The 144,179-nt window shown below is 32.0% G+C and overlaps 1 protein-coding gene across 1 annotated transcript; it reads right to left on the bottom strand.

The window, feature by feature from the left end:
- Window positions 1-49,336: 49,336 nt before the first annotated feature.
- LOC124536520 (mucin-5AC) lies at window positions 49,337-113,650 on the bottom strand. Its single transcript, XM_047113078.1, has 10 exons — window positions 113,317-113,650; window positions 74,259-74,502; window positions 53,531-56,465; window positions 52,921-53,159; window positions 52,756-52,832; window positions 52,303-52,666; window positions 52,091-52,221; window positions 51,855-52,004; window positions 51,533-51,684; window positions 49,337-51,323 (listed from the first exon to the last, which is right to left on the bottom strand). Exons 2-10 carry the CDS (start codon window positions 74,332-74,334, stop codon window positions 51,203-51,205), a joined length of 4,245 nt encoding a protein of 1,414 aa, XP_046969034.1. The 5' UTR covers window positions 74,335-74,502; window positions 113,317-113,650; the 3' UTR covers window positions 49,337-51,202.
- Window positions 113,651-144,179: the final 30,529 nt, after the last annotated feature.

Here is a 144,179-nt window from a genome sequence, read left to right as displayed (position 1 = left end):
GCGTTTGACTGAACACCCACTAATCCACGTATTTTAATAGACGTATCGTAAGTGAAAGTGTATTTATTTTCCTTATTCCATTCTATGGTAAAATCTTTATAGATTTAAGATAATATGCTTATGCTTATGCATATTATCAGAGAAACACGTACAAAGACAATTTATTAAATTTATGGATTTGTAGACTACAGATCAATGATTTTATGTAAGTAGATGTGTGGTATAGTATGTCACTAAAATCAATGCACAAGTGACATAAGAAAATATTTTTGGCCATCAGGTATGTTTATGTAAACTTTAATTTGTGCCAAAGAATTATTTTCAAAATTTTTAAGATTATAATTTATTGCCTCATTAATTTTGATGGCAAAAGCTTTTTATTGCATTAGTAGCAGATCAAAATGAGGCTCTTCTGATGGAAAGTGACTACCACAACCGATGGACTTTATCATAAATTCCGAAAAAACTGTTTGTAAAAATTGTTGTCGAAAAATCAAAAACATTCATAAACACTCAATTTTTTCAATCGTAAAACATTTTTGATTGAAATAGAAGGAAAAAAATATTTCCAAATATCTCTGCTATACTAGGATACCATAACAGAAAAGAAGTATGGTTTGATTGAAAAAGGATTGACAGATCCGTACTTCAGTATGTGACAGTTCAATTTCGCTATTCGGACGCAGATTGAAGATCAATCTATCGATTGGAACGTATCTGAGATCGATATAAATTGTAGATATTGGATTGTAGATATAATATTAATTTCACTTGTTAATGGATTTGAATACACCAATGTAGAGTTTTATAAATTCACGGAAAGATACTAACAAATGAATGAACTTAATGCTTTCTCTCTTTCTAAAGACAATATTGTATAACTGATAACTTATAATGATTATCTTTATTTCACAAATAAAAGTCACAAAAAAATATAATGATTATGCTTGGTTTTTCGCACGTGACATTGGCAAAATAATCTATGCCCTCGTGCTCAAAAAATATAAATATTCTTTCTTCGTTTCGTCGTACGTTAAGCACGTTATCAAAATTGTATATCCGAACTAAATATAGCTGATTAATATAGCATATTAAAAAGAAAACCTATAAAAAAATCGATGTATACTAGTTTTCTTTTACATTTTCCTATGAGCAAATGGGGACTAATTGGTCAACGTCTATATATAGATAAATATAGATATATACAGTGTCTTTAAATTACATTTTAATTAAATATCCAAGGACAAAGGTTAACAGTATTGGTTTTTTACATTCATTTTGTAAACGTTGATCATAAAATAGACGGGACAAAATTGTTAGATCAACTATCTTAATTAACTATCAAAATCGCCTACATTCAGCGATGTATATTAAATGGGTGGCTAAACATAGTGTTTCCAATAAATAATGAGATTAGAGTGTAATGTTTGCTTCCCATATTCACATTATAGGTCATTGCCTCAAACTGGGGAAATCCATTGGAACTGGAAATTGATAACTTCTTACAATTCGTTAAACAGCTTCGTTACGTAACGCGTTACGGCGCCAGATTGTCTGGCTTCCCTTACGCATTCGGCAGCTATTAGTTAAAATATTTTCACATTAAAAAATTATGTATATTAAATAGTCCAGGCATATTATACTGGTAAAGATTAAACCGATATATTTATTGATACAGAAAATATATTTAATATCATTTATAATAACATTTATATATATATGATTGATGCTAGTGGTTCTCGGCAGAATCTACATTTAGAACCCATAGAGTTAATAGAGTTGTCGTGCGCAAGCCGAGGTCTGCGACTGTCTTTCGATTATAAATATAATTTTAAGTAATACTAATAGTTATTAATTTGTTAAAACAATTGTCAAATTAAGTTCGTAGACATGAAACATGGTTGAACATTAATTATTATAATTTAACACGTACAAGTTGAGTGTGTCTATTTTCGAGAAGATTATTTCTTAATTAAAGTAATTGTTTAATTAAGAAGTATTAATTTAGACTAACTCCATATTTCATCTCTTGAATATTTGAAATTCGTACATGGTATTTAACCTAGGCAGAAAGGCAAAAGTGATATCGCTTATCTGCGTCAATAGCAGGATAAAAAGAATTATAAAATAGTCAATAAGAAATAAAATAATCATCATTATTTCAACCAGAAAAAGTTAGCTCCTGGACAAAGGTCTTCCCCAAAGATCTCCAGTTGCTCTTGCGCTACTTACATCCAGTGACTTCCCGCAAACCACGGCAGATCGTCAGTACATCTTTTCCAGTATTTATTCTTTCTACGACCAGTCTTCCCCACCCACTGCTACTTCAGTTCGGCTATTAGAATTATCGGCTATCAATAAGAAAAAACTTTAATTCAAAATAAATCTATTAAATAAGTATTTGTTTTTATGGTATAGATTGGTGGACGAGGGCCTGGGCACCTGATGGTAAGTGGTGACCACTTACCGTCACCCATAGACAATGACGCTGTAAGAAATATTAACTATTCCTTACATCGTCAATGTGCCACCAACCTTGGGAACTAAGATGTTACGTCCCTTGTACCTGTAGTTACATTGGCTCACTCACCCTTCAAACCGGAACACAACAATACTGAGTACTGTTATTTGGCGGTAGAATAACTGATGAGTGGGTGGTACCTACCCAGACGGGTTTGCACAAAGCCCTACCACCAAGTAAAACAAAATCGAACATTTAATAAGACATTTGAAACAAATAATAACGGATACTAATTAACTAAATTTTAGCTAAATACCAACAAGACATTGCAAGTTCCTCAAGAACGCAACAGATTTTTTTATTTGTTACCACCGTGACATCTCCAGATGGATGCCCCTTTCTTTCGCTACGTCTGAAAGGTGACGTCACTCCCTTGACCGTGTCACTCAGTTTTCCTTCTACAATTTACATTCATGTTATAAATTCGAATGTAACTCTGTCTGCCTGTCTGTCGCTTTTTGAAGACCAAACTTGAACTCCAAGACTTTTTTTGGCTAACACAAGATAACTAACACGCTAAAACACGAGCGAATCCGAGGTCGACTACTAGTAATATATATATATAATTAATATTTTAGCTATGGCATTTCGATAACCACATTGTAACATTTAATGAAACGTTTGCCATATATAATATCACATACCTTATTATTACATATTTTTAATAATCAACTTTAAAAATGAGGTTTATTGCTATCCGTATAAAATTTTATAAATTACATGTTATGGATTTTAAACATTCTAAATGTAATTTATGTAATTTATTGGTATGTTTTCATTTACGCTTTTATTATTTTCAGAAAATATTATAGTATACGCATTTTAGGAGGAAATATATAATTAAATACAAACACAGATTTAAGGTATAGACGGTAGGTAGGACGGTAGGTATAAACGGACGGTAGATTAGTTGTGTCTTTTTTAAAGAAATTAACCTCATTTCATATATTAAGAACCGCAATTTACTTTAATTTTTGTACGTTATTAGGGCAAACATATATGTATTTGCCAAAACTGAAACCTAAACGATCAAAATAACTTATTGATGCATTAATGATTTTGATAATGTGACGGGTAAAGTACGTTTTACGTTCTTTACATTATTATAGCTATACCAAAAAAAAAATTACAGAAAATACACTAAGAACGAAAAATAACTCAATAAGGTTTTTATAAAGAGGTTTTATACAAAGCTGTTTGAAGTGGTTGCCAAGCCCTTGAAGATTTTAAACTTTTTTTAATACATTTACATACTAAGTTAACCATCATGTCCCAGGTTATCGTTGTTTTTATTTACTAATATATATTTTAAATATACTTTTGTTTGTGTACATCTCAAACTATATTATAACTCACGATATAAAGTTTTAAATTAAAAATATAAATAGTACAAAATATATTGGAAAACGCAACAACATACTTATAAACACTACATCAGATATGATTTCTGTAATATAAGTATTCATTGACTTACAAAATATATTTCATAAATTCCTACGACACCTGTCACTTTAAATTGTCCTGCTAAAACCGTAATGTAGAAATCTACTACGCCTGATGCTGCGGGGGTAGAATACGTAAAACATTTATGGCGTAATAGATATCTATTTGTTTTCGTGATATGTTTTTTTTAGACATCTTCCACAATCATCGTCATATTTTAGCCAATTTACAGAAGACATACATTTAAACCTAACTCATGAACCTCTTGTTTTACTTTACTGTCTCACTTCACTCATAAACGCCTTGACCAATGAACTGTCATTGATCAAGACCGTATGAAAATCCATTCCTTATTTTTTTGAATTTATCCCATTGTGACATACAGACAGATGCAGAGGAACTCCCTCGCCATCTGATTTGTTTATCGACATAGGTTAAAGTCTATTTATATACATATATTGAATTTCTTTACGATCAGTTCATTAGTTGTCAAATAGCTAAAATATTTACATACAAAGTTACTTTCACATTTAGTAAATGAAGTTTTATACCTATATTGTAAATACGTTAGAACATTGGTTAATATATATTCTGTAATTTTATATGTATGGAAAAAAAAAATTTAATGAGAACAAGCAATGCCCATAACATTGGTACAAGGTCAAAGTGAAAGTCAAAGTCAAAAATCTTTATTCAAAATAGAAGTGATTACACTTTCTTATTGATAGTCAAAAAATCTACCACTGGTTCGGAATTTGACGCCTCAAACCTGAGAAGAACCTGCGAAAGAAACTCAGCGGGATCAACTTTTTTTTCATATCATGTTACATATACAATATATATTTTTAATAATAAAAGAACAAACACAAACTACTCTTGTTACACAACACAATTCTTTTGTGGGACATTGTATACGGTTCTACAATAGGATCCCAAAAAGCGTTCAAAATGCCTCTGTTCCAAATTTAAATAAAAACATTCAATCACCAAGGAACGCTTGTTTGCGAGAGGTTATTAATAATATTATACAATTAGTGAGTTTATGATTGATAGCGAACCTCAACAATGAAACGATTTCCTCCTGGCTTTTAAATTTAATACAGAAATAAATCTCGCTGATTCTTTTCAGATCAGTATCTTCTGTTTCAAAGGTAGTGTTTAAATTGACAATCAATAAGTGAGTGTGATGCTTCTATATTCAACAAAGGCGATTGGTACAAAAAATATTTAAAATAAACTTAACACTTTCTATTCAATTTCTTAGTATAATCATGAGTATTATGGTCATTTGTCGTAGTAATTTAACATCTCGTTCTGAAAGCGCGAAAACAGGAAATATTTAAGCGAAAAAAATCCACTACAAATGGGCACTTTCGAGAGTAGTTATTACCCCATTACAGTGAGGGACTGCGCCGCTCAGACCAACTAGTGGAGATTGAAAACATAAATCTAACAAACTATGTAAGCTATTGATAAACAGGAAAATGAGGACGAAACCAGTACTATCTAAAATAACACATGAGTCTTTATTGAGTACTATTAAATATAGATCAATTTAATTATGAAGTCGCGCCACTACACATTAAATTACTATCAGCCTGCTTTAGTATGAGTGCTATCATATATACAATATATCTTAGTGTGCGTAGGATGACTAAGAATAAAGATAAATTTATTTCATTCAAAGTCCGATAATAATTAGACGTAAAAATGAGTAGATCTATACAAATAGAATTCAAAATCAGAAAATACTTTACTCGAGTAGATTTTTATAAGCTCTTTTGAATCGTATTTTGTAACAAAAATATCGTAAGAAAAGTTCGGTATGGAATGTATATTCTACCAAAAATAACCGTCGAGTATCTCAGTAGTTATTTTTTTCTAATACTTAAAATACAAACATGATCAAATTTCCAAATTAGAATAATAGACCCTATATAATATGTACATGAAGATAAGCAATTATTATCCATGTAGTCGTACAGTACGCATTATTTTTAAACATTATTATTAAACAACGTCGTGTGTGACTTGTAACGCTATTATAAAAATACACTTTCCCACCCAAAGGGATACAACTCTGTTACTCTTTATTACAGGCTATTGTGAAGCCTATCTAAGAAGGCTTACCTCAACCGGTGTAGTGTATTAAGTATTTACTTTTATTGTTATTGTTGAGAAACATTACTTTAACTCAAACGTACTCAGTACCAACAAGTTGTGACGCGCAGTATACATTTTCTGAAAACTGAGGAATCGATTACTTGCTGATTTGTTTTAGATTAACATTGTTTAATTTTATGTTTAACTAATTATTAATCAATATTGGTATACAAATTTGCCGCATGTTTTAAATTTAGAATTAAGTTGGAATTTTAGTTCAAATAAATTTTATTATTAAGTGATAACTTCTTATAGAATGTAGTCGTTTCGTTACGTAACGCGTTACGACAGTCTGTCTGGCTTCCCTTTTATTTTTTAAATAAATTTATTATTTTTAAAAGGTCCATTCCAAGTTCCCGAAACTTGCCCAACTAGTCGATAATCGATAATCGATAATTATAATAAATCTGTATGGAAGTCAATTCTGTACATGAAATATTTTTACAAAATAACTATCAGGGGGTGATCAGGGGTCGATACTGATGGCAAAAATGCAATCAGTAAAATTTTTGTCTGTCTGTCTGTCTGTCCATATAACCGTTATAGAAACAAAAACTACTCGACGGATTTTAAGGAAACTTGGTACAATTATTTTTCATACTCCTGAGCTGGTTATAGTATACTTTTCATCACGCTAAAGTCCATAGGAGTAGAGCACTGAAGGGAAATGTCTGAAAAACGGGAAAGTTACCCTATATTTTGAACTTCCGTCGCGTGTTTAGGCTTAATGGTTAAAGATACACAGAAATCATGTATTACGGAAATGTTCTCCTTAAAATTATACAAAAAATATCCCATGACAGCCTATGTCTATCTTTTATGGTTGACTCACAATAACACGTGTCACTCCCAATAGCTTAGTAGTTCGAAGCTTTCTGATTATATTTGTCTATTCCTACGTTTATAACACTCTCAATCATCCCAAATTACAAAAGTTAACAGTATTAACTATTCCATAAAAAATCATAGAAATCGGTGTAGAAACACCAAAGTTATACATAAAATACGCTAATAATAAAGCTATCGCACGTGAGTACTAAATCTATACTATTATATAAATCTCTAGAGTCTGTCTGTACACTTATTTTTGTCATAATTCGTCATGTGTTCTTTGACTGACCTAATTTTTACCATTTTTGAAAATTTTGTGTGTCTGTATCATTATAAAAATTGGCATACAGGAAAAACATATACTTGCGCAAATCATTGGTTATTTATACTTACAAAAGTATATATAGATAGCCAAAAGGATGTGTTTGCATGTGTGTGTCATCGATAAACTCAGAAACTTGGTATGTTTATCTATTGTTTTATGGAGAAAGTAATTATTTCATCCGTATCATTAAAAATAACCAACAGATGGCCCTTACGTGTATCACATATAAAATATGAAATAAAAAATGAAAATCAATTCAAAAAGCATAACAACTAACTTAATTTCCGTCATATGCCAATAAACATAAAATAATCACAACAATAATAATTGTCATTTTAAAATGAGATAATTATTATAAATTACATATATGGGAAGAAGTGATTAGCTGTTTTGATTATAATAAAGTAAACAATAATCATAATTGGTAAGTATACTCATAACTCCAATAACAATTAATTTTTAGTATAAAATGTAAACGTAAGGCACATAACCAAAAAAAGCAACTTATTTATATAAATAGAAACCATTGAAGAAACAAAAGATCGGAATATCAACAATATATGCGTAGCGTCATCCAAAAGAGCTACGGAAACAACACACCAACAAGAAATACGTTTAGAAACAAATAGAATCCGAATTTCTACTTTAAGAGCTGCCAAAACAGTTAGTCAACGAAATGATCAAGTTCCAGATCTTCGAACAAGCATCTTTATCAAGAGATACTCATAAACCTGACAAGCCCAATTACTGGATGATGAATGATTAAAAAAAACTAAGTCAAGAACTAGAACCAATCTCGATAAATCAGCCTTCAATTACTATATAGGTTATGATAACAAGATGAATCCCGACGTGATCATTGGTTCAATGAATATAGTATTCCCATATTGTTACACTAAATAAACTGCTGGTATATGCTACTCCACTGGTAAAATGTATTTGCCATAACTGGTTGAACCACCAGAACCTCTTCTTACCTACGTTACGGGAACTATTAAGGAGTCTAAATATTTCCTTCAGTATATTAGAAATTACAATTCATTTCATTTTAAATGACATCTTTTGGAGTAACAAATATTGTACAATACAATAATTTCGCGTTTACGTTTAAAGTGTATCATATGATTGGTTCAATTCTTCCAGTATCTAAATAAAATCCCCAATTTCTGGACATTTATTTCACGGACAACGTAGAAAAAGATTGATCTTTGATGCATGTTCAGTACCACAACTAATCGAGAAATCATCGAAAAATTTAGGATTATGCCTAAAACTGCTCTAGATAGTGAAACAACAAATGATTCAAAGTAATTATCAATGCAGATAGAACGCAGAGCATAAAAGGCGTATTAAAGCTTCCATAGCTCCTGAAGTCACAGCTGTAATTGTCGGTACAGAAATTACAAAACGAGGTATTGTTATCATTAAGCGACACAAAAACAATCAAAGTGTCACTGAAAAATATGAATCGTATAACAATAATTACGATTACCCAATTATGATTATGCGAGCAGAAGATGGATATCATCTCGGACTGTATCAAAATAATCTCACGACTGGTTCTGTGACATCGAAGAGTTTGATTTTTATGCGTATCGTATAATTAGAGATAATCAATCTAACCATATTCTGAAGTATCGTCAACTGTTTTAACAATTCATTGTTGACGTGTACGCTAAGGTCGAGAACGAAGGATTAAGCTACATTCGATGCAACCAATCAAAACTTCGAGCCAAGGGTACATTTATTTACGAGATACATACAGATGACAAGGTTGTAAATGTTATATCATCGATATTTGGTAGAACCGGATAATAGAGGACGTTTTTGGGGTGATACAAACTTTTCTAGGCTATAGAAATTTAATTAAAATTTTCATCGTACCAACTTTACATCGAGATTACACCAACAAAAACATTCTCATAAACCATACCTGTTTCCGGATTCAAAAAAAAGAAGATATGATCTTGATATCTTCTTTTTTTATGTTATGACTAATCTGCAGCCTATCGAGAACATCATTGACGAATATTAAATGAAATAATTTTAAGTATTTGATTAGATCTCGCATATTTCTTGATTATTTGTACATTGTATCGGTAATTAATTACAAAATGAAAAATTAAAAAAATGTTTTTCTACGACTAATGCCCAGCGAAGCGGGCGGGTATAGCTAGTCGATAATAATTATGATGAGATATACCACTGTTTGAAAAAAACAGTTATATATCTCATCTGCGTAGAGCAGAGATGGCCCAGTGGTTAGAACGCGAGCATCTTAACCGATGATGGCGGGTTCAAACCCAGGCAAGCACCGTTGTGTCATGTGCTTAATTTGTCTTTATAATTCGTCTCGTGCTTAGCGGTGAAGGAAAACATCGTGAGGAAACCTGCATGTGACAAATTTCATAGAAATTCTGCCACATGTGTATTCCACCAACCCGCATTGGAACAGCGTGGTGGAATATGTTCCAAACCTTCTCCTTAAAGGGAGAGGAGGCCGTTAGCCCAACAGTGGGAATTTACAGGCTGTTGTTGTTGTATACCACTGTTACCGATTCCACTGCCGTTTGTTTTGCTCGAATCTCTGGTTAAATTGTTCTGGTTACGGAAAGAATACTTAGTGAAAACGTTGAACACAATGTTAAAAAAATGATTAAAACCCAAAAAATAGTCACAAAAATAATATGATCTATGAAATCAGTTTAAATGTATATGCATCAATAACTTAACTTTTGTTTGTATGTGTTATTATGTAAAGTTTGTTAAAGTAAATCCTTAAGTAATGAATTTTATTTTTTTAAGCTAGAACGAAAAAATGGAAAAATCTCTTCCAGGACGATTTGACTTCTTAGCGAATAAGTTGAGTTTCTTTTAATATTTTCAACCGGCTTCAAAAAGGAGGAGGTTATCAATTCGTCTGTTCTTTTTTTCTTTTTTTTTATGTTTGTTACCTCATAACTTGTTACTGGGTGGACCGATTTTCATAATTTGTTTTGTTTGAAAGCTAGTGCTTCCCGTGTGGTCCCATTTTAATTTCGTTTAATTCTGATAATGATATCCATATGAAAACGATATAAGTGTTAAATTTGCATTATGTAGGCGCGCGATAAGTAGGTGAATAGCTCAAAATTGTGCCCACCAATTTTGATAATTTTTTTTTATTATAAAGGATATACTTCAGGGATAGTTTGGTAAGGTTCTGAGCATAAGATCCATAAAAAAGTAACAATACGAAAGGGAACGAAACAATTCTGACGAGCACGTTAACGATACTCGGCCGAATCTATTATTTATAGGTTATTTGGGTGTTTGAATCATCAAGTAACGTGGTCATGTTCAAGTAATTGTCATAGTCGTCAGTCAGAATTTGTTTATGTACGACATCAAGTTGCAAACTTCTAAAATTATCAGTGATTCTTTACTATGTTGTTCATGTATTATATACACAAACTTTCCCCTCGAATCACACGATCTATTAAAAAAAACTGCAACAAAATCCGTTTTATCAGAGTTTTCTTGGCTGACACCGGCTCCAAATATAACAATAACTATACGTCGTGTAATCGTAAATCGACTTTTAAGTTGTCTAATATTTTTCATTTCATTTTAGTTAGGAGGACTCTAAATAATAGGTTGAATACGCAATTTTTTTCAGAACTTTTTAGTGCATATTTATTTGTTTTAAAATAGTGTATTGTTTGAAGTCGGTTTTTCTTTTTCTTTAATTTTTTATTTATAATATTACGTGTCCTGTTATTATTTATAGCATAAAACTTAGATGTGATGGTACCTACGTACCTATCCGGACAGACTTCAAAAGACATGGCCCTACTACGAAGTAAAATGAATACTGTCATGGTAAATACTATTATTATAAATGAGGAAGTAATTCTATGTCTTACTGAAAACTTAACGAATCTTGATGATTTTGTTTTTTCGGAGCAAGTACGAATCCTAAGGATGATCACAGGATATTTTTTCATCCTACATAAAATTGGAGATGAAGGGTTGTATGTAAATTTTGAATCAAATCAGAATCTGCGCGTATAATAGTAATTTATATATTGAGTTTTGGAGGTGAGTTAATCTTATAGTTTTTTAAATTCTATATTTAAAATTAATATATTTATAATTCATGCAATGCGCATAATAATTAATTATTATGAAAAAAATACTCACCCTCTACGGTGACTTGAAGAAATACTTTATAGAGATATATTTTTTATAAGAACAAAGACAAGTTGGAAATTATGATACAATGTCTCATAAATAATAAAGTATAAGAAAGATATCTTACTCATACGTTAGTATTATAACATAATATATTATAAAACTTTCACAAGTAATAACTAACGTAAAATAAACTGAACTAGAAACTGGTTCGTACTGGTGGTACATTTTTCTCGTCCGACTGCAGTATTTTTAAAGATTAGTAAGAGAAAATGGATGTTACTGTACTAATCCTTAAAAATACGGTAACAGCTACGGGCTCTCAGTTTTAAATGAAATAGTTATTAAAAGCTGAGTTTAAACTTGCAATTTGTAAGCGCAAAGAATATAACTTTATAAAACAAGTTACATAAATAACGTTCCACAGTACCGTGATAACGCTAACGATGACCTGAGATGGCCCAATGGTTAAAACGCGTGCACCTTAACCGATGATTGCGGGTTCAAACCCAGGCAAATACCACTATACATCTATATATATGCTTAATTTGTGTTTATAATTTATATCGTACTCGGCGGTGAAAGAAAACACCATGAGGAAACCTGCATGTGTCTAATTTCATCAAAATTCTGCCACATGTGCTTTCCAACAAGCCGCTTTGGAACAGTGTAGTGGAATATCCTTCCTCTCCTAAATGAAAAAGAAGGCCTTATCCCAGCAGTAAGAAATTTACAGGCTATTACTTTTTTAATGTGAAAAAAATAACATTATATTTTTACAAAAACAAATTATTTATCATGTTCTTAATATTTGTAGAATTATGTCTAAATAGAACAACCATAGGTCGTAATCGACTATAAAGTTTTGATCGTTTTATTTGCGTTTATCTTGTGCTCCGTGAAAACATCATAAATATGTATCCAGCATTCCGTATTGGAGTAGTGTTAAGTGGTGTCTCTAAACCACCGCCTTAATATGACAGGAGGCTTTCTATGTACAACGGGTTAGAACTTCATTTGTTTTTCTATTCTTATAAACATACAAGTTAGTTGGCCACGAAACTTCGTGTCTGTAATAGTTTTTTTAGGAACTTCGTAAAGTTTTGTTTCGATATCTGATATGCTATTAATATATCAAATATTCATGTTTTGATACCATTAAAAAATAAAAGTATAATTTCGTTTTTTCATGATTATAGTATGATTATAGTAAGGTACGTGTGTTATGTATGACAACGAACGGACTAGGAACTTTTAGAATTTCATGATATTCGTCTGTCCGCCTTTAAACCAACGCAACTTCTATAAACTATTGTTGCAAGTAGTGGGTCCCATCTCATTGCAGCATGTACAGTACATAAGTCTTATTTAAAAAAAAAAGTTAATCGTGATAAAAATAAGTTACTGAAAAGAAAATATGTCTATCATATACACTCCCCTTACGACAGTGTCATACATGATTCAATCTTAGCTCCAGGGTATACTAGAACTTTATTTAAAAAAAATACAAAGCGCAGTTGTCAATACAGTATAAGGTTTATAAATTTTATAAATTTTGGACGACATCACATACATTACTCTAATCCTAATGTAAGTAACTAAAGCACGTGTTTTGGAAAATCACAAGTAACAACGGTAAGTAACTTTCTTTATATTGACTCGGTCGGGAGTTGAACCTGGACCTCGGATTGGCGTCTCACATTACTCGACTATGGAGGTCATCAGTATAAGGTTTACTGTCTTGTAGTTCACTTATAAGACTACAAATCCAGAGGTTTTGGGCTTAAATCTCGAGTCGCACCAATAAAAAGTTATTGGGTGATTTTACTTAGAAATTCTCAGTTGAAACCGGAAGTTTAAAGCTGGTAGCACTTATACTCCCTTGTCTCGTAAAGAACGTATAGCCTTTGATCCTATGCCTTATCTCTTTCCAGGCATGTCGGATTTGGGTATCATCTCATTGATAAGAGTCACTTGTGTTTGCTTACACACACATCTGTGCACTATATGAAGACTTTTGCCAACTGACTCTAGACTCGCTTTAGATTAGGCTTAGCATTCGAAATTTAAAATAATTTAAATGTTATGTCTCAAAAGGGTAAGGTTTGTCAAATAATTGACAAATTGTCACAAAGTTCATATAGTGTATGTTCCGTATAGTGTGCACACTTATGTATAATGTACCTAATGTACGTAGACATAATAGTTACTATCAATAAAATAGTCACACTACATACACAATGCGATTACATAATTAACTCAAATATTTCGTAACGTAAAGCCGAGATGACAATGTGGATGGGTAGTTCGTGTCCGAAGATTGCGGGTTTGAAATCGTATCAGTGGCGTATTTACCTTAGAGGCATTGCGGCCTTGGCCCGGGGTGGCTCGCTACGAGGGATCGAAAACATCAGCTTTGGGTATTCGTTCTACCTACCTTTTATTTTATTGCCATTTTATTTGCCATTTAACTTGCCTTAAATAAAATGGCATAGTATTTGTCTGCCCAATAGCATACTGGTTCTTAAGAATAAAACGTAAAAGAAGCTACATAACTCTTTACACAGGTTTACCGTTAATATTTTCAAGCCAATTCTGCCAATTCAAATTTGGGAAGAAATTCGTGTTAACATCTCAAGCTTTAAAAAATATACTCGATGTCAATAAGGCAGATTGTAGTCCTCAGTTAGGAGTGTTATTGATCAAATTATTTGACGATTGAAATGAAATGTTTTGTTATCTGTCGAATGAGCATTTGAGGTTTGAAAAAATAGCCCGAATATCCAAAAACTCGATATTATGACATATTTTTCATATACTTGTTTTAAATTATGCTGTGATTTGTACTGATGTAATACTAACAGCGGGTTCTTTGCTGTGACTCACAATATCTATTCCTAAAATTATATATTAGTTGTTAATTCTTGTTAGTTTGTATAATGTCACTATCGTCTCGCTATTAATAAAAACAATGTGGCGTATGATGTCTCGATGGGTACATAATAAATGGCTGTAGCTTAACAATAAAAGGTTAAATAATTCAAATTAAGTTTCCAAAGTGAAAGCCGATAAATAAGAAGTATAACCAAGTTAATTTTCTAAGTTCGACAGTTTCGCCAATAGTTTTAGACAAACTTTACTTTCAAACAATTTTACCTTCCTACGCCTTTCCTCATTCGGATAATTTATATTGTTTTTATTTCTTTTATATATTTTTTGTCTTATTTTTTTACTCTTTATTGCTATTAAAAGTAAAGAAAAGAGTAAAGTTACAGTCTGTAAATTTCCCACTGCTGGGATAATGCCTCCTCTTTCATTAAGGAGAGGGTTTGGAACATATTCCACCTCGCTGTTCCAAATCGAGTTGGTGTAATGCACGTGTGACAGAATTTCGATGAAATTAGACACATGCAGGTTTCCTCGCGATGTTTTTCTTCACCGCCGAGCACGAGATGAATTATAAACACAAATTAAGCACATATATATAGTGGTGCTCGCCTGGGTTTGAACCCACAATCATCGGTTAAGATGTAAATCTAATATAAGATATATAAAAAAATCAAACACTATGAAAGCAATTAAAATAAGTATACTTCATCTTGATTTGAAGTAAGCTTCTTTGTTTTATGTTTCCGTTTTATTGATCAGTCGAATTATGAATATCAATACGAAATGACATGAAATAAAACGAGAAATTTAATTAAAACCTAAATTGCCTATTTAGATAATGGCGGGCGTAGTTAAGGGGTCGTCTTTGGGATCAGCCGTTAGCTTTGAAAGTACTATATAAATCATAATTCCGATCTCATTATGAATTGAGATTAATAATTGTATATTGAGTTTGTTTCTTTTTATAATATTTAAGTAGACTGATAAACGCGCCATTAGTTAGTTATAACTACCTATTAAAATGTCACTATAAGAAATAATTATCACCACTTTTAACGAATATGGTGGTGCTTGTACAAAATGCACCACCACCCACTCGTTGGAACGAGGGGGCTATATCTCTTATGCCTTTTTTTTCTCGCTGGAAAAACTAATTCCCCCACGTGATGGCAAGGGGGGGGTCGTGGTACTTACCGGAGCCCTGGATGTCGAGTACGCCCAAGCACACCGGGTTTACCCACTAAAAAACCAGCGGTACCCTCTCCGTCTTTCGGCCGACGCCACGGGATCGCTAACGCATGCTACCGTGACGCCTTTACGGTCGGCATGCCTATACGGGCCTCCAACACCTAGGGGGGATTCCCAGGGTACTGGAACCTCTCCTGGTCCCTGCGGCGCCTATTGAGGCGGGCGGAGAAGGTGCGCGTAGCGCCTTTTCCTTCTCCCCGGTTGTCTTCTGCGGAGCTAGTCAGCGGCGAAACCCTTATGCCTGTATAGTGACCGAAAAACAACAATACTTATTATTTGAAGAACGTATTTTTTATTTAGTTTGCTCATTATATTGTAAGATTAATTCCTTCATCCGCTCAGAAGTAAAATAAATGAGTTCCTTAACTTGATTGATTACGAATTTCAGTATTTTAAAAACCATTAATGATATTATTGATTGTTATAATTTATAGAACAAACGAAATTTGATTAAATAAAGAATTACAGACATGGACAAGTAAGAATAATTAAGAAGTATTAAAAAGCGAAATGGTTGAAATATATTTGAAAAGACATTTTTATATTTTATCTTGAAAAGACGTTGATAAGCTTAGTTCTAACTACATTTATGTAATAGGGTTGTAGCTTCCTCGTGTGTACTTAGTAACTTACGTAAGCAAATGCTTTGTTTGTCGAGTGGCTAATTATGAAGAAGCTGATGCCGAGTTGTTGTGTGATAATGCTGAGTTTTGGTATAAACTCAAATAATATGGCTTTTGTTTTAAGGTTTAAAGAGAACTGATGGAAGTACTTGTGGTTAAATTATATTTATATGTTTGTATTTTTCTTGAACGCGTAGTTTAGAAATTAAAACGTATTTAAAAAAAATTGTTTTACTTTCAAAATTGGTTAAATAATATTTGTTCAAGATAAACAAATAAAACCAAGGAATACTATTACTTTTAAATGAAAATAAAATGGTACACAAACGCATAAATATAGCGAAGCTTCGAGATTTTACCGAATTCAGTACTTGCTTTTCAAAATTTATTGCCTAACCATTGACGGCTAATTTGGCTTTAAAACCACCAGCTGTAAATCGAAGCGAGCGAGGCATTCATCACGAGGCTCAAGTCTGACTGACGGCTTAAACCCGGATTGTTAAATACTAACAAATAAGATATTACTTAGGGATAGCTTTATTTGAATTGAGAATGTTCTTTAGAAGATATACTTTGTTATTTTGTCGTGTCATAATTAATAACGTTTTAAATTATACTGATTGTGATGGTGAATAAAAGAATTACAATATGAGTACAAGACAAATTATAATTTAATATATTTCAACTACAAATATAAATAGTATGTTATGTTACATGACCGTAGCTATAATGTATTTGTTTAGAGGTTGTGGTTTAAAAACTTAATGTATATTCGTACTATTACAACCCCTTGTCACCATAATATATGATCTTACATGGACCGGTACGAATTCGTAGTTGCCTTACTTGACACATGTGTTTTATGTATTTTGAGCGAATTCATTTTGAACTGACGTCATAATGGATCGGTGTTACATTAGTTAACGACATTAAGTTTATTTAACTATGTATTTAAATGTATTTGGTATTCATTAGTACCTATAACGGAAATGTATAAATTATTTCACATATTAATATTGCTGTTTTTAATTCATATTCGTATATATTTTAGTACTTAATGTTAACATTTAATAAATTTAGTTATATAAATATCTATACATATGATGAAATTGGAGTGTCTGTTTGTAATATTAACATAACAGCTTTTTACTGAATGCCTATGAATGTATACACGGTACATTTATAAAAAAAAGTTTTTTTCATTTTTTGTATGTGTGTCTCTTTTTTCCGGCAAATGTCTGGAACGCCTGGACAGATTTTGAACAGACTTTCACTGTCAGATAGCTGATGTAATAAAGTGTAATTTAGGATAGAACCATAACTTTTTTGTTAAATTAAAACGCGCAGGATGTCGCAGGCACAGCTAGTTAATGTATGTGTTTTAGATGTACGTATGTATATAGGTAACGTATGTATTTACGAATTCATAGTTTGAATTTCATTTATAAATGAAAGGGAATGATTTATGAGTTTACGTTTGATTGTGGCAGATTGAACGCATTTTCAAATAAATACATGCTTAATGAAAATTATATTAAATACGTTTTTTTAAATATAAAATAAGTAATTGAAATGACGAATAGGCAACCTAATGCAAGTGGTTACCACCAGCCATTCCATCTAGAGACTAATGATATATCTGTTTCTCAAATCTCAAAGCACAATGAAAGTATACCGTACCTACTGTTTTACTTTTCTATAAGATTTCGATGAAGCATTTCACCGTTTATTCCATTACATATATATGAATTATATATTATTTACTTAGATATTTAAAACGACATTTTTTTCATCGATAAACAAAATGATTAGTATCATAATTTAGAAACGACCAAGAATGGGATGAAATAAAACTAAAAGAACTAAGGTTTCTTAATAATTTCTGAAATCGACGACTCCTAACAAGAACAAGTGAGAATTTTGGTGATTATTATTATTTTAAGGCAATTAAAACATGATATTCGTACATTGTGGGGCAATTACGAGGCTTTTATTTACTTAGACTGCTAAGTATCAAAAATCAAAATCAAAATAAACTTTACTCAAGTGGCCTTTAACAAGCACTTCTGAATCGTCATTTAACAATTAAGTGAAGTTACCACCGGTTCGGAAAGTAGATTCTACCCTCAAGAACCGACAAGAAACTCAGTAGTTACCCTTTTTCGACATTTAAAAAATATAATCATATTAGTTAAATACAATTATATATGTATGCAATGTATCCTGCCTGGAAGTCACAAGGTATTAATTCCACGCTTTTTTATCATTTACAATATATATGTCGGCGCGAAACCACGAATTTAAGAAAAACGCGTCTCCAGAAATGATTATTTTAATAATTTAAAACTGTTTTATTGTTAAATTAATAATTTGTAGTGAATTGTGAAAGGTTAAATTAGTCTCAAATATTTTAATGTTTGTAAACAACTTTTATCTTGAGTGAATAAGTCTACCCACCTATTTTTGTTATAAAAGACCAAGCGTCCGCCGGTATCGATAGACTTGGTCGAGCCGTCGGATCGATCGGACCGTCTCATATTGGAATAAATCAGAGAGGATTATTTCCTGAGTTTTATTTCATACCACCGAAGATGGTTTAAGACCGAAACTCTGACACTCGTAACGTCAGCATAGCTGACGTCATGTTTTTTAAAAACTGGCTCAGACATGCTGCTCCGTTATATACAATTACCTCTTGTTACTCTACGCGCCACAATTTTTTTTTTGTCTGATCAATTCTATATATTGTATCGGAGAGAGAAGAAGAAAAATATAGATTGATTATAGACTACTTAATAATTATTTTTTTATAAAATCGTTATGTTAAAACATTATTTATTCTATTTTTCAAATATTAAAAGATAGAAAACCAATTCACGGGCAGTTTTATTTTTCTATGTAATTGAAATCGGAATACAGCCGTTAGTTTCATTTGTTGCTGTTAACAATTCGTGTGTCCCAATTTACTTTCGCTGAACTGCCTTTTAATTATTTAATTTCTTTTTTTTATAACTTCGAATTTATTTCAAAACTATTTGTTTTTTTCATGACAATTGGAATCAATTGTTCGAAGAAATTTTTAATATTTAATTAATCTAGTTGGTATAGTGGATAGATTACTTGGATGCTAATTCAACATTGTCAGTTCGAATCCGAAATTTCGATTTTTAAATGCTTAATTTAAGTTAATTAAAGAGTTCATTTTACTTTTGTAATTTATGAACCGAAAGAGAGTAACTCCCAAGTTACTTGTCGGTTCTTTTCGGTAAAATTAAACTTATAACTGCTACCAAAATTTAAATCTAAATCGATTTTCTAAAATGACGATTCAAAATTCATTATGAAATTCTAATAAAATATGTTGTGATCTCTATTGTTTTACTTGATAGCTGTGGAGGTAAGGTAACCTCCGAGGTAAGTAATGACCCCTTAGTAAAACACAAACGACCCTGATAATAACCATTGTGTAGCGGGTAAACGGGGCATTGGGTGATATATATAAATTGATGTAATTCTTTCAATCATCAATTAAATTCGAAAAAAAATATATATATTATAATTGCATTAGGGGAGGATATTTATTATGTTCTTGGCACACTTAAAAAAAAAGTATTAGTAAGGTAGCATTTGTTTTGATATGCATTATATCATATTTAATATTTTTTGTATTCTTCAAATCATCTCATCAATCATCAAATCATAGACATCATCACCATCAGTGTCTATGGGTATAGCAAAGAGGTCTTACTATATACAGTCATCGATTTATCTGGAAAATTCTTTCGAGTATGAAATATTATGATTATTTAATATTATTACAATATTCTTGTCTATTGTACCCTAACAAAATCAGGGTGACGCGATAGCAAGCTGTTAAATGGTTTCAATTTAGTGGTTTACTATCTCCGGCAATAATTTGTCCATTTAATATCGTTATCTTCGGCGAAACACGTCAGAGTACCATAAACAATGTCCCATTTCGCTTATAACTGTCAGTCGTAAATTGCATTATGCTGATCAAAATATGACGGTTCCCTCATGAGTAGAAAGGCCATGTCAGTACCTGGCACGATTTATGTTTTGTGGATAGGTTAGTATATCGAACACATTCCTTTTTCAAAATTTTTAATTGAATATTTTATAAAAGGAAATTATGAAGATTCGTTTGATTTTTTGGAAATTATAGTACTAGTTTATGCCTGCGTTTTTGACCGCGTGTCAGGTGAGGCGGGTGGTAGGATGGGTTATACTATTTTCTTATCTATAACCTTGCTACCATTGGGATATTAAAGCATAAGGCGGCCTCGCTTGAGTTTAAGGGTATGGGTGGTCATGTTTTAGGCAAAAAAGTAGCCAATGTCCTTTCTTGGAATTAAAGTTTGTTTCATATCAAATTAGTCATGAAAGTGTGACAGACAGACAGTTACTTTCACATTTATAATATTAATATATAGATTGACGTCAGTTCGATTCGTTTTGGAAATATAATTTATGCATGGAGGCAGCTTGAACGCAAATATGCCATGAAACACAAAGGAAATTTTTCAATAATTCACTGCTATTTTTTGAGTCCATTACTTTTTATTATTAACATTACCGTAAATGTATATTTTTCTATCATTGTTTTTCAAGTCTTTCGTTAAATTTTTATTTAGCTCGACTGGTAATGGGTGCCCTAAGGCATTAAGTCCGCCTTTTATTTGAACTTCATCAAAATCCAATGTTATTTACATTAAAAATATTTATAAACATCGAAATAATTAACTCTAGAAATACTTTATAGGCGCGTTTTTTTTAATTTGTTTTAGACAAAAATATTGTTGCTATTATTTTAAAGTATTTTTAAACGAAGTATTGAACGAAAAGGAGGCGGTGTAATGGTCGAAGCACTTTTTGCTTTCAGTTCAGTGAAATAGTTTATCGCGGTTAAAAGCCGATAACGTCAAATGAAAAAAAACAGATTCATTTCGTAAGATTTTAAGGAAAAACATTTCTTTTTATTAGTACCACTTAGTGAATAAAAGAATAGTAATTGTAAATATAATAAGGTTTGATTAAATGGCTGAAAAATTATAACAAATGTCATTAAAATTCTAAATTCAAATCGGATAGAATATATGAATATATCTTACCTATATATTAATAGCGTAAGCCGATCTTTGTCCCAGTGATTATGGGAGCTGCACGTAGAAGACTGGTTATGATCTTATTTTAAAGGGCTGCCGTAACAGTGCCGGACAGCCGTAGATTTGCAGAAAATTAAGAGAATTCTCGATGGCATTTACTAAATTATTACGAATTAACAAATAATTTCTTTTGAAAAAGTTACTGGCCGGTTAGAGAGCGACGCTATGGAAGTTTAAGAAAAAAAATTAAAAATATATACAAAATTAAAGGAAATTGTTTTCGATAAACTCCAATACCATTTGAACTAATGTGAAATAAAATTCTATTTTTAATTAAAAAAAATGATTGATAAAATATATTTTTTTAAAAATAACACCGACTTCAAAGTGATCACCAAAAAGTAACATAACATAATTTAATTTAAAAACGTATTGTAGAAGTCGGACGATTTTGTGTGAAAAACAAAATGTAGAAATATTTACATACGATCACTCCTTTCTTTGAAGTCGCTTAAAAAATAGGTTTCATCATTTTGGCGCCAAATGTAAAAATTAGTGACTTGCAGTTTACAAAGAAATGAAAAAAAAAAAACAAAATCTGTCATAAGTTTGAAAGACTTTTGCGAGAGACCCACTAGTTTATATTATTTAAGTAAATATATACTGTTTTTGTTTATGTTTTGGTACGTTCTTATTTTATATGCGGGAGTGAGGGTTTAGATTATAATAAGAAGGTAAACAAGATTTCTTTTATTTAGTTTTTATACGATAAATAACATCAAAGAGTACCGGGATCAACTCAAATAGTCGCTTAAGGTGATTTAAATGTTATTTGACTCGAGACCGGGAGCAAAAGAATTTGAATGAATATCGATTTAGGCTGGTTGTATATCTGATGGCAGTATTTCCAATAAGGTTTACATTTAGACTTTTAAAAAAGGTTGATTTAAGTCTCCGTACCTTAGGGTGACCATTAATAGAGAATATTTTTTATACCATTTCATTGATCATTTATCATTTATGTTAATCTAGATGCCGAAATTTTATTTATATACGATTCCGGTCAAGTTGGCCCGAATAATGGCACCCCCTGTATAAATTCCCAAGAAGCTGAAAATTTACATGAACCTTAGGGATACCATTATAATGATATTGCGAAAATTCGCTATAGATCCCATGCTCGTAGTATTTTTATACAATATTTTTTATGGAATAGGTTGGCGGACGAGCATATGGGCCACCTGATGGTAAGTGGTCACCATCGCCCATAGACAATGACGCTGTAAGAAATATTAACTATTCTAAGACTACAACTAAGATGCTATGTCCCTTGTGTCTGGCTGGCTGGCTCACTCATCCTTCAAACTGGAACACAACAATACTGCCTACTGTTGTTTAGCGGTAGAATATCTGATGAGTGGATGGTACCTACCCAGGCGGGCTTGCGCAAAGCCCTACCACCCATTATATGTATGTCTAAGTTCGCAAAAATGTTTTTTATTTGCTTTTTACCTAAAATTACAACTTTATATGATTTAATTACCTAAAAAAAATATCTATACAGTATCCTATATCACCTAAGATTTAATATTTCGGAGAGAACTGACTCAATATTTACTAATGATGTATTCCGAACAACACGAGTATGCACTAATCATCACATTCTAGCCAACTGCTTAGGAAATTATTTTTATAATGATATGTGCAATCTCTATTTCGAAACATTATGGCACACGAATGTACACATTTATAACTCGGCTGACCTTTTTGACACTTTTTGACCAAATTAACTGAATATTTTTAACTGGCTTTACCGGGATTTTGAACCTAACTAGCTAGCTACAATCTAGCTTCAGAAACCGGATCTCCCAATCAAATTTTCCAAATTTAATTTAATTGCCTTCAAATACCATAATTTATTCTATAAAATACAACGAACGGTAAGCAGTCTAAATCGTATGTGTGTGAAATTTAAATATTCTTTCCCAGCAGTAATTGAATATTCAACTATTTGAATCAAATTTCCATATTACACGTACCATTATAATTATTTATGATTGAACCCTGAGCTGATGATTACTCGTTAATCGAGGTTCGAATCAGTGAGTTCAATCTAAATGGACTATCTTTTTGTTGATTTCTAGGCAGGACATACATCAATTTAATTTTACAGTGGGGGTAAGAGAAGGTTCGTCGCCTTAAGATCTATTTTCGTGTGCACAGTGTGAGCAATAATCTGCTTTACCAATTGAGAATGACATATTGCGACGCAATGATTTGATGTTTAGATTCAAAAGGTACTAAGAGTTGAAAACTTGATAAAGTAATTAATTTGAAAACCGACGAAGGTTTTCTGACTCTGAATACTTTATTTAAAAACTGTAATTGGAATGGTCGAAAGGGCAAATACTAAGTTTCTTGTTTGTTCTTTACATTTAACTCAAAAAGAGCTTACTTGAATAAATATATCTTGTTTTCGAATATTGAGTATTAATTTGGATATTAAGTAATTCTCTCGTTAAGGAAACTATTATAAAGAAATTTTTCGCATTTGATCAAATTCTCTAACATATATATGAAATAAATGAACCTGCAGCGGATCATTTTGGTGGAATAAACTTTGAATCTCTATTGTATGAGGAAAGGAGGTTGCTTACTGGATCTATAACAGGCTTTTCCTTTCACTTACATTTTTCAGCTTTACATGACAATATAACAACCACATAGGTAACACAGGATCAACCATTGGATTTGAAGCAGCTTAAATATTACGTGATGCAAATAAATAAATAGTATATGTAAATGGGCTATCTGAGGGTAAGTGGTCACCACCAACCCTAGATCAAAATTTATGTGTGTTGGGCCAATGCACTCTAGTAAATAATAATCAATCCTTGGCCAATACGCCAACCTTAGAAGCTATGATGTAATGTAAGGATTCACATTTAAAAAAAAGGTTCAAGAGCGTGTCGGACACGCACATGACATATGAAATACTCTATTTCTACCCTGGCCCACTTCTGTATATAGATATGTAACATTCCTACTTATTTTCATAATTTGAAGGTAGTTATTTCCATTCATTACCATTTATTAGCACGTCATAAGTTGTTCGATTTATATAAAAATAACTATGTATGATACAGAGTCCGCTATAGTTTTCGTTGAAAGTACTTACTTGCAGGTATACAGCTCATTTTTTTCAGAATTATTGTAATAGTATTTCAAAAGTTAGGGGGGAGGAGGGTAAAAATGATTATTTTTCGATAATTTTAAAAAACTATTTTTGGATTATCAGTATACATCTCTCCACCAATTTTGCGTGGCAATCGGTGCAGAAACGGCGGAGAACGAGCCAGGACAGACAGACGGACAGACATGACGAAACTATAAGAGTTCCTAATACTACGGAACCCTAAAAATAAGAATATAAAGTATAGTTTATTTATATAACATCGGAATAGATAATTAACATATACATTACGATTCATATATACATATATAGAACAGGTGTCTTGTACAAATGACAAATATTAAAGTTTAAACAGACAACAATTCGGTCTAAATAACTTAATGAAATTGAACTAATTTCACTAATTAATAAATAAATGAATAAAAAAGTTATGTATAACACACACTGAGTGAGTGAGTGAGTAGAGTGAAAAGAAAAATATTCTTATTATTGAAATCAATACGACCTTTTCTGATTTATTGAAATGTTCCAACACGTCCGCAGCGACTCGAGTCGGCGAATATTGATATGAAAAAGAAAATATTTTCTCTTTGAGCGCGTAATTTTATGATTAAAGTAATTCTTGTAATATATCGCGATAATATAATTTCATTGATATCATACTTTATGTATACATTGTTCCGTTGATTTGTGTTTAATTCCATTTCAATATTGTGAGTAGTCTTAGAAAATACATGTATGTTCATTTAGCGTACGTGAAAACTTACCGTAGTGTAATCAATACGATAAATTACTACTGATATTAATAACCCTTCTAGTATATTAACACGATGGCTGCGACATTATTTTTTTATTTATTACGGGGCATTTAAGACCCAATGATGTTCTAGTAAACAGATATGTTATTAAGGCGCAATAAGTGAAGACTAGAAAACGTCCTAATTGGGACGTTTTCCTTTAGTCGTTTTACGTAGTAATACGTTATAATACATCATAATTACGTAGTAATACGTTTTGCGTCATTAAAACATCTAGTTATCCCTTTTACTTATTGTTTTTATCAAGCTATCCTATTTACTTTTAACGAAATGTAAAAATAAACTAAAATAAACGGTCCCCGGCGCGGCACACTTTTTTCTGTTGTTTAGTATGGATATAACTATATGCATATCTGTTTATTAGAATATCATTGTTAAGACTTCATAACATTTATCATTTATAATTTTTAAGCCTTTTCATAATTCAGTATCAAGTAAAACAAATTTTATTTTATTTGTGTGAAGTCGTAACAGAGTATTGTTATTGTTACACAAAATATTCCACTCGATGTTGCTTTGAAACGAAAATAACAATTGACGGGTCTTTCACACACGAACGCGTAAACATATCATGCAAAATAAATAAACGAGAAAATATAATAAGCCTCACGTACGGACGGATTAATGTTTATTGAGTTCAAATTTGTTATCTATATTTGCAAAAAAAAAAGAAAATAAATAAGACATAAATTTTAATAATTAAGATTAAACCACATTCGTCAAAATGGCGTCTTACCCTGATTCGGTTTTCAACATTTCACGATTGCGACTCGAAGCAAACTCTTACTAACGCTACTGATAGAAGATCTTAAGTGCACCTCACTTAAAATAATCTAATACACTTGAACACGGCTTATTGTGTTGAAAACAAACAATATCATAACAAGATCTCAAAGTTGTACGCTAATTGTTTCAAAACAAATGTTACGAGTTGATACGATTGCATATTATTTACGAAAATTTGATACGGTACTCATACGATAAGTTTCCGAGTTAAAACCTATTTTAAAACAAGCTTTTACTTGATAAATGAAGTAAAAAATAAATAATAAACTGAATTGAATCCAGATTATTATTTGTTATTATTATCTTCAGCACAATATAGTTGACTTTCCGACTCAGTACGGGCTCAGAGCAGGTCGATCAACCATTGATGATTTCTTTGCTGGACATCAATCTGAGATATACTAGAAGAAGGTTTCCTGTGAAATCTTCGTGATGAGGCTGCGGAGAGGGCGTGTGAGGGGAGTGCTCCCGTTGACTCGCTCCGTTAAAGAATACCACAGATAAGATATCAACGCTAAGCGTACCTTCTCCCCCCGCTGTAAGCGTTGCAGTGACTAAAACGGCTCTCTGTACTCTAGGAACCCTTCTAGATTGGAGACCCATAAGCGGGCCAATCTACATGGACTGTAGAGCGTCTCTGAAAGGAACGGCGAAAGTATCGTTGGTTTTTTGGTATTGCACTTCGTTACCGGTGAGTCCCACATACCTCTCACTTCATGCGGGAAACGCGTTTTCCAATAAAAAAAATGTCTGCATAACCAACAAACTGATTAAGTTTAAGGATAGAAAATAAAACTGTCGCGAAATTGAAGTAAGTGAAAATGATTGTCAGCATTTTTGCTTAAATCTCTTCTTAATCGTGTTCCTTGGAAAAAAGTATAATAAGTTTAAATGAATTATTGAAATTCGTAATTCAAAAATTAATGAATGTAATTTAGTCTTGAGTATTTTCTGTAATGTACAATGATATGATAATATTATTAAGTATTTATTTAATAATTATAATAATTCAATTATATATGTTTATATAAATATTAATTAATATTTGTATAAGTTATTCTTTTTTGGGCAAATACTTTCTCTTCGAGTGTTCTTCCGTCCATGGCTTCGCACGGATGAGTACGAGCTTATATACCCGGCAAAGGCGGCAAATGCTCAAGGATTTCCTTGCCAAGACCGCAAATGTGTGTACAAGGACGATTACGCAGCCCATAACTTTTCTCATTCTCTTATAATAATACACAGTAGCTCGCGGCTTTAGCCCACATAAATTAAGACCACTGTATGACTCAAACTTAGGAAAAAAAAATCACTCCGGGAGTTTTCTTACAAATAATAATAATTAATCATTATGAAAAGAATAACCTTATCTTATTCTGCTAGAGCAAATAATGTTTAAATGATATATACATATGTTCTTATACATTTGTCTTTGTAGTAGTTTTTTTTCATGTTATAGGTTGGTGGACGAGGATATGGGCCACCTGATGGTAAGTGGTCACCATCACCCATAGACAATGACTCTGTAAAAAATATTAAGTATTCTTTACATCGTCAATGTGCCACCAACCTTTGGAACTAAGATTTTATGTCCCTTGTGCCTGTAGTTACACTGGCTCACTCGCCCTTCAAACCTGAACCTGTTATTTGGCGGTAGAATAACTGATTAGTGGGTGGTACCTACCCAGACGGGCTTGCACAAACTGCCACTTGGACTTCTACTAATAATAATAATAATAATAACTGGCAACCAACGCATACGTCAACATGCAAAAAATTGGGCTGTCAAAGAATTATTCAAAGAAATTTATTTGAAATAGTCTACATCTGCTTTTAAAACATAAAAAAGTAAAATACCAGTATATAAAATACAACAGTAATAAAATATGCCTATATACCAATATGATTGTTCATACATATAACAACAGTATACAGAAAATGAAAGTGACAGTGTCAAAACAAAAATAATGTAAAAATCTAAGATCATGTTGACAAGAGCCAGACAACGAGCGCACAACAATCCATCTCCGGACCCGCCGCTCAGCTCCGCCTCACAGGCACAGGACCCCGCACAGGGAAATAATCTGATGTCTGCAGCTGCGTCGAGCTCGAGCGACGAGTACTTCTCCCCGCCGACGTCGCCAACACCTGTACGTCGAGCGGGGAGACGCCGGCCACCGACGGGCTTGGGAGCCAGAGGCCAACCGGTCTCAAACGGGGTCCCCGCTTCCGGTGGTGGTGTGCAGCGCATGCGATGGACACAATCCATTAATGAAAATGTCATGCGCGCATACTATGGGGCTACAGAGGGGGGAACTAACCTCACGGCGTACCGTGTTAGGATGCTCTCTATGTTTCAGGCACTTGAACCAGCTATTAACGTCTCGGCTCAACGACTGTCGGATCAGGTGCGGGTCATTCTGCGTAACAACAGGCTGAGTGACACCGTGCTTGATCGAATTCGCTCAGAACAGTGTAATGGCGGTGTCACTTCCGCTCCGTCACAACCCGTGGTACAGGGACCACTTCCTGCAATACCACAGGGCCCATGTCATGATCATGATGATGAGGGCGAGGGTGACATGGCTATTACAACAAGTAAGTACAGTGATCAACTGAGGAGCGCACTGGAGGACGCGATTCGGGAGTATCGTGACATTCCCGCTGAGCTTAGGCCACGGTTGCCACGTTTACCCATGACTAAACGGAATAGGGACCTAGTGTGCACTCTGGATTCACTGCTCGCAGATTATTTCGAGAGCAGTGAAAATCTCGAAGATACGCACTCAATTCTGTTTTGTGCGGCTGTTGCAGCATGTCGTGTAGCTGGTGTTACATTTGAAGACACCGAACGAGCTACACGACCAAAGACTGTTGCACCGGCCTGGCAGAGCAGGATTGAGAAACGTATTAATGAGACCAGAGTGCTCATTGGAAAACTATGTTGTTTTAAGGAAGGGAATACGCGTCCACGTGTAATGCGTTTCGTGGGGCGGGCGTTCTTGGGGACTGGTATCAGTCCGCAAGAATATCCATCCCATGTCGTGGAGCGTATTGACTTCCTAAAACAAAAAGTTTATGCATGGGCAAGCCGCATCCGTCGGTACAGGCGGCGCGTGGACCGTTATTACTTGAATCGCATGTTCCAGAGCGATCAAAGGTGGGTGTACAGAACGTGGGAGCGACTCGACGAGGGTGTGAGCGATGGGTGTCGCCCGGATGATGATGCCACAAATACATTTTGGCGCAACATCTGGTCGGTACCCGTCGACCACATAGAAGGTGACTGGATGCGGGAAGTCAGGCAAGCGTGCGAGCCTTTGGAAGCGATGGGAGAAATTTCCATCGCTTCTGAAGATGTAGCCGCTGCAGTTCGGTCCGTTCCAAATTGGAAGTCTCCAGGACCGGACGGGCTTCATAGCTTTTGGCTAAAGTGGCTGCGCAGCTCGCATGAATGCTTGGCATCTCAGTTCCAGTCAGCTCTAGAGTCTGGGTCGCTACCACAGTTCCTTACCACCGGAGTCACCCACCTGCTCCATAAGTCAGGTAGTGCAACAGATCCTAAAAATTATAGACCGATTACTTGTTTACCGACGGTCTATAAGCTCCTTACCTCCATTCTGAGAGATAAGATTAATAGTCACATAGAAAATAATACTATTTTGTCCGTCTCTCAGAATGGATGTAGGGGTGGATCACGAGGCACTAAGGAGCTACTCCTCATTGATATGACCATTAGCCAACAGGTTCGTCGTTCTCGAAAGAGTCTGTCGACATGCTGGATAGATTACAAGAAGGCCTATGATTCCGTGCCGCATACATGGCTCTTGAGGGTGCTGGAGTTGTATAAATTAGATACAACTCTATGCAGTTTCTTGAGATCATGTATGGGACAATGGCGAACAGTCCTTCGCTATCCAGGATGTCGAACGATTCATAGTAATGACGGACCGATAAGGATTGAGCGGGGAATATTCCAGGGCGATAGTTTGAGTCCATTGTGGTTTTGTTTAGCCTTGAACCCTCTAAGTACTCTGTTGGAGAGCTCAAGGCTGGGCTATCGTTTGCGGAGAGGAGGTAAAGTAATATCCCACCTACTTTACATGGATGACCTTAAGCTCTTTGCACCTTCAGATTCACAACTGGTAGAGTTACTAAAGGTAACAGAAACTTTTAGTAATTCTATTAGAATGGAATTTGGAGTTGACAGATGCGCGGTTATGCATGTAAAGCGAGGAGAGATTGTGGAATCTGACGGATTACAACTTTCAGATTCCATAAACTTTAAGTCACTGTCTGCAAACGAATCATACAAATACTTGGGTATGTCGGAAGCGTTAGGCATCAATGTGACCGACATGAAACAATCATTGCAGGAGCGTTTCTTTGGTCGCCTGAAAAAGGTACTCAAAAGTCTTTTATCAGGTGGCAATAAGGTTCGCGCCTTCAATGGTTGGGTCATGCCGGTCTTGATGTACTCTTTCGGCATACTCAAGTGGACTCAAAAAGAACTAGACGCATTGGATAGGAGAGTCCGTGTCCTGCTGACTACATATCGAATGCATCATCCTCGGTCTTCGGTGATGAGATTGTACATCCCACGGAGATGTGGTGGCCGTGGCTTTTTAAATGCCAAGACCCTACATAACCGTGAGGTGTACAAACTCAGGGAGTATTTTCTCCACACTGACTTGGATATGCACCGAGATGTAGTTACAATAGACAAGGGACTAACTCCGCTCTCCTTAGGCAAAGAGAACTGGCGCAAACCTGTAGTACTAAGTACTGAGAACCGCAAGGAAGTATGGAAGAGCAAGGAGTTACACGGACGCTTCTATCGGGCCCTTCATGGACCCGATGTGGACTTTATGGCGTCCGTATCTTGGCTACGGTTTGGCAACCTATTTGGTGAAACCGAAGGTTTTGTCTGTGCGATTATGGACGAAGTTATCATGACGAACAACTACCGGAAGTATATTGTGAGGGATGGCACGGTGGACATATATCGGGCGTGTCACACTCCGGGCGAATCCCTTAGACATATTATTTCCGGTTGTTCTCGTCTTGCTAACGGAGAGTATTTGCACAGACATAATCAAGTGGCCAAGATTATCCATCAACAACTTGCACTTCGATACGGTCTTGTGGTATCAGAGGTACCATACTACAGGTATGTGCCCGACCCAGTTCTCGAGAATGGTCATATCACGCTGTACTGGGACCGATCTATAATCACTGACAGGACTGTTGTCGCCAACAAGCCTGATATAGTGGTGATAGACCGGTCAGAGCGCCGCACGATAATTGTTGACATCACCATCCCTCATGACGAGAATCTCGTGAAGGCTGAGAAAGATAAACAAATAAAATATCTTGACTTAGCTCACGAGGTTGTCGACATGTGGGATGTGGATACAGCAGTTATTGTGCCGATAGTTGTTTCAGCGAATGGCCTAATGGCCAAGAGCCTCGACCAACACCTTAAGAGGCTCTCGTTAGGTAGTTGGGTCAAGGGCCTGATGCAGAAGGCAGTACTCCTCGGCACGGCGCGTATTGTGAGGAAGTTCCTCTCGCTGGAGCCCTGACCACCGGTGGCTTGGACCCTGTTCCCGCCACTGGTTGGCCTCTGTATTTTATATTTTTAAATATATTTTATGTTCGTATTTTATATTTAAAAATGTAATTATATATGAATGAAAACAAATAAAAATAATAATAATAAAGCCTTTTTATTTCCTATAATGTTAACTTATTTTATAAAAGAAAAATACTTATATCTATTTTTTTTTATTCTTTATTTAAGTAAGGGTCTTTTATTTATAAAAATATGTCAGTCCCATTCATGTTCTCTTACAACTTGTACTTATATCTATGTTAGTGTTGTATTATTTGTTTTTTTTTTTTGTTAAATTATGCTATAGGAACCCCTTCGTAGGGAATAGGCCTCCTCCAATTCTTTCCATTTTTTTTCCTATTCTGTTCTAATTTTATCCAGTCTTTCCCGGTGGTTTCTTGTATATCGTCTCTCCACCGTCTTTGTGGTCTGCCCACAGTTCTTTTTCCTTGTGGTCCGGACCATTTCATACTCTTGAGAGTCCATCGTTGGTCGGTGCATCTCGCTACATGTCCGGCCCAGCTCCATTTAAGTTTTAGCACTTGGTGTCATGCATCTGTCAGTTTTGTCTTGTTTCTTATTTCGCGACTTCTTGTTTTATGAATTTTTGTTAGGTGTAGCATGCTCCTTTCCATAGCCCGCTGACAAGTTCTTATTTTGTTGCATATTTTGTTAGTGAATGATCACGTCTGGGAGCCATAGGTCAACTAGGACTTCTACTAATACGCACTAATGCCATATCTCTCAGATATCTATGGTTGGGAGTGTAATCACTGCGAACGTCCGAACAGGACTGTTACTAAGAAATTCCTGACAGAAAATTCCCAATAAATTTCAAAAGGTCCGACCCTCGATTTGTGCCCAATAGCCATTACATAAACAATGGACACCCGCGGCAATGCCGGCGTTTTAAGGGTTTTAAGCGAGGTACAAAGACGCCTGAGCACTTCTTGCGGTTCAAGAATGCTTCATGTAGACTTTCTTCTAATTCACTTCAGTGGCTGTACCGTTAGTATAACAGACATACACATAGACAGAGCTACTGTTGCATATATGTATAATATAATAATTCAAACGTACCTATGTAGACTAGTAGTTTCAGCAATTAAATATTTTTCGAAGAATATAAAAATGTACAGCAAGGAATAAGATAAAATTGCTCACTATTTAAAACGAAAATATTGCGTTCCTAACCTGTGTGGTTACATAGGTTTCATTAATAAGTTTTTATATTCTAAAACAGTTATATCAGTAAATAAAATTTCTATGATTTCATATAAATATTCGTCCCATTTTATTTTCAGTTTCAGCACGTGCATTTTCTTTAAAACTTGTAACTTTATAAAGCAAATACTCCGTGTAGACAATAGTATCGGTTTTTGATCGGTCAATTTACTCCAAGCTCGTGCCACATCGTTGTCTAAGGAAATTGTTCTGTATTCGTTCATGTAAAAAGTTCGTATAGGTCAATAGATGATAATTTTCTAAAGAATATTTTTAAATTGTTTTAAATAAAGTCGACTCATCTACCCGTACTGTGCGTATATAGCTAACCGCAGGCTCGCCTCGCTTTTCCATGCTTTTATTGAAATGTGTTATAATCTCTAAAATTACTCGTCCAAATTGTAAAGTGGGTTGCCAGGATGGAAATTATTGAAGTGATATTAATACTCGACTTTCATTTCAAATTATATTTTTATGATGTTTACGGTTAGATGGTAAATTGAATATGGCTTGAATGAAAAAAAAAAAATGATTTCGCAGTTCGTTTTATTCGGAAACAAAATCGGTATCGAGAGGGCTGCCCAAATTTTCGTTCCGAGAATCGAAATTGCGGTGCTAGTTTTCGCTTTGACTATCAATATGTAAGTGTAATGCTTTTATACTGAATAGAGGAATTTTAATTTGATATGGCGATATCAAAACCGTTCATAATACTGATATTATTTGGAAACGGCACTTCATAATTAGATCGGTATATAATTATATAAGAGAAAATTAAATCTTTCAATATGATATTTTCTATAGTTTTATTTACTTTTATTATATGTTATATATACCCAAATGGGTCATTTGATGGTAAGTTTTCACCACGCTGTAAGAATTACGTGGAAGACCAATACACCACTTATCTTAAGAACTAACATATTATGTATGTTTTTGTCACTCACCCTGAAGGGTGGAACCGGAATACAATAATACTGGGTACTTCTGTTAGACATATGTTCAGTGGAGATACCTACCCAGATGGGTAGCTACCTAAAACGTCATTATATATTATAATAAATTTAGATTTCCATAATATTTGAAGACATAATGAAACAAAGACATTATAAAAACATTATTCAAATCTGGCCAATTTTAAGCTTATTTATATAAAAGAACGTGACTTGTTTTAGAAACAATTTTTGAACACAGCTATCTTACAGTTTGATGACATCTTAGCTGCGAAGGCGAGAGGCCGGAGGGCACTTGAATAAAAATAAATATATATTTTTTGCTTCTGAGTGTAATTTCTCATTTCGTTTCAATTGTGTTTTTTAAACAACTTGATAATTGACATTTCTTAATATAATAAAAACACCTATATACATATGTATATTCACAAAATATATTAAATTTTATTTCAGACCATTTTATATATTATTCAATATATCTTCAACTTTTATACATAGATAGAGGAAGAAAGCAGCAACTAATTTATTTACTTATTTAAGAATAAATATATATTTGAAAAAATTTACTGGCAAACTACATTAATACTAGTTGTATCCGTAGATTCGCCCGCGTGAAATTAATTTGTGATAAAAATCCTTCAAGGTCTTGCAGTTTACATCCTCTATACCTTCATCCCCGTGAAAGACTATTTCAAAATATATATATATATATATATATACATATATACTCACATTAGTGCAATGGTTCAGCTGTAAAAGTGTAACAGAGAGACAAACAAACAGAATTAATGAGTGAGTGATAATTACTTTGTTATTTATTTGATATTATTATTAGTGAAAGTTTTAGGAACTTCAGAAGGTTAAAACTGTGTAAATTTATCTACCCGTTTATCTTTCAAAAGTAAAGAAACAGCCTGTAAATATCCCTCTGGCTTTCCGTTTGAAGAGAAGGTTAGGAGCTTAACCCATCAAGCAATCTAATCTGCCAGACATGTGGCAGATTTTATCTAATACATGCACCACCCACGATGTTTTCCTTATATGTTGTGTCTTATTTGTTTTTATATTTGTATCCGGCCATAAATGAAAACATCTTTGCTTCATTACTTTTTTTAATTTCTTTACACTTCTTTATCGTGATATGTTACGTCATATTAATATATGTCATTTAAATGTCCACCGATCTGCACTGGATTAAACTGGAAAGGGAGTTCTTGTCTGTCTGTCTGTTTATTCGCTCTAAACTCCAAAACTACTGAACAGATTTTCATTTTCAGTTTTCACTATTACACTGAGGGATTCATAAGGAAGGTTTAGGTAAACAATTTATTAAGGTTTTTGTGTAAATAATTTAAAATAGACCGACAGTTGTTAATCATGTTGGAAAAAAGCTACAAAAAATATAAATTAAACAATAAAAATGAATCGCATATGTCATTTAGATGTATATCTGTATAACTGTTTGTAATGTTCTTATGTGTGTATGGTCAATTTACAAATTAAATTAAAAATATATCATAATTAAATATCAGCCCGCTGTGGACACAAACCCGCCCAATTTTTTAAATATAATATTTACCCGCGCTTTCGCGATATGTGGCACTAGTGATGACAGATGAATAAATACACAGATATACTGATATAAAATATAACTCATATATTAATTACTACATAGTATAGACCCGTGTAGCTGAGATGGCCCAGTGGTTAGAACGCATGAATCTTAACCGATGATTTCGGGTTCTAACCCATGCAAGCACCACTATATATATGTACTTAATTTGTGTTTTTAATTCATCTTGTGCTCGGTGGTGAAGGAAAACATCGTGAGGAATACCTGCATGTGTCTAATTTTATCGAAATTCTGCCACATGTGCATTCCACCCACCCCGCATTGGAACAGCGTGGTGGAATATGTTCCAAACCTTAATGGGAGAGGAGGCATTAGTCCAGAAATGGGTAATTTACGGGCTGTTACTTTACTTTACTTTACTATAGACCTATGTACATGACACTATCGTGACGTAATTTCAATATAACCCACTGTTTATTTACTCTAAATCGATTACGGACGGCTTAGAAAATTTATTTAACAGTACGATTTATCGGCCTGACAATTCATTTAGCTACGTTGTATAAGCATTTGTTCACCAATCTACATTTCCGTTTCGAGCGAGCGATTTCAAGCGATTCTACGCCATGATTACAAATAAACAGATATCATTCTGACATTTCGGGATGAGTAGTTAGTTTTAGTTGAATTATTAACGCAAAATAAAAACCACTAAACATTTTTTTTTTAATAAAGCTGTACAGACATTTTAGAACGCGTTTATTTGTGAATGATTCATTGCATTTGGTTTTTGTTTCTTCCCTTTTTTATGGTATAGGGATTGAATGATCTGGATGAATCTCACCTGAAGGAAAGCGATCACCACCGCCCATGGATATCTGCAACACCGGGGTGCTTGCAGGTGCGTTGCTGGCCTTTAAGTATGCTCCTTTCTTGAGTGTTAACAAATCGTATCAGTTCGGAAAATCGTAAGGGAGAGAGTGGTACTTCCCCGGGCGCGCACAGCTGCGTAGCACTACCACTTTAATGTTTTTGTATGCATTAGTTTTTGGAAAAATTGGTATCCTTACAAACCTGCGTTGAAATTTCAAACCTGATGCAACAACTTTAAAGCAGCCAATATAAGCTGCGTGATTATCCTATTTGTGATGTGACACACAGTTTACTGCTATTGCTAAGTGAATAAAGTGTTTTTTATAAATTATTTAATTACAGACTCATTTTCCTTGATTATTCCAAGTTAGGCCTAATTAAATTATTCTAAATTCAACCAATTTGTAAAACAAACAAACACACCCAGATAAATTAATTTACTCGCATGGTTTCAGAACGTAAAAAAACGAAACAATAGAGTGACCCCTTGTTTCAAATTGTTGTTGTTTTGTATTATTTATTCCTTGTATATTCCAACGGAATGAAACATGGGACACGAAACAGTTGGTAGGGTTTAGTTTAAGCCTTTTCGTTTCCGGACGTATTCACTAAATTACTCGCACACATACAGAATATTTACAAATATTTTCACGAGTCACTCACACACAGGTATTATATTTTCGTTAGTTCATTACGTCATGCTACTTTGTGATTATCTCTGACTTGATTGATACAGGTTAACCCAGCTAAGCAGCCTAAATTTTAAAACGTTTATTTACGCTAATTATAACTTTACTTTCATATTTATTTCATCTGCATAGATTTATTATTATTTTTTTAAATCTATAAATCTAATAAAATTGGTGTGTCTGTTTGTAATATTTCAATAGCCCTTTTTACTTAATGCATATGTAGGTTTACACGGTACATATGTATACCAAATTGACATTTTATACAATTTTTGTCTGTCTGTCTGTTTTTGATTTTGACGAGACTTTCACTGGCAGATAACTAATATAATAGGGAGTAACTTACTCCAATATATTTTTTTGGTGTATTCAAAGGCGTACAAGGTCGAGTGCACAGCTAGTCTACAATAAAAAAACGAGCATACATAAAAAATGATATAATAAGGCTACAATATATATATATATATATATATATATATATATATATTTTTTGTTAAATTCGAACGCGTACAAGGTAGCGGGCAGAGCTAGCATAAAATATAAAAATTGCATGAATTATTATTTTTCATATCGGTCGTATGGAAATTAAAAAAGTAACAAGAAATAAGTTGATCTTTTGTTCATTTTAGGTGTTTTGTTTTATTTCCTGCTCACTCTGACAGAATGAAACATGGAACGGGAAACAGTTGGGAGGGCTTAGTTTAAGCCTGTTCGTGTAGCGCTCACTTACAGACAGATTTACCAAATTGCCGACTCGTTGTGCGTTGCGCATAAAATTATGCCTGAAATTGTTGCTTTGTGTTGCCAGTTTACGTTTTAAGAATAACATTTATTTTTTTAATAAACATTTTTATTTGATAATTATTCCAGTACCTACATATTTTTTATGATGAATATTTAGCCTGTATTGTACATTATTAATTGTCGCGTTCGTCTTTGAACATATATCTGATCAGGTCTTCAGACGTTATGTAGTTTTTCTGTCAAGAAATTTTAAGTAATAGGGCGTACTTATTTAATTTACTGACTAAATTATAACGGTTGCTGAATATTGATCGTTTTTGGATTCGATTCTCATTATCTCTCTCTCTGTTCGTAGTAGACTCCTACCCTGTAGAAGTAAGAGAGTGGAGGAGTACAAAAGAGTTGACTTGTGCTTGTGTTTGGCTACCTCCAAATACAAGCACAAGTCTCAGCTCTGTGCAAGCGCATTTGTGTAGATAGAAATTCCTAGCATGGTTGTGGTCCAGTAACTGAAAGCACAATTGATATAGTTTCTCAGTTCCCCAGGTGGTACGTGGGTGATGCAAAGAATGGTTAAAAAACATTACGCCGCTAATAACTGTGGTTGGTGGTGACCACTTACCATCAAGTGACTCCTCCGACTATATAGCCAAAAATTCAAACGAGATCTACATATGAATTTATTTGTTTATTATAAATTACAACCAAATTATATACATGCTTGTATCACCCCTTATGAACAATAATACAATTTGTACGTACAATAATCCTTTAAGTACAAACATACATAATTAGATAAATAAAATGGAAGCTATAGTTCGTACACAAAGAAACAAAGGAAGTAATTTAAAAAAGTAATTACGATCAATTTTGTAAAATAAATTTACACAAGGGGCTTTAACTTTTCCGATTTCCGAGTTCATTGAAAACAGTACGAATTATTCAACGTTATTAAATCTTGTCAGTTGGATGTACATCGGGAAAATTGGAAATAAATTTATTGTTGATATTGATTTAGTAATTATTGCCTTTACGATATCAAAGAATTTATTAAAATATATTTGTTGCAAATGTAAACTCGGTTACTCTCGATTTATTTGACCGTAATTCCGTTTTTTATCCAAATCCATGTCTAAATTCATTACGATCGGTTCACTGCTTCGATCGTAATAAGGTCGAATACCAATAGACAAAATGATTTACTTTCACATTTATGATATCAGTCTGATTTTTATGTGTATTTGACGATGTTACTCAATGGTCGATTTTTTATTCATATTTTAATATTGAAAAAAAAAATTGAAGCTATGTGGAAGGCGGCTATGTGAAACGATATATGCATTGTGTGAAAGAAGATATGGTTAGAAAGAATGTTACTAGAACTATGGAAAGACAAGACATGTTGCGCCGACTCCAAATAAAATTATAAAGGGCAGGAGGATAATGATAATTCACACTTTAAGAATGTGATTCGTAGAAATATTGTATATTTTCAAAGATCATTGGTCATCACACTAATAAATCATGGTTACATGCGACTGAAAGTCGATACAACGACATGAAAAACAAAATTACCACCAATCCACCGGCGTCTACTCGATCCTGACGTCAGAAAATTGACAATATTTTTAGTAAAATGACGTAAAATACAATGCAAACCAAATATAATGATAAATAGTTCTATTAATGAATCTTTAACGAGTCGAATATATCGAAATATACTTTTTTATAATAGTTCTTGAATATAATTTATAAAATAAAATATTAATTAATATATATACTACTAAAAAAGACAGTCTAGAAATTCAATGATTTCTATATATCTTCCTATCCATCGTGCGTCAAGATCAAGAAATTGTAACTCCTTGCTATATAAAATCTGTATATGCAAACGGAATATGATACGATTTAATTTTAACCAAGTAATATTACTCTGACACGTTGAGCATTAAGGCTTTGACGCCAGCTCTATCATGGATACGTGCAATACAGATAGGTACCTATGTATTGAAATTGATATAACGAAGTAACGCGCTCGAATTCAATATCTTTTGACAGTTAGATATAATAAAGAAGAGCCTATTCATTAATGATGAAAGCTGAGATGGCCCATTGGTTAGAAAGCGTACACGTAACTGTAACCGACGATTGAGGGTTGAAACCCATGTGCTTAATTTGTCTTTATAATTCATCTCTTGCTCGGCGGTGAAGGAAAACATCGCGAGGAAACCTGCATGTGTCTAATTTCAACGAAATTCTGCCACATGTGAATCCACCAACCCGCATTCGAGCAGCGTGATGAAATATGCTCCAAACCTTCTCCTCAAAGGGAGAGGAGGCCTTAGCCCAGCAATGGGAAATTCATAGGCTTTTGTTGTTGTTGTGGTTGTTGTCTATTAATAAGTAACCCATATTAGTAAAAATATTTTAAAAATTAAATATCTCCACAAGATAAAGATTCTCGACATTTAACCATCATGTTTTTCGGACATTATAATTTTTATTTATTTTAGTTTATAACTTCTTATCGGCTATAAGCTATAGCTACTATTATATATTGTATAAACTACTGTGTGTAAGCAACATACTAACCTACTGTTAGTGGTAAAACACAATAACCATTTTTTATCCTTTATTTTTTACGGAAAATAATGGCATATTTACGCAGTGATTTTTAACAATACAGTATTAATCCTTATCCAATTTAGTAACGTAAATACATTGTGCATTTAATATTGATCAACCCTTTTCAGCTTGTAATTTAAATTTATAAGGATATAGCGGTTTGTATTTTCTAATGACAAAAAGCTGTGAACGTTGTGTATAAAGACATTGTGTAGTATATTTAGTATCAGCATTGCACCCGTGTAAAGCTATGGCGGGCCGCTTGTCATTACATAGTACAAAACAAAGTCGCTTACCGCTGTCTGTCCCTATGTATGCCTATCTTTCAAATTACGCAACGGATTGTGATGCGGTTTGTTTAATAGATAGAGTGATTCAAGAGAAAGGTTGTTGTAATAATACATGGACAATATTGTATAGAAACACTGATAATTTAAAACAAATTCTGTATTATATTTAGTACTAGTATTACCTGTGCGAAGCCAGGGCGGGTCGCTAGTTATATATAGTTATATATATAATAGTAATATAATATACAAAAGTTACCAATTACTATTAGTGGTAAATAATAGTTATTATGGTAAAGTAATCTAACTTGTATACTTATCTTATCACCCTATCTATTTTCTGACAAACTTAACCGATTCCTTCCTAGCTCGTCTTTTGTTTACATGTATCTCAATGCCATAAGGATTACCACAAATATATTCATACGTTGAATGATATATCTAGAACTTCGAAGGTTATAAAGAGTTTTCGTTTGTGATGTAATATATAACAACTTTTCTTTGATTGAATTGAGCCAATTTTATTTGCGTCCTTGCTAATATCCTTAAAAGTTTCGACGATATTATTTTTAGGTAAACAAACAATAAATTATCCTGTTATCTTTATAACCTATTAATCTTTGAATCAATAATAATAATAATATGAGACAACATCATATACAATACTCTGATCCCAATGTAAGTAGCTAAAGTACTTTTCTTATAGAAAATCAGAAGTAACGACGGTACCACAAACACCCAGACCCAAGACAACATATAAAGCTGATATGATAATCTACTTTGACTCGGTCGGGAATCGAACTCAGGACTTCGGAGTGGCGTACCCATGAAAACCGGTGTACACACCACTCGACCACAGAGTTCGTCAATAAACATCCTTAAATCTATTAAAATTAAATTATTCAGCTAGTCTTCTCCAGTAGATAAATGATGAGTATTTCAGCAACCCCTATTCTAGAGACTTTGGACTCGACAGTTTACTTTTAAAAAGCCTGTGGTACCAATTTATATGACTATATAAAAATAAAGTGAATAGTTTTACATAATTTAAGTCCAAATATCAATTTCCATTACTTTAGCTTAAATGTAATAAATTACCTTACAATTAAAAGTGTGGATTGTTAAAAAGCCATATAATTTCAAAATAGCGAGGTCTGAAATGTTTTGCTGACAACAGCAGATATGATTATTTATTCCGTACGACGAAAAGGGAAATCCAAGAGGGATGGGCTACATTCACAACTCAGACTTTATAAAAATTAACTAACCGCTTCGCCTCAGGACCGGCGTGCGATGGGCGAAGATGCAATTTGTGAAGTGCAGAGAGTTGTGATCGCCGCCACTTCTATTATAAAATGACAGCATAATATTTTGGTTTAACGTCGTCTGAACTGTGCAGTAGACTAGTACTTTTTTTGTTCAGTATAGTAAATTTTATAGACATTCTGGTGAACACAATGTAATTTGGAAATTGCATATTTATTTAATACCACTTACTCTTCAACAACAACATCAACAGCCTGTAAATTCCCACTGCTGGGCTAAAGGCCTCCTCTCCCTTTGAGGAGAAGGTTTGAAACATATTCCACCACGATGTTCCAATGCTCCAATGTTCCAATGGTGGAATACACATGTGGCAGAACTTCTATGAAATTTGTTATATGCAGGTTTCCTCACGATGTTTTCCTTCACCGCCGAGCACGAGATGAATTATAAAGACAAATTAAGCACATAAATCAGCGGTGCTTGCCTGGGTTTGAACCCGCAATCATCGGTTAAGATACACGCGTTCTAACCACTGGGCCATCTCGACTCTCATCTTACTCTTCACCGTGCGATTATTAATTATCACATCGCCTTGACACTTTCACAGTTTCATGCGTCAAGACTTGCAGTTCGCTGTTGTGACGGCAGCCGTGGTATGCTTAGTACATTTATTCTCACCGCTCAAATAATCGCTGTATTTAATTTCCGTCGCCAGGATATAAGGGAAGGGCTATCGAATCAATAAAGAGACCCATTTCTTTAGACCCAACAATTCAGTCGAGAATGGTCACAGTTACTTTTTTGACATATAAACCTTCATATATATGTACCTTCAATGTGTATATAATCTTTATATAATCCACATTTGCTTCGCCCCGTGCGAGAAACTACATTGTTACGTTCAATAATAAACTTACCAATAGAAAACCTACAAACTACGCCGATCTTCAGACAAGAAATTTAACACCAATGGCTCTTATACACGATGAGCACCAAGGATTTCTAATTGATTCCTACGAGTGTTTAATAAGATTTCGTTAAGGGGTTTGTTTGGAAGTGTTCAAGTTTTAAGTCCGCTTAGGTATATAAGTATCAATTCTATATGCGTGTTTGGAAATTAATACATACACAAATATTTGAAATAAGAGGTAATATACTCGTTGTACTTAAAATTCTCCCTTAAACTTTAGCCGACATAATATGAATTTCAGAGCCCGTGATCAGAACCACACGACGATGAACTTCATAATCTGTTTGCTCTTTAACTTTCGATCGATCTCAACGTCGACGCTGTAATAATGTTTGCTACTCAATATTGTTGATTATCTCTTAATAACTTTAATCGCTTAATCAACATACATGCAACATGTTTACCAACTTGTTCAGTTGTTAGGTCTGTGTACTATCCATAAAAATATTACCAGAATAAATTCCTTGATTGCCACAATACCTGCAGGCTGACTACCGAATCTCAATAAAAACGTAGCCATTTATTATGAGGCGTCCCTTCTTTTTGTCAACTTCAAAGGGACATTATAAATTTGGGCTTATTTTATTTATTTTGTGTACTGGGTAATGTGTATATACCTCGATAGCTTCGCTGATTGTGAACAAATTTTGTTTGTTTTTCATTCGTTTTGCTATCGGTCTAGAGTAGTTCCAATTTAATTTGAAAAAAGAATCCCTATATTCAAATAAGGCTAGATAACGAGTGGATTTATTTCTTCTGATAATACCCAATTTATTTACTTCTTTCAAGCGATGTTATTGTTTTTTTTATTTAATTGAAAAACAAGTTATGCAATATATGTATATTCATATTAAACACAACAATAGTAACGCTATAATTCTCTTAATGTTTAATAAACATGTCATTATTTTTAACATGAACAATAATTCAAAATTATAATAAATTTGAATTAAAGAATAGACTGTCTCTATTGGCCAATTGTGTGTCAGTCAAGAAGATGGACATTTTACCGAATCCCACTACATTACTTATCATGTTTATAACATTGGATATATATTTAAAATATATGTGAAATTCATTTCGAGTAATATAGTTTAAATTTAATATCAACCCTATTAAGCTGGTTACACACATGTAGTTTTCAATTACAGAGCGTGTTAGTAGAATTTCTCGAGTATAATCCCTTTGATGGAAAATGTATGTTGCGGCTGTAGGAACGCCCGTTGCCTTTAAATTAATTACAGTCGAATCTCGTACGGTTCAATTATTCATAGCCCTTAGGAAAAATAGCTACCGAAATTAATTAAACGTTTTCAGTAAGTTATGAAATGCGCGGTAATCTCTCGCAGCAATTAATTTCGTGGAAAACAATCCATTATTATACCTAGGAGATTTAGGTAGTAACTTGATTAAAAGTTTCTAAAACATAATACTTGGAAAAGAGCTGAATGAACAACTCAATAATTATAACTGTTTGAAGTTACAAATTAAATAAGAGCGATGAAGTAACTTGGCCTCTTTTCATTTGCACACAATTGCCGGTTGGGCGGCACGATTGGGGCGATGGTTTTCCACTTAAGAACATACTTAGTAGATTCACCATCTAAGTTATAGATAGATCATACACGTCATTGTGATGGTCGACTTCGCAGACCGTGAAAACAATTATTATCATTACTATTTATATTATGAATATATAGGCTTTTCACTGTTATGGCGTTTATTCTAGTATCATCAACACATCAACGTCTATTTTGCCCTTGTAATGATGAATGATCAAACAGCGTATATTCTATGTTTAGGGATCACATAAAAGTTTTCAATATTTCGACTAGTAGTCCCAGTACAAGTATGACATTAGCTCTGTTATCCCAGTCAACGAAGGCTGAATTCACGAAATAAAATTGAAGAAAATTAAATGCACTCCAACTTTTGTAATAACTAATTTTTTTTTAATAAATATCACAATCGAGAAGTTATTTAGCAAAAACCATGAAAGTGCACCTATTTTTCAAGATGGCGGCGATACCGGAGCTTCAATTGTCCAGGACATTTAACACATTCAATAATAAACTAGATTGAACATTGTGACCAATTTTCAAAACTTTCGTATTTATTGTTTTTATTTTACCTTCATTGCCTGGGCTATGTAAGTAATATTAACAATTCCGTATATCATGAATCCGCCTTCAACATTGTTTGATAAAATGTGATGTTCCTTGTATTTCTAGTTATACTGGTTTATTTACCCTTCAAATCGAAACAAAACAAAACTAAGTATTAGTTGGCGGTGGAATATATGATAAGTGAGTTATAGCTTCCTTGTAAGTGAGTGAGTGAGTGCTTACTCAAAACCCTATCACCAAGTAGCGCAATAAGGCAAATTTGGCAACTCATTGCATGACTTGTGTCTTGGACTACATCTTGTTGCCTAGGATACGGATTCTTTCTTTCTATTCATTATTCAGTAGTAAATGGATGCGACTTAGTCGTTAGGACGTTTGTTGTAAATGGTTGGTTTTTTATACACTAAAAACAGAAATTAAAATGTGAGCTGCGTTTTAGAGTCTAACTTTTAGACTTCAATCAAGCTATTTATAATTCAACTTTGTGTGCTCAACACAGAAATTATGATGTCACATCGTACGAACACCAGCAACGAGCACGTATTTCTTTAGTTCCTCAACAATTGGTATCAAACAGCTCATACAAACGCTAGAAATATTATTGCCTATGCGAGCGACGGATTAAACATCTATGTGTATTTTAACTAAGCGAGAGAGTTCTAAACATAAGAAATTATTTTATAGAACATCTGGTCTTATCATTAGTGTTAAGTCTTATTAGATATTATAAGACGTTATATTGAAAAAACAAATAATAATTTAAAGGCTTGAGCAGATTTGTAATCAAGAAGATTCAGGCGAGCTTCCGAATTTCAACACGAACCAAGAGTCCTGGAATAACTTTATTGATAATATTTTTATTGGAATTCACTTTAATAAACTATAAAAGCAATTTCTGTATACGCATAGTTGGGACCCATATCACGCCTCGGGTCGAATATTATCATTCCATTATGAGTCTCCTCCAGTGAACAATCCAAGGAACCATCGACAAAGATCGTTTAGTGGTAATTACCGACTCGCACGTGAGAAGATTAACTGTATGATAAAACATATTTCCTAAATAAAAAGAAAATCTTTCATTTTTCTAGTCTGTTATTGCAGGAGTTGGCAATTTCAGATTGCAGCAATTGAAGTAAAGTAAATAAATATGTGATGTATGCAGCATTAGGTACTTATGTAGTGGTACCGTACATGTATGTATCGTTATGTACCTCCGTTTCTAATGATTTAGTTTGAATTGCAATGTCAACAACACTTTATTACATGTTTTTTGCCAACAACCTAAAGGACTCCCAGAAATTTCTCAACAATACGATGTAGCTTACATTTATTTAATTTTGTGATAATTAAATGACTATTAATTATATAATTAATATAAAATAAGTAATTTATTCAACAAAGATAATATTAATAAATTAAATAATCTTGTTATTAGAATTTTTTCGATTATGAAACGAATCCTTCAGAGTCCTCTGCTTAAAATTAAAAAGGGGTAATACAATAATTATTTAACTTTTATGTCACATGAATTTTCATACATTCCACGTTTCGATTTATTTTCTTATGTTTTTGTTGCAATGTCTCGTTAGTCAGCATTATATGTCAGCAATTTGGTTGTATTATGAAATCTAGTAAACGATGTATGTCACTATGTCTGTAATGCGAATAACAAGAAGCAAATGAGCTTTGCTTCCTCGTAACGTCGTATAAGACGGAAACCCTACGGTTTGACAAGCTGCCGAGTAGCAGAGAATCAGTCGGCTCACGCATTCGCGTAGCAACGCAACTGAAGCGGTCAGGTGGCCAACTGCGTGAAATACCTGGACCTCATGCCATGCACCGTCGAGCGTATGCTGGCATCATACCTTCTATGGAAAGTGGAGAGGCAGTTCATGAGATTACACGATATTTATGCTTGCTGGGAATCGGTCAGCGGTTCAGGTTTACTGGGAAAAGATATTTAGAAGCTGTCTAGAAGTATCTTTTGGAAAATTGCATAACACGATTTAACACGAAAATGAAAACATTTAAAAGCGAGAACTGTGGACAGGCTCTGTAATATTTATTTAATCATAATATTAGAAAATATCAGGATTTTATATATAGATACAAGGCAAATGAAAGATGGATATGTTAAAATTAGAGAGAATTTTTGGATTTCCTTTAAACACTAAAACATTTTAAAAAGTGATAATATGATGATAATATTGACGTCAATTTTAACCGTTGAGCTTATACTGAAAATCATTGCTTCATAATTAATATTACATTAATTAAGCACATCGGTTTGTGGTAATTTATCATTGTTATCGATGTGGGATATTCAAGCTGCAACATTAAGGACAAATAAACTCATAAATATGAATAATATACACATATAAAATTAAAATCAAAACCTATGAATGAAAATGTCACTTCTGGGCTAATATCTTTTTTTTTAAATGATAAGTGGCATCATGATGCTCCATTTGCAAATACACATTTGGAAGATTTTATTCCACAATTTATTTTTTCCATAGTTGTCAATACAAGATGCACTAAAATTAGGCACACTAAAATTCAGTACTATTTGCCTCGATTTCATACGCAATCATCGGTAAACATTCAGGTGATCTAACCACTGGACCATGATTTGGCGGTGTCTATGGCCTTAAAAGTCTTCATATTTATTCAATTAAATATAAGAGAAACAAAAAATCAACCGTTACACGAAGACTGATTAGTCTACAAATAAGCATTTAATATAATGTCACTAGGGACTTATATAATCATCCTATAATTATACATATATGGAATAATACAAGCCATATAACTTGTATTATGAAAAACAAGTTCGATTAAAAAACAAATGCAAGAGTTATTGTAGTATTTTCTGAACTATTATTAACAAACTTTTGTTCGTTGAATACTTTTTAAGCGTAGTTTGAAACTAAGCGAAACATACTGTGAAATATATATTCTGCTTGTGATTTCTTTGGCCGTACAGATTTATTTAATTTTAGTTCAACGCCATGTGTGATTGTGGTTAAAGGGATAGAGATAAAACGGGAAGTAATGTGATTTAGAGTTATCTTCAGAAAAAAATTCTGTTATGTGTCAAGTGAAATGAAAAAAAAATCAATCATTTAAAAAAATATATGAGTTACAACGAGAGCAAAAACAAAAGTATATACCTATATACCAAAATTAAACTAAAAATAGGATTAATTTTAGAACATAATGTAAAATTTAAATTGTCACAGGAACACTTAAACTTTTTAATTATCATATAAATCTCATCAATACAAAATCGGTAATACCCGGGGTATCACTGATTTTGTAAATTGGAAACATGTAAACTCACATTCTTCAGAAAGCATGTAAAGTCCACCTACACCTGAACTCTTTCCGATCGTCTTGACTTTGCCTTTGGATATTTGTTGGCGTACACACTTGGACAATAATATAGACATATTTGTCTTGAGTAGTTGGCTGGTCTTTGTGACGAAATCGGTCAGGACGCCATCATCATCACATGTTACAAATACGGATATAACTTTTGTATCCATACGGATGCAGTGCGATACGAATATATAAAAATAGAGAAATCTGTCCTACACGAAAGTATAAAATTTCAAGATTTCAAGACTTATGTAATTGCTTGTTATTATAATTCACAAAAAATAAGTCAAGAAACTCATGTTTCAAGATCTCTTACAAATAACAGTAGCTTAAAGAATTCGCGCTTTACTTCGACGGTGTTTACCCCCGCAAATACTTGCTGAACTATGTTAACATTGTGGCGACTTGGTGCGCCGAGTCGAGATAAAAAGATTTCGCTCAGGATTCGTTATGAGATCGCTATTTTAAAAAAAAGTTATGAAACTCTGTTGTGACCAGATTTTAACTTATTGCATTAATTATATGAGATAAATATTTTTAATAATGTTCTTTAAATAAATTTAAGTAATGTTTACATTTGTTGGATTTTGTATAATTTATGTCTGAAATTCGTGGAGTCTTATTAATTTTTTGTAACATCTATCTGTATTTAAATGCCAGTTATCTTAAGACAAAACTTAACGAACCCACCAATCCGCATTGGGGAGCGTGATGGAACATACTTCTAACCTTCTCGTCAAAAGTGAGAAGAGGCCTTAAGTCAGCAGTGGGAAATTTATAGGCTGTACATGTTTTAGTAGTCTTCAACTTATTGTCAGTTGTTATCAAAGTTCACACATATACAAAGATGAAAAATTAAAACACATAAATATTATTATATACTATATTCAGGATCTTACAGGTTTAATTTGTAACTAATTATTATTATTATAATTAAATTAAAGATCTAAATGTACAAAAATGTTTTATATACAAGAACTTTCATGCATATACGTTAATAATTCTAATTATCTAGTTGGTAAATGTTTGACACTTCAGGAATTTACAATTAACATCAAGGTCCACGAAAAATATTAAAATACAATCATGAAATTTCTCAACACACACAAAAATTAAAAAAAAAAGCAATACACGGTTTAATACATTTTAACCATATTTACATTAAATTGACAATCATTAATTTATTTATGAGACACAAAAATCGTTTTCTAACAGAGTATTAATTCAATTTTAAATAGAATTATAATTGTAAGTTGCATTAAAACCTTTTTTTAGACGACTGCGTTAATGTAAATTGTAATAATGTTATTACCTTGAGATATATGACGTAAATTGTCATATATTTGAATAATTATATATATAACTAGGGAGGAATATACATGGTGAAATAAAAATAATATTTAAATCGTCTTACATTTGCCTTATATTTAAGTAACGGTGTCAGTTCTATGCATGCAGTCGAGATTTCGTCATTTCTAAATTAAAGCTTGTAATATAAATAAAACATTACGTTTGAGGTGGCGCAATAATGGCAGTAAGCCACCTTCTAAAAACGTAATCTTGAACAAAATCGACAAATTATAAGTGAATTATATATCGACTTCTTCGACTTACTTTGGCTAATACTCAATAAGAGCCCATCTCAAGCGTATCATGCGAAATATAATTCCTAATAACAACAACATATATTTCTTGACATTACATTTCGACTGTCTATAACTAAAGGTCCTGATCGACGAGACATAAGCTTGCGGCTAAGATCAAGCCGTTTTTCCTCGCGGCTTGTCTTTCCTCGGGAATTAGTTTTTTGAAGCTAAATATGTGCGTAGGTTTATTCCAACCAGTCACAAGCTTGTTTCGTCACGTTAAACCACGGTCTTACCATGATCCACTATCGAGCTATCAAAACCACGATAAGCTCGCACGTCGACCAGACCCTTAACCACTTCACTCTAAATAACGTCCGCTTACTAGTCACCTGATCTGTCATCTGGGTTACACACATAAACGAACTCGTAATATAAAAAGAATAACGCATATTCTCCACAATATTTACATACCAATTGTTTGTTGGCACACTATTACACGTTGTCACACTGCCAATGAAACTACGGATTCTGAGCAAATATAGGTATGCAAAGATATCTACAGGATTCTGTATAGACTCACCTTATTCCGACTTACAATATTGGTGAGCTCTTATTCTATCTATTTACATCTCACGATCAGTCAAAGTTACTATTTTGGCAGATTCTCTTAAATTTTACGGATTAATTTTTAAATCTTCTGTTCTATATATATTTTCAAATAAATCATAAATTTCAAATAGCCATTACAATTTCTAGGCCATTCAGATTAATTTGTTTAGTTCTATTATTTTTACGTTAACTATAATATCGAAAGTTTATTCCGGTTTGGCACAAAATGTTGTTTATGATATAGGCCGGACTATAAGCGGCTAATATAGATCTAGAAAAATTTGGTTAACTGTTACGAAATTGATTTTCATGATTTATGATTAAATAATGAGAGCATACCTATTTCACAACCTGTTAATGAATGAAGCTGGGTCTATGTTTGTAGGAAACTGGTAAAGTTGATTTTAGTACCCAACTCTAGTAATATATTTATGAACATCTAAATGATAATTCTGAAACTATTTTCTATTACTAAACACGAAGTTTAAAGATGATATTGTCAAGGGGTTAAGTTAAATTTGTAATGTTAGGTAAGTTCTAGAAGTTGCTATCGTAGTCGGAGCGGCGTCGTGAGTAGTGTGAGCGAGGAAACTCCCCCGTGTAACCGTATACTTGTGATCCTGCGCCCGCCTGCCCGTAAAGCTGCGACCCTCCGTATCTAGTTATAAAATACAGAATTATTAAATTCAATACAAAATTATCAATAACTGCTGTCTTAATATCAAATATTTACCTATAAAGCAATTCAGAAACACTGGTTTATGTATCAATGCTTTAAGTTGAATTTTGTAAGTAAGGGAAAGTGAGATACGTTTGGCAATATATAAAAATATACGAGTACATTTGAAATTTGTCAAGTACACATACCCATTGCCAGTGGTGCCGTAGATTTGCGATCCCCGCCCAGAATCAGGTGTATAATGTTGCATGTGCTTTTGCAACTGTGGAGTCCATTCTGATCGCCACGAATCTCCAGGGTTTGTATATGCCAGTTGCTCTATGAAGGCGGTCGACATACGCTAGATTGGAATAATACATTAGAAATATTTTTGTTGTACATACATTTATATAATAACTCTTCATAAATCGAAAAATATAAATATTTAATAATAATATTGTTAAATGACAGTTTTTTATATTCAATAAAATAATTTTAAGAAAAATCGTATCATAAATATTTTTATAATACCTTTCCGGACGGTATGTATGGCAAATCTCGTTCTTTCAACTGATGCATGTCATCAAATCCACCCATATGACTTTTATCAAGTTCCCGTAACATGTCCTCACTGAGTGGAATAGGCTGCTTCGTTTTGGTACTTTTTTGGCGATTGACAAGCTGAAAATAAAAAAAAAATATTAGTAGTAATCGTAAGGTAATTAATATAATTAGATACTAAAAATTTTGAAATAATGAGTTCATACCACAGTTACACCAAATATAACAACGAAAAGAAGTGACGCTAGTGCTATAACAATTACAGCAATGCCCCACTGTGGAAGAAGAGACTCTTCGTCAGGAGCGGCAACTGTAGGTTCCTCACGTTTTGGCAAAACTGCAAAGTAACATTTTAAACATTAATGATTTCAAATGCAATTCAATTATAAAATATTTAAAAGTGAGTCGTAATTTATACCAATAAATTCTGTGTATGCTGGATCCATAACAAATTTTCCCATTTCTAATTTCCCTGCAGACTTGTCAATGGTTTTGGTCATTTGTTCATTACTTTTTCTCATTCTATCCTCATCTGGCTGGTCTCCTAACATTGCATCAGGGTCGAAGGAATCGGTTGGTTCTTCTTCCATTACAGAACCGGATTTTGCTTCGTGAAGAGATTTATGGAAGAATTTCTTCAGTTGTGTTGTATCGACTCTTTGCTCCACATTATTGAGTTCAATAAAGTAATCGACGAGAACGGAGCCTTGACTGAATCCATCTATGCGAATGCCTTTGTACCATTTGCTTAGCAGATCAGATTTTGAATAGACGGAATTAAGCTGTTTAGAAATAAACAAGAATGATTTGTTAATATAAATTATAAGCCAATTTAATAACTTTATATTTAATAAAAAAATGTATTGCTTACCTCCTCTTTCACCTCCTTAGCCAGTTTCTGCCATTCTTTGGTATGTTGATCCAAAAATTCTGGTACCCATTTAACTCCTGTAAGAAGATTGAAACAAATTACATATGCATATTGTGTATCCTTTGGATTGTTTGTTTGAAAAGAAACAAATGATTTAAATATTACCTGAAACTATTTTTATCGTCGCTGCTATATCGCATTCATGGCGACAGACTCCAGGAGTAGTTGGTTGAGGAGGTGCCGATGTCGTTGTGGTCGAGGTAATTAGTCGCCGTGTCGTTGATTCGGTACTTATTTCTATTTGTGGGGTCGTAGAAGTCGCGTTACGTTGCAATTCAAGCAGTCGTTCAATAGAGAAGGGCGTTGTTGAAGGTGATGGCCAACCAGTAAATTCAGTTGAAGCTCTGCAATAAATAAACAATTTAAATAATTAATATTAGACAACATCACATACACTTGTATTATGGAAAATCAGAAGTAACGACGGTACCACAAACACCTAGACCCAAGACAACGTAGAAAATTTCAACCGTCCCGGATTTTCGGAGTGGCGTACCCAAGAAAAATGGTGTACATTCTACTCGACTACGGAGGTCGTCATTCGAAAATGTAACAGTTTTTATTTTATTCTTCATTAAATTTTCTGCTTTTTTTATTCTATTGTTCTATACTATAAAGTTTTTGCAAATTATTTAAGTTGATAATGCAATAACATATTGTCAATTGTATGTAAGTCGAGATTATTAGTAATAAAGAATAAATTTGGTGTACTCACCGTGTTGGCCAGCCCTTTTGAATCTTTGGAGTTACTTGTGGTGGACCTAAGCTTGATTTTTGAGTTGTAGTTTTTCTGTTAGCTTTTCCATTAGGTCTTGAAGGGAATACTAATTTAAAACCACCCGAAGATGCCGTTGTTGTACTTGATGTGGTTTCCTCTGTGTTATTCAGTTTAAAACCGGGTGGCAGTAAATTTGTGACATCAGCTAATTTCAATTTAACTATTGGAGATTCCTTTGTATCAGTTTCACTTTTGTTGAGATTGTATCCGGGCGGTAATAAGGCAGAAATATCAACTGGTATTGCTAAATGCGGTATAGTTTTCGTTTTTTCAGTTGTTGTTATTGTTGAAGAATTAAGTTTAAAGGTTTTTGGTAAGAATGCTGATATATCTAATTTTTCAACATTTTTCAAAATATCTGGTTTGTCTTTATCTTCTGTGTTAGCCGTTTCGACAACTTCTGGCTTAAAACCTGGTGGTAAAAGTTTACTGAGATCATCTTTTTGGAACTTTTTGAACAAATCTTCAGGAGTTCTTTCCTTGGGTTTGTATTCTTTTGGAAGCAGGGATTTATCGTCTAATATAATAACTTTGTTTTTAGAACTAATACCAGAAGAACGACCTTGAGTACCATTTATAATTTTTGCATCGTTATTTATTATAGGAACTTGAGTACTTGTGCTAGTTGTAGGCTTCATTGTTGTAGTAGTTGATGTTGTTGTCGTTGTCGTAGTACTAGTACGCTTATCTTTAAATGATTGTCGTGGTTTATATCCTGGTGGCAATAAGCCTGAAAGGTCATCCATAACTGTTACTAATTTCTTTTTCGGTTTTGGTGTAGTTGAAGTCGTCAGTCTATGAGCGAATTTCTTTATTTGCACTGGCAACGGGTCTGGAGACGATCTTTCTGTGGCAACAGTGAATTGCGTACTTTTCAAAGTGAACACATTTACTGTCGCAGGGGTAGTCGTCGTTGTGGTAGTCGTAGTAGTAGTAGTAGTGCTGGTTGGCTTAGTCGTTTGTTCTGTTGTCGTTTCTGTTATCAACTCTATATTTTTATTCTCATTATTAAGACTTCCAGATAACACCGCGCTAGATAATTCTGATTGTATGCTATCCAATTTATCATTTATATTTTCAGTCGATGAAGAACTGTTGATAAGACTACTAGAATCGTGCTTCGGATTTTGAGTAATAGACTCTTCTTCTTCCTCGTCTTCTGTTAATACTTGTTTCTTTTCTTCTTGCTCAACTGTTGGGAAAGGAAGAAATCGAGCACCAGAAACACTTCGACTTGTCTGTACAGACGCAACTACGATCCAATTTTCTGTTGTCGTTGGGAAAGTTTCATTATTTTCATTATTCATTGCAAAAGTTACAGCTGATTTGGGTGTAGATGGGTGAGTTACATCAGGTATTGAAATCGTACCATTTACAACACTTTTAGTGGTAACAACAGAGACAACTTCTTGACCCAAAATGGATGGTGTTTCAATAGATGATACATCCTCTTTTGAAAATGTAAATTTCAAACTCGGTGCAGTAGTATCGCTATCGTTTCCTTGTTCTGGTCGATCGATAACTGTCGTATCAATGAATTGCTTAAAATTGTCATCTTTCACCATCGTATTGTTCGGTTTCATTACTAATACATCAAAAGACTTAGTATTATTAATCGTTACTTCATCAGACACTTTTTCGGGTTCTTCAGTAGCATCGTATTCATCATAAATATCAGTAACCGGTTCTGCAGATGTCTTTACTGGTTTTGCGGTTGTTGTATGTTTTACCTCGGTATCATCTTCATCATCGTAGTATTCAACATACTCCCCTTCTTCATCTAGATCTTCATTGAGGTCATCTTCATGTGTTTCGTCCGTATCATTGGTTTTTGTTGTTGTAGTAGTCGGAGCGGTTACAGTTGTAGATGTTTTTGTCGAAGATTCAAGAGACATCAACATTGGAGCAGAATCATTTGGTATATTATCATGGTTCATTGAACTTGCATCTGGCTTGCTATCATCCGTTTCAGCAGTTTTGTTTGATTTTATAACTTGCACATCGTAGGATGCTTGGTTATTTTTCATTAATTCTCTAAATGAACTTATGTCACTAATATCATCTTCAAGAAGAGGTTCCAAATCTAAAAGTGTTTTGTATTCTGTTGAAGAACTGTGATAACTAATAGGAGTATTTTTAATAGGTTTAAAGTTACCATTTAAGTTATATTTAGTTCCTGGCACATTCGGTGAAACTTTTTTAATGTCTATTGATGGAGAATCAAAATGAGAAAATCTCGAATTATTTGGTTTAATATTGATTTTTTGTCTACCTGCAAGTTTGGTAGGGTTGTACGTTGTGACTTTATGGCGATCAAATAGGTCTTGATCATCGTTGTCAATTTCGTCATCATGTACAATGTGACCGCTTTGTCCATTGCTTTTAAGACTGTTTCCATCAAATGGTAAATTTTTATATCTATTATTTTGAAGATAATCTATATCAGGATTATTTATCGTAATTTGTCCCAAAAACGTTTCAGGTTTCGATGGATCGTTTTGGTAAGCAACAGAGTGTATTTGTGACACATCTGGTCTCTTTGTAGAAGCTGGGTGTACAAGTTGAAAATTATAAGGTAAAGAGGGCCTAAACCTTTGCCGTTGCGATGTCGTAAATTCGGGTTGGTTTATGTAATACTGTGTACCAGACTGACTTCTGCCTGTCGGTAATTGAAAAGGCGAAGGATTCTGATCGTAGTTTGGCACCGGGAACCTTACACGCCCTTCATTATATAGGGGCTGTTGAGGTGCGGATGCTACTCTATAACTATCACCATGCTCGAAGAATGAAGATGCCGGTCGACTATTTGGAAATATAGGCGGTTGTACTTGAGCAAAACTTCTTTCTGGTGTGTAGTAAAAGTCATTTTCATCTGAAACAAATAAAATAAATTTATGTTAGGCATGTTATGGCTGGATATACATGTAAAGTACTTTAAATTACAAATAAACATAGTTTAGCGTTGCAACTCTTGGTGAGTAATCAATAAAGAATGAGTAGAATGCTGCTTTCCGAACCGGTTGTCGGTTCGGTATTTTATTGTTATGTCGGTTGATCAATCGATAATAAAATAATATGCGAATAATTCTCGTGACTAAACTGTAATAAAATAATAATATTGTTATAAAATATTGTATATTAACTAATAATATAATTTATACAATTCTGCAAAGATAATCGGATGTTATATTCATGTTAATTCTTGAAAAAGAAGAAGATTTAAACTGAAGAACCGTTTTAGCTCCGATAACTATCAAAAATAATATTTATTGTTTAATTAACATTAAATTATATCCAATAGTCGTAAAGTATTATAATCGATACTGGAAAATAGTAATATAGGAAATAATAATTAAATCTAAATCATTCAATGATAGTAATCAATATTTAATTGCATGATTTGATGATGGTTTGTTAGACAAGGATGTTAACAATGTTTTTCGTAACATGTTTGAAAAAAATATTCAAAGAAATTAATAGTATTATTTGGGTTTACGTGATAATAGGCTAACCAGTAATTATTTGAAAAGCAATGCAAATTAGTATTTGGGCTATAAACTCACTTAACACTACAAAGCAACGCCAAATTACGGAGCAAACAGAACAATAACTTAATGGATTTCACGAGTTTGCTTCGTACGAATTTTCCTTTGTTAACAATCTTAATCCAATTTTATCCTTAGCAAAGTTTGTCATTTATGTAAAAAGTATAAAGAAACGTGCTAATGTTTTTGTTAAGGCTACATATGAAGAAAATATTTACACGTTTCTTTACAGCAAAAATAGGAAGATTAATATATCACAAATATATTAAATAAATTTAACAGGATATTCGTACGTAATAATAGCTTAATTGTTCGAACACATGTGGTTTATTTGATTTAATAGTCCTTACAACAAATAACTTGGGCCATCAACATCAAGAGCTCAGGTGTTGCCATAACAATTAATCGACTGTAAATGGTATAGTTATATATAACTTCGATTATATGATTATATACGTGCTTAATAAAATATTCTGCTGAACCATGTATATCTCCAAGTTTTTTTTATAGAATAGGTTTGCGGACGAGCATATGGCCACCTGATGGTCAGTGGTCTCCGTCACCTATAGACAATGACGCTGTAAAAATATTAACTATTCCTTAGATCGTCAATGCGCCACCAACTTTGGGAAGTAAGATGTTATGTCCCTTGTGCCTGTAGTTACACTGGTTCACTCACCCTTCAAACCGGAACACAACAATACTGCGTACTGTTGTTTAGCGGTAGAATATCTGATAGTGGGTGGTACCTACCCAGGCGGGCTTACACAAAGCCCTACCACCAAGTAAAGTTTGTTAATAATAAATTTAGTTTCACATAATAGATAACATTTAATTTATTTTTTTTTTGTTTATAATTTTAATTTCAAAAAAGAATATAAATATGGTTACGTCGTTTGCTGTCGGTACCAATTCTTGATATTAAAAGTTTCTCAACAACACGTCTGAAAGTTTAAGACTGTCAAGACGTTTGTTTTGTGCATTTTGTAGTTTTATTTGCCGCGTTCTCAGTTCGTTTGTTTTGCTTTATATGATTATTTCATATTCGAAACATGTTTCAGGATTATCTCATATGATAATGTTATTTTATGTTTAATGTTAAAGTTATCACAACATTAAATGTTAAAGTTATTTCCACCAACCCGCATTGGTGGTGGAATATGTTCCAAACCCTTTCCTTAATGGGAGATGATTAGCCCTGCAGTGGAAAAATTACAGGCTGTTACTGATAAAGTTATAAAAATGTGATAAATATTATTCAATTGATTATTTGTATGAATATTTTATCTAAACGTAATGATATAAGCACTTCTAGAAAAAAAAGAAAGTGATCTGCGTTTCTGGTTCATGTCTGTTGGATAATCTCTAGGAAATTACTTTCTGCGTATCATATCCCTAATTAAGGATGACGGTTAAGGCTCGATGGAAGTGTCACTAAGCGTAATAGGAAATCAATATATCGTTCCGAATATACGCAGTTCACTCCACATGTTAGTCGTAAAATAGATTCGGAATAACCAATTCTAAAAATATCATGATAGAAATCAAAACAGTAAATATCGCTCGACGTACTTATGACGTTATCAAAATATTATTTGTAACATATATTATAATTTAATTCGCAATTTGGCACTATTAATTAAAGTATCAACGGTAAAAGGCGTATTCAGAACAATATGTACGTTATCAAATGTCTAATTTAAACTATTTTATAATTCAGAATTTGTCTTGAATATTTTATAAGCATAGCACATAACAATTCTTTGAAGACCACAATATCAAGAAAACAGTAATGACATATTATTATTATGACTTTATATCTAGACAAGGTTCTTAAATATAAAGTCATGGCCTCACTATAAATATGTAATTTCATAAAAGCCAGTCGCTGAGTTTCATTCGCCAGTTCATCTCATATCTGAGGTAGTACAGAAGAGGTAGATTTATATCTATCAATAAAAATGGTGACTTTATTATTACTGTGATCATATAATTCCATTATTGGTTCAGACTTGTGTCAAAAACTGATCTTAGCCAGTGGTAACTTGAGTTTGAAGCCGCAATTTTCAGTTAAAATTCATACGCTCTAAGAAGAGTTAATAGTACCTACCAGAATGATACCCGTACCTCATAAACCTCCGTTCACCAAACAATCAAACTCTGTATTATTAAAATCCGGTTGGAATGGTCGAGGTTTTGATTATAGTCCAAGATACAGTTGATGTCCTTGTACACATTTTCTAAGCTGTAACATGTGTGATTTCAAATTTATATATCCATAAATTTATCCTACCGCCCAACAAAAGTATTCAGTACTTTTGTATTCCGGTTTGAAGAGTGAGTGAGCCAGTGTAACTACAGGCACAAGGGACATAACATCTTAGTTCCCGAGGTTGGTAGCGCAATCGTAATGTAAGTAATGGTTTATATTCCTTACATCGCCATTGTCTATAAGCGGTGGTGAACATTAACTGTCAGTTGGCCTATTTTCTCGTCTGCCTACAGAGATCATAAAAAAAATACTATAATCTAATAAAATTTTCAAACATATGTTCAAATAACTTAAAATCTCCGCTCATAAATTATTACATAATTTTATGTATAAAAAAAAACTTCTTAGTAAAATTCAACGAACCTTATCTTGAATAGATACGGAAATAATGTAATACGTGTTGGCGTTATTTCCTGAGGGTGATACACAAACAGACGTGATAAAATTGCGAGTAAGCGTACACTGGCTCGTATTCCTCTAATTTTTTTACATTGGATTCTCGATCTTATTATTTAAGCAATAAAAGCCAAAGGTGCTTAACGTAACGGTATAAAACAATGGTGCCCTTCAGCTTATTGTGCGAGTGTCGTAATAATAAAACGATTTATATGTATGAATATGCATATAGTTATCTCGTAAACATATTTCACCTACATTGTTTCTGAATGTTCGGTAATTAAAAGGTAAATCTAAATGAGTAACTTTATTACTACTTACTTTGAAAATGCTTCAACGACCTTTGAAATGAAAAGCCCCTTGAAGCATTTTCAGAGTGTTTTTGTGTTTTCTCAAGAGCTCAACACCTCAAATTGATAATTAAAAAGAAATGAAAGATTTTTATGAAAGCATAATTCAATTTTTTTTTTATATAATAATTGACCTAACGGTTAAGTATAATCTATTACCTATTTCATCCAAAATAATAGAATCACTTCATTATAATTAATCGTATATAAAAATGGTCTAATTATCTTATTTAAAAATATTAACAAATTGTTATCTTTCATAGACTATAAATATACAAATAAATAAAATTTACGAGTCTATGGTTTATGTTAATATTGTCATTTGCGAGTTACACAAACCGAGATTATTAATTACTTAATTACCCTGCCACCAAATAGTTTAAATATATTAGAAAATTTCGTTACTATCAGTAGCTCTCCAGTGGAAAGTGTCCTGTGCTTTGGAATTTACGTAAAGCGTTATAATTGTGCTATCGGATTATAAGAGACAAAAAATAGAGGGTACTTTTATTTGTACAATGTGATATTTTATACCCTGCTCTATTGACTAGGGATTGACCACAGGAGTCGATATCGGTCAGAAAGACAATCACTATTCATTATTAATACACGTTTCTTAAGCCTTTATCCCTAATTTGATAATATTTGACTTTAATATAGTATAATTTCGTAAGGCAGTTTTACAATTTTATCGAAACCACTGACGTGACATAACATGTAGGTACTTATACTCTTTCGAGTGTGAAGTGACGTTATACTTGCCCCAATACCGAAATTACTTGAAGTGAAAAAAAGGCGGCAAAAAAATCCGGCTTTCATTCCTCCGATGTCATATCGATGACTTTAGGGAAAACGCAAAAAGGGAGTGAAATTTCACTACGCGTATGAAATGTAACTGCTCTTTCGAGGCCAATAATTTTACTGAATAAAACACGCGAGTTCATTACGAAAAAGGTTTTATACAGAGGCTACATTACTACTTTCGACAGATTTTTAAATATATTAAATTTTTAAGTTGAGTAATTACGATATGACCATTTTTATTGAAATTAATATCGATAAAATGTCTAATTGATCTAATTGATGATGAAGGTAATTCGAATTTTTGAATAATTACGAAGATTTTATATTTACCGAACATTCAATAGTACATCCTTTGAAGTTTATTATAATTTTGCTTGAATTATAAGGGGAGCAAATTGCGTAACTTATCTCAATCAAATCTGACAGCTCTCATGGTCCTACCGTTGTTTCCATCCATTTTTCAACGCTTACGCTCAGTCGGAGAATATTTGGAAACGTCATCCAATTTTTTCCTTATCTCTCTATCTCTCAATACACACATACATATATCTTATTATCATATATCAAGTCTTTGTTATCAAAAGGAACGTAACGACTTATGAGTTCTGGTAGATATTGGATATGGTAAATGGACCTTTCCTTTTGTCTGAGAACCTTGTTGTAGCAAAAATTATCGTTACCTACACATAAGATATATCGCTAAAATAGATCAGCATGTTTAATTAAACTAATTTAGATTTTTTGGAAAAACGTGGCAATAAGTTGGTCAACGTTTAAAAATTATTATCAAAGAAGTGTGTCGGTGATATTTTAGTGCAACGCCAAAAATATAAAACGTTTCTGACGCTACTTTTACGAATGTTGTTCCTGTAATATATATTTTACATTATTTTCCCGTTTTTCATCACGCTCATTTCATATGAATGTAGATAAAAAAGTAAATACACAAACAAAGTTCTAGTATTAACGTTTACCTACTTACGTTAATGACACTAGTTGCAATGGTACTAGTACATACCTAATGTACTTAAACGTTCATGATTTGGTGATACATTTAAGTAATTTCGAAGGAAAATTATTTTTTTTGTCGTTATACGCCATTAACTCCTTACTAAAATGTTTTAATTTTCTTGGTCGAGAAATCTAGTCATTAAAAAAAACTATTCACGTGAAAATTTTTGCAAGCTTTCCTGACAAATGAAATAGGATTTAGTTAGAATATCTCCAAGATATTTAACAGCGGATTGAAAGATTTATATGGGTTAGAATTTCTTCTGATAAGCTGGAGGTTGTATTCTCACGATCTAGAGCTTTAGCATTACGAGAGGTTATTCTGAAACGTTTAAACACTGGTCTATAGCACTACGTTATGAACAATCAATCGCAATCTATTTAGATAATACTTACCTTAAAAAATAAAACGAAAATATTTTATATGACGCTTAACCAACTTCTATAAAAAAGTTTAAGATCAGATTGAAGATTGTCACGGCATCTTTTTCACGGATTATGATCAAGCTGTTCCAGATTAAGTGTCAAAAAACATAACTAAACTAGATCAACAATTTTGTGATTCGTTGCAATATATACAGAAACACAATTCTATATAAAAATATACACACACGGAAACTTTGTCTTTATAGATACTTCAGAAATCCCTTAGGCTTTGTAAGCTGTAACTTTGCGATCGATGTGTCAGGACAGAACTAATGAATGCTGGTATTAAGACTTCTAGCTTTTAGTGATCACGACAAAGTTCTAAGAAGTTAGACGCAATGTGGAAAAGTTGTTCACAGACAACCGTAAACAATTAAACTGATATCAATAACTTCATCGTTCGATTAAAATCATATACTAGTTATATACTTATACAATTATCTTATAACAATAACAACAACAGCCTGTAAATTTCCCACTGCTGGGCTAAGGTCTCCTCTCCTTTTGAAGAAAGGCTTGGAACATATTTCAACACACTGCTCCAATGCGGGTTGGTGGAATACACATATGGCAGATTTACAATGAAATTTACAAATGCAAAGGTGTTCACGATGTTTTCCTTTACTGCCGAGCACGGGATAAATTATAAAAACTAATTAAGCATATGAATATTCAGCGATGCTTGCCTGGGCTTGAACCCACAATCATCGGTCAATATTCACGCGTTCTAACCACTGGGTTATCTCGCCTCTATCTTATAAGTCTTTACATTAATGAAAATTCTAAAAATCTGTGATGATTAATACGAGGGTGCGGTATGTCGTAAATCGAAGGTAATTAGGCGCACACGTGTTGAACAGTCTGCGCGTGACGTGTAGAAAGGGTTTAAAGCTTTTTATGGCGTAAATGTACATTTTGAAAACCATTTAGAGCATGAGTGTTGATAATTGTTTATTAGCGGTTAGATAGAGTAAAATGTAATTCATAGAAAATCGGGCTAGTCCATAGAAAAACACGATACAAAAAATAAATGGATATACTGATTTATTGCGACCATTGTTTATTAAATTGGATCCGTTGAATATATTCAAATAATTAGATACTTCTAGAGACATAAGGATACCTTAAGAGTCCAAGATAACAACACGAACAGTAGTTGTATAAAAACGTAAACAAAACGTTTTCCAACATAATATAATCGAATGCGTGAAAGAGAAAATGGATGTTATTATATAAAATTATTAACAGTTTGAGCGTATCGTACTCAAAGGGCTAAGTAACAAGGGGATTAATTTCCTTTGTTCAATATACTATACCAGGAAGCAGGGAAGAAAGATTTTCCTGTCATTGAAATTATAATTTCTCTTTTATTTATAATATAAATTTTATTTGGAGCTGTTGCTCTTACGATTTATAAAAACACAAATTTGACAATGATTAAAATAAAATCGGACTCAAGGGATCGTAGACGTTGAAATGTAAGAACCTGAAATGTGATTTGAGGTTCTCAGGTTTCAATACCGCTTTGGGCGTTTCCCCATACTTGTTTTGTATAACTTTTATACGGTTTTTTATTTATTTTAAGGTGGCTGACGTCACCTCAGGGTAAGTGGATGACATTCGCTCATAAATATTCGCACTGACACTGTAAGTAATATAAATAAAGTTTGAAATTATTTCTAAGAAGACTAGACTTCCTTGAACTCCACTGGTTAGCTCTCCGTTCAAATTGAAACACAAACATATAATAATAGAGCAAGGAGTAGGCAATAAAAGTAAAAATAATAGTATTAAGAAGAACAGCAAAAAATATTCATTGTAAGATTAATTATTTTATTAATTTAAATGGCAGGAGAAAGGCCCCTCAAATAAAATGAATGTTCGAGTTTAAGCTGAAGACATATAAAGCCTACTTGTGTATACGAATATTAGTAAAATACTTAGTAGAGTACTAGAAATGACACCATATACAGATACATATATTATAGTGTAAATGTATCTTTACGAGTCTTAAATCTCACCGGGCGTAACCAAACGACGATTTAATTAAGTCATAACTCATAGTGTACAAAGTGCACTTTATAATATATACTTTTATTGATATATGCGTACCACTAGATAAAATACTGTCGCTATTATTATTGTTATTATATAATGTCATTATATAACTGAGTACGCTTCGATTCGCTCAAAACTTTACTCTTTCAAAATTTACTCAACTAATGCGAAAAAACAATTTTCATGTTTTATTTATTTATTTTATTTAGTTCTTCAACAATGTGTACTCTGTTTATAATAATATAATATAACAAAATAATATTATATTCTAAGTGTCACAATTACTTAAAGAAGAACACAGCATGCAGTAAAAGAAAACAATCAAGATCTTAACCTAATTTGAAAATTATTTCCTGTGCCTGTATTCTTTATTCTGCAATAATGTAAGCAAAGTTGCGGGCAAAGTAGTTTATTTACGAACACGAATCTCAATCAGTAAAAGTTTGTTTTGTGGGACATCGGAAGACAATTGTTCTTAAACTTTGTTACCAGCAGAACAATGGCGGTTACTACAAGTCCAACGAGTTGATTAGTTTGTTAATCGGTTTGTGAAAGTGTTACAATCATTTTTATAACCCCAACGAATCCCTTAACTATTTTATGAGTACTTTACGATGTAACTACAATTTCAAGGTTTATTACATAAATTTATTACTCCATGAAGAAACACGTTAATATTCAGTATTCGTTTATAGTTTTATATGTTATTTTAATAAAAAATGGTAAATAAAATTACGTTTAGAAAAGGAACTAAGTAAGGACCTTAAATATTTTTTTCATTATCTTTTAAAAATGTTTTTTATGAAAATGAGAAAATCAAATGGGTATGATAAAAAGGTATGTTTGTAGGAATAATAACTAAGCCTAAAAAAGTGAGTTATACCCATATTTATTTAAAATAGAAATGTAGTCTTGAATAATTTTATAATATTTAATACTCAGTTCCTAAAAGGTACTTACGACGTTTCTATAGCATCACAAACATTTGATTTCGTAAATTGACATATCATTTCGAATCAGTTTAATCGATTTTGAATAAAGTCTTATATTCTACCATTCGCTAGCATAACGAATCGATTCTTCAACACGGTACACCCACGCCAGTTGTTTGCGCGATAACTTTATTTTCGTTGTCATTGAACGATATAATTATCCTTAAACTCTGTAGGTGCTCTGTAGGCTGAGTGATGGCGGTTAACAAGCTCAGCCAGACGATTAGTTGGCCGATAGCTTTGTTTGTAGAAATGTAACGACTGCTTATAAACTAGTTAGAACACTTGACTCGTATATACTTTGAATTTTATATTATTTTTATTCTCTAACGTTGCAGTTAATACCTCATCAAGTAATAAGTTTTAGTTATTGCTAACCCTGTTAACATCGTCTGAAATAAATATAATATTTCGTATATTATGTATACTATCATATTCATTACATACTATAAAACAAAGTGTGTATGCTTCGATCTTTAAAATTACGCAACGAATTTTGATGCGGTTTTATTTAATACATAGAGTGATTCGAGAGGAAGATTTTTGTACAATACATAGACAAAATAGTGAAGGAACAAGAAAATTATTTAGTATATTTAATAATAATAAATAAATAATAATAAATATGAGACAACATCACATACATTACTCTGATACCAATGTAAGTAGCTAAAGCACTTGTGTTATGGACAATCAGAAGTAACGACGGTACCACAAACACCCAGACCCGAGACAACATAGAAAATTAATGGTAATCTACATCGACTCGGCCGGGAATCGAAACCGGGACCTCAGAGTGGCGTACCCATGAAAACCGGTGTACACACCACTCGACCACGGAAGTCGTCAAAATTTTATAAAATTTAGTACCAGCACCCGCGAGAAGCCGGGGTGGGTCGCTAGTTAAGTAATAAAGTTTACTTATTGAAAAAGTGCTAACCCTGATATATCAACTGAAATAAATACATTATTTCGTATATATATCGGGTTGGTGGAATGCACGTGTGGCAGAATTTCAATGAAATTAGTCGCATGCAGGTTTTCTCACGATGTTTTCCTTCACCGCCGAGCACGAGATGAATTATAAACACAAATTAAGCACATATATATAGTGGTGGTTGCCTGGGTTTGAACCCGAAATCATTGGTTAAGATGCACGCGTTCAAACCACTGGGCCATTGCCCAGATGGCCCAGATATATATATATATATATATATATATATATATATATATATATATATATATATATATATATATATATATATATATACTGTCTAAAGATAAATGTTTAAGCCTAACTCTATTTATCAAGAACGATATTTGATTATTCATCGAATTTTCGTAAGATCTTACGTAGCAATCGCAACGAGGAGAGGATTAGTTGAGTATACCAAAATTTACGATAAGTGAGGGGTTCCAGTGAGATTAAGGTGGAAAGGGAACTCCACGTGCAAACCGTAAAATTACATACTTTAGTCAGATGAAAAAAAAATATCAAAATTACATCGTATATAGTACGAAGACGAAGGGTATGAAATGAATTCTTGTTCTCTTACGATTATTTATAACGTTATTTCGAATAAAGAAAATTCGAGATGCTTTATTGATATTAATATTATAAGCTAAAAAACCTATCATTGATATATAAAGCAACCATTTTAATTTCTTTTTTTTATGATATAGTTTGGCGGACGACCATATGGGCCACCTGATGGTATGTGGTCACCATCACCCATAAACAATGACGCTGTAAGAAATATTACAATTCCTTACATCATAAATGTGCCACCAACCTTGGGAACTAAGATGTCATGTCCCTTGTGCCTGTAGTTGTTACACTGACTCACTCAAACAACTCAAACCGGAACACAAAAATACTGAGTACTGTTATTTGGCGGTAGAATAACTGATGAGTAGGTGGTACCTACCCAGACGGGCTTGCACAAAGCCCTACCACCTTCTTTATTATTCAATCGTTTTATTTATTATTATGAAATCTTCTCAAACAGAAATTAATTTAAAGACAATTTCCTATCTATATTAAGATTATAAATGCGAAAGTAGCTCTATCTATTAGCTTTAAGCGCTTAAATTGTTGATCCGTTTTGAAAAAAAAAATCGTAAGTAGGTAAGCTAAGTCCCTGTGAAGGACATAGGGTACTCTTTAAATTCTTCGATCGAGGCTAAAAGGGGGTGACGGTTTGTCTGCTATCGGCAAAGGTGTTCAAATTTCAAGCCGTAGGTTTAATTATTATTACATTTGTTTTTAATAATCTGATACAATTGATTTAACAAAGATACGGAAAACAAACTTAGTATGGAATTTTGATGTAATTTAACAAAACACCTTAATTCAATATGACCCGGGGCTACATCATGATCTAATAGTCAATTAGACAAGCCGAACACGTACACACTTCGGTAAATGTTTGAAATACAACAGCACATAACGTGCCACGCTCATATGTAATTAGCTTATGTACTTTTAACATCAGTTATGTTCATTAATATATAATTACTTGAAAGTTAATTACGATTCTACTCCGTCGAATATTTAGTTTTATTCAGAATTAAATATTGATCATTTGACAATATTGATATCGGATTCTATATTAAATGCTTTTAATAGGGAAACATTAATATCTAAAGGTCTGTTTGGTGATATTAAAATCGTTAATCATGAATTATCATTTACGGGTGTTTTCTTTGTCTTATGCATAAATCGAAGCGATGAGAAAATATTACGCAGACGTTGCTTCTATTCTGTAAAAAGAAGTTATATAATCATCACCATTTACTTTTTATCCTATTTATTTTAAAACGACGACTAGTATAAAAATACATATACATATAAAGTGTTTTTTTTTTTAATTTCATCAAAATTCCAAAATGAGTTTGTTATATAACACCCACCTTCTCCGACAGCATAAATTTCGATTTTTGCGACCCGAGTGATCCCCCACAGCTTACTTATAAGAAAATCAAAACAATGAAGATTCTTGGTAGCGCCATTTCCAGTCCCGTCGGGGTTAGTAAGATATATTTATTATATTATATTCTAGAGCAGCAATACATGGTATTGTTGTATTCCGGTTTGCAGGACGAGTGAGCCAGTGGAAGTACAGGTACAAGGGACACAGTGTGAACTTGTTTATAATATTGCTAAGGGAATGGGTGAAATACATCTCTTATTATAAGTTATAAAAAAGATTTCAAGATTTTTGTTGAAGTTGTTTTTGTATATTAGGTATTAAATAATACATACATAAATACACACGATGAAATATCATTGTGTGTATTTGTTATTTATTACATAAATTAAAACAATAACAAAAAAATAGTTGAAATAAAGATGTATACAAAAGAAAGAAATGGAGAAAAAAAGAAAAAGATGGAAAGGTCGCCTCGAAGGGCATAACGCTTTTCTTTACGTGTCGATTTTGTGCCAGTTCACTCTGCTGTAAAAGAGAAAAAGAGCTTCGTTCTATATAATGTCGTTACTTGTTATGCAACGACAATATCAACTAGGTTGGAATTAGTCACACTTTATTCGGATTTGTTATTTCAACAAAAAACTTGAACTCGCCATAACTACTCGTATAAACAAGTATCGTAACTGCTAGCTTCCATGTCACAAGTATGTGGTATTTGAATAGTTTATTTTATGTACCAGACTAGTCTATTATGTGATATATAGAAACAGGAATCCAACGAGACTTAGGTAAGTTGAACCGGTCAGCTGGAACAAAATGCATAGTAGGACCTGTTTGCATACAATAGTTATTCGACCCACGCCTGTGTTTTTATGTTAGCAATAACCATTCTATAGTTTAAAACAGGCGCTCTAAAGCTTTATTCACATTGAATTTTAAAATTACATTTTGGTAAGCTAAATTTAGTAGAAAATAAAATAAATAAAACTAACAAGAGCGGTCTCTATGTTACCTACATAGAGACCGCTCTTGTTAGTTTAGTTATCTGTACGAATATAATTTAGTATTATTAAATAAAATGTTACTTGTTACACTCAGATGTATATTTAATTCAGAGTATTTTCGAATATTATAAGAACAAAACAAAATAGCTGTTATGTATTTACATACCAATGTATTCCTCCACACATTTGTGTGCATATAGCCTATATTACTTTTATAATTTCTTTTATTTCCTCATATAGATATACCAAAGGTATGTTTTCAAACTGCCATAGCAGCAACGTTCAAGAAACGTGTTCCTCTATTTTAAGTGTAACAAATTCATCGTTTGGCTTTTGGGTGCTTTACATAAATGGTTATTGCTCACTTTTCATTGGATCAACGTGTCATAAAGATTGCCATCGTGTTGCATATTGGCACAATACGAAGGATAAGCGCCGTTCAATAAAAGTAAATTGTATGAGACTGCATAGACACAATTCACAATGAACGTATTGAATGAAACATAAAGTATTATGTACACAATGAGCTTGACATTTCTATTTTATAAAACATTACAAAGTTCACAAAGCGACTACATATTTTTCTATTAAGAAATTTTTCTACGTCAGACAATGAGATGATATTCTGAAATGCTTGTCATAGTCAGATTTACTAATCTGAGTAGATACTCAATAAAATGAGCATTGGTTATATTATATGACGTCATCGGCTGATATCGACCAATTAAAATTCGGCATTCCAAAGATGTTCATTCTCGGACAAGTTATTAATAATAATAATATTCATATATTTTATTCCTGTTTCTTAAAAATTTGAAAAACTATTTAATTTAATCATATATTAAAATTGACCATTTAAATTTATTCCATTACAGAAATTTAATCAAGTTTTACGTTAGTATATTACATTACAATTAGGAAATAAATATTATTTAAATAAAGTAGTTAATTTAAATGGAGAGCTGGTTCGTTCGTATCACAGAGGATCGGAATTGCGATTCAACGGGAAATGCTGCTTGCATTCTTTCTACAATTCCACGCAGTCAAGTTGTATGCAGTAACTATCTTTAATTCATATTTATATATATTTAAGCACATAATGTTATGAATTGTTATCTTCATAAAATTAAATAAATTTATATAAGTATAACATTAATCATAGAAAGAGCAAGGCAGTGACGGTTTGGCTGAGATTGGAGAGGTTGAGCGTCAGAGGTCCAACGGCAAGATAGGTCTATGACACGACTTGGTCGAAACAGGAGTTGATTGGCGCAGGACCAACAACTAAGGAAAGTATGATGACAGTGACAATGAAAATGAAACTGAATAAAATATATCTAAAATTATTAAGAGCATCGTTCTAACTCAACTACCAAGATTTATCAAATCGCATAAGCAGAGTATAATTTATTGTTTTAGTATAATGTGTAATAAATTATTCTAAATTTATTTAGATATATACATGTGATATTTCACTTTATAATGAAGCTTCATTTGGGTATCCTTTGATGAAAGCTTAATACTAATTGCTCTATAGATTTCCCTCAAAGAATTATTCACCTTGCGTCGCTTGTATGAATAGAGCTTAATACGGCGATCACGGATGGTTGGGCTAGTACGAGGTCTTATTGGGAAAAGCGTGATTTCATATGTTTCATTTAAAAATTTTCCGTTTAAGAAAAATTCTAATGAGGAATTGGATGGCTTTAATCTTTTAAATTTTTTCTTTTAAAGTGAGAAATATTAGACTTTTTTTGATTGCACGAAGGATAAAAATTGTAAGTATTGTGTAACAAATTATTATTTGCTATTAACTCTTTGCCAGCACCTGAAGCCTCGATAATCGTGTAACTCTTGCGTGTAGGAGAATGACGAGAGCGAAGGAATAAAAAGTACATGTAATTTGTATTGTATAATTTTCAATATACCTTACGTAGCGAGCCATTATCCATTACAAATATCATGGAAGGGAAACTAGTCATGAAGTCATAATCAATTTAAGTAGGGAAAACCGAATTATTAGTAATTTCTTAATTTCTTTAAATTTCAGTTTTCGACGAAGATATTAGATAAATTTTATAATTAAATAAGGTTGCGTGTATTTAACTTCGCTTATTACATTTGATTAACGTTTAAATAATTGTATACATTAATTAAATAAAAACTAAATTGCTTGATATGACAGATGAGGTTTATTTGTTCGCGGTGGGATCTCGTACTAATCGTGCTTGTTCTTGAATAATAAATGGAGCGCCAGTTAGGCGACACACGTGGGCGGTATCAACCCACATTGAACTGGGACTTGTATTTAATCTATCGGTCAGAAAACACAACGTATATCTTTTTTAATAAGGGTTTTTTACAAATATATATGTGTTATACATACATATGTTCATCAAACGGAAAATTATTTCACGGTTAATTAGATATTTTTTGTATAATTTTAAGTTAGAATTTATGATACTTTACCTAAGCACCAAACATAAATTAAAAAAAATAACCTTTTTAAATTTTCAAAAATGTTCGATTTTTAAACGATTTGTTATTTATGAATCATTTATCAAATTCAAATTGGTCGAGTTATTAAATATATCGAAGTGCATTAAATAATGCATGTACATTCAATGAATTATTACTATTAATTGCATTGCCAAAATTACGTAACCGTATTTGACTAGTCATATCATTAAATGTGAAACATATTAACATTTTCAATTGTAATTTGTTAATTTAATAACCTAATTAGAAACGAAAATGCAATAGCGGTACTATGCCATAAATTAAACTATATTTAAATTAGTTTATTTATTATTCTAATGTACATAAACAAATTCATAAAATTAACTTTAATTATAATAATTTATATTCACAAAGAACTGCTTTCAAAAATAATAGAAAATACCTAAACAGTTCATAAAACCTGCGTAGGCTTAGTTAAAAAGATAAAGGATAGAATAAAGATTTATAAATATATTTATATCATCAATACATATTAAAAAACAAAATCCCCCGGCTGCATCCTCCTCTCCTCCAAAACTACGGAATCGATTTTCACGAGGTTTTGACTAATAGATAGAGGGATTCATAGGGAAGGTTAAGATATGTAATTTATTAAGGTTTTTGTAAATAAGTTGTCAATAAGAGCTGAGATGGCCCAGTGGTTAGAACGCGTGCATCTTAACCGATGATTGCGGGTTCAAACCAAGGCAAGCACCACTTTATATATGTGCTTAATTTGTGTTATAATTCATCTCATGCTCGGCGGTGAAGGAAAACATCGTGAGGAAACCTGCATGTGTCTAATTTCATCGAACTTCTGCCACATGTGCATTCCACCAACCCGCATTGGAACAGCGTGGTGGAATATGTTCCAAGCCCTCTCCTTAAAACGAAGAGGAGGCCTTATCTCAGCAGTGGGAAATTTACAGGCTGTTACTTTACTTTACTTTACTTAAATAAGTTGAAATATAACGACAATTTTTAAACAAGCCACCCGTGCGACTCTTGGACGGGCCGCTAATAATCTTGGTCGGTATATTTTTCTGACAACTTTAACAATCCTCATTACATTGCAACCAATTTATAGATAATCTTTATTAATTATATACCCCTCCTTAGAAATAACTTCGTTGATGAAAGCCGTTTTTTAAGTACCTAAAATCATTGAACATACATCCACAACAATTAGAAGCATATATAACCTCTTTCTTTTTTTAATTTGCTTATAACATTTTGGTCAAAGGTTTATTCCGCCTTTTGAAGGAAATCCACTAGGCCGCCCCTGTGAGGACTTTAGGGTTATAATTAGCAGTGCTATTTATATGACAAAACTTAACACCAAAGTCCCATCTCCGTAAATTCATTATGGCCTTCCTCGAGCAAGGTTCTATAGTAAATTATAGCAAATATGTTTGTCAAATAATATTGCTTGTAACTAAATAATGCTTATTATGAAATAAAATAATATTTATTACGTTGCTATTCCTGCGACTTCGTGGGCGTTTGAATTTAACAAAAAGTTTTTTTTAATTTATTATTGTAGCCAAAATTACTCCTCATTACATCAGCTTCCTAAAATCGGTTCAGACGTTCCAGAGAGTAGCCGGAACAAACCGAGAGACAAACTGACAGATGAAATTTGAAACGAATATTATTTTGGTATACATATATACCGTAAATGCATTTAGTAAAAAGCGGTTATTTTAATATTACAAGCAGAAAATAAAATTGGATTTTATTATATTTATAGATGATAATAAACTTGGAGCCAGCATTCGTTTATTTTATTTGATCAACATTCCTATGCAATTTAATTGGCATTAGTAACTAGAGTTCTTTGCCGGTACATCTCGCCCCTATAATTTATATTCCGAGACGGTGGAAAATTTAATTTAATCCTGGAAAATGACAATTCAAATTCTCTTAAGAACCTGCTTGAAGATTTTCATTTGTTTTGATGATATCGTTAATTTAAATGAAGTGTTTAGAAGATACAAGACACGTCGATGCTTGCTCGTATTTTGAAACGTGATTTTAAATTGAAAAAAAGCAATTTCTATTAAATATTCCATCATTTAAAATATCACTTAAAATCTGATTGTGATTATAATACTTAACTTAGCTAATAATTGCAACAGAATTCGCATGTTCTTAATATATACTTTTTAATTTTTTATTCTTTTTATAAATGTGTCGTGTCTTAATAAACATTTCTTTCCTTCTTTTTTGATAAAATGTATGTTATTTTCCACAAACCAACATCAAAGCAGTGTGGTAGAGTATGCTTTGATATATTGATAAGGTATGAAAATGGGAGATGTATAATCTGCATATTTTTAAATCGCTACGGCATATTCTCAAGTAGGCAGACTTACCCTGACACTGCGTGTCTTTTGTTATAAAAAGCAGGAAAGCGACGATTGTCGCGAATCTCCAACGTCGCCGCCCCATTTTATTCCACTATTTTCACCGTACCATTGATACTTTTGAAAAAAAGTCTCTCGTTCATGCGAACGTTTTAAAATTTCACAAAAGTCCAGCCATTCCTTGAGTATTTCATTTTGGCACAGAAAATTGGCGTAACGCTTTACGTTGACATCATTTCGTTCGCTTTCGTATCTGAAACAAAATAAATTATTTATTAATTTCATATAGCGTTTCAATTTACCAAAAAAGTTATTATTTTAGCCTAAGTTACTCCTTATTATATTAGCTACCTGCCAGTGACATTACCATTTAAATTGGTCCATCCAATCCAAACATTAGCCAGAACAGACAGACAAAAATGTAAAAACATGTAATTCGGTATATATATACACATACGTGTACGTATATAGACAGGCAAAAAGACAGACAAAAATTGAAAAAAATATTAATTTGGTATATGTACCGTGTGTACACATGCATATGCATTGAGTAAAAAACTATTTTAATGTTACAAACTATATTACAAACAGACAATCCAATTGTATTATATGTATAGATATAGATTTATTTATTATATGAATTATTTATTCTAAAGGCTTAAATATACAAATTGAAAATGGTAATTGTACAAGTCACGACCGCGTGAAACGAGCACTACGATTCTCTGGACGAAAAATAACCGAGCACTTGTATAAAATTGAATGTCAAAACGTAATTAACGGGAACATCTACTGGGGCAGGCAATTATCGAGTTGTTAATAAGGTACAAATTAAAGTCGCTGATGCGAGCGTCGTTCGCACCTATTTTTCGTGGTACGCTAATTATGAAACTCGGTGAAAAGAGTGAAAACGCTTTGATGAGCTCTTATGTATGAGAAAAGTCATATTAAAAGCCTGCAATTAACTATCTGCAGTGTCTTTTTAAATTTAATAGTTTGTAATAGAGATATCATTATAATTTTTAGTCTATGCTAATTATGATAATGTTTGTCACTTTCTATTGTTTAAAATAAACAAATAAGCATTTTTTTTATTTCCCCGTTAAGTATGTAAATGACAACCGCATTCTGCTTTCACACTTTTTTTTATTGATATAATCAAAATTATAAAGTCTTATAGTAGCTATTAATAATTTTAAATACTATTGTGGATTTTCTTTTTGGTAAGTGGTCACCATCCATAGAAATCAGCGCAGTGAAAAACATTCCATATATTACGATTGTGCCATCTACTCCGCTAAGATGTCTTACTGTAAATAACTATAATAAGTGCTGCTTTGCGATTGACAAGTGGGTGGTACAAACCCACACAACCCCGAGAAACCCTACCACTGAGTGTTAATAATATTAATATTACAGAATCGTATAATACATGTAGGTGTATCAAAAAGGTACAATGAATAGCACTTTTCTATTCTGTAACATATTCACAATATATCATTTGAAAATAGAATATAGATCTTGATGTTTATTAAAGCAAATTCCATGGAGATTTTCAGTTCACAATTTCACATACTCATCGAAATTTCGATTACGAAATCAGTAAACACGAAATTGGGTATAGTTTAATAAAGCGCTCCAAACGAGGTGTCAGGTGGTTTAAACTAGATGTCTAACTTCTACCTACCTTCAACTTTAGTTTCGGAGACGATAACTTTTTTAATTGGATAGGCAGAGAGCGATAATATATATATATCACCTGTCATGTGACCAAAGTCACCTTCGCAGTTACATTTTGTACAAAAGTAAAAATGTTTAATTATAAAATTTTCCGCATGGTATGACTTGACTCAATTTCGTTTTCACATAGTTAAGTTTTTAATGAGAAGTAAACGAAGCCCAGATGGTCCAGTGGTTAGAATATATTAATTTAAACCAAAGATTTTGGGTTCACTTCCGGGACTTCATAAGCCAGCACGAGTTCGAAGAAATTATAAATCATATATTTTTATTTACGTGATAACGAAATTGTACTTATGATCAATAAAATGAATTATTTACGAACATAGGTTAATGCATATATATAAATAAATATATGTTTTTAATTTTAATATGAAAATTAATAAGCCTGCTAGGACTTGAACCCGTTTTAAATATAAATCGTCTCCTTTACCGACATGGGTCTCAAAAAGCAATTCCAGTAATTATCTTTTATCGTTCTTTTTTTAAAATAGATTACTAAGATTTACAACCCTCATCAGAGGCGAACTTTTTTAATTGTCACTTTTGTGGAAAATCTTTTTTTTTCAGTAACAGTAATTACAAATGTCAGTTTGGAATTCATTTCAAAAGTGTCAAATATTTGATCAACGATGATTACAAAACAAAGATCATACCATTGAATTCCCGATATAAATTGTTTTTTTTTTTTTTGTAACTTATTTTATGACTACGGTAGCGCGCTGTCAGGCCGCAATAATTCAATTGTTAAAATACACACAAACATTTTAATCAAATATCAATATAATGTAGTATTGTCTAGTGCTCTGGTATCGACTTTAATATTTTTCTTATTAGTACTGTTTTTTCGACTCTAAGGTAAACATTCGGTATAATAGCGCTAGGCATATGTTGATTTGTAGACATCCACAATCGCTTCCTTAATAAAACCCAGGAAACGTTGAAAGATATTAGAATATTCCGAGTAGACAGGCGTATATTGGGGGTTGCCAGTTGAAGGATAGAGGAAATTGATTCGGAGGAAAAAGGTAGGCCAAATTATTATTTATATTTACTATTCACATTCGCTTCATGAAACCTAGTTTAGCTGAATTATCTTTTTACACTAGCGTTCAAAAACGAGTGTAATTGAAATGATTGTGACGCAATATGACATTCTCGATCGGTAAAGCAGATTATCGCTCATACTGAGCACACTAAAATTGATCTTAAGGTGACGAATCATTTCTTACTCCGACTGTACATATGTATTTGAGTTCCTTTATTCCACAGTAATTTAATTTTTGAGTGCCTGGACTGGGTTTATAGAGCTTTGGGTTTATAGAGCATCGTTAAAATTCTTACAGGTGATATTTTCTGTAATATAATTAATTCAATTACGTTTTAATAATATTATTTTTTTATATTATTTTTATTTTAAGAATTACTTATATTAGATGGATATTATAGCTTAAAGAATTTTAAATATTTTGGTTTTAGTGGAACCATTCCAACCTACGTTATTTTTAAGGAGGCTTACATGTATGGTTATTATGTCATTTTCTTAATCAGTTTCGAAGCTATACAACACTTAAACACACGGTTAAACACTATTTCCACCATTGAGCAGATTTATTTTTTGGAAAATCTTTGATTTTTATTATTTCTATTATTTCAAGTTCAAAATTCCTACAACTATGGTTATTAAAATAATATATTATTAAATGCAATATAAATTAAATTCTTATTTAAAAAAAGTCTAAATTCAAGTTTGAATTTGGAATAATTAACAGCACATTTAAATACGCAAATTGCATAACATTATCTATGGTATTATATAATTAGTTTTATTATATAACTATATACTGAAATTTTATTTAAGTTCTACGTAACGGGTACGTAGTGAAACGTGACGCGTTAGACGTCAGTACGTGAAAGCGACGCGTTCCGGCTCGCCGCGCAGTTTCTAGCCAATACTTAATGTCTGTAGAACAAATGTACGATTCATGCAAGGTTCTGTGCTAATCCTTCCAAGGTTAGCTAATAATTAATAAAGGTTTTTGTTGCTTATACTGTTGAATATAAAACACACTATATATTACTCAATAAAAAAAACAGATACCAAGTATTTGTTTTATTAAAGACTTATAATATTTGCCTTGATGCATATTTAGATTAGTCAGTAGATATTATATTTTAAAATTTAAAACTATCGTATTGTCAATTACATCACTATTTTCCGCCAAAATCTTCTGTCAAAGTGAAAGTGACAGAGACAATTATGACTGTCAGTCTATGTTCGTTAGCTGTCACATTTTGACAACTCTGAAGTTACCATCAATTGCTACTAACTTCAATACATATTCGAATTGAATTACTGATAAATGATTTCTAACAATACATAAAAATATAAATAAATGGAAACAAAGAACAACACATTTCACGAGTTTAAAACCGTCATGATTATGACGAGGAATTATTTATACATAGATAAGGCCCGTCGTTTATGTTTTGTGCGGTGCGGTTGTATCATTAATTATTACGAACACCATTGAGCATGTTTCGTTTAATATTACACGACAAGCAAGGGTTGCTATTGTTGTTACTATGTGTCAAAATTCGTAACACTTCAAACATTTTCTGGTTTATCTAAATGTAAGTATAATAAATAGCTTATAATTACGAGATATTTTAGTTGCCATACCGTATACTACATATACATATAATAATATATTTGCAATGTGAAATTAAAATAGAAAAGAAAAAGCAGCGATTCTATTACAATAAATGGGTATTACTTTTTCCAAGATACGTGTAAATTATTTGGAGCACGGAAAATTGACATATTGTAATAATCTTAAGAATTGTTGTTTGCCTAAGAACTGTATATTTTTATTTTGTTATATTTTTTATTAATAAGCTTAAGTAAGTTCGTATACGATTAATAATTACAAATTGTTACCGTGCCGGTATGATCGAATGGGATTATGGGAAGGGTACTAGTATTTATAATAATAAGCTAAAGTTAGTATATGATTAAAAATTATAAAACGTTACCGTGCCGACATGATCGAATAGGATTATGGGAAGAATACTAGCAGAGTTCCACGTTGAATCGAAAATTATTTTATTTTAAGTAACATTTTAGAAAACCATAATATGTTTTTTATATAAAATAACAAACCAGTAAAAATATATATCATACTATAATATTTCTTGGAAAGCGTATTACATTCAAAAGGAGGAAGACATTAGCGGTAATTGGTGAAAAGCGAATCAAAATACATTAAAGATTAATTATAGAGACGAGCATTCTTCAAGGTAATCGAAGATGTAACGCTTGTTACGCCTTTGCTTCCACTGTTTTTGTAAATACCTAATTTAAAAAAAACTTTCTCAAGTTCCTAATGATGTATCGACAGGTAATATAAAAAGCAAGCGAATATGAAAAAGTATGTGAATTAACTAAGTGATATGAAATGCCTTTAAAATATAGTTTCGAATTATTATTGATAACAGAAAGGTATTTGATTTTAAATCGTGTATCAATCGTTCACTTTTTTATTGATAACCTTTTTACAAAAAGTGACATGCTTGTTAAATATATCGAACCGAATATAACAATACGACATATTTCATTGGGGTTTTTTTCAATTGAATTTTGTACGCCGAATACAATTTGTAGTATCCGAATAGTTCTAACAAATGAATATGTTTTATCAACAATATTTTATATGTAAAAAAAACAATAAGAGGAAGTACTGACAGGGTAAATAAAATACGTGTAAAATATTTACTTTTAATCCTTTAGCTAAAACAATGTGTTGATTTATTTATTTATTTAGTCAAAACATGACTATAATCATTGTCTAAGTTACAAATGAATTTAATAATCCTTTTATATCACAATAAACTTTTATATTGCTTTATCGTCTCCACAGATATATTGCATGTTGTCTGAATCTTTGGTATATCTTTAATTTATTTTTATACCTGCTTGCTTTTATTTAGCATTTTCCAAGTTACATCTATTCTATGTTTAAATATGTAAAAAAAGAGCTGAGAGGCCCAGTGGTTAGAATGCGTGCATCTTAATCGATGATTTCGGGTTCCAACCCAGACAAGCACCACTATATATATTACGTGCTTAATTTGTGAATGAAAACATCGTGAGAAAACCTGCATGTGTCTAATTTCACCGAAATTCTACCACATGTGTATTCCACTAACCCGCATTGGAACAGCGTGGTGGAATATGTTCCAAATTAATGGAAGAGGAGGCCTTAGCCCAGCAGAGGGTAATTTACAGGCTGCTAATTTACTTTTACTTTTAAATATGTATTACATGATCTTATTGTCCTGTAATGGAATTAAGAGTATTTTTTTCACGTTTCCAAATATTCGAATCATATTTCAGCTGACTACTATAAAAAATACATTACTGTAAGTCGGTTAATTAAATACAACGAAAAGAATAAGAAAATCCTAGCACGCTTGCGTACATTTTCATAATTTTTTTTTCCATAATATCCGCATAATACGATATGCTTCACGAATCATCTGGGTGAACGTATTTCAATGTTACTGCTTAAATATATCATAAACAGAACTGTTTCTTTATTACTTCACACGTTTTTTGTATTCAATGCAATAATAGTTACGTAATTCGTGTTTAGTTTCATATTATAAGGATACTTGGTGCTAAAATATATTAGCATTAAAATTTGATTAACATTTATAATAATCAATCATTTCATACACATATAATTATTCAAAGACATCAGTTTGATAGTATAAAGTTTCGATGCTCCGATAAATATTTGTTTGTAAGACTGCACTTGACAGTTTAATCTCGGACAGCGTATGCACATAGCTATACAACCATGGTCTTTCACAAACCTAGCATTAATTGTTAAGCAAAAGGCATTACACAACACGAGTATTGCATTCAAATAACGCGAGTCCAAGCGTGTAGAGGCAGATTAAAATTATCCCCATTGTGGGGGTTATGAAACGTTCTCACGGTCGACGTACTGTCATGTGAGGGGCCGCGCTTGAGTCTATTAATATTCAATTTTGTCTATTGCCAACCACAGATAATAACTAACTGTGTTTTATGCTAAGATCGAAATAATTTCTTAGTCAATGTCACGTGGTCTCTAGTCCTAATGAATAAATTATCCATTGTTATTTTCAATTTATGAATGGTCAAAAATTTCCTAACAACATTTGCGTTTTCTTTCAGTGACATATTATGGTATGAAGATTATTTAATAAGTTACAACAGCTGTATTGTCGAATGTATAATTAGACAGTAAGGAAAAGGGAATAAATAAGAAAGTACGAGACGGTGTGAGCTAATTAATCTTTTTGTATTTTGTAAGAAACATTGTCAAAGTTTATGTAAAAAAAATGTATACAAGAAAACCTCGGGTCGAGTAATTAGGTCTGAAAACAGAACAAAAGAGTTCGTAATGTATTTTATGTCCACGACGAATGGTTGAAGATTATAGTGGTCGCAATTAGTATGGGCCATTACCGACCCAAAGGTCATTTGCGTTATGTGGAGGTCAACTTGACACATCGAAAATATGTCAAATACGTAACGATCGTGACAAAAAGACATGAACATTTAGTGCTCTGACCTTTCTATTCGACCTTAGTATCTATTGCTATTGACCAAAACAAATTTAATTTTCACGTACTACAACTTGTAATAAATTTGTTCAAATTATAAAGACATAAACAATTAGTATGATGTTGATAATTAATTTATAAAGGTCATTCATAAAAATATCTTTTACGTAACCTTTCAGTGAATTTTTTTAGTAATGTCCTTTTTTATTACTACTATATATTATGATTTATTTTTTACCTATAATATATTTCATTTTAATTATAATTTATTTATTTCATTTATAGTTATTATTTTGGCTGACTAAAATATCCCTTCTTTCTATATCTTGCCCACATAATAACTATCTTAACGACCGTTTGGTGTAAATCCTTAAACCAACCCACCATCAATAAAACCCAAGAAAGATTGTCTTTACACCATCTACAATAGATTATCAAAACCTTACTCTTACAACGCACGTAATTTGTATTTGCTGCTAAGATATATAAAAATTAAATCGATATCGGAAAATAAAATCGTGAATGATATAGGACTTCATATATCAATGACGTGTGGTGTCATAGTGAAAAATGGTTGCCGCGAAATTCATCGCTTTTTCCATGATTTTTTACTCGTGAAAAATAGCTGTCAACGACATGAAATATCAATTATTGTTATACACCAATCAACAAAAAAAAGCGATCAAAATAGCGTAGCAGCTTTGCTGGACATGAAATACTTTTTTCATCGACATATTGGGGATTATACTTTTTTATTATTATTGCACAATTATTTATTAAATTACTGAAGAAATAATTGGAAAATGATTTATTAAATATCGATTGTATGAGCAGACACGTGTTGGTTACATCTTCAGACACTGAACTTTGCTGCTTTCAGCCTCTCCCTTTGATGAGAAAAATTCCTTCCTTATTCGTCCTTATGATTTTCGCCTTCCTCTTGTAGAATAAGAAATTCGGTCCTTATCAAATCCTAAGCTCAATTAATTGTCTATTCTTTGTATTTCAACATGAGTGCCGAATAAAAAAGAATAATTTGCCAGTCAGCAAGCATTAGAGAAATTCTCCCCGAGGCAGGTAGCTTGTCAATGTCAAAAATCGAATAGAAATTTTGAAATGTTTTAAATTGTAATTGACACATCTATAAAAATTTACTATTCACTTATCAATTACTGTATCCGTTCAGAACAATTAGTAAATGTCAAATACGTCATTAAAATTTATTATTTAGATTTATGATATATGTAGACTGTCAAGTATAAGTTGGCGTTCCTGTGGCAGCACCTGCTACACCTGTGTTTTGCCACTTTTTTGTTTATTTTACCAATATCTCCCGAGAAAATAATTCTCTACGTCTCATTTTTAATAAATTTTGGGTAAGTTTTCTTAATAAGGGTAAATAAAACAAATAAGATATTAAATGAACAAAAAAATTAGTACATGTTTTTGCCACACGCCAACTTACACTTGACGCGCTATATCCCTAGTGTATTTTTTACAATGCAGATAATGATATGAACGTCAGTTGATTGTGCACAGATTACACATAATAAATAATAGGCTTTGATACAAAATTTTATAATATATGTATATTCTATAAATGTAAATTAAAAACCAAAATCAATATACCCTTCATTTAATTAGTCTGAGCACAAGATATTTTTTTAATAACTAATAACACAAAATCTAGTACTAAGTAGGTATTGTTTTCATCAATCGTTAACAAGAAATTCATAGTGAAATGAATTACAATGAAATATATAAAGTGCTATACCAATTTTATTCCAATGCTTAAGAATTTTTGCATGTGGCAAAATATTACAAAATTTTACTTGAAATAAATGCACTGCATTTGTTAACAAATAGTTTTATGTACATTGAGCAAGAAATGCAAATACTATTATGAACAAACATATTAATTTGGACTCTTAGTTTTAGTTTTGCGTAATATAGAACTAGCTTAGTTTGGTAGAAAAATACGATTACTAAAGTAGAAAATTTTAGATTGCTGAATTTAGTTGCACAAGGTTTTATAAATTTGCAAAATTATGTTTTCAAGCGTATAAAGTGCTTTTTTTTCATTATATCATCAAAGACATCGATACACCGTATCATAACTGTAATCGCTTTTACGACAATTTCATAATCTCAATGCGTAACAATGAACGCAATATTAATCTTGTAAATTGAAAATTAGTCTGTTTTGTCCGACCTAAATATTTGTACTAATCTCGGCTTTTTCGATTATTTCAGAAAAAACTATATTTGTCTATACTAATATGATACATGAAAGTAAGTCTTTCTGTTAAGCTTTTATGATTTAATTACAGAATTAAATTTGATAAAATTTGTAAAGAAGCAAGGTTGGACCCTTAAGATATCACCTAATTTTTATGTCTAAAATCAACGACCGACATTTATTGAAACCGTAATTATAATGCATATATGGATGGAAATGTATAATAGGGACCACAAAAGCCGCGGTAAAGAAACTGCGAGTCTACTATTGCTGGAACAAATACGAGAGATTGATTGAAGGGAAAGTGACAGTAATGTATAAATAAACAAACATGTCACATTTAAAATCATTCTTGAAAATTAAACTTTCACAAGCTATTATTCATAGATTAGCCCATTACCAAAACGCGTTCGACACAGACCGACGACGACATTCGAAGAAAATTGAGAAAAACTAAACATTACCTCGACATATAGAGCATAAACAGTATCTCGTACCGTCATTAGAACCTTGCGTGAAACGAAACACCCATCTCAACGATTCAATGCACACGAGAAACCGTAATTGGAGCGTAATAAATTTTATCGGCTTAAGTAACCGATTGAGCTATTATTTCACTATTAAATACCTCAGGAATTACGAGGGCTCAATCCGTTCTTAATGAGATGCTATTGATTAAACAAGTCCCTAAATATTATTGCAAATTACACTCTAACGCCTAAGCCATGGAGCTGAAAATAGAATGTTCCATATATGAGTTGCTTTCGAATTTTTTAACGTCAACATATGTGTTTTCGATCTGTCGGCAAAACATGCAAAAAGTAAAAGGAGTAAATGAGCAATAGCACTTGCTGAAGGTTTATTTACGAAAGAGATAACCGGAACGTTTCTCTGGTCAAATATTTTTGTAAAAGTTTATTTGAAATCATACTGATATGATGTACAGCAATGTATAAGTTTCTATACAATACTTGTACGAATTACGCCTAGTAAATTTCTATATAAGACTGGCTTTAAATAAAATGTCATAACTTTTTTTTTTATTTAATGTGTTATTGTTTACTACGTTAAGAGCAGAAGAATATAATAAAGGCGCGATATGGTGACTTATTTCTTACAGATTGCATTTCGTAAAGTAAGTTAAAAAGTGACATATAGTAGAAAATATATTAGGAATATAGCAACTAAGGTCCTTGCCGGTTTATATTAAGACCAGAAATCCATAAATCACGCGCAATAAAATACACAAACCGTCAAAATTACGTCTATTTAAGATCGGACTTTTAAAACACAATACGTCCTTATAAAAAATCTTGGGATAATTATCATATTATCAGCTTGTTTTGAAAATATTAAGACGTGTTTTTGAAGAAGATACATAACAAAAGTATTACGTTGAATTTTTAATTTAAATTTATGGTTCAAGAATCAAATATTACATTACAATCTAACATTGAAATCGGGACCTATCAATCCAAAGGCAAAGTCACCTCCGAAAAGTTATTTGACCTTGAGACGTACAATTACATTGACTCAATTTTTTATGGTATTACGATTTTAAATAACCAATAACGCAGTCATTTAAATTCGGGTTAAAACTTGCAATTAAAAAGTTGTAATCTTAATTGAATAACTTTGGTGCTTGCTAAATTTATTTAACAAACAAACGAAAAAAATATCTTACACTGCATTTTTGATTCCAGAGAGAATTTAATTAAAAGCGACTATTTCAGACAAAGCCCTTCAATTTTCGATCAGTATGTCAGTCATAGATAGACATTCTAACAAAACTTTGGTTACGACAAAGAGACAGCCAACAACGCACGGCATAAGCACGTGACCGAACCCAGGTGCACTCTTTATTCCCTCAATAACCAAGGGAAGACACAATATAGCTGTGACGTCACACGAGGTCAGAAAATCCAACGTGAAAGCGGTAGATCACACGCGTGATTAATGACTTTACACGTTTACGAAATACTGTCACATCGACAACTTAACTCAAAGTTGCAAGTATCAGTTTCTCGACAAAAGAACGATATTCCCGACCCGAGATTTAAACCCGGCTCAATGCAAGACGTAAAATGAAGATACTTAGGCGATGATATAGATTAGGTATAATTAAATGAATAATTTTGTTCCACATGTAAGTACTACGTATACGAAGGTTAAATAGCTCAAGGCATAATAACAGCAGTACACGATACTGTGGCATGTTTACCGCATTCCAAATTACTCTTGGTAATAGCATTAATCAAACAAGACTAGTTCCTTTTGATTAGATACAGCAAACTATCATTGTATACCTACTCGTACATGTACATGTATTATATAGAATACAATACAAATAAGAACTTTTTGGTTGAAACTTTTTTACAAGCTATTATTTAATTTACCTGCTCTTGTGTGGGTCAATTTGGCAACTGATTTGTAAACCACTTTCACTCATAATATTGAGCTTATTTGGCGCACACTTTTGTATCTTGCAAAATACAATTGAATAATAAAATAAAAGATTTCTTTCCAATACATTTTTTCCATTGAATTGTTATTTGGATTTTACTCTAATGATATTTCTCTAATAGAAAATAAATAAAGCAGAATTATTTCATTGAACACAAAATATACTATAAGTTAAAGTTATCGGGTTTCTTATTAAGACCCTTAACTGTATTCAAGCTGAAAAAGAAACTTCATAAGTGTCTTATTGCTAAGATTTTTTCATAGAAAAATCTTTTATATTTTATATGTAAATCGAAATGAAAGCAAAACTAGAGTTAAAAGTTGTTCGAAGTACGGAACAGCTGTGACCTCCGCCTTCAATAGTTCGAGAAAACTTGTTCAAAACTTACTTCTTACAAGGGTAACCCTCAGATAAAGATAGATTTATAACGGTCTCACCTTGGCTATTTACGTTGTATATGTTGAAATATCCGTTTTTTTTTTTCAATGTCCGCTTCCGACTATAAACATATATGAGAGAAGTGTTGTTGAACATTGAATATTATTGCGTAAACTACAATAAAATGAGGTTCATTACTTGTTAGAATATTTACGATTTTGATCTTAATGTTGCAATCAAAATAATTTATATTTCTACGAACAATTACTAACACTTTTTTGTACGATTCAGCTGAATGTATTGTAATAATAGCATTAAGAAACATTAACAACAAATCAAAATAAGAATAAATTTAAGCAATAAACATAGAATAATTGGATGAAATTTAATGAAATAATATTCGAAATTTTTAATTGAATTTGTAAGTTAATTGGTTGTGTGATGAAGACAAAATAACAAAAATGTCTATTAAGCGTAGTAACGCAATGTTAATACGATTACTCAACCAGAATTTGGCACGTTGAGGTCGGTGCAGTTCGCAGCCTTGTTTGCCCCCTCCACGACACTTTCACTAACTTCGGCCTTCTCTGGTATTTTCGGCTACAAAACGATCTCATTTCTTAAAAGTTACCCCATATTGTACTATATAAGACATAATACTAAGTGAAATATTTTTGATCTGCGTTATAAATATTATTATTTAAAAAAAACAATATTTTGATCAATGTGTTGCCATAATATGCAAATTACTTTTTTTTATGTAACAAAATATAAAATGCTAATAGAGTCATAACAAAATGGCGGTTCACAATTATACTCGGTCGTAATTTTAATTTTCGAAATAATTTATGCCATCAGACGGATGTTTCGCGTGAACCCGTGTCCACTGTCCAGGTCTAAATTCCACGCGTTGAACCGGTTAATTTTTTCTCATAAATGCGGCAGACGGAAGAATTTTGCTTTAAATGTCACTTGATCACCTTCCAGAGTAAGATCCACGACAAGCTTGATATAGCTATGTTGCATATAATCATTTGATGGAAATAATATATTATTTGGAGTTGTTTTTTGATTTATTTTAACTAAGTACAAGAGTCGAATGGCCCAGTGGTTAGAACGCGTGCATCTTAACCGATGATTGCGGGTTCAAACCCAGGCAAGCACCGCTGATTCATGTGCTTAATTTGTCTTTATAATTCATCTCGTGCTCAGCGGTTAAGGAAAACATCGTGAGGAAATCTGCATGTGACAAATTTCATAGAAATTCTGCCACATGTGTATTCCACCAACCCTCATTGGAACAGCGTGGTGGAATATGTTCCAAACCTTCTCCTCAAAGGGAGAGGAGGCCTTTAGCCCAGCAGTGGGAATTTACAGGCTGTTGTTTTTGTTGTTGTAAGTACAGGATCAAGGTTGAGGATTGGTTAATATTTCCTAGAGTGCGAATGACTTTGAGTAGTGGCAAAATCAGTGCTCAGTAAGTGTCCACAAAAAAGTGGCTGTGACATACAGATAGACAGACATAACCAAACCATAAAGGTGCCGTTTTTTGCTTTGGCTACGGAACCCTAAAAAGCTGTATATTATTTTTTATTTCTAACTGACACTTATTACTGTCATATGCGTCACAATTATCATAAATGACGTCACAAATTAATGTGTTTTATAGGAATATAAATTGACGAAATACAAGAGAATATTACAAAGATTTAAACCGTCCAATACTGAAATTAGCTTATCTATTTGGCGGACAGGCAAATAGGCCATCTTGTGGTCACCACCGGTCATACCTTAGATCGCTAATGCGCTACTAACCTTCGGAACTAAGATGTTATCTTCCGAAAGTTGAACTGGCTGACTCACTTTTCAAGCCGGAATCCAACAATATTAAGTATTGCTGCTCGGAGGTAAAGTATATGAAGAGTGTGATTATACTAAAGCCTAACACCAAGTCTATTCTATCAACTACTTACTAAATGGAGAATGTTTATTTGGCGCCTATCACGTCATCATCTGATTTCGACCAATTACTGTTTAGATTAAAGCAACTAAGTTAATTGGACTTTGATCAACATTTCACAAAGTAGAGGTTTGGATTGCACGAACTACTGCCATTGTCGTAGAATTGACCGATCAAAGCGGACTGACGGTCTACTAACGCTTGCCCATATTGATAATTTAACTGTGATTATTAACAACTTCACCGAATGAAATAACAATTTAACTAAAGTTAGATATTGTATAAAATGGATGGATGGTTTTGTAGTTCAATTATACAGTCACGATTGTAGGAAAGTCTGCGACCAATACAAAATATGTAGTAGTTTTTAATAAATAACTTCACTAATGGTAGGAATTATTCCCTTGAAGTACATACAAATCAAAATTAAAAAGAATTACTGGACAAATGATGGCCGCGTGGAATAGAGACAGGACAAATTGATTTGTAGAGCTTTCTCGATAACAGTATATTTTGCTTAGATATAAGCTTAGATAAGACTTTATATTCCTATAGTATATTATAAGACAGTGTACAGAAGAAAATTTAACAAAGTAACGCACATAACTAACACCATTGTTATTATATTTTTACATTTTTAATCTAAGGCCCTAAATTAGGTAATTACGTTATTCAAATATATTTATTAAAATCACGGTATTTGCTTATAAAAAAAGTCTGCTAAGTTAATTTGACGAATGTTCGTCAAGAATTTGCATAATTTGCGGTCATTCTAATGGGAACATTGTGACGTCACCATTTCCATAGCCATTCGCAATTTGGGAAATGTTAATGGCGCTCATTCGTATAACGAACCTTCTTGTTTAACGTCAGACGAATAATTGCTTCAAATGGCAATAGTAGAGGCGATAATATTAATATCTGTATATTATAAGACGATAAAAGATAGATATAACAAAGTATACAAATACCAAGTTGTATCGAAATCATTCAATAGCCGAAGAATTTATTTCGAACTTTACTTTGAATAGTTACTTATATCTACAATACTTATGGCATTGTAGAGATAAGTAACTAAACAAAGTACTACTAAATTTAAATATTCGGTGATATGCTAAGAGTTATTAGAATTACCCTACATTTTTATTTCACTATAATTTTAATTATATTTAAACACTCGTTTAGATATCAAATAAATAAAATGCAGTTTGCATTTAAAACACACTCGAAGTAACTCTATCAAATTAACTTTAAAGATTTAACACCAAGTCGTATTGCGACTTTATTATTCGTTCGGAGAATTGGTATTGCTATTTAAAGAGGTACTTGTAACATTCTTACAACGATTCCACAACATTCTTATCAGTAAAGTAATTCTTTTTTTAAAAAAGTAAAGTAACTATGATTCAATTTAATAAAATGTATTTAATAATATTATTTTCAAGCATGTTTTAAGTAAAGACAACAACACCTCAAGGGGTAAGGATTGATCCTGTGACTTCCTACATCGATAGACAGCCTGTAAACCATCGCGATATTGACGCTTGGAAAATTATTCTTTGTTGAAATCGGTACACAATATCTTTCGCAATTGATTAAACTCATATCAATTATTGTGTGTCATAGACTCCAGAAAAAGTATTTAAACTAAATATTATAAGTATTGCTAGTAGTTTTTAACATTTCTAAAATAAATTATATGAAAACGGAATACAAAACAGTTTCAATCCCATTGTAAAGCGCTGACATGTTGAGGTATATCCGCTTCCTTTGTTTGAGGGAAACGTATCTCAGGAAGTAAGCCGAGACTGATGTAATACTTGATCAATTATTCGTTATAGCTCTCTGTTTGCATATTTAAAAAAATAGGTCAAAAATATAAAAGAGGAAAAATAGAATTACCATATAATATAGTCAGTTTATAACTATAACTTAATATCTGATCGAAATAACATATATGTGAATCATGCTCTCACTTCATACACACAATGTGGAAAAGCTAAAAATATAAAGACTATGTGTTTAAAACTACGCTAATGTATTAGCGTAGTTTGAAACAAAAATGAAAACACTAAATCACAAAAACATACCCAATTTTACCAAATTATTCCGTTTATAGAAAAAAATATTATAATAATAATATACGTTGAATAAATAAGACTGCTTATAATTAATCAGAAATATTGGCAAGTAGGACGATTTAAATCAATGCCCTAAAGCTGTAGTGAGAAATCTTCTGAAGACTTTTGTAAATATTGAGGTTCACCTAAATCTTCAGATTGAAGATTTTATCCAGAAAAGACAACTCGATCAAGTGTTGGATAGAAGGCTATGTGTGAGAAAGATAACACTGTAAATTAACCTACCTGATGGTATGGCTTTATAATGAACGCCAGAGTAGCAAAAAAATAGAGAAGCCTATGCGAGGCGATGCGATCCGAAAAAAATGGTAACTAACTTCATGGACCTATATATGTAGCAGCTAGCAGCTAATAATACTCTGTTAAGAGTGCACAACAAAGAAGGAAGACGAGAACTTTCAAAGTAGGTTCGTATTTAGAAGACAATGCAAGTTTTATACCGACTTCGGTGTTATTTACGTTAAAGTGCTTCGTTGTAGGAATTTTTAACATTTGATCTTTCATTGAAGATAGTATTTTAGATCCCACTTAAAACTTTTTGAAACTACATTAGAGCTTTAATGTTGAACTTCGGTTCATTAGCTTTTGTAAGCACGTAGATAAATGTTATTACTTCTTTTGCAAGTTCTTGGAAGACGTCCAGGTGAATTTGTTCCATTGTCGTTAGATAAAAGTCATTTAAGCTTCATAGAAGTTAATCACGCAGAGGAAACAGATTTTTAAGAAAACACAAAATATATTCTTAATATTGTGTTCAAAAAATTCCACAAATGTCTAGCCAAGTCAATATGTAACAAAATTTTCCTTTAAACTATCTCGGCATATCTGTAGACGTTATATAACGTACTATTACAAGGCAAATCAAGCTGATGGCAAACTATATTGTTCTAGTTGTAGAGATATTTTTTAAACGATGTTAAAATGTGTTTTACATAATTTCTAATTCCACAAATCTGATATTGAATTCATAAATAATAATTTAATTATTAATGTAAATAAGAAACAACATTTATTGAACTGTACTATAATAAATTTCACCGTACGAACTCCAGATAAAACTTTATAATTGACGGTAATATTGCTATTATTAACACAGAGTTGCTGGGAAAAAGATTACATGGATCGTTTAATTTTTGTAATCAACGTGTACCAATTAATATATAATTAATATGTATATATATTCTAAATTTGAATTTTTAGTGAAATCGAATGTAATTTATTCCGTTTAATTTGCATGCATTAATTTATTAAACTACGACGTTCGTTTGGATTTACAAATTTATATTTCAATCTACAAGGGATTGGTTTAAAAAAATAGCCTTCTTTAAGCAACCTCCATACTTTATTTTATTATAAGCGATTTTGCACGTAAGTACCTGTAGTCATAGGGCCTATACTCGTCTAAATCTTAATTAATAATCACGTAACATTGTATTTTACGTTGAGAGAGAGGGCCATTGTAGGAGTAAATAACAATGAATATTAGATTCCACATTTGTGATATAGTCAAATTAAAGAGAGCTTTAAACTTAATACTACTTCATAGTACTATAACGCTATGAAGATGCACTTACAATTTGTTTGTATTATTAAAATTATTTAAAAATGGAACAGTTTTCGGATATATAACATTAATAATAATGGATGTGGTAACTGCATCGCACCTTAAGCTATTTTTGCTTTACGCTATCTAGAATTTACTGAATGAATATTTAGTTATTGAAACACGGGTATTAACTCGTTTCTACTGCGAACATTTTGCAAGCGGTTCTGATATTAATGACAACTAGTTCACCTCCTTACATCAACAGCTCTGCGTAGTAGAATATATTATTATAGTTATAAATTCATACAGAGCGTATGTTAGTTCATGATTTTTTTCATTGTGTATATCATTGTGGATTTGTGACAAAATGAATTATAAACTATAAACCAAACATACGAATTTAAAAAATATATTTTATATAACACTGTTTTAAATAAGACTTAAATTATTAATACGTATTTCTTTAAAAATAAAATAACAATAATAATGTTTTATAATTATGTACAACAAAAAACAGAAAGATATCTTGAATTGCGAAAAAGTATTAAAAAAAAGGTAACAGAGAAAACTTCATCCAATTTTAAATAAATTTTCTATTTTTAAAAATCGAATCACACTATATCATCAGCGCAGTTATATAAGAACGTAAAACCGCGACAAAAAATAGACAAGATATACTTTCAATTTCTCAGCACCAGGCGGCCTCCACCACGCCTAGCGTCGCCACTCACATACCAAACACGGTCGTGATCTTAAACAGGTTTACCAACTGCAACGTGCAAAATATACTATGTTTATAACTTTAATAATTGTAGACAATTTCAATAGAATTTGAAACAATAACAAATAAAAATTTTTGTAACGATAAATATTGTTTGTTTTCATGCAATGGAAAATAATATTAAAATGTCACGTGCTGATTTTGTTTTCAATCTCTTTCCTTGTATTAAAAGTTTAAAATATCAAAATGATTTAAACACTCCGTCTCATTACCTGATAAAACTCTGAAAAATGAAAAATGAGTAACCCCAAGAGAGATACTCATTTTCAGGCAGAGAAATGTAATTTCGGTTCAACTGGAAACGCTTCTAAAATACTTGCCACGATTATTTTTTTATATATAAAATTATAATATAACTGTTCAAATATTGTACGTATTCTATTGAAATCGAGTATAAAGGTAAACAACAAGCAACTCACTACATCATGTCCATATAATTGGGCTTCGAGTATTTAAAGTTTTGTCCTAAATAAACAACTCGTTATTAATAAATAATTGTATAAAATAATGACCATTTAGCTAACGACGTCGTAAATTGCGGAGTAATGTGTTAAACCTATTAGTTCGAAATATGCTCCTTTTGATATGACGTCATTAGAAATGTAAAATGGCGGATAATTGGATCATTGTCATATAAATTGTTATAAAATTGCGTGAGCTTGTGCGTATCCGTATACATTCCACTGTTTCTTCTTCCGTAAAATCGAGGAATGATGAAATATGAATCTACCAAACTATTCCACTGTTATTGGCATGTATGCTTTAGGATTTTTCCGCCTTATGCAAAGCAAACTCCCGCTGAGTATGAGATGAATTCTGAATACAATCTCTTGATATATAATCGTAAATATGTACCGTAGATAGATGTACTGGCTCAGAATTTTCGATACATACTCAGGTACCTTGACAATATGATTAGGTTTTTGAAAAATAATACCTTCCAGCCGGGAATCGAACCATTTGTGAAAATGAAAAAAATAACGAATCCAGGTTTTTTTCCATCGGTAACATAATCATTGTATTGTAATGAATAAGGAATAAATTATAGAAGATTATGATTAACAGGAAAACTATAAAAAAATGTTCATTACCACAGAAATTCCAAAAAAGACAGTTGTGAAAATATCTTCTGATACAGTTCAAATTTAATGAAAATGAGGGAAAAATCTGAGGCAAAATTATGAAACTTTGATTTTATTCTAGCAAAACTTTCCTTAACATTTCCCCATCGATATGTTAACGATCAAGTATCAGAACAAACTTGTCCAAAGGAATTGGGTCAGCCACTTAGTTGAAGGACACCAATAACGTGCTCCAAGTCTCAAGAGAGGAAACGTGATCAACGCTTATACGATTTTTTAATCTCATATATACAATAAAGCAACTACATATATTCTCTGGGGACATAAACTTTTTTTATTCAATATATATTGTATTTTTTGCGTTACAGCAGTGAGAGATTTATTTTAGATATCTATACTAATAATATAGTCGCTGAACCGATTTAAATTAAATGTATTACAGAGTTTGAGTCTTGGTTTAACTGACCTTTAGAGTATTTTATAAATTTAACGCGGGTAAGGCCGCAGGTTTAGATGGTTGTTAGTAAAATAATTAATATTGACATACCATAATGTACATGATTATAATGTTGATAAAAGACCTTGGAGTTGGTATTCGTTTAATATCATACAGACTAAATAAAATTGGTTTATGATTGGTTAAAACAGTAACTACAATGTGCCTTATTGGTTGTTCTAAATAAAATCTACATTTAGAACTGATGATAGTTTTATTAAATTGAGTCTTACCAGCATGTACCTAATATATGATTCATACGATGACATCCGAAGTTTATTTCGAAGGTAAAACAGATCTATAACAGGTAGATAAATTCATGATACAAATCAGTGTTAAGTATTCATAACACATCTTATATATGATCTCTATAATAAGACAAATCATTATCGTTACATTATATAAAATATTTATAATTTAAGAACGATCAGTTAATTAATTAGCAATTATTTGTCTAATAAAAGCTTATAGCTTTTAAGTTGTTTGTATTGAATTTGAACATTTCTGGTTCTTCTCGTATCTACTTTCCGAGTCGGTGGTAACTTTACGTTCAATTAAATCCTTTTAATGCTTCAATAGTCCCTCTAAGCATTTATTTGTGTAAAGTACATTTTGAATCAAACATTTTTTTCTCTATTATTAGCAACTAAATCCACCATAATCGTACAGCTTTATCGGTTTAAAATAATTCACGTCTCGCTTTATTCAATGTAGTTTTCGCATGAACAAAAAATTATATTCGAAATTTAAAAAAATAGCTGACCGGTCATCATCTCGTTATTGGAATTCCCTTGAAAATCAAAAGAATATGACAAATCCAAATTTTTACTTTGAAGGAACCGATGACTCATGAAAATATATAATTACAAGTTAAAAATGAGCCAACCAAAGCAGTTCGCAGAACAGAAAAAAGGATCATTTCAGATATCTGACGGATAATTAAGATTGCGTTACTCATGAAACGATTTCATTAAGTTTTAAATTATACCTAATTCTCTTAATTTAATTTTAATTTTAATAACTAAACAAGTACATGAAATCCACTTACATCAAGTCAATAGTCTACATTTAAAGCAGCTATTTATTGAATAGAACATTCTCAAAATCCCGCTCCATCTTTTGTCATAAGATTTATATAATTTTGTTTAGTGATTTTTGATTCGAAACATTACAAAAAATGGGGATTAAAGATCGTTTATTAGTACATAGATTATATTCATTCTAATTAACACTTTATATCAGTTTTTAGTATTTAGATTATGGTTATTCTAATTACTTAATTCGAATATAGATAGATATTGGCGTCACGGACCACATGAACCTCAGTCATGGGTTGTCAGATTTTACAAACTTATCAATCATTTTGAAACCGGACTACAAAAACACAAGTTACTATCTGCCTGTAGAGTAACTTATAAGTGTTTTTGATGATAAAACAGCGGGAAGTAGAACAAATTTACAGCTCGTTTTATTACCCCACTGATGACAAGAGGGCTGGTTCATTTTGCCCTGAGGATCGGAATTGCGATTCAACGGGGAATTGCTGCTAGCATTCTTGTCACCATTGTACGTTGTTCATGATTTATACAATAACTTTTTTTTACATATATTAAAAGAATTAATTTTAATAAATTCAAAATTTGAATTATAATTAGTAATTATTAGAACTATATCTATTAAGTTACTTATATTAATAAAATGGTGGAAAATTTTAACTACCTACTGAGTTCCTTGATTTTTTTATATTAGAATATTATCCGTTTCGAACCGGTGACTTAAAATTTGCTTTTATCTTACAAAATGTCGAATCAAAAGCTATCTTTGGTTTGAAATTTCCTGCCAAACGAAGGATTATTACCGAGTCTTCTAACCAGGTGGCTTTTTTGTTTGATTGATTTATTTTCTCAATAAATCTGTCCTTAAATAGAACCTTTGTGTAAGACGAACTAATTTATATGTATGAGCTAGTGAATGTGGCATTGTACTCGTATTATTCAAATTAAGGTATGCTGTTCATCATGATAAGATATACTATAATATATCAGCGCAATCCTTATTATATTTTACATCACACAAATTAAATTCATTGGTTTTCATGGATACGCCACTCTGAGTTTCCGGGTTCGATTCCCGGCCGAGTCGATTTAGAAAAAGTTCATTAGTTATCTATGTTGTCTTGGGTCTGGGTGTTTTTGGTACCGTCGCTACTTCTGATTTTCCTTTAAACAAGTGCTTTAGCTACTTACAACGGGATCAGAGTAATGTACGTGATATTATTATCCAATATTTATTTACTTTTAACTGGCATTCATTATTAAACATTAGCAACTTAGTTAATACTATGAGCAGTATTACTTAAACTAATAAGCTTGTAACTGAAGGACATACGAAAATTATATGTGTTATTTCCCTTGCATATAATTGTAGAGACTATTCAATTTATATAAGTACCTCTGCTTATACTAGACAATACAAACGCGATAGCTGTCAAGCTCAACGAAGGTCCAGACAAACCTACGCAAAACGAGAACGATCTTCACGCTGAATCATCTATGAAGGTAGACTCACACAAGCGTTGCTAAGCGAGATGAATATCAGTCATGTCTTCAAGGTCACGTGCTTGCGAAGGCTTTCACTTCGGTGCAAAATTACTTATAATAATCATTTAAAAATAGCGATCACATATTTTGTTTATTTTTTACCTCTGTTTATAGTGACGTCTACTTTTTATTTAACCACAAAACGATTTGAGCTGAAATTTTGCAAACTTTTTTATTACTAGTGACAAAATAATGGAATAAATATAATACATACGAACACATAGTATATGGTTTAATAAAAGGAAATTTATTGTTTTAAGTGATTTTAAAATATTCTTTGAATGTAAGATTTATTGTTTCACACATTTCAACAAGGTTCCAAAGTTTGATAATCTTTACATATCATTGTAAAAAATCATTTTCAAATATCAATATTAACAACCACTAACAAGCACATGCTATACATAATGTTATGCGAGCTTTATAAAATATCTTGGGACTCGAAACATAAGACGTTACAAGTCGTAATTAAATTGAATACATTGCATAAGAAACGCTATCACGAATACATAAGGTTTAAATTGCCTTTTTAATTGATAGTGATTTTATTCGTTTAATCAATGTTATTTTACGTACGGAATATATTATATACCGCCTTAGGCTTAAACCTTCAAATGAAAAATAATAAACTCCTATTTCCTGTATTAATTAGCGTTAAAACGGTAAAGTTTCTAAAATATCAATATAATTTGTTGTTTAATAGATATGCACGGGAAGTATTTGAACCTAAACTAATTTGTTCAAGAAATATCCTTTAATTATGCTAATTAATCTTTCTATTCATTTAAAATGGCAATTATATTTAATTTACTTGGTGGTAGGGCTTTGTGCAAGGTCACCCATCTAGGTACCACCCACTCATCAGATATTCTACCGCTAAACAACAGTTCTCAGTATTGTTGTGTTCCGGTTTGTAGGGTGAGTGCGCCAGGGTAACTAACTAAATAACTAGTGCCTGCAAGTCACTAACTGTAACTACAGGCACAAGGGACATAACCTCTTAGTTCCCAAGGTTGTTGGCGTATTGGCGATGTAGGAATGGTTAATATTTTGACAGCGCCATTGTCTATGAGCGTGGTGATCCACTCACCATCAGTTGGCCCATATGCTCGTCCGATAATATATGCCTTAAAATATTTTTAAATGGTCTCTTTACAAACTGTGCCTGGTACCGTCGTTACTTTTGATTTTCCATAACACAAATCAAGTTAAGCTACACTGGGATCAGAGTAATGTATGTGATGTTGTCGAATATATTTATTTATAATATTTATTAGTTACATAGAGTGAAGTTTTGTAATCTCAAATTCAGTAACATTGGCTGTATATTAAATTAATATAAGTAATCTAGTTTATTTATTTACTCCTTTTACCAAAACGAATAAAATTTCGTATACTCGTTTGTTTTGTCTTGCTGAAATTTTGCACCAAAACGTGCAAATATTTCAGCTCGGTTAAGTAGAATTGATTTAAAATTCAGTTGCGAGCTCGTACAAAGAGTCTTTACTGAGTTTCGAGTCGATTCTCTGTGAAATATACGTCACGAGAGGCAGTTTTATATTTCATAGAAACGCTTAAAATGGAAATGAAGTATATTCCAGAGCCTACTTGAATAAATTATACTTTAATACATCACCATCACCAAAACTACTCGCACAACCACTTTGTGGAACCAGCTTCCGCCGGCGGTTTTTCCGAATCGATACGACATGGGAACCTTCAAGAAAAGAGCGTACTCCTTTCTTAAAGGCCGGCAACGCACCTGCAAGCCCCCTGGTGTTGCAGATGTATATAGTCACTTTCCATCAGGTGAGCCACCTGCTCGTTTGCCACCTATCTCAAAAAAAAAAACACGCATTGGAACAGCGTGGTGGAATATGTTCCAAAGCCTCTCCTTAATGGAATAGGACGCCTTAGCCAAGCAGTGGGTAATTTACAGGCTGTTACTTAGTACTACTTACTTTACATCATCATCACATTTCAACATAGGTACCATTGACACAGATTAGGCGTATTCTCAGATAACACAAGCACTTTCTATAAAGAGTGATAGGGAAATTCTTAAACACTTATAAACAAATCAAGATCCGATCAAAGCTGGTAAAGTATCGAATATATTATTCTAGTGATCCGACCCAGCTTCGCAAGAGTGCAATACTGATACTAAATATTCTACAGAATTTGTTTATTTATGACATAACATTAGATACTCCTTAAATTATCAGTGTTTCTTTACTATATTGTCCATTAATTATATCCATAATTCTTGCTCTGGAATCACTCTATCTATTAAAACATAGGCATAAACAGTGGTAAGTGACTTTGTTTTATACTATGTAATGATAAATATATATCTGTATATTATTATATTTGATGAGAAAAATGAGTACTATGAATTTACTCTAGTACACACTGATATAAAGTAATGTGGCGCTAGAACATATAACTTATAAATATATAATATATAAACTAATACTTGATCGACCTCATAGTTACTCATAAATTAGAATATACTCGTAATGTATATTAAATCTGAGTGTAGATGATATATGAATCTATTTCATTGACAATGTATGTTCTATTATGTAGTATTGTGAATAGCCGGCTTTAGGTTTAAATCCGTGAGATCCGAACGGTAGCCAAATTTTCTGATGCTTTTATGATTTCTCGGAATGAGAGGTTGTATAAGAGTATTAACGCATCGAAAATGTTACACACGATTAGGAATAAGCACCTCATGTATTTCATCTATTCAAACAATATGGTATTCATATTATTACTGGTGCGGGCTGCACAAGACCGGTCATTATAGCGGTTTTTGGGGGCGACCTATGTCCAGCAGAGTACGTTTAAACGGTTGAAATGATGATGGTGATAATGATTACAATTATGGAAATATTTAATATATCTTATCTGGATGTTACACTTATATACGCAACAGCTTTATATCAAAGGTACTACATATGACTAAGTCCCTCCAGAGGCTAAATCTTAACCAAGAATTGATTAACATTTTATCAATCAAATGATGTATGGCAAATATATTGTTTTTTTATTGTATAGAAATCATTCGATATTTAAAATTGTTGATATTAACGGTTAACACTTCAAACAACAAACGTCTAAACCGAACGAATTCAACGCGACCTTTTAAACACTTGTCTCATATCGACGATACGAGTACAGCTTAGGTATTTCGATATCGGCTGTCCTTTCCCGGGATTGACGTAAAAAGAACAAAATAATATATTCCGCGGCGAGGACGGGAGCCGTGTCACGTACAATGAGGATGTATTATATAACTTTCCTTCAAAAAGATTGTGTAAGTACAAGAACTTTTTGGATACCGTATTTTGTGAAGATATTAGTTGTCTGACTGTAAGACTTCTTAGATCTTTGTCATACACGCGATCTTTACTTCCGTTTATATTAAACGAATAGTTACATGTACAATCTACATAATTACCTAATCGATTTTGGGTTACTATATGTAAATAAAAATCGATTAGTTATTACATTTAGCTCTTTTGATTTTTTACGTTACATATATGTGGCCTTGAAGATAACGACACGTTTTTTATTAGGACGCCATTGTATTGTGCCGCGTAAGTTAATACATTTTAACTTTCAGAGAGAGAATCTAAGTACGTCATTGAATAATGCTTCGTAAACAGTTTTAGCAAACTTTTCTTTAAAGAAAGTTAACTTTCAGAGTCCATATTTAAGTATTTTTTTAAAGTGGTGTAAAGGCGTTCACTATTCGAAGAAGGTCATAAGAAAAACGGATCGTTTCCTGATTACAGTAACGTTACAAAACACTCGTGCTGTTTTTTTAGTTGTAGAATTTATTTTTTGTTTATATAAAAATTGTACAATATCTATTGTGTTGACTAAATTGATTGATACCTCGATACGTACTGTTAACCTCAAACATATGAATTCTGCGATAAAAGTTTTTATTCGATATTGAACAAAAAAATAAAAATATTTACGCGCCGCGTCTGTTGTCTATTTTCATCAAAATTTCTATGAGTTCTAACTTTAATCAATAAACGATACAAAAACAAACAATTGCTTTTATTTTTTGCAAACTTTTAATATCTCGAAATATATTGGTATACAACTTGATCTAATGGATTTTAACAAAACTTCGATCATTACTATAACACTGTGCAGTATCGTATAATTAATATTTAACATAAGATATGAAAGAGCTAATTAGAAAAGAAATTGTGTGTCTAAAGGACGATACTAGGCAGCTGCATACAACATATAGGAAAAGGGTGGCTTATTTGACGTAACCGGAAAAAGTTCCCGCACAAAACGACTGTAAGTGCTTTCTAAGGTACTGTGTAAACAGTTCTCGTTACTAGACTCAAGCTAAGAAGTTCTGGATAGAAAACTTACTTTTTAAAAACGGGTACTCGAACTCTGTTACCAAAATCAGCGGAAACACAGAGCAAGTGAGTCTAGGGAGGCAGTCTCTTGATATAAAGCCTCCTTTCGCAAAACAAATTCAACGTACATAGAATATTATTATAGAAAAGATGCAATCTTATTTGGTGGAATTGACAAAGATGATTTCTAAAGAACACTCGGCGTTGTACATCTCGTACTCATCTTGAATTCGAAGCGCCATCGTAAACTTGATATGCATTCACAACAATTTGAATGCAAAGCTATTGTCAGGAATTTCGTTTGTGAATATCACTCCATGTCGCGACGAACGTGTTCCTGACATAAAACACGTTTAACGTAAATGGATATTTAAAATTACATAGAAACATTATGTCTGTGAAAAGTCAAGTTAAGTAACAACCTGTAAATTTCCCACTGCTGGGCTAAGGCCTCCTCTTCCACTAATAAAAGGGTTTCAGAACATATTCCACCGCGCTGTTCCAATGCGTGTTGGTGGAATGCACATGTGGCAGAATTTCAATGAAATTAGACACATGCAGATTTCCTCACGATGCTTTCTTTCTCCGCCGAGCACGAGATGAATTATAAACACAATTAAGCACATATATACAGTGGTGCTTGCCTGGGTTTGAACCCGAAGTCATCGGTTAAGATGCACGCGTTCTGACCACTGGGCCATCTCAGCTCTGTTATAATCTATATATACATTAATACACGAACGCACCCGTAAATCTTCGATTTTCCCGGGCTGGGACATGACCTTGACACTGTCACCCTCCCGCATTTCACAATAATGATTTTTAAAAGAGAATCACGTAACAAACATACAGGGTGGGACGTTTGTGTAAGGGAAAATGAGATCCCTTGAATTAATACACTCTGTATTACTTATTTTATTAGTCGTTCTGTCCAGCCGGAGACAGTCCCCACATCCGGGGTAACAAATCGAAAGTCGCCATACGTCCTTTTTAACGTTCCATTTTATAAAAGGAAGGGAATGAAACATATTATTCAGAAGATAGTGTGTCGCAGTAACGTAAGGAAAAATATATTATGAAAAACTTACGTACGGTAAAATATTATCTTTATAAAGACTATAAAGTAAGCAATTTCCATTATAATACGAGTATGTAACGCAGAACGCTTTATCTACAAATTGTAGAAACTAATAGAATATTTTCGATTAATTCCTTGTTATTTTTTCATTAATCTTTTGAGGAACGCAGAATTTGTCAAAGACGTTTTTTGTATATTAGGTAATTTATTGAATTCGTTTTGAGGAAATCTTGAATTTAAGCAATTTTGTAATAAAGTTGTTATTAACTTGATTATATTGCTACAAAAATCACCACAATTATGTAATTTGAAGTGTTCTGATTTGAACGCGTTTCCCGCTATTGTTTTGTAGTAGCTCGTTATAATTTAGTCTACAATATAGCTAATAAATTTAATAGTTATTTGATTTATATACCTTAGTTATCTTTTTTTGTCCAAGTATTTATTTATAGTAGCAATATTTATGTTACTAAGGTACCTTTATGTTTCTATATGACTTATTTCAACTTTATTTATGATAGCCGAGATGACTTAATAGTTAGAACGCGTGCATCTTAACCGATGATTACGGGTTGAAACCCAAGCAAGCACCACTGAACATTCACGTGCTTAATTTGTGTTTATATTTCATCTCGGCGATGAAGGGAAACATCGTGAGGTAAGCTGCATTTGGCTAATTTCATAAAACTTCTGGCACATGTGTATTCCACCAACTCACATTGAAACAGCGTGTTCCAAACCTTCTTCTCAAGGGGAGAGGAGGAAATTTACAGGCTGTTGATGTTGTTGTTTATTATATGCTTTATCCAAAAAACCTTTCATATGTTAATTGATAAGTAAACTTTTACTGAAATAAAGGTTTTACGCTTTACGCACTATCGCTTTGGGAAATTCCAACGTGGTCGAGCGGCAAAATTCCAAGCATGCCATCACCCCGCCACTAGCCGCTACTTTGTAAAAGGCTCGCGTTAAATTGCATTTCTTTACTTCGCTTTGACGCATAGTATAAATCAATACTCTTATTTTCTGAATGGAAGGATAACAGAAGCTGCATTAGTCCACAGAATGGTTCTGCGACATTCCAGCGCGGTCGAGCGGTAACATTCCGGGCGTCCCGTCGCCCACCCATTAACCGCCATTTTGAAAAAACTTCACGCGTACCGTGAAATTGCATTGTTTTGTAACTTCCATTATTTGGAAATGTAATAGTTTTTATTTTTGTGAAAAAAGAAAATTGTCCGAAAAAAAGACAATTGTCACAATATTATTAGATAATTTACATTTCTTTAAAATTAGCAAATACCGTACATTTGCTAATGTATAGGTACATGTTTAAATACCTCTTTAGAAGTGGACATAACTAAAACTTTAAAAACTGATACTTTATTAAGGCGATAAATGTAATCTTACTTATTCCCTCTCCCCCTATAAATAAATAAAAAGTAAATTATATTAATTAAGTGGAAATCGTTAAAGCTAAGCTCGGTCAAAAACGAACCTGCAACTATAACATCGCAATGCGGTCAGTTAACATCAGATAAAGCCGACGGAAAATGTTAGTTTTTTTTAATAAAGATTGTACAAAGGCTGGCGTTTCATTAGTATATATTTGTCCGCATCCTTATAAAACATACTATCACGGTTTTTCTGAGATCAATCACTCTCACGCCCATGCTTAGAAGTTAATTAATATAACGTATCTGTTTTTCTTTGATACGGGTTCCTTTCAACTTTTTCTCATTTCATTAATGACATATATAAATATATATCGTATTAAATAGTCCTTATTCCTTCACATCAAGCATCAAAATTGATTGTATTTAGAAATCGATGACATATGATAAATACATGAAACATCTTATAAAAATTATGATAGTCTGTTGAAAATCTTACGTAATTTTTTCATTTAAAATCAATAAAGGAGATCAAACACAGCCCCTAGTCGAATACATTTGATATGTTAATATATACGAATATGATTATGGTGATATTAAAAATTACTCGGAGAAAGTATCCGAACACACGAGTTAGAAAGCATTTGTTTGTCTATTGATATTTAAATAAGAAATCTGCGTAACCTTTACTTTCACACAAACATCGCTAAACTTTATTTTTTAACATCTATGATTTTAGAATAATAACAGAAGGCGAATTTAATGAATATTTGTTATTATTTTAAAGGACTTTCTGCTATATTTTGCAAATTTAAAATAATTCAAAAGTATGTAAATACATACTTACTACGTACTTCTAAAAAAAAATACGACATAAATAGGAATTGAACTAATAACAAAAATGAAATATTAAATTAATAAATTTAAAATATTTAATTTAATATGAAATGTATTTTACATACTTTAGTAGATGCAATTATTTATCTTACTGTTGAACTAATTGTCTTTTCTTTTGTGTAAGAGATATTCTTATTTGAAATATAACACTTTGATACATGCAGATCGTCATATATGTTGCAGTATTTCATTCGACATGAAAGAAAAAAAACCTTGAAACGTAGCATAGATATGAACTCGCAAGCATTTAAGATTGCCGCTCGCTCTTACCCACTGAGCCATCTAGTCTCTTTAAAATATTTAATTACGCAATATAAAACGTCGGACGTGCACTTATTCACGAGGCGAATGCTTAAAATACCGTGAAGACTGACTGATTTTATAGGCTACGCGGCGTTGAACCACGGAGAAGTGACCCCGAGTTGGCCCCCTGGGATATAGTTTAATATTTACAGCTGACCTTTTCGTTGCTCCGGAAAACCCATTACGTTGATTTCTGTTATGTTGATATAAAATGCTTATAAAGGTTTTCGTTTAAACAAACGTTTTACGCTCTGAAACATGAAGATGGCGTGTCACTGCTAGACGGTGTATTAGAAAAGAAAGTTATTAGCCTCAATTTGTTATGTGTTAGCGTAAGTATACAAATATAATATACAAACAAGTGTGAAATTATAATTCTGGAGATCTATTCGAATCTTCTATAAGTTATTTAAGTTTCACAGTCACATAATATGTACCGAACAGAGTAATGAGTCATGGGTTTTCGAAAATAAACGGGGAAATTCGATTGGCTGATTAATATTCTGATAGACTTTTTTGTACAACGACGTTTGAATATTTATAACTTTATATATATAGTTAAATAGAAATCAAAATATCTAACATTTCTAAAATCTAATTTATATTCGTATAATAGACTTAATACGAATATATTATTTAGGCATTGTAAGAAAACACAGAAGTAAAATACAGTTGTGAAGATGAATTTACGCAAATTTCATTCCAACATTACCCCAGATCATGTATGGGGTGTGTCAAGAACAAAACAAAAAGAATTGAGCCACTGTGAGGGGAAAAACGCTTACGAACAAACTACGTGAAAATTCGCTGACATCTTTTGTTTTATAAACGCTTTTTAAGCTATAAAATAATTTTGTATTAACGTATTCCGAAACGTGCATTTCTATGAAGCAGATGCAAGTAAAACGATAAAAAATACAAAGAAATATTCATTAATAAAAGATAAGCGATGAGAGAAACTCAAAGAGCGCATAAGAAGTATTCGGATTTTTTTTTAATCGTCGTTAAACATTGCATAGAGCATTTTAATGGATACTGATGTATTTATATCGCTAAAATATCAATAAACTTACAATAGCTTGAGGTTAAGGTTCTTTATTATTAGAGCACACTTCCACGGTGCTCTAATGTAAATTGGTTTACTTAATTCTTCGAAAGTGTTTTTAATAGCAAATCTAATGAAAAATCAGTAGAAAGTCAGCAATCATCGTTTTGTTTTTCAGTTGTAACTAAAAAGTCACACAAATTAAATTAAGGAGAAAAATACCAACAGTAACACACAAATGACAGAATGTGTATACATTAATTAAGATTTTTTATATTTGAATTTATAAATTTAGACATCGAACAATATATTTTGATGTAAATTTAAGAGTAAGCAATTACTTCATATGTGTACCAAGGCGCTGGGCGAGTGGCGTCATTAATTTTATATATTTATGACGTCAAGAGCCACGGGTATCGACTTATTGACTCCTTTATGCGGAGAAGTATTACATATAGTCTTCTCTTTTACCATTATCAAAATAAATAATTTATTGAGGATAAAACTTATTCCTATTCTCTGTTTGACCCGATTTTCTAAAAAAATAATAGGTATTTATAATATGTAAATGATTGTTGTTCCAAATAATGTTCCCGCTTTGCTCACTGATCTAAATATTTCTTAATAAATACATCAATTGGTAAAGTCTATTCACTTTTAACTCTGGGTTCAGTAAATTTCAATTAAATTTCTAGTTAAGAAAAGCTACGTAATTTGTTAAACTAAAAAAAAACTATTGGGCAGACGATCAAATTCGACGTGATTGACTACAAAGCCCCAAGAAAGGTATTTAAATGAGCATTTAAATGTACAAAGACTTATCGAACAGAACGCTATTCACCGTCATTACATAATGAAATGCGGGAGAATCAACGTCGGGGGGGAATTAAAAAGAATTCGGAATCGGATGTAGTGTTTTCGTAAATAAATGATCTTTGCGTTCAAGTGGCGTTTATTGCCTTATCTCAAGAAGAATGATAGCATTATAGGCGGGACAAAAAACTCTTACTGTGTCTTTGAACCTTGGCAAGCAGTCTTGAAACGAAGCCAACATCGCTGCATCGTAGGCAAAACTTGAATGTGTTTTGGAAACTTCGGATCGAATAAAGCCATTATGCCCGAAATGAAACCGTTCGAGATTGTTATCGTTACGTTTTATTAAATTTTTCAAAGTTTTACTTTAAGTTCGTAACTATGAAACTGTACATTAATAATTTAGACGGTTAGAATGATTTAAATTTTTATATTTGTATTGTATGTTCAATATTATTTTGTCTCATAGGATATGTTTGACGAAATACTCACAGCGTTAAACAAAAGCAAATAAATGTACTCGTAAAATGATAGATCATATTTGTTGAAAACAAAATAACGAATCACTTTTTAGAAAATTATATTTCAAAATGTGAAAATTAAAATAATATTAAAATTTAGAAATGAATGAAGAAAACTGTATTAAATCTAAATCAATTATGTTCCTCGCGTTGCAAGAATGCGTTAACAATTAGCAGTGGTGACCAATAACTGAACACGATCTAGAAAGTTCCTTCCACCTTATAAGAGGCCGTTGAGAAACACGCTATCAAGCAAGGCTACAAATCAAGCGACCTTATATATGAGTAAGAAATAATTAATCATATTCCACGCACATCTGAGTACTTCGGTCCTATTCACTCACTGAAAGTGGCTCACGTAACAAAGAACGGTAACCTAATACGTGAGCAGAAATATGATGTATTATACTCTTTATATTATTCTATTGTGGTAGACCCATTTGCCGTCTAATTGGTTCCGATGGTTCCCGATTCGTGACTTTCAAAGCGAGATGCGTTCGAGGTGAAATCGGAGATACGCTTAGTAACATCGTTTATACGAGATTGCGTAATTCATCACGATCTTTCATCCGACATGTTTTAGCTTAGTATAACACGCAATCCATCAACTACAAGTTATGTTTGCGTCTAGCGAAGTCGATACAGTGGGGGATGTTATCTTATGACTCCGAGGCGTGATTCAGCAATCACTTAGAATAATAACGAAAAAATCTTACGCTATTAAAAATCAATGAACACCGATGTATCCAACAGCCTTTTTCAGACATGATATTACCATTATTCTTATTAAAACCTACGCATTTATTTTATATTTTGACAGCTATATACAACCTTTGGCATAAAATAATGTTACCATTGCAAATAATGTCTTAAATTAATTATATATTTTAGTATAGGCCTCATCGGTTTTATTCCTTCGCTCCAAATAATAGCAATGCCTAATATCCATACAATATTTATGAATATCGTTGTAATACGCAATCGTGTCTTGTTCTATTAACATTCAACATGTGTTCACATATAAGGTTTTCTCCATTGCGATGGTATATCTGCGGTTAGTGTTACCACAATACCTGATACTTAAGTCCAGCAAACACACGTAACGAGTCTTTGACCTCGAAGCATAAAACGTCCTTAAAACCTCTAGACGGTCTAGCATTCTTGCATGCAATGTTGAAAAACAATTGACACAATACTCTGTGATGATTGAACTTTATGATATAATTTAAAAATAGAATTGATATTATTCATAAAATATTATTACAAATTTTAAACTTAGAGTCATATATATATTTGTAAAGTACTAAAATGTCTTCTATAGAGAATGGTATTTAGAAAATATATTTCACACGATGTTCTTCACAGCGTAGAAGAAAAGGTATTATAAAAACAAATAAAGGAATAATGATTGTTCGGACTTTGAACTCGCTACTCAATGTACAGAATCGTGTTTTGCATTTAAAGCTAGACCCAGAACCAGACCCAGAATTATAATAGAAATTGTTCATAGCTCTGTGAGAATACACGCTATAATTATTAACACTTACAACTATCCATTACTATTACAAAAATCATGTCAATGTTATTAGTTTCTTAATGCTAGAAAACTCTAAAAGCCGAGTAAAACTTAATATAAACTTTGAGATAACTTCTACAGATAGTTAATCTATTAATGTACCTCAAGAGGCAAGTAAAAAGTATTCTTATGAACTCGAGTTTTCACGTAACCGCCTCATGGGTGTTTTAGCTGGCTTATAAGGCTGTATATAAAAAGTCTTGAGTTCTAATCCTGGGTAATACTCATTGGGTTTTTAAATTGTAATATCTAAAGTTTCTACGGCTGTCCATAGTTATAAATTTAACAGGAAATAAACATATAAAGCCATTAGCCTACGAATGCATCTCTCCAGTTGTGTTCGTGAACTATAGTAGTGCAGAAATAGAGAGTGCTCATGTGTTTGCAGACCTGTCCGACAAAAGCGCAAAAAATGTTATAGTATACAAATACTACTTAACATTGAGAATAACCATCAGAATATCATAAATGTATTTCAAAATAAAAGTGTATTGTTTAGTATATAATTTGATAGAAAGCGCTATTATTGCTACTATTTGGTATAAGTATCTGCTTCTCGTAGTATCATATGAGATAAACATTACATGTCTGCCACCGTGAGTTATAACCTTTCTGAATAAATGAACGATTTTTCAAATAGTAAGCTCTGATTGGCTAGCTCAAACAAAATGAGAAACTCTTCAAGTTTCTACTTAAGCATTAATAATAAACAACACACGCAACTAAAAAGAATACTTTTATGTCAAACAGAGAAGTTTAAATTTCATTAGACGTATAAAAACTTCAAGTAAAGCCATTTTTCCTAAAACTCTCCGCGAACATTACCCATCTTAAGATGTTGGCGCCGAGTTTGAAATTTCACGTGCATTAATATTAACTTCACGTTCGAGACAGGTTGTTAATGTACTGAGAGGCTTGCGTAAGAATCGAAAACCGCATGGATGAAGGCGGATACCGTCGCGACCTCGAAAGAGACCTCTGACTCATACAGACAAAAACATCTTAGTAAGTGTTTATTTTATCTTATTTACGAATCATAGAGTTACACTGGGGAACTACATTTAAACTTTGACTGTGTGTGACTTAATAGCCTTCTTAAATAAGTAGGCTTATACGAATAGTATTATGATTTGATCTTCAATTTCCACTTATATTGTTAATCGAGAATACTTGACACATTTTGAGAAGGCTACGATTCCTATCATCAAGTCGACTTATTAACGAAACATTTAATAATAAAAACATTACTAACACCTACAGATCATTTCGTTATAATATCATTAACAATTAGTTCATAGTGCACACTACACCAATTTTAATTGAAAATGTATGTAATGGAAACTAATAAAGCATTCATTCTACCGCAACAAACGTGATCAGTACAATTTTTAATTTTAAAATGCCTATCTGTGCTACTGAATTTTGTTTTATACCATATTCATTGCATACAATTTTTCACTTCTATATCAGTTTATTTGATTGTAATCACTGATATGACTAAACTAAGAGCATATTTATCTGTAGCATCTCTTACGGTCCAATAAGTCGACCACTGTTCGAAGGAAACAAATATGTTGAGACTCTATTTTTCATTTAAAAAAAGAACACAAATTGGCAATTGTACCGCATGTACAATTGTATTGTGTTGTGTGTGATTAATAAAGGTTTAAGACATTGATTGATTTTGCAAGAAATATTAACTACCTGACATATAGACTTTGTTTACTACGAGTTCACGTCAGTATTTGTATTGAGGTTGGTTGTCGGTCGACTGATCGAGAATGTAGATTACTCTTGTGCAATTTTATTTTGTTTTTTAAAAAAGTATAAATAATATAATGATTAAGTGTAAATCTTATAAATTTCTCAAAGCATTGTACGTTGAATGTAAAGATAATTCTCATTCCCGTAGCCTTACTCAGCTGTATCTTATAATTCTCGACGGCGCACTAGATGTCGCAAAGAATTCCATTGCGACTACGAAATGCAAATTGCCACGGCCAAGCCGGATCTGACTTGTGGACGTGTTTTATTATAGCACTATCACATGTCTTTATTTGTTGCTTTTGAACTTATACTATTTTATTTCTGATTCTGTCTCATTTTTATTCAATTTGAATTCGGAATATTCAAATTTATAGAACCATTTCTGAATGTCATAAGTTTTTTTTTTTTCTAAATCAGTAACTTGTCATTCGTACCGATATTTAAAATGTAATGTTGATTAAATTTTAGTAATATCAATTTCCAAATAACATCCTACGATTTCTGCTACGTAGTCTTAAATAATAACAAACTTAAAATTATTTTAAGCGTTGAATTTTAAGCACGATCTTCCAAAGTAAATATTTTTCTACCAAATAATAAATATTAACACAATTGAAGCCAGTTTGTTTACAAAAACAGTCAGTTGATCGTTTTTTTACTGTTATTAACTTTAATTGGAATTATTAAATTAAGTAATTATTGTTATATCAAAACGAGTTCAACCGCTAGTACTTGTACTCACGATACTGGGTCGTTACGAAAGATTTACGATGTAGTTTAAAAATACAAAAAAAATCACGTTACGTAACTTACTGAGGTTATTGTATCTTAACTTCAAACTTTCCTATTAAAGAAAAAGAAATGTAACGTGCGTGGTGTTTCTCTTTAGTTCTTATTTTATAAACAATATAATTTATATGCTGTTGATAGTATGTTGTTAGTAGTTATGTGTTATTGGCCGAATAAAATAAAAAAATAATAAGACAAGTAAATGTTAACTTTTATTTATAAAATATATAACAAAAATTAAAATTATTGTCATAATAAAAATATACGAGTACGTTTCGATGTTAAAACGTCAAATTCGAAACGATCGATTTCGAAATAGATTTAATCATAAGATTTTATTAATTTAATTTAAATTTCACTGAAATAAATAATGCCGTTTCGTTATTAACATATACTAACTTTTATTTCTTCTTATTCATTACAAATATTTTATTTCTAATTTAATATTATATGCTCCATAAATTGCCTTTATTGAAAATGTATATCGATATTTCCATTCGACGATTTTACTCAATACAATGCTTCAAATATCATTTTTTAATTAAATATTTAACCCTTTTTTCGTACGTTCGTTGTTAACTCGTTATTTCCTTTTCATATTATTTAACAAATACTACGAAAAGGGAAGCATTAATAATTACAATTACAAATAATTTTACCGTTTCCAACACTCATTCTATCCTAATATACGTTTTAGAAACGATTCTGTGTATTATTTTTGATCTCAATTTCGAATATTCAATCGGAAAGAAAAGGTGCGTTTTCCCTGTAAGTAATTAAGTTCGTTAAGGGTTTGAAACGTCGTATTCTCAAGAATTGCCTTTGCTTAACGTCCAGAGCGAAGGTATCGGCGCCTCTTAAGTGTCTTATTACTAAAAATAAAACCGGCGTTATATTTATAGCCTGCCATACAAAAGCTTTCATATTTTCTATAAACTCGGCTTTCATCCAATATATATTTTCATCCGAAGTTAAATGCATTATATAGTTTTCTTTATAATATATGTTAGTATGTTAATGGTTCTTCCTTTTATTATTTATAAGAACATAACATATGAATTATTACACGCATTTGTTTGAAATAAAAGCCGTAATATTTACTTATGAATGTACATTAGGGTGTACAATATTTTTGTGTAAATAGTCTTGATCAGTATTTATTATAGTATATCAGCTTGTAGTAAAATACTAACATTACTTGATTAATCTAATAGATGATTACTTTATGATTATATGCAATCATTATGAAACGTAGCCCTTAAAATAAATATATCATAACTGAAAGCTTTTTATAGCTCATATAAACATGATAGTATTTAGTACACAACGTTCAGTCTTGAACTATATCTCAGTCTAGAAATTGTTGTTTAGTTCTTTTTTTAAAGTCTGTCTTTACCTGTTTCATCAACAAAACAATAAATATAAAATGCAAAAAACAACTTACCTGTAATTAATCGTGATAATCCAATCCGGAAAAATAAAACACAAGCACAGACGCCCGGACACTAAGAAACAGGGTTAGGAAATTATATAAAATAAAATCACCAGGGTCAAACAAGTCGCACTAAAACAATACGTGGAGACCACCGAGCACTAAGTTTAAGGCTTCGTGTAAGTAGACGCTAGACCGACCGCCGCTGCCAGCGTTTCATAATCAATGTACGACTGTTGTAATATTTACGTAATTTTTTTCAGGCTGTCAGATGTTCGGAACGATGTAGTGTAACGCGACCGAGTGTACCACTCTTGGTGAATGGACGCTCCGCACTGCTGCCCGTAACGGCAAAAGGTCGTTCGTTACCCACATTCTCTTTCCGCGCAAGCCTCCCTAAGTTGAAAAGAGACGGCCAACATTTAAATACACTTTAGCGTGCGTTAAACAAGGACGGAATGATCACAGCTTCGCAGAAAACCCGAATTCGAGTCTTGATAGTTTCAACTTAAGACCACGCTTCGCCTTTGTGAATTATTTGATAGATATTTGTAATTGCATAAATATGTGAGTTAACGGATATGTTGAAAAGTCGATTGTTATAAACAATGGCTTAAAAGTGACAATGTGATCGTGCGAATCTCGCAAAGCTCTTTTTCACATTAATGATACGAACAAAAGCCACTTGTTTGTTGTTTTATTTCACTTAGTATCCAATGCATAGTTAATTGTCAAAGAAACTTGTCGTACCAGAGATAGACTTAAACTATCGTAATTGTAACATCATGTTATATTAAATTAGATAAAACAGTGAATGGTTGTTTATAGCATATCAATCTAAGATCTAGAGAGAAAGATCTGGTTTTAAGAAATTATCGCCTGATCGATTCAACAATTTTTCTTAAGTCTTTTGAGAAAAGTTTACACAGACTAGGTAACATAAAGGCACCATATGCGAATTTTCACAATGTACAAGATTTCCCAATTCAGCATAATCATATCATAATTTTGTATAACATCTTAGAAAACAAGCTTTTTTATATTTTTTAACTTTTCACCTTGAGAAATATTATCAAATGTTAATAGACAAGAATAATAGGAAGTACTATACTGCGTTTTAAATATAAAATACATTCTCAATAAACATTTTACCTTTTAAAAACAATTTTCAAATACTGGTCCTTCGAGCAGGATTAAAGGTTTATTTAATACGTAATATTCATGTTATGGTGACACCATTGAATAGTTTAGCGTTAGAAGCAAGTAGCCCAACTGTTAACGCTTATAGTTCATTACACCAATTATTCATTGAAATTTTCAAAGCCTTTACCGATTGTCTGTTATCGTTTGCGTTAAAACAAAACAAAAGATAGAGGAATGAGAAAATTGTGTTAACCCACTTTGATCTTGGCCACTCATTGGAAGTCGGAATTGATTCAATAAACGAGGACAAACCAATACACGAATAAAATAAACGAATAAATATTTTCTGTTGTAAATAACAAGTATTTATATTAATATTTTTGTAACATACAGTGATGTAAGATGCTTGTAAACTTAAAACATTTTCAATCGAAGCTAGTTTATAGGTTTTTCATTCGCTGAGAACCGATCAGAAAAGTAATGGGTAAATTTTCATTGTATTTAAACGTATGTTTTTGAGTTTTAAGACCTTTTATATGAACATGTCTGATATTTTCAGATCGTAATAAAACTTTTAAACCGCAATAAATAAGTATACAAAATAAAATACGTACTCTTGTGTAATTTTATTCACAGAGTTCATAGAGTCACATTATTAAAAAAGTTCACAATCGATGTTACGTACACAAGGCTTAAAGCTGAGATTATAACAATTAAAGTATGTATAGGTATTAACCGACAGTAATTTGCTTACATCTCAGTACTCCATACTAAATTTATTAATTTTTCTTTAATTGTAAATATTTAATAAAATATAGCGATTTCATAAATGAAGTGAAATTCTGAACATCTTGTTAAATAGAGCTGAAGATGGCTCGATGTATAAGTGGTGTACATATGATAGGTTTTTGTGCAAGTATACCCATTGTATATTCTACAGTCAAGCAAATAATGTAGAGTAATCTTTAAAGTGTATCAGCTTAAAGTATTCATAAGCAGTCACAGTAAGCAATTTCATCTGAGACGGCATAAGTATAAGATATATCTATAGATATCTAAAGTTGGATGAGACATCTCGTCGTCAGCTGGCAAAATTACTTAAATAATCTTATTATCTAATTTTTAACTAAATAGTAATAGTAACATTTGTTTAACTTATTTTCACATTTTTAGCGCCATTTTTTTCTATTGGGTGTTTATAACTTTGATAGTACAAATATATTTTATTATATAACAAGTCCCCAGATATACAAACTTACTTTTAACAACAACAACCTTTAAATTTTCCACTGCTCCACAAACTTTGAGGAGAAGATTTGAAACATATTCCACCTCGCTGTTCATATTCGGGTTGGTGGAATATACATGTGGCAGAATTTCCAACACATGTTTCCTCACTATAATTTCTGCACCACCTAACACGAGCTGAATTATAAATACAAATTAAGCACATTATTATTCAGTGCGTGGATGGGTTTGAATCCGCAATCATCGATTAAGGTGCACGCGTTTTACCACTGAACCATCACAGCACTTTAATTAACTTACATTCGCATTCATAATATTACTTAGGTAATTTTAAACCAATTACCTCAACCTGATGAAGCTTGAATCATGTACATACTTTAAATGTTTGTGACGATAAAGCCTAGAATACTAAATAGTATAATATTTTTAAGTTGTTTTTTTACATCGTTACATTAAGCGTAAATTACTACGTCACGTATTACATCGTCATATAAAAACTTATAATCTCTTATCTGTACACATATATATGTGAGTAATTATTATATAATGTATAGTAATCTGATTGTAGCACTGTATTAAATTTGCATGCGTAACAATCCAGGTATACACCACATCTAAATTGGTACAATCGCTATGTCTAATGAATTGATTCGATCATCGTGGTGTAGACAGTTAAACTAAGTATCTATAGCATTGATCGAGAGCATTGAAAAATAGCATTTGAATGTTATTATACCGACAAACAACAGTACTCAGTATTGTTGTGTTTTGAAGGGTGACTGAGCCAGTCTAACTACAAGGGACATAATATCTTAGTACCCAAGGTTAGTGGCGCATTGACGATTTATAGAATAGTAAATATTTCTTACAGCGTCATTGTCTATGGGTAATGGTGACCACTTACTATCAGATGGTCCATATGCTCGACCGCCAACCTATATCATAAAAAAAATTATATGTATGAAATTGTAAAACCCATCAACTGATGACGAATGTAGTCCTATAAGTGTGGGATATATCACACTCTCTTTTTCAATATTTTACTTGAGTCCATATTTCGTATGTCGTGTTATAACAAATATTTGTGTGATCACTTACGTCATCGTCCTTACGAGGGTTCCGTATATAATAAACGTGACCCTATAATAACTAAAACTCCGTTGTAAGTCTGTCTATCACCAGGCTGTTCTCATAAACTGTGATAATTAGTCAGTTGAAATTTTCACAGTTTATATATTTCTGCTGTAACAACAAATAATAAAAACTGAATAAAATAAATATTTAGATGTTTTAGAGGCTTCAATAAAAAGATATTTTATTTTTTGGCGTTTTTATAGATATATATATAATGGTGCGGAACCCTTTGTGCGTAAGTTCAAATGCCCAGTTTTTGTTATTAGTGTGTTTTCTGTTGCAATTGTTTAATGTTGACGTCATTACTTTTTTTTTATTATTTGCATCATATTTTCAATACAATTTAGATACAGTTTCGCCCTTACATTACAATTTATACATGTTAGGGCGATGAATCATATCTTACTCAAAAATATATATGACCATTTTTTTCCGGTTTCGCACGGGTTGACTAGGAAAAAATATTTTTAATCGACTTCAAAAATGGCGATTCTTTTTGATTTGGATGTGTTTGTATATTCTTGTTAAATCGTAAAATATTATTTATAAAAAAAAATTAGCCTAACATAATTACCTTTTTGTGTTCGGAAGATGTTTACCCTGACATGGTCCAATTTTTCAAAATTTCGCAAAAATTTCATGATCAGTTTTGGAAACAGACATCGTAACAATTAAATATATTATGTCAGTAGAATGGCATCAATTGTGATTGCAGTTGTTATTCCAGCTATTCAAATTTATTTGTCAAGTACGTTCTATGCTTACTGGTATAGCAATATTACAAGATTATATATATAAAAATTGTTATGATGACCGTCAGGCAGTCATATTATTTTTTTATACAACACGAATAAATGTCGATATAATAGCTGTGGTATTATGTCTAAGTATTTTCTTAGTATTTTCAATAAAAACATAATCAATTCTTGTTCGTTCTTGTTGTGTATATCAAATTAACATATTAACCTTTACAGCAAATATTAACATTTGCACACAAATAAGATCCTTTGTTGATTCTTAACTGTACAAACTCAACTCAATGAAAATGTCATACAATAATTACGACCTCTGACATCATTACGCAAAAATATAATTACTTGTAAATCTTATATTAAAACTATTGAAAGACAAAACGTTACAAAACTATTGATAGTGGATTTTCAGTGCAACCTCTTTGTTTTATGCTTAAAAAATATATTGTCATTGGTACATGACAGAACGTTCTTTAAAAAAAAATATTTGAATGAGTTGATTGGATGAAATGAATTGAAGAGGTATCGCGATCCTTATTTAAATAAACATTTCGCAAAATCGTTTTGTCTGCGCCTTTAGATTAGAAAACGAAGGTTTCCAAATTTCAAGGCTCTACGGCTTATAAAGTTTATGTACATAAGCTGTGTAATCAAGGTTATTAGCAGTTTATTGAAGATGTCTGTATTTCATTATAAAGAGTTATTTTTTAAACATAGTGCTAACTTTTGACCATAGATATTGGCTTAATCATTTGTATACAGCACACCATAATTGGTGTGTTGTATAATCCTAATGAGAAGTTCCTTACCCAGTATCCACAACACTATATCCCTAAGGTATCTTACACATTGTAATTAATATAAGTACAATAGGCAGAGATAACTTCGTGCCTTCGAGTTTCTATTCTTGATACACAACACACAGGAAGGACTGGAAATAAAAATGTCCGCTGTACATCCCACGATTATTATATTTAATAAATATGTAGATCTGTTTCCACCTTTAAGGTAAGGTAGGGTCGATGCTAAGTCAGATAAGATGAGATAACTCATAAGTTACCCAGCTTGATAATAAATAATAATGCCCAAAATGATAAATGCAAGTACCGTTATTTTTCAAGTTCCCGTGTTTTTTAGTGCCCGAACTCATAACGAGGACACTAGCGAATTCCAATGGCATCTGGGTCAACAGGAAATATTTTTATCTCATAAATAAAAGAGTTACGAAAGGATAATAAATACGTTATAATCCATAACCGAAGTACAAAATTTTTAATTAATACTCTTTCGTTAAATCTAATTAAATTTCAATATATTGTCCAATTAAAATACATACACTGGCTGATTTCGATCAGGTTCAAAGGAGGTTTCACATCAAGATTTTTTTTTTATTTAGTCTCGTAGGGATTGAATTCCATGTTTGTTTTGCACCCAATTTTTGTTGATATATATAAGATGTTATATGTTCAATTCCTATTTACTTACAATTATCTATACTTAATTCAAATATGTTCAAAAATTTGAGTGTCTGTTTGTAATATTAAAATTACCGCTATTTACTAAATGCAAATGAATGTATACATGAAACATATACCGAAATAACATTTTTTTATAATGTTCGTTTGTTCCAGCTAATCTCTGGAATGGCTGAACCGATTTTGATTGGACTTTCATAGCCAGAAAGCTTAAATAATAAGGATAAAACTTATATAACTTAGCTTAGCTTATTTAATTCTAATACGTACGAAGTCGCGCGCACAGCTAGTGCCTTAAAAAATGTACGTTACAGTTTCACCTCAAGCGTTCTCTTCGTACTCGGCACAAGATACATATATATGTTACTTTCATAGTGCATAATATTTTGTAATACCATCGAAAATTCGTGACTATATTAAAAAGTGCGGAGAGACATATTTTTTGGTATTAAATTTAAGTGAATACGTCATTTATGATAAAAAATTCAAATAAATCGAGCTAATAAAACTAAAAAATAAAATTATACAAATAGTTATTGCCTTATTTAATTTATCTTTATGTATATATAACAGATACAATTGTAACACGTTAAATAGTAGCAGTTAATATTTTCTATCCATATATGTACATAAAAACATAAAAATATGGTGTATTTACCATCCCATCCCATAACTTCTATTAAAAATATATTTTAATAATAAATTTATTTATTAAAATAATTATAAATTGCATATACATATAAAATATAAATGTGTGCACAACTGTATATACCCATAGTTCATCGTAATCGACTTAATAGTTTTGAACACAAACTCACATCGTTACTTCTTTGTAATCATTACAAAATATAAAACAAAGTCGCTCACTGCTGTATGTCCATATGTAGGCTTACATATTTAAAATTACGCAACGGATTTTGATGCGTTTTTTTAATTGAAAGATTGATTCAAGTGGAAGGTTTATAGGTTTAATAAATGTATGCATAGTAGAGACTTACTGCCCGTTTTAGACGAGCAAAGTCGAGATGGTCCAGTGGTTAGAACGCGTGCATCTTAACCGATGATTGCGGGTTTAAACCCAGGCAAGCACCGCTGTTTCATGTGCTTAATTTGTCTTTATAATTCATCTCGTGCTCAGCGGTGAAGGAAAACATCGTGAGGAAACCTGCATGTGACAAATTTCATAGAAATTCTGCCATATGTGCATTCCACCAACCCGCATTGGAACAGCGTGGTGGAATATGTTCCAAACCTTCTCCTCAAAGGGAGAGGAGGCCTTTAGCCCAGCAGTGGGAATTTACAGGCTGCTATTGTTATTGTTGTTTAAACGAGCGAAGGCGGGGTGTATCGATAGTACTAAGTAAAATGAGGGTTTTTTAATAAAATTAGTTACTTTATATTGAAACTAAATTGAATATTGCGGTAACCAAAAAAAAACTATAAAACGTTGATAAATCAAGTGCTTTTATATTTCCTTCAACTATTTCAGAAATTATTTTAAAAGAGGGACATTTATTGAAATAAAATCCTTACAGGGAATTCGGAATCACATCGCCTCCGGCGTGAAATAATTGCGTCAGCTAAATATACATATAAAATTCTATTTGCAGCGAACGAGAGAAAAAATCGTAACTGTTTCTAGGTATTAAAGATGTGATAGTTTTTTTTTTAATTTAATTTCATGCCATTGTTTTTAATTGAAAAAGGAATTTTGGTATCTGTGGTTGAATTTAATTTTTAAACGAGTAATATAATATGATTTCTGAAATATTAATGTTATACATGAAATGTTAATGAACAAGTTAATTATTGACGTCAAATTATGTTATATTGCCAGCTTTCGCCGGCGGTTTTTCTTAACCGATACGACTTGGGAACCTTCCAGAAAATAGCGTGCTCCTGAAAGGCCGGCAAAGCAGCTACAAGAACCCTGGTGTTGCAGATGTCCATGGGTGGTGAGAGTCACTTTCCATGACATGAGCCTCCAGCTCGATTGCGACCTATCGTATAAAAAAAATAATATTTTTATATAAAAATAAAGATGTTTACAGTAAGAGTTTTAGAAGTGTAATTAAATCTATATAAGCTGATTAATTTCGATATTTGGATTTTCAGAAATAACAGACATCATTTCAAGGCCATCAAATCCTAAGAGGATTAAATAGGTATAAATATTTTTTCAATAACATATAATATATATTTTTTACTTATGAACAGAAGCATAATTACCAGTGGTCATGCTTCAATTTCCAAATAAGATAAAGATCTTTTGATGATTAAAAAATTAGACAAAAAGTTGAATTTCCATACAAAATTTCAACCCAACTTCACTCTCTTAGGTGACGAATTTTGTGAGAAAGTGTTAGCAATTGTATTTAATTCAGTATCTGAAGTCCAACAACTGATTTTAATATCATAATCCCTAGGGGATGAATTTTGTAAAATCCTTACTACGTTCAATAACTTTTCTGCAATATTTCATCCTATTAATCCCCCAAGTTTAGATATTTGAAAAAATAGACTCAAAAAATGAACAAATAACTTTAAAGCATGATGTTATTTTTATTATTAATAAAAAAAACTAAATTAGTATGAAAGCATTAACATGAAAATGTGATTAAATTTAAATAAACATGAACGAAACATTTTTTTAAATAAAATACGAATTTAGCAGAAAATGTTTGCTTGAAAATCTGCAAATTAAATGTAAATTTGAACACTGTTTAATTACCTAATAAATAGTGCGATTTTGTATATTAAGTAATATTATAGCTTATATAAGTAACCGTTGCATACGTGTGCTGTTCTAAGGCAGAGAGACTTTTGTTAAGAAGAATTCTGCCATTTGGTGGTCCACCCCACTATTCTAAAGTAGATTGCTTTACAAAGATGTGAAGAATTTGGTACGACATGTTTTTTTAGGTACGGGTAGGCTTATGACTCCACTCCACCTGATGGTAAGTCAAAGTTACTTAGAAAGGACGAGCTGCTCTAAACGCTCTCGCCATGCCAGCCCGCCTGCCTCTTCACGCCTCGTTTAAAGGCACCCAGGTTGTAAGAGGAGGGGAACATGATTGCAGGTAGAGAGTTCCATTCTTTGGCAGTGCGAATAAAAAGAACTCACGTGACTTTCTTTCTTCGCAGAGCATGACATTCATAAGCGCAAATAATTTAAAAACACTTCAAGTGAGTATCAATTAATAAGCATACATAACTAGGATATTTTAGTAATTATCTGAAAATAATAAGCAAGCGTAACACAAGGGGTTCTAACAAACCTTTTTCGTAATATTTACGCTTCATTAAATCAAATTAATGAATCAGTAAGGAATATTTGCTCTAATTGGAAATAATATTCCTCAATATAATAATATACTATTTCATTATTAAATACTTGTCGTAAGAGCAGCTATCTGCTTTAGTACCAAATAAGACCGCTTTTTATATATATTTGTTACTGTGATCATTATCTATTTTTTAATAAACCTAACAGATTATATACATATAAATATAAGCTACCACTCTTGCCACCATTCAACGCGGTCAAGATTTATAAAGTAACTATTTTAATTAATATTTTTATATATTTATTGTTAATTTGATGCATTTAATGTTATGAGTTCCTAAGTGTTGCTTTTTAATTTATAAATTAATTATTATTTTTAATATTATGTACACTATTATAATAAGAACTGTTTGAACAAAGTCCAAAAGCATATGCCGTGTATCAAGGAAGTCGGTTTTCAATGCTTCACGAGTGAAATATGAGGTTTGTTGTCGTATGCTGTTCAGTTTAAATAACACAAAACACAGATAATTCATATAAATATATAGCTAGTTTATTATAGCCAGGATGTCGTTGTGGTAAGATTATTCGAATCTGAAATGTAGGTTATATGTCATGATGCAGTAATTTAATTTTTACGCGCTTGTGTGCTACTGTTGATATAACCTGGATGGAATTAATGGAACCTGAATTGTATCAACTTGTAGGAAAAAGTTCTAAATATATTATTACAGATTGAAAAGAAGGCCTTATCTCAGCTGCGAGACATATTATATTATATATATACAGAGATTTATTAAATTTATTAAACTAAGAAAGTATATTGTGTTCCAAAATTGTATTAAATGTTTTAAAGTTATCTGTAATTAATCACTATCACTAAATGTACTATAAATCAAAGTCCCCCGGCGGCGTCTGTCGGTCTCTATGTTCGCGATAAACTCCAAAACTACTGAACGGATCCCCATGTGGTTTTCACTAATAGACAGACGGATTCACAAGAAAGGTTAGGCATATAATTTATTAAGGTTTTCGTGTAAATAAGTTGAAATAGAAAAACGATTGGTAAATATGTTGGAAAAATGCAACAAAAAAATTATAGAAAAAGGTACTATGTATATGACAAAAGCTTATGTCCAAACGTTTGAAGCCGGTACGGGCCGCTAGCTTATAATAAAAGTTAGTCTGTACGAATTTAATATTTTATATGATTTAGAACCTTATTTACCTTAATTGTCATATAATGTAATGTCATATAATGTACATGTCTTAGATTTTCGCGATTATTACACATTGAAATAAAACTAGTTTTAACGGATTTAAATCGCGTATATTAATTATTTTTATCATCCCGACGTTTCGAGCACTTTACAGCGTTCGTGGTCACGGGTAGACTGGCGAATTTTATTTGATGTTTCCAGTCCGTACTGGGTCACATAATGTTGTCTTAGATTTTCGCGATTATTACACATTGAAATAAAACTAGTCTTATTTACCTTGTCAGTAACCTTGTTTTGCATTAATTTCTATTTAACACATACTACTATAGATATAGACTGTATATAATACTAGAAACTCTAATGACTGAACAAGTCAAGATACTATAATTAAGCTGTGCTTGTATCGTCTGCTACGCAAAATGTCAATCTTATTATTTCGCTTTGCCTCATTAGTGTTTCCTAAAGTGTTCCGTGATTTGGTTGGAAATGAGAACGAACTGCTTGTAAATTTTAGGGTCAGTAAGGGATTTAGAATTAGTTAATTAGAAATGGCATGAAGCATAAAAAAGACCGAAATAATTTAATTAAATACCGTTTTAATTTAAATGTCTTGTACATGTGATTGTTTTATTTTTAACTTGTTCCCGTATTCAAAGTATTTATATAAATAAGAATTATATAATAATATAATTGTCGCAGATTTCAATAAATCTAAATTATTGTCATCCGCCATTTTGATATTATTATTTCAATCAGTACGAACGTCGGGCGCTTTAGCTGCCCCAAGACCAAAAAACCAAGAGGCTCATTCAACAAAGAAACATACACTGTCAAATTTTTACCCATTAAAATTAAACAAGTGTGTTATTGTCATTTAAATGAATGAGGTCTTATACATTCATATACCCTAACATATATACTTACTACTATACAAAGTTCAAACTTATAGACTGGAAATACTTCATATGAGATGTGACAACGTACACCCTTTCCCATTACAAGAGATATATCTAGCGTCGGTACATACATTTATATTTTTATATTGTACGTCCACGTTCAAAGATGTAGGATTACACTTTACTAGACTGTTTGTTCCGCTGTCTTCCTAAATAATAACAATAACTTAAAATTATCCTAATTAATTCAATCTTTAAAACAATCAATAGTTTATAAATACTTAGTATAACAAAGTCATTGCCTACCTCTGTCTGTATCTCCGGCAACTTCTAAAATACTCAATAGAATTTGATTGTAGTAGTTGCAGTATTGAAAGGGCGACAAACGATAAAGGTTTCTTCATAAAATTGTTCATGATTTTGTACAAAATGGCCGAAGGTGTTAAAAACAACGACAGAAAGAGGTAACGCCTTGTAGACGATCTCTCTTATTTCTTTATAATAGCAATAACGCATTTCAGTGTCGGTATTATCAGCTGATTGTTTAGAAAGAATATGTTGATTGTTTCTATAAGAATATGTTGAAGACATGAATATAATCTTAGTACAAGTATGATCTCTAGTAGTAAGATTTGTGTATTACAATGATCTCATCTCAGCGTATACTTTTATTTTCAGTATTAATTAACTGTAATGTATCGCTATTGTGTTACTTCAGCTTCGTTCCAATGTGATTATATAGTTATTGTTAAGTTGGCCTATTAAAATATTAAAAGCTTATGTCTGGAATATATTAATAAATAAGGCATATCACTCAATAAATAATAAAAAGCGTTGATTACTAGACAAGATATATATAAATTTAAAAATATTATTAGCAATGCTTTTAGCCGATTTTAAAAGGCTACATAAAATATTGAAACATTCATTTTAAATAAATTTATTAACTATAAATATTCAAATACTCTTTTATAATGATGATGTATTCCTGTTAGTGTAATAGTAGTGTGAAGTGTTTCCATGATAGCGATTATTTTATTGGAACTTAAAAATAGTTTTACGTACTTTATTTAATTTTAAAATCAATAAATGTAATTACATTAGGAATCACCTACTTTCAGTCCATATCAATAAATGAGTTATAACGCTTAGGGATTTATCCAAACAAACAGAAAATTAAATTAGTGCGTTCAAACAAACTCTTCAATATAAATGAGAAAGTAACTTTGTCTGTTACGCTTTCATGATGAAACCACTGAACCAAATTTGATGGCATTTTGTTTGGAGCAAGCTTGATACCTAAGAAAGGACATAGGCTACTTTAATACATAAAATCTTAACCTATAATAAAATATTTTTTTCCATTAATTAATTAAATACTAAATTATTCTATTACTTTTTAGTGATCACTTTGAAGTCGGTGTTATTTTTTAGAAAAAATATTTTATTTTACTCTTGGTAGTGTTATTTTCTCAAAATAGAAATTAATTAGTGAACCTGTACTTCTCTTTATAAAAGCTACGAAGAGGAGTATAAATCCATATATTAATGTTGAAAGAACTATTTCCTAACTCCTAGTAATTGAGGACTTCTAACATCAGCTCAGCAGTATAACATTATGATTGCCAGAAGCAAATGCCAATATAATTGCAGAAAATATGTAAAACACGGAACATGTGCCTATAAAATTTGAAGGTTCCCCTCTATATCTTCAGGATCACATCATCAGACTCTGCTATCCTCATCATGGTACCATTCCAGGAGTATCTTTCTTCGAACTAAAAAAAATCATCAAAATCGGTTCATAAATGGCGAAGTAATCGGCGAACAAACTTAAAAAAAATATACGCGTCGAATTGAGAACAGTCCTTTTTTTGAAGTCGCTTAAAAACGCGGACTAAGCCGCGTGCGAATACTAGTATAAACGTAGATCAATACGGTTCTATATACAAGTAATACTAAAACATTTCAATTTAGTTTATTTTCGCTCATTAATGGTAATACATTATGTTGTTTAATTGCTATTTTAATTTATCAAACAAACAATTATAGATAATCGAATTTTAGCGTGCATTGATAACAGCTGGAACAACGTTCATTTGTATGAACGTCCATAATCGCAATTCTGTGGAAATGACATTGTGGTGTGTGTAGCTTTAAGCGAGGAAATGACAACGGCGACCCAATCACGATTTCGATTTAGGTCGATTTAGTCAACGAAGGTTATCAGGATTGAATGACAAGGCACAACGATGCAATACTGGTCAGCAATAAACACTAGAGCCGAGATGGCCCAGTGGTTAGAACGCGTGCATCTTAACTAAATTATCGGCTAAGATGCACGCGTTCTAACCACTTTGTTTCAGGTTCGAATTCAGGCAAGCATCAGTAAGCATTCATGTGCTTAATTTGTGTTTATAATTCATCTCGTGCTCGGCGGTGAAGGAAAACATCGTGAGAAAACCTGTATGTGTCTAATTTCATCGAAATTCTACCACATGTGTTTTCCACTAACCCGCATTGAAACAGCGTGGTGGGATATATTCCAACCCTTCTCCTCAAAGGGATAAGTAACCTTAGCCCAATTTTGGGAAATTTGCTGTTGTAAATAAACATTTCGGCCAAGAATCGTTCAATCCAGTAAAGATCTCATAACAATTCTATGACGACTCAAAACTCGTCACGACCTAACAAATATACTCGACAAATGATATACATTTTTTTATTTCTTGGATATGATTGGCTCATGAGTTAATGAGATGATTGACTAATGAGTCAATCATCTGGAGTCGAGATGGCCTAGTATGAGTCAAGATGGCCCAGTATGAGTCAAGATGGCCCAGTATGAGCCGAGATGGTCCAATGGTTAGAACACGTGCATCTTAACCGATAATTGCGGGTTTAAACTCAGGCAAGCACCGCTGATTCATGTGCTTAATTTGTATTTATAATTCATCTCGTGCTCAGCAGTGGAGGAAAACATCGTGAGGAAACCTGCATGTGACAAATTTCATAGAAATTCTGCCACATGTGTATTCCACCAACCCGCATTGGAACAGCGGGGTGAAATATGTTCCGAACCATCTCCTCAAAGGGAGAGGAGGCCTTTAGCCCAGCAGTGGAAATTTACAGACTGTTGTTGATTGACTCACTAGGATCAAAATCAAAATATACTTTATTCAAGAAGGCTTTTATAAGGATTTTGAATCTTAATTTAATAAACTATGTTAAGTGAAGGTACTAACGGTTCGGAACATAGATTTTACCGAGATTTATTCATCGTCTTTATAAGATAACTTTTCAATACACGTATTTATTACAATTTAAATATAATTAAGATATTAAAAAATCATATACTTATAAATTATTGTGATTCATATTTTTCCCACAGCTGGGCCTGGAAATTATTCCACTAATCTGCGCCGATACGTGATAGAAATGCATGAAAAATGATGAACTTATCAAAATTCTCTGTCTCAGCATAACAACTACAATTGTCGATTTCTAAATATTTTCATAATTAAAATTAAGTAACAAGCACTTATTAATTAAATGCCTCAAATGCCTTAAATTCCGAAATGATAATTAAATATTAATTCAATAAAATTCTGCTTACATTAATTTCATAACATGCCTACTTTATGAAAATAGTTACTAATTAAACTACATTTATTCATACATATTTCGTAACCAAGAAATTTAACAGAGTTTTCTCGTAAATACTTTTTAATTATTCCAAATAGGACGCTGACATTCACTTCTGTTACTTAATAAATGGTATTTAAATTCTGATTTACATAATTTCATTATTATTTAAAAGGGTGTATCGCGATAGCCTTTTCAAAATGTTTACATTCCGTTCATTTAAATATTAATTATGAGAGTATATACATTTTACAACTAATTATACACACTTAATATAGCACGTTGATTACGACTAAGTAGCATTATAATTATTTTAAAGTTTATTATAAGCGAATATGATATGACCCATCTGCATTATATTGTACGCTAATTACTACATTCAGTACTATGGCAGATCTATCGCTGTTGACAAAATCAAAATAAATTTTATTCAAGTGGGCTTTTACAAGCGCTTTTGAATCGTCATTTAACAATTAAGTGAAGCTACCACCGCTTCGAAAAGTAGATTCTACCGAGAAGAACCGGCAAGAAACTCAGTAGTTACTCTTTTTCAACATTTAAGAAATACAGTCATATTAATTAAATACAATTATATATGTATGTAATGTTACCTGCGTGGAAGTCAACAGTATATCAAAGCTTTCACACTACCTCTGAGCGCTGATAAGGCCCAGCACTTTTAGACCACAATAAAAACAGACCGACTGTAGTTTATATCAATCAAATAAAGACTGAAGATAAACACTCCTTTCTTATAGGCCGGTAACGCACCTGCAAGCCCCCTGGTGTTGCAGATGTCCATGGGCGGTGGTAGTCACTTTCCATCAGGTGAGCCTCCTGCTCGTTTGCCAGCTATCTCATAAAAAAACCCTTGAATTTACATATTCCATACGATTTGCCAATAGTAACTATAATGTACACTACGAATAATTCTTGATAAATATGAATACTTATAAAGTTCCGATGACCATTTAGTAGACGTTCAAACATTTTCCAATAGCTAAAAGATTATGATGTGATAAAGGGAAGACTATAGGCAGGTAGATAATGGCGTTTGATGTGTGTGCTCTCTACAATAAAGAGAAATAAAATGTAGAAAGATTCAACTTAATCGGATGAACAATGCGTGCATTAATATGAACAAAAAGAAGCATTCATTTTTATTTTTAAGAAAAGAATACCATACTTAATGAGCAAAGACTTTATTGTCAAAGTACCAACATTTCCAAATTTTTAATGATAGCAACACAATGCGCTTTGCGATTCGTCATTAACTTTTTAAATATTTAAATTGTAATTTTCTGTTATGTAACAAACTGTCGTATTTATACTATGGGATATTATATAACGAAACGAAAAGCCCAACGGAATTTTAAACGTTATAGGAATTAACACATTTTTTCTGTATTTTCATATTTATCGTAGAAGTATTCTACGATTACGAATAATATCAGTGGTGGAAAAATAAATCAGAAGTATTATTAATAAAAAGAAATTAACTTTCGAAATCCATCATAATATAATATAATAATTAGTGGCGTCATTCAAATCAATATAGAATAAAAACAATATTATTAATAAATAAAGTTTTCTTTTAATCCACACTACATGAAACACACTATTCTCTTATTTTAATTTGACCTGAATTACAGCAATTATTATAAAACAAAATCATCTATTCTTGTGAACGTTAGTATAATACATATAATGAGGAAAAATTTAAACCTTTGTCGTAATTAATGTTTTCTTGGGCTACTAAGTAAAAAAATTGGATCTAAAAATACTACACCTAACTCCTATTCTGGAACGCTATTCAAATTTCGAATTAATCTGAATGATCATTGGTCGACCGCGGCCATTGAAGCAATAGACAACCAATAAGCGGTCAGTATGAGCCACAGTTAATCGGAGTTTGACCAACTTTACAGAAGAAATTAAATTTAAATTTTGCTTTATAACGACTTCAAACATTAGTTCGTACTATGAGATTACACCTCTACATGGAAAAAGCAACTCAAAGTAGAGAAGTAGTTAACCTCTGTCGGCTATAAAGTTTTTATGGGTTCTAGGTCAGCGCTTCCAACATTTCGGTTTTCCAATCAACATTTGCCTTTGATCTTCGATGTAATCTAACTAAAAATAATAAGATTTTCTTAAAACAATTTTAATTTATTTATTTTTATTTTATTATTTAACAGTTTATTAAAATTTGCCAGATACAGTACAGATACAAATATATAAGTCACAGGAAAGCAAAATTTAAAAGGTATGCTTATATATGCTTATATAGGTATGATTTCTTCCAGCATACCCAGAAGAGTGAAAATAGTTAGAACAGTGAAAGGTAGACAGGCAAGAGTTTACAATTACAAAATAAAACTAAAACAAATACTAAACTAAAAATGAGAAATATATATATATAATACATTAAAGTTTACATATATAAATGCTTATAATATACATACATATAAATACATATACACTACTTAATATGCCAAAATTAGGAGACTGATAAGAAATGCTCTTTTAACTTCTTTTTAATCAACATAAACTGTAAATACAACGTGACACGAAAATACGTATTTGCTTTTAAATTAAATCAGGATTTTTAATTATCGCTATCTCACATCAATGGTTTAATTACAATTTAAAGTAATTAGTTTGGAAACTTTAGGATTCTACATTCTGTTACAATCAAAAATAAAATGAAATATGTGTTATTTAATTTTATATTGAGAGGATAAAGTAAAAAAAAAAAAAACTATACAATAAAGTGTTTTTCCATTGTCAATATTTCAACTCTATCGCTATTTCGGAAAACGTCCAGCCTAAATTAACTGCTAGAAACTCACATAATATAAATATAATATAAATAAAATTTACAATGTAGTATTCACGATTATTTTTCTAGCGTTGAAACCCATACCGAAACCGAGCATCTTAGCCCAATAATAATTATTAATGAATACTAAGATTTATCGATAAATTTTGTCTTAATATATTTTTTAAAATTATTATATTTTAAAATATTAGGTGAAAATAAGGTTATCCGCACGGATTATATTTGAGAGAAGTTAAACATTTTCGAAAGGCAGGACTTGACAGTAAGATGGAGGGTTGATGCTATTTAAAATATTTTTTCCAATTATAGCTTCATAAATTCAATAAAATAAACCTAATCATTGAGTATTACGAAAAGAAATACGTCTGATATATGTATATTTACACTAGCACCCCACGATGGCCTGGATAGATCAGAAACTATGGGTGCGTTCCCGTGGTTAGCTCTGCTCACGGGGAAGATTGATCACGTACCACTACACCAAACTTCCAACAACTTAAATTTTTTTTATTTTATTTTATGATATTAATAAAAAAAAATAAAATGAGGAGAGTCGATCTGATCATTTTGTATTAAAATAAGTTATTCATTAGACAAATTCATAGTCCGACATTGTCGATACTACAGCGGAATGCAATTAGTAATAAATTATTTTACAACAATATGCTTATAAGGGTGTTACGTCGTTGTTAAAAATTTATGAGCCTAACTTCCATTTACACATATTATGACCCAAAATTTATGAGTCATTGTTGAACTTTGCTCCGGTTTATAGTAACATTAAGCCACAACTAATTGCTTAGCGTGCAATTTGTATATTCTAAACGAAATAACAAAATTAAGGCATATTCGGTTCACAAAACACAAATACATTTTTATATATTTATTCATCAATAATTGGTTATACATTATATTTAATTGTTTGTTGTGTTATTTAATTGATTATGTTTATAATATTGGTAAATAAAAATGGAAAGATTTATCTAAGACGAAGTGGCGTGAACGATTTTAAATTTAATATTTACACAATTATAATAATTGATGTCGTTTTTATTGATTCCGCGAGGTCATTGACAATGAAGAAATAACTACACAAGAAACATTAGAGCTCGCCTTCTGGAGCACAGGAAAGTAACCTGTGCCAATTTCCAAACGTGTTTTTGTTTTGCCCAACCCGATATCTGATCCCTGAACCTCAGGATCGGCATTCGTAAAAGCTGTCCACTATACTAATAGCAGAAATAAATAAAATCAACTGACTACATCCTGTAATTAATTAAAAACACACTTGCCTGCTCTTCGCAAGTAAAGTCTCCAATTAAAACGAAATATAAATTTGTTTGTTAGCATAAAATCCCTAATTAAACTTGTACTATTTATATAAATTAATCCTTTACGAATGTTAAGGTAAAATGAAATGAACCCCATGTAATTTTAGGGTTAATTGGATTCAAAATTGTCTATTTCAGTAGTTTTACATTCGTCAACTTCCATTTGAATAGGTAATTTTCAGTTCAAACACATATATCTACATAAAGAACTGTTCATTGGTTTAATAAAACAACTCTGTCTTCTTCTTTCGAACGTCAAACCAATAAGAGAGAAGAGATGAAATAATGTATATCTAAGTACCCGCTCTCAATGTTTATACTGATGCTGTTGTCTTGAAATAAAAACTTTTTAATTGATTATCGGTAGTCATGTAATACTAGTCAGTAAATGAAATTCCCTCTTCGCTTATAAAGTACCAAAATGAGGGTATTGTAAAAATCTAATATTTGAACGTTATTAGATTTTTCAACGCGAAAAAGGAAAATTATTTTTTGAATTAATTGATATTGATATTATGAGTGGATATTATTAGAGTTTTATTTCAAATTCGGCTATCATCGGTAATTCACCTTATTAATTCATTTTATGCTAGAAGGATGCCATTATCTGCAGTGAAGAATGGGTATGAAATAATGTATAAATTACATACCTACATTATCTTTTTTTATGTTCTCCCTTTTTCTTTCATTCTCGTCCTCCCATTGTATGACTATTTATTTAAATGATAAATTCAAAATTGTTTACAAAAATATAATAATTACACTTACTAGAACTATTTAGAAAAATCCACCTAGAAAAGGTTACGAAAAACTAAGTGTTTTTATTATGTATATACATTAGGTATTTTTTATGATACAGTTAGGAGGACGAGCAAATGGGCCACCTGATCGTATGTGGTTAACACCATATACAAAGCGTTTTAAGAAATATTAACCATTCCTTACATCACCAATCCGCCATCAAACCTTGAGAACCAAGCTAATACGTCCCAACTCCTGAAGTTACACTGGCTCACTTATCCTTCAAACCAGAACACAACAAACAACAACAACAGCCTGTAAATTCCCACTGCTGGGTTAAAGGCCTCCTCTCCTTTTGAGGAGAAGGTTTGGAACATATTCCACCACGCTGTTCCAATGCGGGTTGGTGGAATGCACATGTGACAGAATTTCTATGAAATTTGTCACATTCAGGTTTCCTCACTATGTTTTCCTTCACCGCTGAGCACGAGATTAATTATAAAGGCAAATTAAGCACATGAAACAGCGTTGCTTGCCTGGGTTTGAACCCGCAATCATCGGTTAAAATGCACGCGTTCTAACCACTGGGCCATCTCGACTCAGAACATTAAAACAATAATGAGTACTGTTGTTGACTGTATAATATGGATGAGTGGGTGGTACCTATCCAGGCGGAAGTCGAAGCCTTACCACCAATTAAACATAATTATAATACAACCTCACACCAATGTTCGTCGATATTTCCTTCATATAGCAGTTTGGCCCCATTTTTGTATAATAAATCTCATTTGTAACCTATTTATAATTTCGTTCGTTCATCGAAATATTTTTCTAATGTAAAATTTTTCTTTCAAAAGAATTAAAGACTGTCTATCAATCAGGGTTAAAGTCATTCAGAATGAATGTTATTTAACGATGGAATATTTTTTCTTTCGAATGGAAAAGAAAGGATAAGATAAATATGACTTCGAAAGCTTTTACTGAATTCAACGACTTTCATTGTAATACGCAGACGTATTGAACTGGTTTCGAGGCTGGGTTAAGACCGCCTTAAATAAATGAAATACTGAATAAATCTGCTCTACTTTTTTCATATTATGAAATGAACTTTACTTGGTGGTAGAGCATTGTGCAAATCCATCGGGATAGGTACAACGCACTCGTCATATAATCTTATGCCAACAACAGCAGCCTGTAAATTCCCACTGCTGGGCTATACGTCTCTTTTCCCTTTGAGGTTGAGAAGGTTTGGAACATATTCCATCACGCTGTTCCAATGCGGGTTGGTGGAATACACATGTGGCAGAATTTCTATTAAATTTGTCACATGCAGGTTTCCTCACGATGTTTTCCTTCACCGCTGCGCACGAGATGAATTATAAAGACAAATTAAGCACATGAATCAGCGGTGCTTGCCTGGGTTCGAACCCGCAATCATCAGTTAAGATGCACGCGTTCTAACCACTGGGCCATCTCGACTCTTATGACTCTTATGCCAAACATCAACACTATTATTTACTTCCGGTTTAACGTATGAGACGATTTTAACTATAGGATCAAGGGATATTCCCATTCGATAGTTCCCAAGGTTGGTGACGCATTGGTATTGTAAAGAATCTATACTGATGTTATAAAAGTGAAAGTAACTATGTCTGTCTGTTGCTCTTACCAAACCAGTGAACCGAATTTTATGAAATTTGGTATGAAGCTAATTTCAACTCCAAGGAAGGACTAATTTTTTTCCTAGCATATGACAGCCTTAAAACGCGAGCGAGGCCGCGGGCGAGTACTAGTAGTTAATATTGTTTACGACGCCAATGTATATGGACGATGTTGACCACTTACCATTTGGCCTCCATTTAGTTATCAACTTAGAAATATTTATTTATATATGTTTTATTGTTCTTTCAACATAGGCTGCTTATTAGCAATAGAATATTTAATTATCTTAAAAAAATGTATATCACTTTCATTTGTATATTAAGATTAACAATTTCCATGACAAATTTAAAATATTATTTATAAAAACGACTTTTATTACTTTTTATAAAACTACATGATTAAATATTACTCATTAGCTCGACTACATACAAACATGTATTGTATTCAATTTTTTATTTTAAAACAAACTTCGACTGATGTGTAAAACTACATGAGTTATAGCAATTTTCGTTTCACAAGCAAAGCTCGTATTGTTGATGCAACAAAAGCGGCCTGTAGCGCGTGCTTGAAGCATTTTGAGAAATGTGTGGGCATTCAACGCTGAGCCACACATCAATCATGCGCTTTTGTGTGGTACATCAAAGTTCGTGCACACCTGAACCGCTTTAGAAAATTTGTTGGAGTAACGATTTTAAATCCTGTTTGTAATTACAACTCTTGTTCATTACATATATAAACATAGAAATGTATGAAAGCTTCTTCGTATATTGTATAATTTTTAGTCATTTATTTAGTTCTTATTATGCATCAATAGATGTCGTGGAACATTTTATTCGATTTTCTGAATCAAGCTACCTTTTGTTAAAGATAATAATTGAAGACCAGCAATAATTTATGTTTAATTTATATATGTGAATATTACAGTATGGCTTAAATTTTAAATTGATTCATTATTTATAATACAATTCACTAATTAGTTAAAATAAATTTATTCTTAAATTTAATTCATCTATTAAATATTAATTACTAAATCAGATTTAGTAATTAATATTTTAATAGATCCTCAATAAAATTAGTGTAGAAATTAATTAACAATATATTTGTATTCAATTTCACATAATAGGTTTTAAATCTACAATTTTTTGGTATGTTTATGTAACATAATCAATTAAGTATAACTATTTCTATATTATTAATATACATCTAATGGCCATTACTTATAATAGTGTACAAAAAAAAAGTGATACTAACTGGTAATAAAAACATTTTGGCATACTGACATAAAAATAATATTTATATAGAACAAATTATAGAGACACCAAAGGTGACAACATGTCTGGGGAGACATAAAAATAATAATAATAAATTAGAAATTATTTTATTATACAGTAGAATATTAAATTATATTTAAAGATGATTATCATTGATAATTCACAATAATATCACCCTCTTACAATAACTAACAAATAATATGTGCATGTCATAAAATATTCTACCGTCAATCATAAATAATCTGTACTTGAGTGAGTCACAAGTGTGTCAGTGTAAATTTACAAACAGGTAGATAATATATTAGTTCCCTTGCACGGGGTCGTATTGGCAGTATATGGAATGATAAATATTTCTTATTTCTTATCTTGCCCATTTCTCTGGGGGGTCGAGACCACATACCATCAGAAAGCCCTTTGCTCTTTATAAAGAAATGTCTATTTTTAAATCCATGCTGTTGTTTAGTTACTAATTACATATCTTATTTAATAGAAAACCTTACTTCATAACACAGAATAAATAATAGTTAAGTAACATTCTTAATTTAAATAAACAAATTAATACCTATAAAGCGGCGCTTTCCAATATTCGTTTTATTTTTAAAAATGGAAAACATCAAGTTCCTTAATATAAAACCTCTTCGTACTGAAAATTCAAGCCAATAAGCTAAGAATGTTCTACATAATCCATAACTCATATTAAGGCTTCCGTATAACGTGCGGTATATTGGGGCAGTCTGCACAGGTGTGCCAACCCCTTATATGCAAAAGTTTAAACGCACATACAGCTCTAAAAATTGTACGCTAGCAACTCACAAAGGAAAATAATATTCTAGTATAACGGAAACAAAAAGTTTAAAATTAATGTTGTTGTTTAAAATCATTTATAAAATATCTGATGTAGAGTGAGAACGTTTTCCTTTAACAAACACTCTGTTCAATTTTAACTGTTTTATATAAAATGTTTTAAGCACTTTTAAATTATTTCAGTTTAACAAGGATGAATGTGTATTTAAAATTTGCTATGCCATTGTTACGAGTACAGAAATTGATTAATAATTCTACATCGTTGTTAAAGTGATTCAAATTATCCTTGGAAATTAGAAAATATAATCTATGCCTAACTTTCCAGTGATTAATGTAATATTGTTAGTCAAATTATTTTATAAAATACAATCTTTTTGTAGTAACATCTATACTATCTAAATTAATTTATTTAATAATCATATTATTAATGTTCTTTATAAAATTTTCATAATAACTTTGACGTTAACTAGTAACAAGAATAAATAAGAAAAGTTACTTAGAATTTCATTCCTTAGATTTGAGCCGCGGTGTGATAATTATGGCGAAATGAAATAAAAATATAAAGACGTTATTTTAATTACTTTTTTCAAATCCCAAACATAAATATCAAACTTCTTGATTTTGTCTGAGTTACCACCCAAAATCATCAAAAATAGTTTTACCAACAATCCGCAAGCGTCGTCCTACCTAATTATAGGTTTATCATCCTCTCCGTTTGAGGGGAAGATTTCGAACATATTCCACCACGCTGCTCCAATGCGGATTGGTGGATACACATGTGGCAGAATTTAATTGAAAATAGTCACATGCTGGTTTCCTCACGATGTTCTCCTTCAGCGCTGAACACGAGATGAATTACAAACACAAATTAAACACATTAAATTTATTGCTACATATCTGTGTTTGATAGCGTAATCATCGGTTTCTAACCACTAGGCTCTCGTCTCTTACAGGTTTGAAAAATGGAATCATTGTTATTACTGATAGCTTCTAATAGTCACGCGATTTTGTATTCATTGCCATGACATTGTATATTAACGAAGATCAAGTCTTGCCGTGATTCCAGCTGCCAGTCTATCTTCCTATACATGAAACAATGCCGCTTCAAATTATCATTGTAGCTGATTACAAAGGATGAACATAATTCATGTACATATATGTTTATTATTAATTGTAGTCTATCTGAATTGATACATTGTTAACAAAATAACTTGTATACTTAATAATCGAATGAAGTATTGAATAGGAATTGTTCTGGTGGTAAAATAACATAATTAGTAAAAGAAATACTAAAATGCAAGTCAACGACACTACCGACCAACTGACCAAAGTACTAATTACTAATAGTTGAAATAAAGAACACTGCAGAAACTTAATAATTAATAGTACTTCACCAACCAACCTTAGCTCTAAATAATTGCAAGCATTTAATCAAAACATAAATGAAACGCGTTAATATTTCAAAAGGTTACGAAAATTTTCTTAGATATATAAATGACACCTGAATCGATAGATAAGATGTATAATTATATACAAAAACGATAAAACCTTTCCAAAGCACTTTATAAGTCCAATATTTTCAATGAATACATCAATTTAGTCGAATTGAAAGCCTGATTTTTTTCGAGTTTTCGATAATTCAAAAGAATTCAGAATTCAATGAGGACTAGGTAAATATCCTCACTGGATCTCAATCCCATTATTAATTTTATTGAATGAGTCAACATTAGAACCGAAACTACGTAGTTCTGCGTTTGTTTAAGCGATTACAATGGTACAAAGGATTCATACAAGTAGATCCAAACCGACGGCATCTTAGTAGTCATTCAAATGTGTTATTACCGACATTGTTTGCTAGAATAATAAATACTATATTATATATTTTACATGATTTCAATCATGACATCATGAAATTAAAAGGCTACAAATTCAGGTCATGTGGTTATTTTGTTGATACAATATGTATAGTATAAAAAAATGTCTGGTTTTTTCGTCTAAAATTTCTCGGTAGCAATATGGACTATGGAAGATCTCGGTAAGTACATAAAGTCGTTTGTCCTGTACCTGAAGAAGAAGTGTCGGATTTTTAGCACCATCGTAATATACAAGAGCATAGCATATAGCACATACATAACGCGTGTAATATCAATATATATTACACACGTTATGACTCAAATACTTGTATAGTCCTATACAGTTCTAATCTTTCTTGAAAATGTATCCCAAATTTATTTTTATTTACAAATTTCAAGTGTTGCCCTCCCGGCCTTTCTTTGTTCTATACATAGCATTTCAGACATTTGTTCAGAAATTTTAAAATCAAAATCAGTAAAAATCATGAACGTTACTGAGGTTATAGAGACCTGGAAGGTAAAGTGCCCTAATGATGATATCCCTAAGGAAGTTACAGAACAAAAACTTTGGGATTCTTCATTGGTTTACGCCACACTACACAGTTTGATAAACAAATTTTAACAAGTGCTCAAGACTGTGCCAGACTTCTAGCGTTATCATCTAAAGAGTCTAGTCACTGGTTGAATTCATTACCCTCTAAAAATCTTGGGACACTTTTAGATAATGAATGTTTTCGCATATCGATTGGTCTCGGACTGGGAACCGTGTTCTGAGCACAGATGCCCGTGTGGAAAGGAGGTGAACTCTTTCGGTTTACATGGTCTCTCTTGCCCAAGGAGTTCAAGTAGGCTTTTCCGCCACGGTTCTCTTAATTACATAATAAAAAGGGCTCTTGCCACCATCGACATTCCTGCTCCTACTGAGCCTCAGAGAGTTAGTCGTGATGATGGTAAGAGACCTGATGGATTAACATTGGTTCCCTGGGAACGAGGTCGGGCCCTTGTGTGGGACGCTACATGTATTGACAAGTTGGCCCCATCTCATATCCGAGAAACAATGTTAAGAGACGGTGCAGCTGCGGAAAAAGCTGAAGCCAAAAAAAGATCTAAATATGTGTGTATTATATCTAATTACTTTTTTGTTCCATTTGCTGTCGAAACGCTTGGCCCTAAATGTATAGAGTATATATCAAATTTACTTGGTATTCTTACTTCTTCTTCCAAAGTTCTCTTTCGTTACGTTATATCACATATACCTTCTTCCCAGCCATATTGTTTTTCACACAATCCAGTCATCGTTTCTTTGCTCGTCCCTTCCTCTATCCTATATCCATCCACGTCCATGCACAAGACCTTCCTCATAACATCCTCATTCCTCTGCATAACATGCCTATACCATGACAGACGGCTTTCACATAACTTCTCATAATCGTTTTTCATAAATTTGTATTCATAATGTTGAATTGTTTGTGGTACTTATAGCACAATAGAAAGCCTAATGATAGTGAATACAGATTTAATTTGAAAATGCGATTTTGGAACATTGGTCTGATTGTTGAGTTACTTTACAAGCAACTGAGTGGGCTACACATAATAAAAAGTCAGACTTTAAAACTAATAATATATATCATTTTGATATTCATATTTGATTTTTGTAAAATTTAATTTATTAAAATCTAATGTACGTATGAATTCAACTGGGAAAGTTAGTAATGAAATGAACAGCGGTCGAGTTAAAATGGCTATGAATATTTAATGAAAGAGTAAAAAACTAACGAACTGACTCGTGAAAATTATTTCATAAAAATATGGACGGCTAGGGAATAACCTTATGGCTATTTAGTTTTTGCAAAAACAGTTTATTACAGGATGTAAAAGTATATTTAGAATTAAATATGTAAAATTATTCAAATTTATATGGGAAAAGATCATTGGGATATATTGTACCTAAGTTTATCAATCAATTACCGATAACTCTAAAAAATAAAATAACATTAAAAAATATAAAAACTATATTAAAACAACATTATCAAAAAGTCATAGCTACAAAATTGATCTAATTAATGCATTGCAAATTTATCTAATTATCTACATAAACTTATGTAATAATTATAAATGTTATTATTTGTATATTTAGTAAATAAATATTTTTATATTTAGTTATAACAAATCTCTAAAAAAAAAAAACATTAAAAGATAAGACTCAAAAATATTAAACTAAAACAATTTTATATTAAAAATACAAATAATATAAAAATAATAACATTATTTTACGAACACCTATACGCACTCAACAAGAAAAAAATATATACACCTACCGACATGGAGTTATTTCAATAAAAATGTTTTATAATATTACCTGCATGTCACTAATGTTATCACTATATTTTCTCTGTATAATTTAGTTTAGTTTTTGTACTTTTTTTTAATCAATTTTTACTTTTGTAATGATTAGAGTCGATGACGCAGGGTGCACGGGAAAACTTCTCGAGTTTATGTTTGCACCCTTTAAACGAAAATATTATTGCACATATGTTAACAAATAAATAAATAAATAAAATAAAAATATCAAATTAAAATTCAGAATGCACGAACCAAATAAAAATGATTGGGTTTATTTATTTATTTAATAAGTACACTAACAATATACATATTAATTGATGGCTTACACAACATCCAAAAAAAGAAAAACAACTTCTGATATGTACATCAATTACAAGTGTACATAACATTCATAGTGTATCGTGTCAACATATTTGTTTAAAGTTGAAAATAAAACATATTATACAATTAAAAAAAAAATGACCCATGCTATCGTCGTTTATAAACGTAATAACTATAACTAATTAATATAACAGAAAAAAAAAGAAAAAAAAAACAGGAATGTAACGCACTATTTAGCTAACAAAAAGTAATCCATGAGCTTTTTTTTAAAAGCAATGAAGCTATCATGAAAGATGTCAATGCCATGTATAACTTTTGTCAATTCATTATGTCGAGCACATATGCGCACTATCGGAGCCACTTTTCCAAGACGAGTTTTCGTGATAGGAGTATGGAATATTTTTGTTATGTAACTTCGGGGATGTTTGCGAGGAACAGTAAGAGATATTCGATGTAAATGGTCGCAGCACTTAACCTTGTTGTGTATAATTTTATGCAAAAAACATTGATCGAGAATATCCCGCCTATTTCGAAGAGACATTAATTTATATTCAGCTAGTCGCTGATTGTATGATTGATTGATTGGGTTAATTATTATTTGTTACAGTAATTGAAATAATATACACATCAAGAACGTCTAGGGATATTTTGTATAAAGTTCTTAAACTAAAAAAATCCTGGCCAGTTTTAAAATTTTTTAATGAAAGACGACTTCGTACACCTTTTTCGAAGATTCTAAATATGATTTTTTTAAAAATAAATAAAAACAAAATATTTACGCGGCATAATGGTAGCGAAGTTCGAAAGTTTCGTTCTGTTTACCTATAGTAATAATGAGCTATTTTTTTGTGTCAAATTTAAATTTTAATACAAGTTATTGATTAATTTCGACTAAAATCTATGGTGTGCATCATACAGCGGTGCCATTTAACGAAAGAAGAAATGCTAAGGGCAGTAGGCACTAAGCTGGGGCTACTCAACGGAGTATTGCTGAGGAGATTGGAACAAAACAAAACGTCACATCTAAGTTATGGTCACGCTACCGTGCTACTGGTGAAGTTGCTGAAAGATATTCAGGAGTAATATTCTAATTTTAAGTTAGAGTAATTGAGTAAATTCAAAATATCCCTAGACAGTGTCGATGTGTGTAATTCTATTAATTAAAAGAAAAAAATCTGACATACCAGTTACTTATTACGTCTCCAACATTTTGTACACAGGTGTGACATAACTAAACCACTATTTTAAGTACTACGTTAGGTTAGGCATACAGCATACTATCCGTACTTAAGTTTCAGGTTTCCACGCCTCGATGACGGATGTTGATGACGTCACGCGATGTTTTTCATGCCGAGAAAACGATCCCGAATAACAAAATGTGTGATTGAGTCAATTTAATTAATATTGTAATAACTAAGATGGTATATTCCCAAGAGTGATGGTTAATGATTAATATTCTTTGCAGTACAAACATCTTTAGGCAGTGGCGACCACTTACCATCAAATGGTCCTTTCACTACTCCAAATTCAGTTTAAGTTCAATGTAAATAATAGATTTTTTAGTTAAAAGGTACATTTTCCGTATGGCACACAAACAATGTCAAGAATATTCATCCTCCATAAACAGTAAGTACAATGACTCTGCTGTCTTTGTTCAGGATAGAATTTTTAATATAATAGGTTGAGGACTGAGGGTCGGATTATCTTCACGTCTTAAAGATAAAGAACCGATTATTACACCATACTTATAAATATATACTTATACGCGACCTTTTTTTCTTGAAAAAATTAATTTATTTAATCCTGACAAGATTACACTTCCTCTATAGATCCATCTTTATTAAATGTGGTTTGGAATGATTTAATATTCATACAGTCGCATGGTTACGGAATAATATGTACATTTAAATTTTAGGATTATTTTCCGTGAAATCCACATTCCCAACTGGTCCCTTATTTCGATACATCTCGTAAACTGATTTGAATTTGCTTATACGACCCAATTTGAATCAAGTATATTTTTATTTTCAGTTTATAAGGTATCTCTGTATATACTCGTATATATTGTACCGTAAAGGTATTAAATCCCGTAGTCAGGTGTGATGTTTATTTTACAGCGAATATTAGCTTTTCCATCGGTCCCAAGGTGTCCGTCAGTCGCCAATTTTCGTGTGCAGTCACTCGTTAAAATTGTACACACGTACACCATAGTGCACTCACGTCAATTCGTCAATGATTTTTCCCTTTTTCGTGTTCCAACTAAGGCTGTTATTCCACTGTAAATACAGAGCTCTGTATAAATTCATTTTCTTTATTGTATTCTGGCGAGAGAAATGTGGCCAACATCAAAAAAATATAATAATATCTGCGAAAAAATAAGTGCGCATCAAATTCTATCAATTTCACACCCTGTAAGCATTTTTATCGTTCCGAATTTGAAAAGTTAATAATTTTTATTATCCCTATCTGTTTTTTAGGCAAGTGATATTGGGATCTGCTTACAAACCAACCATTGAACTAATACCACTACATAAAAGCAGTTTTGCGATGTTTGCCTATTGTTGGTCAGATGACAAAGATTAATGGTCGAATAGGTGCTCATCGCTTTGGGATGCGTGCATATAAAAATTCAGTGTAATAACAACCTATAACTGTACAGACCGTCGGGATATTCCATTCGCCGTGTAATTGGAGCATCAATATTCGTCGTTATAAACGTTCTGCATATTTCACGACCTCCCGGTTAATCCTCCACGGACATTCAAATTGGAGAAACTTTTGGACTAATAGTCTAAATTTTTGTTTTATTCCCTCTTTTCCTGAGTTTTTTATTGAGATTCGTTCTTTTTTTTAAATTGCAATTATTTTATCTGAATGTCCAATAATAAATTGAGGTGAACAGACAATG

The sequence above is a fragment of the Vanessa cardui genome, chromosome 2, assembly GCF_905220365.1.
Source record: "Vanessa cardui chromosome 2, ilVanCard2.1, whole genome shotgun sequence".
NCBI classification, from domain to species: domain Eukaryota; kingdom Metazoa; phylum Arthropoda; class Insecta; order Lepidoptera; family Nymphalidae; genus Vanessa; species Vanessa cardui.
The sequence above is the reverse complement of the archived record's forward strand: the minus strand, read 5'-3'. Positions and strand labels throughout refer to the sequence as shown.

Excerpts from the sequence above, each read along its gene's own strand:
- LOC124536520 (XM_047113078.1), bottom strand. The coding sequence starts at position 74,334 with ATGGGGCGGCGACGTTGGAGATTCGCGACAATCGTCGCTTTCCTGCTT. Across the intron at positions 52,005-52,090 it reads TTATATTTGGTGTAACTGTG|CTTGTCAATCGCCAAAAAAG; the intron begins GTATGAACTCAT and ends TTTTATTTTCAG. Across the intron at positions 51,685-51,854 it reads CATACATACCGTCCGGAAAG|CGTATGTCGACCGCCTTCAT; the intron begins GTATTATAAAAA and ends ATTCCAATCTAG.